The sequence below is a fragment of the Populus nigra genome, chromosome 11 (genome assembly GCF_951802175.1).
Source record: "Populus nigra chromosome 11, ddPopNigr1.1, whole genome shotgun sequence".
NCBI classification, from domain to species: Eukaryota; Viridiplantae; Streptophyta; class Magnoliopsida; order Malpighiales; family Salicaceae; genus Populus; species Populus nigra.
Genome location: NC_084862.1, coordinates 14,564,857 through 14,691,946, shown reverse-complemented (window position 1 = coordinate 14,691,946; position 127,090 = coordinate 14,564,857). Strand labels below are relative to the sequence as shown.

Sequence of the window (127,090 nt, the reverse complement as noted above, 5' to 3'; positions counted from 1 at the left end):
AGATGGAATCTATACTTTGTTATAGAATTCAATAATTATCTACTATATAATCAAGCTATTAAATATAATAATTTTATATTATTTTCTAATTCATTACCAAAATAAAAACTTAGCAAAACTTGGTCAAAGTGATGTTCAGCCCAGATGTTAAAGCCCAATAAAAAACCTTACATGTGTGGGGTAACTCATTCTCAATTTTTTATGTTGTTTTTCTGTCAAGTATTTACCAGAGGCAATATTGTTATGCAACATCATCTCATTATAGCCCTCTTGGACATAATGTAAGAATAGGGATAATAATTTCATACTATCATCAAGTATTCATCATCATAAAATCTAATTGGATTTACTTATATTTTGATCAAAAAAAAAAAAAAATCTAGTTGGATCAAGTTTTTCATTCGATCCACTTTAACCCACTTTAACCTTTGTTAAATTGAGCAAGAATCTTACTCATCAGGTTAAGTATTTTTTTAAGTACATGACGTAAAAAAAAAAAAAGCACATAAATCAATAATATATACATCAGGTTAATGTCTTTTCATAGATATTTTCTTTACATAAGGGCATATATTTAACATTTTATTTATTTATTTTCCTTTACCTCATAGATGGAAAAGCTTTTAATTTTAATCAAATGGAAAGGAAAAATCATAGCAACGAAAGCAGAACCGACTGAAAAAACAGAGAACATTTTATTTTCTGCATAATACGAGCATAGTACAAGGAACAAAACCAGACCACATTTTATGCCGCTATGTCTTATTTCTTTCTCTGTAGTGATTCATACATAAAGCATCTTGCAATTGCATAGATGCAATCTTAATCCCTTTCATATTTTGATTGACGGGATGCACTAAGAACACTAACTTCATCCCTGTTGTTCTTAAGCCTCCTGGCATCTTCCCTTGAGATCTGGAATGAGTTTGCTACCACTTCGTCAGGCAAGGCCCGGATGGTAGAGACTCGTCCTGCCAATTGACTGATTTGTGCATTGTCATTAGTCTTGAATGATACCCACTCGAGCCCTTGGCTTCCAGCCTTCATCACCACTGCAAAGTTTTGTGGTGCTGTTACTACTTGACCCTTCCGAACTTGTCCATCAAATACTGCCTGTCCATTGTCTCCAACAATCTGAATCCTTCCATTTCCTCCTGTGATATAAATTATGCTGTGGGCATTGATGTTCCAATGTGGTGACATCAAAGCATTCTACAGTACAAGTTCCCATAAATTTGATTTGTGAATTTGTTTTTAATAAGAAAAGGTACTGTAATGTGAAAAAACTAAAATAAATGAAGGTTACATAGATTTTCTTACTGCGTAAAGGACACCTCTCTCAGCGCTAAGCTGGACATGTCGAAGGATGGGGAGATTGAACCTGTTGACAGTAGTGAGGCGTCCGGCACGAGGATTAAACACATCAGCATCTTCTGGATCATTGATGTTGAGCTTCAACCTAGCTGTGCAGAAAGTTTCCTCCACACCGTTGTCCGCATGACAACGACGTGTGCTCCTTCGGGATTCTTGTTGTCTTTCTTCCTCCTCTTGACTCTGTCGTGGACTGATCACCTGAAGTTCATGCTGAGCTCGGACAATGATTCCTCTGTTATCATTTTCGTTCTGCATCCTTCTTGCTAGTTTGGTGTCAATGTTGAAAGCTTCTGCGAGGATTCGCTCGTTGAAACCGCTGAAGACATTGCGAGATCTTTCATGCTGTTCTCTCCGACTTTCGTCATCATATTGGCGTCCATGTTGACCTTCATATTGGCCTCTCTGGTATGAGCTTCTTTGGCTTTGTGATTCTTGTCGTGGGTTTCCAGCCAGGAAAAATTCCTGAAAAGGAAAATTAATGTTTGCTTATGAGAAGTAATCCTTGTTTGCTTATTCTATGACATCGCATGCTTGAATTTTTGTGATTCTTACCCTGAAATCCTGATCAAGCTGGTTGGCAGGATTGCTTGTGTCGAGAAGTTGAACAAGAACGAGAGGTGAATCACCATTGTTATAAAACCAATCAGGAACTCCCGAGGGCAAGGCAACTACATCACCCTCTCTTACTTGTCGAACCTTCTGATGCTGGTCTTCTGAGCTTTCTCTTCGATCTTGAGAAGAATTTCCTGATGATTGGAACGTCTCTGGACAGCCAGGAAATACAGCTCCCTGAATGCCCCTACCTACATTGACACCAAAAAGAAATATTAGTTTAGTGTAGATGGGAAATTTTATCATATTAAGTAGAAATAATTGATTGCATGCATGCCTTGTTCTACGTAGATGAGCTTAGGTGTATTGGAGTATGCAGGCAACAAGAGGCCTCGGTTGTTAATGGTATGACGGATAACTACAACTCCAGCGCACTGAAACTGGTCATCATTCTCGTCCCAAATCTCAGTGACACCAGCCTCTGATCTGATCTTTCGAGCAGGCTCGAGGGCATTGATCCTATCAATTTGACATTCGCTACGTTGAGAGCGTCGTTGCCCCTGCTGTTGCTGGCCATGTCGTGAGGATACTTGCTCTATTTGTGCAAAGCAACAATTGAAGAGAACAAGAAAGCAAAGAGTAAGAGATAACAAAGAACAAGAACCCATGCTTATTGTAGTTCTTCTATGGTGTTGTGGAATTGCAGGGTTTAGTGGGCTGGTATTTATGTGCAAGATTATGGGTTTCGCATCTGGGACGTGGCAATTCGGTCTGCTCAGTTTTTGTTAATACTTTCTGCATGTAATTTTGTCCTTTCTTTGCATGTCTGCAATTCCCTTTCTTGCTTACACATCTTTTCTTTATGGGTACGTGTTGCATAATATAATTGCATTGTTCTAAAATCTTTGTCGTTTATGGCGTGCATCAGGTCGGCTTGAGACTAAGAGAGATGTAGCACAAGGAGTGTGTCAAAAAAGGAATTGATAAAAAAAAAAAAAACAAAGAAATAAGGAGAAAGTTGAATCCATGTTGATGAAAAAGAGGAAAAAATAGTTCCATCCCTCTTCATATTTTTCTTCACCAAGTATATCCAATTGTTAATTAGCAAAGGTTAAGCTGAAGAAAATGATATAGCCAAAGGTAACGCAAAGAGCTCCAGAGATAAAGAAAGAAAGAATTTATAACCCTCGTTGTGTTTTGTAGATTCAGATACAGAATGATGTAATTAACTACTTCACATATACAACTCTCCAATCCTATATGGATTGTTAAAGATATTTAATAACATAAAAAAATTTGAAGCAATATTTTAAACAAGATTTTGAAAAATTCTTTTTACATGATGCTTCTTAATGTCTATTGATCTTATTGAAAATTTTTTTTATGAGCTGAGCATGTCTAAGAAACTTTGTGAATTAATTCCTAAAATATTAGAATTTTTACATGATTTTACTTCTTGTGACAGGTTTTTTATCGAGTTATAATTTTAGAATGAAAACGTGAGCTAAATAAAAGTTAAATTACACATATCAAGATTTTTAGGAAGGTATTATGAGTAGAAATCCGAGTTTGTTTTGACCTTTAATTAGACTTGCAAAATCAGGCTGAAATCCTACTTGCAATAAAATTCTCTGCTTTCACACTATATATTCAAACAAAGATATCTAGAGCTTTAAATATAAAAAACATGCGATTTCAAAGCCCAAAATCATCTACATATTCAGGACTACAACTTTTATGAAGGATGTCAGGTCAGATAAAATCGTTTTGAAAGTGACAATTTGGACGCAAGCTGAAGGACGAGATTGGTCTCCTAATCTAATGAGGAAACTAATGGTGCCGAGTATCTCATTATGTCTGAGAGTATGACATAGAAATGGCGGGAATTAGGATCCAAGAAAGGTGCAAATCAAGCTTCTAACATTCCATGAATGAAAATTATTGTTATATGTATGCTTTCTAGTTTTTTTCAATCCGTAATTGTTGTTAGGGACTAGAATAAGAAGCAAATGAGTTAACTTGATTGTTTCAATTATCACTTTAATTTATTAGGGAGAAATAAGTTAAGTTAAATTGCTCAAGCTTTTTAACGATTGCTTAGAATAATTTCTACAAACTTTTCTCCTAAGACTACTACCGAGTGAATTAAAATTGTTTTTCACTATTAAATTCGTTTAATGATAAGAAATTGATTAGAAAGCTCTATCTAATTAATTTAGTCATAATCTTCTCAATTCCCTTTAGCTTTATGGGGCATCAAATTTATTTGCTTGAATTAAAAGGATGTTTATTTTACTTAATTTGATGATTAATGGTGTTGTAACCCATTTTTGGGTCCCCCACAAAATATATATATATAAAAATATATATATATAGCCAAAGGAGGTTAAGAAGAAATAACAGGAGGCAGAAGCGCTCAGAAAATGGTCGGAAAATTGGTCAATAAGGTTAAAAATACAAAGTTGGGATTTTTTGACAATATATTCTTGGAGAAAGAGAGCCCTGTTGAGAAGGAAAATTTGGAATTTGAGGAGGAAAGCCCAAATTTGGATGTTTATGGACTTAATTGGATTTTTAAATGAATTTATAGGGGATTTGATTGCAAGAAAAATTGATTTTTAAGTCAATTTGGGCTTTAATTAGAAGAAATTTAAGTTCTGGAGCCAAAATATATTTTTTAGGAATTTATTAGGTCAAATCAGGGGCTTAATTGCATAAATATTGAAATTTAAGGGCCAATTAGGGACTTAATTGAAGAAATCCGAAACCAAGGACCAAATTGGAAGAGGCGCGTAAATGGAGGGGCTGGAATTAATTGATTCAGAGATCTAATTGAAGAAATTGGAAGTTTATTGATCAATTAAGGGCTCAATTGCATAATTCAAAGGCCAAGGACCAAAGTGAAAAACGCGGCCAAATATAGGGACGGGGTTCGAATTCGGCAGGGATTCAATTGAAGGGACAAGATAATTGAGGGCCGATTTGAAATTTGGTGCATTCTGGTGCCATTTTTTTAAAATGAAACAGCGCGTTTTATCCAAAACGACGCCGTTTCATACTTAAAAAAAAAACAAAAGGCTGAACGGTGCCGTTTTGAACGGCACTGTTCCCCTTTCTTCTTCCCCCCGAACATGCAGCGGGGAAGAAGGAAAAAGAAGCATTTGTTTAAGTTGTTGGTCCCTCTAGCCCACCGACCAACCCGAGGCCCCATGTCGTTGGACCACCGACCGAAGACATTGGCCGACCAGCCGCCGCGCTGCCGAAACCGAGGGAGGCACGCCTGGACAGCGGCGCCCCGACCAGCCGCCGCGCGGCCAGCTGCTCCCCATGCTCCACAGCGAAAAGCCACTCACTTGGCTCTATAAATAACACCAACACAGCTGCATTGAAGGGGGGAGAAAGGAAGATAAAAACGGGGGAGAGGGAAGACCCGAAGAAAAAAAATAGAAGAGAGAGAAGAGGAGAGAGAAACAACCGAACAGGGGAGAAGGGCACCGAAACCCAGCACTGAGAGGAAGGAAAGCTAGAAACCGAGAGGGAACGTAGAAAACAAAAATACAGCAACGAACCGGGAGGAACGTCGCTGAGCCGTAGGAGCCCGGAGCACCGCTTGGAACTGCCGTTGGAACCACAGCGCCGCTTGACACCGCCACCAACCTCCACCGCAGCACCGGCAACGCGACCGCCTCCTCCACGCCAGGTACGGTTTTCTGTTTTTTTTCTTTCACCTCTGCATTTAGGTTGCAGGCGTCGACCTCCTGCATGCAGAATCGTTCTGCATGCAAGAGGCGGGGGGGGGGGGGAGAAAATAATTCTCCCCCCCGCTGGGCTGTCTTCCTGGGCCAGCCCGATGCTGGCCCAGCCTTGCATGTCTGGGCCGGTACCGGCCCAGACGGAAGAAGCATTTTAGTTTGGGCCGATCTCGGCCCAACATCTTTGGGGCTGAGCCCGGCCCAGCCCAGTTGGTTGGGCCGGACCAGCCCATTTAATGTTATATATTATATTATATATTGTTTTGTATTATATATATATATATATATATATATATATATATATATATAATTTAGGAAATTTCTGAAAAAATTATTTCAAAAAAATATGTGATTTTCTGTAATTTTATTATTTTTTTATTGATATTGGTTTGTATTTTTATATTGTAAAGATACAAATCCGGTATTAAAATACCCGGTTTTCGTCAAAGCGTCAAAGATTTTCAAAAAAAAAATGTCTTTTGCTTTCTAAAAATTTTCTAAATATCTTTAAAAATATTGTTGATTTTTATGCATATTTTTATCAAAGTGGATTAATATTTGGTTGTATTTTTATACCGTAAGAATACCAACCCAGTATTAAAAGACCCGATTTGCGTCAAAACATCAAAAAAATACATAATTAAAAAAAATGTTTTGTTTTAAAATACGGCCTAGTATCTCCAATATACAATATATATATATAAATATTATAACATCATATTTTCATACAACAAAGAAAGATTCAAAAAACAATATATGTATTAACATGCATTTTGGCTTTTATAACCAGTTTATTCAAGCCATGAGAACTAGGCCAATATTTCAAAAATTCTTGAAAAATCTTTTTGTCCTCCTTTAGTATGTGGAATTACGAATTTATACGTAAAATGTATTCCTGATTAAATATGTTTTTTTATATTGACATTAGAACGGTTAGGTTTTACCCGATAAGATAAGGATCTCCTTATTGAGGAGGACTTTTCTTGAACCATAGACGGACCAACAACTAGGAAACACAACAAGACCTTGAATTTTATCAGACAAATAAACAATGCAGCTTACCTTAGGTAGGGCGTATTTGGGGTGCCAATACCTTCCCTTTATGCAACCAGTCCCCGTACCCAATCTCTGAGACCAGTTAGGGTTCCTAGTGACCAAAATACTAGGTGGCGACTCCCATTCCATTTTCTACCAACAAAAGACAATATGTTTTGTCTCCCCACATTTGCCAAATAGATACCATACACTTTCCTAGATTTTAAAAGTGGAATATTTCGCCGCGACGCCGCCCACCCGTGACAAATGGATTTATAGAAATGAATATTTAGACCTTTGAACTGAGTTAACGACATATCAATTTATTATTTTTGTTTTTTATTTTCAAAATTTTGTTTTTTTAATTTTTTTTATTCAAATTCCATGTTTTTTTTTATTCTAGTATATTGTAGAAAGATTAAATAAAATTTCACTTGCATTCAACCTGGTTTTTACACTCATATTATAAATTTATTTTATTTGTAAAATCAAAATTATATTTTGAAGTTTCGGTAACTAATCATGTATGTCGCACGTCAGCGCGCGGTGTCGGTTGGCGATTTTCTAGTTCATTTGTTTGGTTCGTTAGGAGTCGCTACCTAGTATTATGGTAACTAGGAACCTATGGTCTGCGAGAGTCTGGGTAAGGGACTGGTTGTGCAAGGGGAAGACGCATCACCCCCAGTGCACCTTATCTAAGGTAGACTGCATTGTTATTTGATTGTTTTCTAAGTCGAGTTTTTATTTGTTGGTCTTTTCTAGGGTTTAAGGTAGATCTCTCTTCATGAGAAAGTCTCTACCTTATTAGATTAAATCCTAACCGTTCTAAAGTCTAAATTTTAGCATCATATTTTATTTATACCTTGTATCTTTAATACCCGAGGGTGTACTTTATCGTATAATTTTACACCTGTCAAATATTAAAGTCTATATCTGGATCCTAGAAAAAAAAGATTGAAAAAGGTTTTTGATATTTTGGTCAAACCCTATGGACGACCATAAACTAGTTATGATATCCATTTTTTTGGATTTTTAAAACATGGGAAAGATGCAAGTTTTTTTTTTCTTAAATGAAAATATGCTTGGAAAAGTTTTTAGGTTTTGGCCGTATGCATGAAATTCTCTTTTTTTTTTTTCTTTTTTTTTCATTAGAAAATCGAGTATTTTAATACCGGACTTGTATTTTACAATGTAAATATACAACCCGATATTATGCAAAATTAGTAGAAAAATATTTGAGAAAATCACAAATTTTTCAAAGGATTATTGAAATTTTTTGGAATTTTTTTCGTTTTTTTTAATATTTTAATATTATAATATATTATTATAAATAAATAAAAATAAAATAAAATAAAAATCTACATGGGCTGGGCCGGCCCAGCTAACTGGGCCAGGCTCAACCATAGAAAAGTTTGGGCTGATTTCCGCCCGAAATGGTTGGGCCGATCTCGGCCCAACACTTTTTATTTATTTCTTTAGAGCCGGGCCAAACCCAGGCCAGAACTTTGGGCTGGTCCAGACTCGACCCGGCCCAACGTCTACTGCATGTGCAGTGGGCGTGAATTATAATTCACGCCTACTGTTCACGCAGTGAACAGTAGGGAGGAGCAACAAGAAGAGGGGGGAGGAAGAGGAAGCGGAGAGTTACCTAGCGTAAGGGTGGTCTGATCGAAGAGGATGACGTGGTGCAAGCGGTGGCAACGGTGGAGAGTTGGGCTGCCGGGGTTGCTGCTGCTGAGTTGCAGGTGTTACTGCTGTCACGGACGGTGCTACGGTCGCTGGCAGTTGGAGCGGATGAGGAGAGAGTCGCTACCTCTAATGCTGCTGGTATGGGTAGAAGCCGCTGGAAAGGGTGGTTGCTACTACTGTTGGAGTCACGGTGGCGGAGAGGGAAAAGTTTTTCACAGAGAAGAGAGAGAGAGAGGGAGAGGGGGTGCAAACACCACGTAAGGTTGTTGGAGTGTCTGGCTATGATGAAGGTTGTGGTGGGAGGGACGGTGGCGAGATTAGTGGCGGCCAAAGGTGTGGCTGAGAAGGAGAAAGCAGAAAATGATGAAAAACAAGGGAGAAAGGCTGATTTTTTGTCAACTTTGCACTCGATTTTCTTCTTGATCCGAACATGAAATTTGCTCCTATTTATAGGCGGTGGAAGAGGGCAATCTTGTCTTCATGAGGGAAATGTTTTTAGCCCTTTATTTGAATGGAAGAATCCAGACCGTCCGTTCAAAGTGTGCACCTCGAACTTCCAAATTTGACAGTCCAAGGCTGCCCGAGGTGGCCACTTTAGGCCGGTCATCAGAGTCGTTTTGATGTTTATAGGCCTGAACGAATAATGCTCGGAGATAGAGGGGTTTCAGGTGGCCATGTTGGTGCATGATTTGTCAATTTTGAGGCACAAACAAGGCATTAAATGCACCTGTGAAACTGCTACCCTGACAGCTTCATCGGGGAAGATGATGAATAGTGACCAGGCGATGCGTGGCCTGGTCTCTTCTTCTTTTTTTTTTTAACGCCAAAACGACGCTGTTTTGGGTTAAAATTAGGAATTTTCATTGATTTTTAATTTAGTTCTCCAGCTTTCAATTTCTTCCAATAGAATCCCTAATTGACCCTCAACTTCTGATTTAATGCAATTTGGTCCTCGTGTAACTTCAAATTCAGCCCCGGATTTACGCAATTTCGTCCCTAATTGACCATTAAACTTTCAATTTCTTCAATTTGACCCCCAGATTTTGTCAATTAAACCCCTATAGTTTGGCGCCTTTTGCAGATTAGTCCTTGGTTTTGAATTTTGTCAATTTAACCCCTAATTGACCCCAAAACTTTAATTTTCTTGCAATTTGGCCCCTAATTTCAATCAATTAACTTGATAAAAATTAAATTTGGTCTCTTAAAATTCCAATCTTTTCAATTAAGCCCAAATTAGGCTCCCAAACTTAATTTTTCACCAATTAAGCCCCAAATAAAATTAATTTGACCCATTTAAAGTATAATTAAGTCCTTGCACTTAATTAAATCCTTCAATTGGACCCAAATTAATTCTTAAACATAATTAAAATTTAATTTGACCTATGATTAAATCAAATTGACCTATTAAAAATTAATTATGTCATTGAACTTAATTTTTATGCAAATTCATCCAATAATCAATTAATTTAACCTTGAATTTGTATTTTTTTTCTCCATTTTTGGGCATAATAGGGCACAATTAGGTCTTGAATTTCCTTTAAAAATTGCAACTTGATTTCCCTGCCTACTTTCTTCATGTTGCCAGCCTTTATTATTATTTTTTGTCTTTATTTTGAAAAAATTTTTTATTTTGGAGAATAACCCAGAATTGGGTTATGAAAATGTATATAATATTTTTTTCATGCCATGTGAAATTTAAATCAATGTTTATTTTTTAAGGGATTGATTTTTTTTTTAATCGAGATGGCAACAAATGAAAGAGACCTTTCTTCCGGTAGGATTTGACAGAATGTGGATAGGATGCTGGTGAAGATAATAAATGGATTGAATTGGGAGTGGGTTATTAAAAATATCCATTCATGAGCTATTGTCATCCTTATGTGAAAACATATGGTCTCTTGATTCGTTAGCTTAGATGTGAGTAAGGTTCGAATTTATATAGCTTGAAAGGCATAAATTAATACTTAGGTAAAAATTGGCATCATTTGTCGTCGTTTTTTTTCATTTTTTTTCTTTTTAATAGTCTAAAGTCTAAACAAAAATATAAATAGTAGAAACAAAAATATATTTGGTTGAAGAGATAGAAATAAAAATAAAAATATAAAAATAAATATGTTTTTGGAATAGTTTTTGAGTGAATATCTGTACTTTTAAAATAAGAGGTATAAATGAGATATGTTTTCAAAATTATTATTATCACAGTTATTAAACCTAACATAAGGGTCGACCTGGGGCAAAACCCGGGTCACTGGTTAAGCCCGGGTCATGAATCGGGTTGACCCAAGTTTGTATAAGAATAAAAATGATTATTATCACAATTTTAAAACTCAATTTTAGAGTCGATCTTAGACAAGGCTTGAGTCACGAGTGAGGTTGATCGTTGACTCGAGTCAACATAAGAACATCAATAATTATTACCATATTTTTAAAACCTAGTTTGAGGGTTGACCTGGAATAAGGCCCAAGTCATGTGTTAGGAGGACCAACTCGAGTTGACTTCGATCAACATAAAATAAAGGTGATTATTATCATAGTTTTAATTTGATGGTCAACCCAGGCCAAGGCTCCCGTCATAGATCAAAAGGGTCAATTCAGGTTGACTCAGGTCAATGTAAAGATAAAAGTTGTTATTATCACAGTTTTAAAACTCATCTTGGGAGTTAATCGGGACAAGGTTCAAGTCACAGGTTGGGAGGGTCAATACGGGTTGACCCGAGTCAATGTATGGATAAAAGTGGTTATTATCATAGTTTTAAAATCCGACTCAGGAGTCAACTCGAGGCAAGGTTCAGGTCATGGATTAGGAGGGTCAACTAGGCTGACCTAAAGTTTTTATTTTTTTTTCAAAAAATCAACAGGTTTTTTACCCTTATTTTATCCCGATTTGACCTTGGTTTTTGACCAGGTTAAGTCAAGTCAATCCTTTCTCTATTTCTTCTTTAACTCGAACCAATTCAGGCCCCAGATCAACTCATTAAGTCAGTCCTAGTTTTATCAATAAGAACTATGATAATATTATTAATTTTATCACATCTGGACATCGCGACGACCAATTAAAAATAATCTGGTTTAGGAAAAAGAATAGATATCTAACATCCTATTCTTTGGGGAAAAAGGTCTAGTTCGAGGAGGCGCCACTTAGTATTATGGTCACTACGAACCCTAACTGGTCAACAGAAATTCTCATGGTACAAGACTGGTTACGCGAAATGAATAATACTATCACCCTTTAAGTATCTTGCTTAAGGCAGGCACCGTTGTTGATTTTGTCTAAAATTGCTAAAGGTTTGCTTTTGTTATGTTCTTATGGTCTTCCTATAATATTCCTGACTCTAGCGTTAGTAAATATTCGTCTATGAATATTTTAAATTCTGGTGTTGGTAAATATTATGTAACTTAAAAAGTATTGTATTCATAACTTTAACGCTAGTGAATAAATCTGTAAAATTTAAATTAAAAAAATGGAAACTTTATATATATTTTGGTGTGCTGGATATAGCCTATTCACTGGCCTAAGCTAGTGACCCGAGTGAGCCTGCTACACAACCTGAATTATAATTCACAGCTACTGTAGCGAGTGAATTATAATGCAAAGGAAAGGAAGGAAATGAAGAACTTACATACCTGGAGACGAAGCCGACTGCGTTGGTGCATTGTCTGATCGGACGCTCTCTCCTCCGTGTCTTGCTTTCCTCTTCGTCTTCTCTTGTTCTTTGTCTCTTTGTCCTCCCTCTCTCTACTGGTTTCTGTTGGGTTTTGCTGATGCAAAGAAAGATGCTACTTTGGATGGTGGATGGTTGTTGAAGGCTCCGATTATGGAGAGAGTTGCTACTCCAGCTGTGTTTGCTTATGGTGCAGTATAGAGAAGGTCGATCGCTTGTTGGAGGTGCGACTTGCTGTTGTTCCACGGCCGGTGCATGATGAGTAGCTGGTGCAAGAGAAGAAGTCCTTACTATTGTCAACATGAACTAGCTTTGTTGCCGTATTTCTCATAAAAGGGAGCCAGCTGTGAGGGACAGGGATGATGTTATTGCTATGGCGCAGAGAAGAAGTCCCTGTTAGACTGGGGGGAAGAGGAGATGAAGGACTCTCTTCCAACACCGAATGAAAGCCTATATGGTGGCTTTTAGAGGTTGAAGGGGGGTGGCAGTAGAAAGCAAAAAGTGGAATACCCTCCCCCCTTTTTCGTGTTCTTGTTCTTTTTTTTTTCTAAGTTTTTCTTGTAATGGCCTCCTCTGGTTTCTTCCTTTGCTTTCTGGGTTTTTCTTTGTTTTTGGGTTTTTGGCTTTTCTCCCCTATTCTCTCCTGTTTGTTCTCCCCTGCCATCGGGTTTTTTTTCCCTCCTCTATTCTATTTTTCCTCATTTGTTTCTGGATTTTCCTCTCTTTATTCCCTCATTGCTTTTGTTCATTCTTTTCTTTGGGTAAAAGCCCCGGTTCCCTCTGTTTTTTTTAGCCTCTCTGTTTTCTTTCTTCCCCTCTCCTTTTGGTGTGGCCTTTCATTTGGCCTTTTATAGGGCCAGAATAAATAGTTGTTCCCCAATACGTCTCTTCTTTCTTAGGAGGAGGATAAGTCTTAGGGTGTTAGTCTTTTGCTGGGACTTGGACGCGAGATTCTATCCTTATCTCCCCATGATTGTGATCTTCATGAAGATATGGATTGATCTTTGTGTTTTGATATGATTAGGATGCTGACATTTCAATTTCTTTCCCTTTTTTGTAGGCGGATTTGCAGCGTCAGCAGAAGAAGAAGAAGAACTGTGCATGGTTGAAACAGTGCCGTTTTGGATTGGGAATGATCATATCTCAATTTGGTCCTTGAAATTTCCAAATTTTGCATTCAAGCCCCTAATCATGTAATTTCAAATTTTAAACCCCTTAAAATTAGATTGAAAAGCAAATAAGTCAAAATTGAATTATAACAAATTTTAACATAAACTAATATAAACTAAAGTAAAAAAAATATATCAATTTTTTTTAAATATATAAATTTGATAACAATATATATAAGAGTAAATTAGATTTTATATATATATTTTATTCTATCTTGCCCACCATAAACAAGTAAAATATAGAAACAATTAATTTATCTTATATATCGCTGTTAAACACAATTTTATCTCAATTTTATTTTTCATTTTATCTTATTTATTTTTATTTTTTTATCTCAATATCATAACCATTCAAGAGCCAAGAACTTAACCTTGAGTGCCTTGTACCTAATGCCATCGGATCCCAACTCAGATCCAATCTTCGTAAGCCTCAAACCCAATTTCAATTCGACCATTATACACCTCATATTTTATCTTGACTTGATCCCCAATCATGTAGTCTTTGCTTCAAATCTAGGCATGTCAGACCTGGTTTCATTTAATTCCTAAACTTCCTAGATTCAGTCTTGGTCCAACCCTTGACTGCCCCGTACTAGTCTCAACCTGATCCTCGAACTTCTTAGATTCAGTCATGGTCCGACCCTTAAGTGACCCGTAAATGGTTTTGACCCAACCCTCAAGAGCTCCATATCTAATCTTGGCTCAATACTCAAACTTTGTTTTTTTTAATTGATTCTTTTTTTAATATTTTGATTATTGAAAATTGAATTTTATAATTTGTTTTGATTTTTTTTATACAATGTGATCATGGTCTCATGACTTGGGATGCAGATTTGACAAGTTAACCAAATCAATTCAATATATTATCGTCTCAATATTTTTTTTTTTAAATATCATCTTGAATTTTATTAGTTAAACTATATTTTTACTGATTATTTACGTTGTTTTTTAACCCTCCAAGTAAAGTAAATTGAGTTATATCAAATCAACTTCTATATTATTTAATTTTTTTCTGTTAGAAAAAAATTCCCAACACCTTGTTTCTTTTTACATTAAAACCAATTGACCCATAACGCATCCTAAGGGTATAGTTTTTTCTAATTTTAGTATGGACAAACAATATAACTTGAAGGCAACTTGATATTTACAATACTACTTCCACCAAATATATGACAGAAATAAGCCGGATATTCGAACCAAGCTTCCACTTATACCATTTCCTTTCAAAGCAAAGTGCATAAATAATTAATCATCAAACTCATTAAAGCTTTGCTGGAGTAGAAGCATGTGTAATTCTTATAAACCTTCGCCTGTCGATAACCCCAGCAAAGAAAAGGGAAAACAAGTAAAGAAGTATTTTCACACATATTTCATTATGCATGCTAAGAAATATTTAAAAACTTGCTCGTCATTCTGTGTTTATTCTATGGTGACTTGTGACCACCTAATTTTATGGTTGCATTTTATTAATGTTTTAAGATAAAAGTATAAACATAAAAAATACATTAATATATTTAGTTAAAGAGATAAAAATATAAATATATAATAAATTTAACTTTAAAATAATTTTGATTTGAGTTTTTATACTCCACTATCTTGGTTTTTTTTTTTTTTTTATCTATATCAAGACAATACGTAAATGCTACAATACCAATTTAATCCTTATATTTTATCAAGATTTTTATTCAAGTCTTTGTACTTTAATTTTTTTTAATCTGAGTTGTTGTTGTGTGTGTGTATTAGTTTAATGTGGATGTCCAGTCTAGCTTGCGCGTACCTCGACTAATCTCATGGGTCCTGAAGTTAACGATCATGTAAGCTTCCAGTGGCCATCATATGAGCAACCACATGGCTCGAATCTAAGACCACAAAGGGAGTAAACCTCATGATCCCAGACCCTTATCACTTGACCACCACCTAGATGGTTGAATTATTGTATATTAATTTAAAGGCTAAATGGTTAAAAAAAAAATTCAAAACTATACATATCATTAAGCTTTATTTCAAAATAAGCAAAATCAATTGCTGCACTTTATCAGAGTCTATCCATAGATATTTCCTTTACATAAGGGCACATATTTAACATTTTATTTATTTATTTATTTTCCTTTACCTGAAGTAATCTCATAGATGGAAAAGCTTTCAATTTTAATCAAATGGAAAGGAAAAATCATAGTAACGAAAGCAGAACCGACTAAAAAAACAGAGAACATTTTATTTTCTGCATAATACGAGCATAGTACAAGGAACAAAACCAGACCACATTTTATGCCGCTAAGTCTTATTTCTTTCTCTGTAGTGATTCATACATAAAGCCTCTTGCAATTGCATAGATGCAACCTTAATCCCTTTCATATTGTGATTGACGGGACGCAGTAAGAACACTAACTTCATCCCTGTTGTTCTTAAGCCTCCTGGCATCTTCCCTTGAGATCTGGAATGAGTTTGCTACCACTTCGTCAGGCAAGGCCCGGATGGTAGAGACTCGTCCTGCCAATTGACTGATTTGTGCATTGTCATTAGTCTTGAATGATACCCACTCGAGCCCTTGGCTTCCAGCCTTCATCACCACTGCAAAGTTTTGTGGTGCTGTTACTACTTGACCCTTACGAACTTGTCCATCAAATACTGCCTGTCCATTGTCTCCAACAATCTGGATCCTTCCATTTCCTCCTGTGATGTACGTTATGCTGTGGGCATTGATGTTCCAATGTGGTGACATCAAAGCATTCTACAGTACAAGTTCCCATAAATTTGATTTGTGAATTTGTTTTTAATAAGAAAATGTATTGTAATGTGAAAAAAATAAAATAAATGAAGGTTATATAGATTTTCTTACTGCGTAAAGGACACCTCTCTCAGCGCTAAGCTGGACATGTCGAAGGATGGGGAGATTGAGGCTGTTGACAGTAGTGAGGCGTCCGGCACGTGGATTAAACACATCAGCATCTTCTGGATCATTGATGTTGAGCTTCAACCTAGCTGTGCAGAAAGTTTCCTCCACACCGTTGTCCTCATGACGACGACGTGTGCTCCTTCGGGATTCTTGTTGTCTTTCTTCCTCCTCTTGACTCTGTCGTGGGCTGATCACCTGAAGTTCATGCTGAGCTCGGACAATGATTCCTCTGTTATCATTTTCGTTCTGCATCCTTCTTGCTAGTTTGGTGTCAATGTTGAAAGCTTCTGCGAGGATTCGCTCGTTGAAACCGCTGAAGACATTGCGAGATCTTTCTTGCTGTTCTCTCCGACTTTCACCTTCGTCTTGGCGTCCACGTTGATCTTCATATTGGCCTCTCTGGTATGAGCTTCTTTGGATTTGTGATTCTGGTCGTGGGTTTCCAGCCAGGAAAAATTCCTGAAAAGGAAAATTAATGTTTGCTTACGAAGTAATCCTTGTTTGCTTATTCTATGACATCGCATGCTTGAATTTTTGTGATTCTTACCCTGAAATCCTGATCAAGCTGGTTGGCAGGATTGCTTGTGTCGAGAAGTTGAACAAGAACGAGAGGTGAATCACCATTGTTATAAAACCAATCAGCAACTCCCGAAGGCAAGGCAACTACATCACCCTCTCTTACTTGTCGAACCTTCTGGTGCTGGTCTTCGGAGCTTTCTCTTCGATCTTGAGAAGAATTTCCTGATGATTGGAACGTCTCTGGACAGCCAGGAAATACAGCTCCCTGAATGCCCCTACCTACATTGACACCAAAAAGAAATATTAGTTTAGTGTAGATGGGAAATTTTATCATATTAAGTAGAAATAATTGATTGCATGCATGCCTTGTTCTACGTAGATGAGCTTAGGTGTATTGGAGTATGCAGGCAACAAGAGGCCTCGGTTGTTAATGGTATGACGGATAACTACAACTCCAGCGCACTGAAACTGGTCATCATTCTCGTCCCAAATCTCAGTGACACCAGCCTCTGATCTGATCTTTCGAGCAGGCTCGAGGGCATTGATCCTATCAATTTGACATTCGCTACGTTGAGAGCGTCGTTGCCCCTGCTGTTGCTGGCCATGTCGTGAGGACACTCGCTCTATTTGTGCAAAGCAACAATTGAAGAGAACAAGAAAGCAAAGAGTAAGAGATAACAAAGAACAAGAACCCATGCTTATTGTAGTTCTTCTATGGTGTTGTGGAATTGCAGGGTTAAGTGGGCTGGTATTTATGTGCAAAATTGTGGGTTTCGCATCTGGGACGTGGCAATGCGGTTTGCTCAGTTTTTGTTAATACTTTCAGCATGTAATTTTGTCCTTTCTTTTGCATGTCTGCAATTCCCCTTCTTGCTTACACATCTTTTCTTTATGGGTACGTGTTGCATAATATAATTGCATTGTTCTAAAATCTTTGTCGTTTATGGCGTGCATCAGGTTAGCTTGAGACAAAGAGAGAAGTAGGTGTTTCCATGAATATTTATAAAACATGGTACTACGCCGGTTTGATTTAGTGGCTTGTCCATTTGGAGTTGGATTAGTTCAAGATCTTTTTTTGAAACATTTTATTAGAGATTGATGTAGTTAAATTTTGATAACTTGGAATATTAACTAAAAACCCAGTTAAAATAAATTCTCTTTTTTTTTCAGCAGCCATGCTTTCGTGGCTCTCTTCTTTTTTTTTCCTGTTGTTATTTTTTTTCTACTTCTTTAACAATCATCTTATTAGCCAGAAGTCAATAAAATCTCGACTATTATCTAAAAAAAACTAACATTCCAATTGATTCTGTAAAACTCGATCGGATGAAATCCAATCAAGTTAATTGTAATAATTTTTATTAAAAGCAGCCTTGCTTTTTTGATAGAACCGAGTTGATCCAATTACCTAGATTCTTAACCAGATCAGCTGTTAAACTAGATTTGATGACTATGCTTTTATGGATTCGTTGGGTCGTTAATTTCTTACATTGATGTTTGAGCTTTTACTATGTATATATGTGTGTGTGAGTGTGTCCATATTTGAATAGTGTCGCATACCGCTTGCCACCACGTTTCTGACATTGTAGGTGATTTGCTTTTGCATGCAAAAATGCGTGGCAGGAGATATATGTACACAATTTGCATGCAGCAGTATATATGTGAACTGTTTTCATTCAATTTCTAGATTGTGTTGATCTTAGAGTGAGGAATAAGAGGTATTTTCTAACAGACACACCATAATATACACTGAAAATCAGTAGTGCACCACTGTATAACAAACACTGCACAAATCTCTTACACTCCCACGAATATAGGTAACCAAAATGTACAGGCAATCTGTTAGCCATTCTGTTAGCATATTCTTCCTTTACTGTATATATACCTGTGTAATGCAATTAATAAAGAATGTTATTTCACAATTTTGTTATCATGGTATCAGAGCACTAATTTTTTTTTCTTCCCTGCCTCCTCTTTTGTTTTTTTGTTTCCAATGACTACCACCATCCTTAACACAAATGATCATCACAGCACATTGATTACACTCAATGTAGCAGCCCAAACTCCAATCAAACTTACCTCCACCAACTATCTGGCCTGGAAACTTCAATTTCAAACTCTCTTTATAGGATATGATCTTCATGGCTTCATTGATGGATCCCATCCATGTCCACCATCCTTTCTTCCAGAAACCACCACACCTAACCCCGCATATACACTATGGATATGTCAAGATCAACTACTTCTCAATGTCATTCTTGGCTCACTTTCCCCTCTTATCATGTCCTTCATTGCTCAAGCACAGACCTCCAAAGAAGCCTGAACAATCTTGTCTAATACGTATGCCAAACCATCTCGTGGCAGAATCAAGCAAGTGAAAAATCAATTAAAACACATCACTAAAGGATCTATGGGTATCTCTGAGTTCCTTCAGACCATTAAAGCTCGAGCTGATGAGCTTGCCACTCTTGGTGCCCCAGTTGATGTTGAAGACCTCTCAGAACGAATACTTGAGGGTCTTGGTGATGACTACAAAGAGCTGACCAAGGCTGTTCAAGCTCGTGATAATCCCATCTCCTTTGATGAACTTTATGAAAAACTCCTTAACTTTGAAGCATCCCTCCAACATGTCAGCCATTTTGATCATCCTTACTTTCCTGCATCTGCTCATCTCGCCAACCGTCACTCTCCTAGCTATCGTCAGTCATCACCCTCCCTACATTCTCCTGGCAGACACACAGGCTGGCGTTCCCCTTCCAACAACAGCAGTATCAGTTGGCGCCCATCATCCTCCCCCAATACTCGTTTTTCTACTCCTTCTCAGTCAGGCTCTTTCATTTCACGTCCTGCTCGTCACCCTTCCAAACCTTATTTTGGTTTTTGCCAAATCTGCCGTATACAAGGCCATACAGCTAAGTATTGTCCCTCCTTTAAATTAATACCGATTAATACTTCACATAACACCAGTTCCCCAGTGTCCAACTCACCATGGCAACCAACAACACACCTTGCTACCACCTCTACCACCACTCCTCCATGGCTGTTAGATAGCGGTGCTTCTCATCATGTTACCTCTGATCTGCACAACCTCTCCCTTCATGCCCCATATCAGGGTTCTGACGATATTATGATCGGAGATGGCACGACTCTTCCTATTACACACACTGGTTCTACCTCTCTTCCCACCTCCAATAATCATTTTTCCTTAACAAATGTTCTCTGTGTACCTAGCATTACTAAAAATTTGATTTCCATTTCCAAATTCTGCATATCCAACAATGCTTCTATTGAATTCTTACCATACACTTTTCTTGTCAAGGGTCTTCACACAGGGGCAATCCTTTTGACGGGTAAAGCTAAGGATGGTGTCTATGAATGGCCAACTTCTCCCCCTCTGATTGTCTTTTCCAGCGTCAAAACCACCTCCTCTACTTGGCATCACAGATTAGGACATCCTGCTTTCCCTATTTTACAATATGTCATTTCTAAACATGGCCTTGATTTATCTCACAAACTTTCATTTTCTACTTCCACCATTACTTCCACTCGACCACTTCAAATCATTTTCTCCGATGTATGGACTTCACCAATTATGTCTTATGATGGTTTTAAGTATTATGTCATCTTTGTTGATCATTTCACTAAGTATATATGGCTTTATCCTCTAAAACAAAAATCCCACGTAAAGGACATCTTCATTCGATTCAAAGCCATTACAGAGAAACACTTCAATCAACGTATTCAAACCCTGTACTCAGACAATGGTGGAGAATATGTGGCTCTTACTAATCTTTTTGCTCTTCATGGCATTTCCCATCGCACCACTCCACCCCACACCCCTGAACACAATGGTTTTTCTGAACGACGACACCTCCATATAGTTGAGACAGGTCTCACTCTTCTATCCCATGCTTCCATTCCTTTATGTCATTGGCCTCATGCTTTTGCTATAGCTGTATACTTGATTAATAGGATGCTCACTCCAACACTAAATCTGTCATCTCCTTACGCCCAAATCTTTGCTTCCCCTCCCAATTACTCCAGACTTAAAGTGTTTGGTTGTCTTTGCTATCCTTGGCTTCGTCCCTACACCCATCATAAACTAGAACCTCGTTCTAAACCATGTGTCTTCTTCGGGTACTCACTCACTCAAAGTGCTTATTGTTGCTACCCAATTTTTGACCCATGTTTTAATAAATTTTTAGAAAAAATCCAAAAATAGTGAAAAGCATTGAAAACCCCAAAAAATACATTTTTAATACATTTGCATCGTTTTTAGCATTTTGCAGCGTCGTCTAAAAAGAATTTAAATTTTCAAAGGTCTTTCGAACGCGTTCAACTTTTAACGCGTTGATTTTAAAATCATTGATTTTCCTTTTTGAGTCGATGTTGGTATTTGCTCGCTTTCAAAAATACAAAAAAAATAAGAAAAATCAAAATTTACAAAAAAAAAAGAGGAAAAGAGAAGGAAAGGAAAAGTTGAGGGACTAATTTGAAGACCTAGCAAAACTTTTCCTATAAATACCATGCTACTCTGAATTTTCAAAGGGGGGGTCAATTTTGGAAACATCAGAAAAATATAAAAAAACAACCTAAACCTAAACCTATCTCTAACCCCAAAAAAGAAGAAGCCGCCAGCCCCCTCCAGGCTTTGGAATTTTTCTTTTCCCTCAACCAGTGACAGCCGGCCATCTAGACAACCCCAGCAGCAGCAACCACAACCCAGTTCAGCCCCTCACCTGATCTCCCTTCCCATCAACATTTGCCTTCATTTTCACCTCTTCAGCCGGCCACACAGCCGGCCACAACTTTCTTCATCTTCCCCGCACAAGCCCTCCTTCTCCGCTCAAGCCTCCACTTCCCCTTTCCCGATCTCTCACAACTTACCCAACAGACCCATCGTCGTCCTTAACAGATTGGAGTGTTAAACCCATAGTCTCCCTCTACATGCGCCGTCACTCTCCTCTCCTCTCCCAGCAGACCCATCAGCGCCGAAGCCCCTTCCTCGGCGGCATCTTCTTCTTCGGTCTTCCCAATAGCAGCGACCAAAACAACAACCTGAATCCAGCGCCGTCGCCGCCCAACCGCCAGACCTGCCACCGGGTGAAGAAGGAAAGAACGGATGCCAGGAAGAAGAAAGAAGGCAGAAAAGAATAGATCTAAAAAGGGAAAATCAGCACTAATCTTGACAGAAATGGAGTAAAATTCAATTGTTGCGTGTGTTCTCTTTTCTGGTTTTACAGGTCATCGCCGATGCAGGAGTGAGGAGAAGATCGTGCGGTTTCAGATCCAACAGACTGCGCTCCGACAGTAGCAGCGGCGCGTGAACCCACGCGCCACCACTGTTCCGGCGGACCCAGAATGCACCCCAAAATCGTTCCTGAATTGTTTAGGGCTATTTTGTAAATTTGAAATTGTGTGATGTAATTTTTGTTTAGTTGTTTTGAATTTGTATTTTGAAGTGTAGATGAAAAAAAAAACAAAAAGAAAAAAAAGAAAAAGAAAAAAAAATATAGTGAAAGTATATGTGTGTGTTTGTATGTTTTTTTTTTTATGGATGTTTTTATTTATGATAAAATTGCAAAGATTAAAGAAGAATTTAATATTTTGATTGGATCACGGTCAAGAATTATTAACTTATATGTAAGTTGTATTTCTAATATCCGATAAAAAAAAACAATTATTAAAACTTATTTAAACACATCAAATTCGCGAAGCAGCTTACCTCAGGTAGGGTGCGTTAGGGGTGCTAATACCTTCCCTAACCACAACCAGTCCCTTACCCGTGAATCTCTGACAAGACCAGTACATCCGGTTTCCTAGTAGCCTTCAATAAATTACTAGGTGGCGACTCCAATGAACCAATCAAATCAAACCACACAACTTAACGAAAAATCGCCAGCCGATGCCGCGCAGATTTTTTGACGTGCGACACTTATCTCTGTTATGATCCATCCACGTCCAAACTTTTTATATCAAGATATGTTCGTTTCATTGAATCCATGTTTCCTTTTACATCCACTCTTCCACAAGCTGCAAGACCTGACTCAACCACCATATCTACATGGCTCCCACCACCTATCCTAATCCGCACTGTCCCTTCCATAATCCCACCACCTTCTACAGGTTGTTCTCCGTATCAGCTTCACTGTGAAGCCCCTACAGTGCCACAAGTTACACCACCTACATCTTAAAATGTTCTCCTTCTCACACCCATTCGTCCCACACACACACATCAAATATGTACCATAGAGAACCTGCCAACACCTTGCCTCCCAACTCATCCCATGCAAACAAGGGCAAAAAATAATATTTATAAACCTATCAACAAACTCAATCTTTCTACCATGTTATCCACGAACTCTGATCTTGAACCCACCACATCTGCCCAAGCACTTAAAAATCCCAAATGGCGCCAAGCCATGTCAGAAGAATTTAATGCGCTCATTCGTAATGGCACTTGGCAGCTCATACCCTCCTCCTCTTGTCAAAATGTTGTGGGCTGCAAATGGATCTTTCGCACTAAATGAAATTCTGATGGTTCTGTTGATAGGTACAAGGCTCGTTTGGTTGCCGAAGGATTCCATCAACGTCCAGGTGTAGATTATTATGACACCTTCAGTCCAGTCATCAAACCTACAACCATCCGACTTGTTCTTAGCATTACAGTAAGTTATGGTTGGACATTGCAGCAGCTTGATGTTAACAACGCATTTCTATAAGGTAAACTTAATGAACATGTATATATGAGTCAGCCACCTGGATTCATTGATACAGACTTCCCATCTCATGTGTGTAAGCTTCAGAAAGCTATCTACGGTTTAAAGCAGGCCCCTCGCACCTGGTATCATGAACTCCGCTCGTTTCTTCTTCAGACCGGGTTCACAAACTCCCATGCTGACACTTCATTATTTGTCCTCACTATTGGTAAACATCTTGTATATTTACTAGTCTATGTTGACGATCTTATTATTACTGGAGATGATGCCCACATGGTCAATCAGTTCATCAATCTACTGGCTCATCGGTTCTTTCTGAAGGATCTTGGAAAGTTGTCATATTTTCTTGGGATAGAAATTCTTCCAAACCAGCATGGATTTCTGCTATCTCAACGTCAATATCTGCTTGATCTTCTCACTCGCACTCACATGATTGATGTTAAACCTGTTTCCACTCCTCTACCATCAGGCACCACTATTTCCCTCTACTCAGGCGATGCATTATCTGATCCCACAGAATTCCGTTCAGTTGTGGGCAGTCTACAATATCTACTCCTAACACGCCTTGATATCGCTTATGCGGTCAATAAACTCTCCCAATTCATGCACAAACCTACCACTGAACATTGGACTCTTGTCAAACACTTGCTACGTTATCTGTATGGTACCCCTGACCATGGTCTTCAGTTATATAATGCTTCTCCCCCTTCCTTACATGCATTTTCTGATGACCTCCATGCCTATTCTGATGCTGATTGGGCAGGTGATCCAGACCACTTCTCCTCCACAAGTACCTATATTATTTATCTTGGTCGCACCCCTATCTACTGGAGCTCCAAAAAGCAGAAAACCATTGCCCGCTCTTCAACTGAGGCAGAATATAGGTCAGTTGCCAACACCGCTGCTGAACTCAATTGGATATCCTCATTGCTACATGATCTTGGCCTCCCACTACCAACATGTCCAGTCATTTACTGTGACAATATTGGGGCTACTCAGTTGTGTTCCAATCCTGTTTTCCACTCTAGAATGAAGCATATTGCTATCGACTTCCACTTCATACGTGATCAGGTACAAAAAGGCACTCTCCGTGTTGCTCACGTCTCCTCCACTGATCAACTAGCTGATCTCCTCACTAAACCACTCTCCAGAGTTCGTTTTCTATTTCTTCTTTACAAGATAGGCCTCTCATGTCGAGCTCCATCTTGCGGGGGGATAACAGACACACCATAATACACACTAAAAACCAGTAGTGCACCACTGTATAACAAATACTGCACAAATCTGTTACACTCCCACGAATATAGGCAACCAAAATGTACATGCAATCTGTTAGCCATTCTGTTAGCATATTCTTCCTTTACTGTATATATACATGTGTAATGCATTTAATAAAGAATGCCATTTCACAATTCTGTTATCATTTTCAACCTTTTAACGTTAATAGTTTTTTAAAATTATCACATGGAGTCAAGAATATTCTGATATTTATATAATTTTAAAAAATTAGGAAGTGCTCGCATTTTTCGGGAGGCTCATGAGGTGTCTCCTGGTGGCCGTTGTTGGTCTTTAGTGATGGCGTTTGAAGTGTCATGCCATCCTCCGCACCGTGGACCGACACATGTCGGCATCCGCGACACAATGGAGCTTTGATGAAGATTTTTCTCCTCCCCTCTCTTTTCTCTCTCTTTCAACTTAAAAGATGTGTTAGCTTTGCAAAGTTGTAAAGTGGTTCTCAGTCTTTTAATTATATCGAATTTGATTTATTTATTTTTCAATTTTATTTCTTAACATCTTATTTTTTATCAAATTTAATCATCATTCTTTTTATTCTTATTTATTTTGCTTTTAATCTTTTTTCTTATTAGAATTTATTTTTTGATTTAATCCCTATTCATTTTATTTTAATTCTTTTTTATTTTAAATTTAATCATCATTCTTATCATTGCAATTTCTTTTATTTTGAATTCTCTTCTTGATTAATTGCTTGTTTATTTTTTTGTCAATTTCACTACTGATTGTTTAATTTCAAGATTTTCATTTCATATTTGATATTTTTTTATCATACTTCTAAAATTTAGCTCGAGAGTCGACCTTATCATATCCCAAGTCACAAATTGGATCAAATGATCAGGTTTATTAGATCAATTAGATTTTTTTATTATGCACGAAGTCAATATGATATTGTTTTAATAAAAAAATAATAACAAAAAATTCAACGGGTGCTTAGATGATTTTCCTAAATATTACAAAAAAAAACAGAGAGAGAGAGAAACAATCCTAAATATTTCTTTCTAAATAATTAATAAGGTAATGATATATTGTATCAACCATGGATTTCAAACCTTGTTCTTGGCTCGTATACGAAGAATAGGCCATAGAATGCCTTGTACCAAGAAACAGGCATCCTGGCACAAGTTAATAGTGGAAAGACTTAAATTCCTTTGATGAGATTAAACATAAGAAGCTCTCAACGACTACGTTTTAGCCCATGATCATTAATTGCTACGTTGTTATAGCCTATACTGAAAGTGCTGACAAAAAATGAAATAAAGTTGGTGAATTACATTGGAATTAAAGCAACTCCATTGTCATCAAGTTAATTTTAAATTTCAAATTAACTTATAAGAGGAAAATTTAAATTAAAACCATTAATTTATTATTGATAAAGACATAAATAGCTTCGAACACACCCACAAATGAGGAAAAAAAGAAAAATTAGTTTTCAAGTAAACTAGTGAAGCAGTGTATAGCGAAAAAAAAGAACTATGGTTTCTCAATCCGTGAGGTTATTGACTTAAACTGTAGAGAAACTTATGTGTTGATAAGCTTTTAAATACAATAATAATTATCTATTATGAAATAACTTGCAAAATCGTTTGAATAGTACTGGCTAAACCAACATAAGTTAAAAAGAAAAAGAATCATAGAATAACAACGAAAATAAGAAAGAAATTAGAAAATAACTAGAAAAAAAAATCAAAACAACATCTTTCATATCTAATTTAAGCATATTTATAACATTGATTGGTGCAAGCCTGATCTAATAATTAGATTAAAAATAAAACTTGTTCAACTTGTTTTAATTAAATGTGAAGGAGATTTTATTGTAGTTGAAGACTCAATTTGACCTAGATTAGCCCGAGTTTTCTTGCTTTTTACAAATATTTTTTAATTTTATTGCTATGATTTTTTATTTTTAAAATTTGATCTTTATTATTTTAATTGCAGTTTATTTTATTTCACATTTTTTTTATATTTTTTTTTATTGCATCCTCCTTGAGTCTTTTATATTAAATTTTATCCTCATTATTTTTATTGCTTTTGCAGGTTTTGATTTTAAATATATTTTTATCGATTTCATCTTTCAAAATTAAATTGGTTAAGAATTAGCCTTCTTAATTGATTCTGGGTCAAAGATTTCACGAATTGTAACTTTTAGAGATTAGACCATATGTTTAAGAGATTCATTGTGATTGCTTGATTTTTTTTCTTTTTCTAAACTGATATTTTCTTATTTTTTATACTCTTTTGATTTTAGTTTTGTTTTGTTATTTTTTGTGTTTTGATTCTATTGGTTAGCCCTCAATAATTTTTTAAGAATTTTTCAAATTACAAATGTTTTTTAATTTCACCCCCTATGATTTCTTAATATTTGAAATTTGGTCATTATTTTTTTGAATTGCAATTTATTTTATTTTGGATTATTTTTAATATTTTTACAAATTTCACCCTCCTCGGATTTTTTCCTGTCAAATTTTATCCCCCATTCTTTTTGTTGTTTTTTTTTTCTTTTGCAAGTTTTTTTATTAATATTTTTTTAGAGATTTTATCTTTCAAAATTAAATTTGTTGAGAGTTACAGGATTTCTTGGGTTTTTTCCTCTTTTTTTCATTTTTTTAATCTTTTTTTTTGTTTTGTTTTGTTTTCTTATCTTTTGGGTTTAATTCTATTGGGTTACCTTCTATAATTTTGTTTTTTAATTTCACCTCATACCTTTTTTAATCTATAAATAATCTATCAAATTATAAATATTTTTTAATTTTATCCATTATGATTTTTTAATCTTTCAAATTTGATTCTTATTCTTTTAATTGCTATTTATTTTGTTTGGGATTATTTTATTCTCTTCTCTAATTTCATCTTCCTTAGATGTTTTTCTCTTAAGTTTTATCTCCTTTCTTTTTGTTTGTTTTTTTTTGTTTTCCAACTTTTTTTATTAATATTTTTTCAACGATTTTATCATTCAAAATTAAATTGATTAACAATTAAGCTCCTTGATTAAACTCGAGTCCAAGATGATTTTCTTGGTTTTCTCTTCTTTTTTAAGAAGATGATGTCTCAGAATATGATTTATATTATTCTCTAATACACCCCCTCAAGTAAAAGCCCTTTGGGTTTGAAACTTGTACAGACCCATATTACCTTGTGCTTAATTTTTATCAAATAAATGAGAATGGTGAGATTCGAACTCGTGATCGCTTGGTCATCAAGACTCTGATACCATGTCAAAGAACCAATTCAATCCAAAAGCTTAAGCTGTTAAGCTTGAAATTTGCATAAACTCACATTACCTTGTGCTTAATTTTTATCAAATAAATGGGGAAGGTGAGATTCGAACTCGTGACCGCTTGGTCATCAAGGCTCTAATACCATTTTAAAGAATCATCTCTACCAAATAACTTAAACTATTATTCTCTAACAGTTTATTTATTAATATATAAAGGCTCAGATATAGTTCTTTTTATCCATTTTTTTTTTGTTTTTGTCAATTTATTTATTATTATTGTTTTTTTTTCATATTATATAAATTATCACTTGAAATATTTACTGAGACTTCGATTTTTTTTTAGCCTAACACTTTTTTAACATCAAAATTTTTTTTGCTCGGCCACAACAAATCGCTTGCAACATATCTGATGTCATCTATAGCTACTTCACTTTGTCGCATTTTTTTTTAGCCTAACACTTTTTTAACATGGATGCCCCTATATCTTTTTTTTTTCTGGTTCATTTCTGGTCCATGGGGGATCTTAATTTGTAGTTTTAAACTGTCAAATCGTGTTAATTGAGTCATTTACATCATTAATTTGCTTAATGTTCTCCCTCCATAAATAATAGCCTTCCAAGACAACAATAATCCTATATAACTAAGCTTAACATGTTCTTTCATTTCCTTCTGAGTATTTTATTTTATTTTATTTTTCTCATTGGTAGATAATCTTAAATTGCATACATTTACACAAAGCCCAAAAAAAAAATACAAAAACATACCAACCGGAAGAAACACATATACAGGACAAACTCAACTACAAACGATTGAAGCTGCTAGCCATGGAACAAATCCATAAAACAGTCCTTGTGCATCCCTCTATGTCTTTAAGCGTTCATCGAACATAACGCCCACCATTTACACCAAAGATGTTCGAATCACCACGTACCCATGAAGAAAATGTACGTGTAAGCAAGAAAGAGCATTTGCAGACATGCGAATCGAAAGGAGAAATTTACATGCAGAAAGCATCAATAGAAACTCCAGTCCTAACTATTTTCGCCACGTCCCAAATCCTCAGCCCACACTATTTTGCCTATAAATACCACGGCCCTTAATCTTGCCATAACACAGTACCATACAAAAGAGTTTCAACAAGCATGTCTTCTTCTACTTTGTTTTCTCTTACACTTTGCTTTCTTGTTCTCTTCAATTGTTGCTTTGCTCAGATAGAGCAAGTGACCTCGCGACATGACCAGCAACAAGCGCGACGACGCAGCTTTCAACAAAGCGAATGCCAACTGCAGAGGATCAATGCCCTCGAGCCTGCTCGGAGGATTAAATCAGAGGCTGGTGTCACTGAAATTTGGGACGAAAATGATGAGCAGTTTCAATGTGCTGGTGTTGCAGTTATCCGCCATACCATTCAGCAGCGAGGCCTCTTGTTGCCTGCATACTCTAATGCCCCTAAGCTTGTCTATGTAGAGCAAGGTATGCGCTTAAATATTCTTTACCATTTCACAGTTACAATTAATTAATATACTTCTGTTGGTGTCAATGTAGGAAGGGGAATTCAGGGAGCTGTTTTCCCAGGCTGTCCAGAGACATTCCAATCATCAGGGCAGTTTTCTCGAGATCAAAGTCAAAGCTCCGAAGACCAGCACCAGAAGGTTCGACAAGTAAGAGAGGGTGATGTAGTTGCCTTGCCTTCGGGAGTTGCTGATTGGTTTTATAACGATGGTGATTCACCTCTCGTTCTTGTTCAACTTCTCGACACAAGCAATCCTGCCAACCAGCTTGATCAGGATTTCAGGGTAAGAATCACAAAAATTCAAGCATGCGATATCATGTAATTAATAAGCAAACAAGGATTACATTATAAGCAAACATTAATGTGCCATTTCAGAATTTTTTCCTTGCTGGCAACCCACAACGAGAATTGCAAAGCCAAAGAAGCTCATACCAGAGAGACCAGTTTGAAGGTCAACGTGGACGCCAAGACGAAGGTGAAAGTCGGAGACACCAGCAAGACAGACACCGCAATGTCTTCGGCGGCTTCGATGAGAAAATCTTGGCAGAAGCTTTCAACATTGACACCAGACTAGCAAGAAGCATGAGGAACGAAAAAGATAACAGAGGCATCATTGTCCGAGCTGAGCATGAGCTTCAGGTGGTAAGTCCACATCAGAGTCGAGAGGAAGAACGTGAAATTGAATACCGAGGGGGACGAGGTGGTGGATTCAATGGCATAGAGGAAACTTTCTGTACTGCTAGGTTGAAGCACAACATCAATGACCAAGAACGTGCTGATTTCTTTAATCCACGTGCTGGACGCCTCACCACTGTCAACAGCCTCAATCTCCCTATCCTTCGATCTGTCCAGCTTAGTGTTGAGAGAGGTGTACTCTACCCGGTAAGAAAGTCTATGCACTCTTCATCGAATTTTTTTCTCTTGACATTACAACAATTTATCTTGTTACAAAAACAATTCACAAACTGGGTTCATGTGGATCAGAATTGTTTCATTGGCGATATATATAGTAATCCCTTGTAGTATCACTTGGTCGTGCTATGAGTCCAGGTTTTGGTCAAATATCAGATGCTGTGCTTAATTTATTGTGAATTTCTTACTAATGTACGTACATTGAATGTGATCATGCACTGTAGAACGCTTTGATGTCACCACACTGGAATATGAATGCCCACAGCATAATCTACATCACCAGGGGAAATGGAAGGATTCAGATTGTTGGAGACAATGGACAAACGATATTTGATGGAGAAGTTCGCGAGGGTCAAGTAGTTACAGCACCACAAAGCTTTGCAGTAGTGAAGAAGGCAGGAAGCCAAGGGTTCGAGTGGGTATCATTTAAAACCAACGACAATGCACAAGTTAGTCAATTGGCTGGACGTGTCTCTACCATCCGAGGTTTGCCAGTGGAAGTGGTAGCAAATTCATTCCAGATCTCAAGGGAAGATGCTAGGAGGCTTAAGAACAACAGGGAGGAAGTTAGCGTTTTCAGTCCTTCACAATCTGGAAGGAGTGATGAGATTGCATGAATGCAATTGTAAGCTGAACAAGCAAGATGCTGTATGTCTAAATCAGTAGAGAATGAAATAAGCCTAAGAGGGCATGTAATGTGGTCTTGTATGGAACCTTGTACTATGCATGTTTTATGCGGGAAATGAAATGTTTGCTTTCTTTTCTTTTTCTTTTTCTTTTTTAATTAATATAAATATTTAAACTAACTTATACATACCTCAATTAATTAATCTCATAAGTCATAAAATTAATTTCTGTTTAAATCTTCAATAATTCTAGGGGCTCAAACTCATAATTATAGAGAGTAAATCTTTGACTTTCTTTTCTTTGATATTTCCTTTCAATGTGAGAGAAGAGGAAGTTCTTCTAGCTACGACTACTTCAAGTTTGTATAATATCATTGCCATCATCACTACCAATTAACCACACACACACACACACACACACACACACACACACTCTGATACCTTGAGTCAAACATGCTAATATTTGCGGCTACAATGATTAATAACTAAAGTTCCTTCTAATTTCTTCATCTTCTTCTTCCTCCTACCACCATTTTAGCATCTTGTTCTTCCAAGTTCCAAGTCCTTTAGTTTTTTACACTTGGGTTTATTTTCTTATTTTCAAATCTGTGATAAAAAGAAATAAATAAATTAAATTAAAATCTCCTCATTTCCTTCTTCTCCCATGGTATACTTAATCATTTCATCTATATACTTCAATTAATATTTAAAAATCAATTTAACTTAATAACTTAAACGAATTCTAAGATATAATTTATATTATTCTCTAATACACTCTTTCAAGTAAAAAATCTTTAAATTTAAAATTTATATAGACACACACTACCTTATAATTAATTTTTATTAAATAAATAAAAATAATAAAATCTAAATTTGTGATCACTTCATTATCAAGATTATAATATTATATTAAAAAAACCAATTTAATCTAACTGTTTAAATTATAAATAAAATTTTAAAATATAATTTATCAATTAACTATGAATGTCATGCAAGAGAACCCCTAATGAATGATTGCCCAGCGCAGATCACTAGTAGATTCGAATGGGTAATATAGTTAAAAAATATCAAAATGCAAAACAGAGAAAAAGAGAAAAATTAATGACGACGTAGAAAAACTGTCATAGACCCAGGGGCGGAGGCAATGCAAAGCCTTGGGTGTGCTCTATCACAGCTCAAGATTTTATTAATTAATTTTATATATTAAAAATTTATAATTTTTTATTAAATTATTAAAAAATTCTGAAAATTTATATAAAACCTTTTAATATAATATTTTAGCTGGATTTAAATTTTCATAATTTTTAGAAAAATTCAGAAATTTAATAAAAAAAATCTTAATTTAGCTAGTTTTACATTATTAAATGTAATTTTCAATCCGACCATCAGATTTCTCGATTGAGTTATCAAAAAATTTTGAAACTTTATCTGAAGCCTTCTAATATGATGCTTTAACTTAGTTTAAAATTTCAAAATTTTTGGAGAAATTCAGAAACTTAATAAAAAAATTATAATTTGGCCAGTTTTACGTTATTGGGTGTAATTTTCAATCCGACCATCAGATTGAGCTGAAATTTTACAAGTGATCTTAAACTATATTAAATAAAATCTGGTTAAAATTTTAGGATGAGCAGAGTTTGATAATGCTAACAAAAAAAAAAGATTGTCAAATAAAAACAAAACGACTCATTAAGGATAAAGTGATTATTTACCATTAAAAAATAAAATAAATCAATTCTTCTTTCCTTTTATATGTTGCCGACTGGGCAGAAGCAGAATAGAAAAATAAAGAAAAGAAAAGGCGAGAGAGATAGAGAGAAAAGTAAGGGAAAAACATAAAAAAAATCCAAGGAAAAGAAATAAGAAAAGTGAGAGAATAATCTTGTAAACTTACAAAGTCCAACTTATAAAACACTAACCTAAGGAAGAATCAAGTGAAGAAATGAGGAATTGAGAGAGAGAACAAAATTTAATTACTTTTTTTTCAGTTGACATGAAATTATTATTTTATCCCGATTGAGATGTTATTACAATATCGATTCAGATTCGATTATAAATGAATTATATTTCACAAAACATCGAAAGATGTAATTTTAATAGTGAATTTATTTTTACTTTCACTTTAATTTTATATATTTTAAAATTTATTTTTTAATATTTTAATAGTATATTTAAATTAAAACTTTACTGTTAGTTTTAAAAATTTATATACATAAATTAATAATTTATTTTAAATAAAATTTCAGAACAGGAAAAATTCCTGCTCTGCCTGCATAGACCATTGATCGCCAACCTTATAGCCCCACCATTGTCAGCCTTCGTAGTGAAAGAATATGAATCAAATCTTGTAGGAAAAAAAATTGAAGGAGAATGAAATACTAAAAAAATCAATTTTAAAAACTATCTCAAATAAAATAAATAGTAATCAAAAGAATGATGATCAAATCTGATGGATAAAAAATTTTTAAAGGAGAATGAAATTGAAAAAAAAATCCAATTCTATAAAAATGGATCAAATTGGAAGGAAAATCAAATTAAATGGTTGCTTTGAAAATTTAAAGGGTTAAACATGAAAACCAAGAAGAAAAAAAAATGAAAAAAAGGCTCCAAAGATCCGTTAGCCATACACTTTGCCCAGGGATGCAAAGGCTATCAAGATGACTCGAATGTCTACTTAGAAGCCATTGTTTGACCGCTAAATATCAATATGTGCAATGCACATGTGAATCACTTTGTTTTATTAATATTAATATTTGTTAAATGACTAAATTATTTTTAAGTTAACTTCATTATGAAAAAAAACAATGATAAAAATACAAAAAAAACCCATAAATATCAGCTAAATAATTTTTGCTTAGAAGGATATATTTTTAATTAAAAAAACATAATTTTTTTTCAAACAAAGGCACAAAATAACAAAAGAAAATATTAATTTTGTGAGATGATGTAAAGTAAAAACATTATCTCTTTGTTGATGTAGTGCATTATACCTTTTTAAAAATAATTTTAATTTGAAAATATATTAAAATAATTTTTTTATATAATGTATTTTTTGTTATTTTTAATATTAATATATTAAAATTATAAAAATTACTAAAAAAATATTAAATTAATATTTTTTAAGATAAATATATTTTTAAAAAGTATATAAAAACATTACACTTCCAAACAGATCTTTTAGTTTTTATTTATTTATTTTTTTTTGTTAATGGTTATCACTGAATTATTGTTGAGAAATTTATAAGCACCAGTCGTCGACAATTAAGAATCATTAGCTTCAACTTTAACTTTACACGTGTTATTTGGATTTATTTTCGACATATGATCATGTTGGAAGACATTAAATTTAGATATATTAATATTTCTCATATCATTTTTAGAAAGTAATATAAAAATGTTTGTTGGGTTTTATGTAGTAGTTTTAATCTTAGATTGAGGTTATTTTTTAACAAAATAATATAATTTTAACAACCGAATATTACCTATTTTTTAATTTTATTATCCTATTTTTTTCTTGATTAAATTAATAAAATTAAAGACAAAATAATAATACAAATTTCTAGTTTAATAGAGTTTTATTTGGGAAAATATATTAAAACTTAATATAAATTCATCAATTAGATTTTGCATAACACCTTAAGTAGTTTTCATGATTGTTTGACAATTTACAATTATCATTGATGATTAATGCATCGAATTGGCACCTATTTCTCATTAAGTTTTTGCTACTAACTTTAACGTTGATTATGGCCAAAAGATTAATTAAGAGTTAATTATAATTTAGTTTTTGTAGTTTAATAAAAACAATTAGTTAATCCTCGTGGTTAATTTTTAGAAATAATTATTTAATCCCAATATTTTATATTCATTTATAATTTCATCCTTTTTGTCCATGTCATATTCGTTTTCATTTTGTTTTGATTTTTTATTTTAAGAAATAAGTACTTAGGATAGAAAGTTTGATAATAAAATGCATTTTCTGAAATAAAATACTATTAAATTAAACATGGTAAACACTAAAACAGTAATGATTTAATTATTTTTTATATGACAGCAATTAATTAATTAATTTTAATAAACAATAAACACTAAATTCTAATTAATCATTAATTAATGAAAAACATTTCTGATACCCTCTTCTATTTTGATGTAGGCATCGCTACTCGAACTGGAAATTAGATTGCATTTTAAGGCCTATGTTAATTTTTTTTTATCAGAGTCAAATATTTGCAGTCTTATATTAATTATTTAATTTTCTTATGATATAATTTATGTATCAAATAATTATTTCAATTAAAAAATTTAAACTTAATAATTTCAAAAATTATTTTAAATTAACTCACTAACACATTCTCTTTTTAAACTTCAATTTATATATATATATATATATATATATATATATATAACCATTGGTTTATATTAATTTCTTAATGCATCTTTTTGTAAAAACAAAATACTTAGTCAATGTCAATAATAATAATAATAACAATATAAAAAATTAATCGAGATGCACGCAAACTGAAAATTTATATTCTGTGGTTGCTAATATGATGACCACTAGAGGTTTATATGGTTATTAACTCTAGGACCTGTGAAATTAGTCGATATGCATCCAAACTGGTCGGACACTAATATTAATAAAAAAAATTTAATTTAGTATTTTGGCCACATAGTATAGAGGACTGGAAAACCAACACATGGAATCTCATAGAGCCACCCAAGAGAGACTGGTAGGAATCCAACTTTGAAATGATATTCTTTATGATATTTCATTTTGAGATATTATTCAGTACAATTGGATTAATAAATATATTTTATAAGGATATTTTAAAAATAAAATATAAAAAATATTATGTCTGAAAATATAGCATCTCTTCTCTGTATCTTTTATTTTAAAAACATAATATTCATTGTAAAATTATATTATATATATATATATTAATTAAATATATATTTGGTTTTATTGTTTCTGTTTCCATTATCACGAGATAATAATCAAATCATGTTGAGAGACCATCTGTTTAGGAAGCTACCTGTGTGAGGCTCTTTTCTCCGTTTCACACACAAATGAATATGTGAACGTGAAATTCTTCTTCCTTAGTTCGGATACTTCCTCTCCAATTTCCCATTGATATTTATTATTACTTTTGACCTCCTATTCTTCCCGTTGACTAGACAAAAAATGGAAAGGCACAAGTCGTCTGGTACAGACAAACTTGTCCTTTTAAGTGTCTGCTTATATATATACATTTTATAATATTGAGATTCATTTGAGGTAAGCTCGTGATGTACGTGGCAGAGAAAGGGATTATCAAGTACTGAGATCGACAATGGTAAAGCAAGTGGTTATCATAACATAATAATCTCATCCGCAAGGGCAATAATTTTCCGTAACGTGTAAGCCAAAGCTATGATAATTGTAATGACAAGACCGATATCAACTAAAAAGTTGTTTTTTAGAATATTTTTTATTAAAATAATATTTATTTTTAAAAGAAATTTAAACTTTATCATCTTGTGATATTTTCTTAATTAAATGGAGGTTAAACCGACATGTTACGAGTTTATGTGAGGTTTTTTTTCTTTTAATTTATTTAATGCACGCCATTGTAGTAAACTTCCATAATCATGATAAATACCACGACTGATAATAAATAATTCAACTACCAAAAAGAGATCCCTATCCATGAAATAATAAATAATTCAACCATCAAACTTTTTTATATTAAAAATTAAATTTACTTTGATTTTGATATTTTTAATAAAAGATACTAAAACAAATAATATTTTAATTTGACATGGCTGGATACCGCTAAACTCATGATAAGTTTAGTAAATTTATTTTAATTCAATTATATAATTATAAGTATAAGGTTTTTTCTTAAAAAATATCTTTTTTTAATTCTTAAATCATAGCTAATTTGAATTTTGTTTTGAAAAACAAATTAGGTTTATCTATTCGATCAAGTTTTTGATACATTGCTAAATATTATTTGATTGCAAAAATAAACACTATCTTCATGGATCGATATTTAATTTCATAAAATAAATTGAATAAAAAATAAAATAAATCATGTGAAATCTAAAGGTGTTTTTTTAAATAAAAAATAAAAAATAAAAAATAGTGCAATCATAATATTTTTTACCCCCTACAAAATAATTATCAAAGCTGTCGTGATATTCCATTAATATAACTTATTGAATTTTAATTATTTTAATGGAAACAACGCAGTCTAAAATTCAATAGGTAGCATTGTTTTTACTAACGCAATCTTAAAATAAAGGGTTGCACTATCCCTTTAAACGAGTAATTATACTCGTTTTAACAAAATAAAAAAATTTTAAAGGTTGAGGTAATTATATAAATTATATTTTAAAATTTTATTTAATAATTTAAATTATTGAATTAAAATAATTTTTTATACATTGCAATTCTTTAAATTGTTTATTTGTATTTGTAGTTTTAGAAGTTGCACTGCTATAAGCAGCATAATTAACTCTTAATTTTTTTATTGAGAAAATTAATTAGGGCAATATTTTATCTTAATTTTTTCATAAATTATATTTTATATTACAGGTAAAAAACATAATTCATATGTCGATGAAACAACTAAAATATTCCTCAACTTTTTTCACCATTTTCTGTTTTTATTTCTTTTCTTTATCCTCTCAAAGAGACTTTTGTGAAAAACTATACTAGGGGTCTTTGGGTTGCGATATAACCTGTTTTTCATTACTTTTGTGGAAAATTTATTTTTTATTAATATCAAAAATATTTTTTAAAAAATATTATTGTAATATATTTTTTAACAAAATTTATTTAAAAAAATAACTTCTATTAAATTTACAAACATCCTTGACAATACAAACATCCTGACAAAAATAAAAAGGGTTAAACAGTGATATTAGGGTTTGATTTAGACGTCACCCCTGACAAAAAAGAAAAAAAGTTAGACAGTGATATTAGGGGTTGATTTAGACGTCGAAGGTGGGTCTAGGACGGCAGGACCTGTACTAAAGTTCCTCCTGTTAGCAAACAAAGCATCATTTCACACGGTTTGCATTCATGGCTATCTCCTTCGGGCCATTCTATCCACAAGAATTGATTTACCATATGAATATGGCTGATCGGTTAACCTGATAACACACTCGTCTGGACTGCAAATCCATTTCAGACAAAATCCTCCTTTAGCTCTTCGTAGTTTTGTATTTTGGGCAAGCAAAATTGCTAGTTACTAATAAAACTAGAACCTTGACGATAGCTAGAGGGGCACTAGCTAGGTTATATGGTACCTGAATGGAATAAGATTAGCACTTGAAGAAGATATTTATAGTTATGGAGTTGTGATCTTAAAGATCGTTTTTTGCAGAAGAAATATGGAAATTAACGTATCAAAACCAGAGGAAGAATGTGACGATTCAACAAAACTAAGAACACTGAAGTTTATTAAAAGTGAATACTGTCACTATTACAGAAACTTTAAGAACCAGAAAGAGTAATTCAAGAATGTATTTGGAAATCAAACTAGTCTCAATGACTGAAAATAGAAATTGAAATGGGACTTGGGTAGGATGAGAGCAAATTCACCTGAATTTCTCTCTTTACACACACAATGCGTATTGTTTTTCTCTGCCCTTTTTCCATTCAGTTACAGTGTATTATATGCATGCAAGGTGCTCGTCCGGAATAGTAGGATTGACAGGTTCCTTACACGTGTCTATTGACACATTACTAATTTAGAAAATGAAACGGTGCATTTGGTGATTTGAAGTTTTCCCGCTAAGGCTCTGTTCAAAATCATTCCTCTGCCTTGTTCAATACTCATCATCAGGGGTGTTAGTGTTTGCAGCATGTAACAAATCTTCCCCCATCAAACCCACCTTGTCCTCAAGGTGAAAATCAGGAAAGCGTGCTGCGATTTCCTCCGCAATTTCCCATGTAGCATCTGCAGGTGAGAGCCCTTTCCAATGAATTAAGACTTGGGTGATTGCTTGATTTCCCCTTCGTGCTATTCTGTTTTCCAGTATAGCTTGTGGTAACAATTCTTGTGTTTGAGGCATTGGTGGCAGGTCACTCTGTACTGGCTGACGACCGATACACTGCTTGAGCTGGGAAATGTGGAACACAGGATGAATGGTAGATGATGGTGGCAGCTCCAGTTTGTATGCTACCTCACCGATTCTAGCAATCACTAGGTAAGGGCCGAAAAACTTGGCTGCTAATTTTTGTGATGTCCCACAAACCACTGAATGTTGCTTGTAATGTTGTAGTTTGAGATACACATAGTCCCCAATTGAAAATGTCCTATCGCTCCTTTTGTTGTTGGTGAATTGAACCATTCGATGTTGTGCTATTCAAAGGTTATCTTTGGCTTGCTTAATGATTTCCTCCCGTCTAATCAATAGATCATCAACTGATGCTACAGTAGAGTCCCTAGGAAAATAAGGAATATGTATAGGAGGAGAGAACCCAATAGGACCCCGTAGGGGGTTAATCGTGTGGACGAATGGAAATTCGTATTGTACCACCATTCGGCCAATGACAGCCATCGTGCTCACTGGTTTGGGTTGTCCCCAGTCATACACCTGAGGTAGTTTTCCACACACTTATTCACTATCTTAGTCTGGCCGTCGGTCTGGGGATGGTATGCCGAAGAGTAGAGTAAATTGACCCCTTGCATGTTGAACATTTCTTTCCAGAACCTTCTCAAAAAAATGGGATCCCTATCGCTGACTATAGATGCTGGTAAGCCGTGTAGCTTGTATACATTGTCCATGAAGACCTTAGCCATGATAGGAGCTGTATAAGGATGGCTGAGACTCATGAAATGAGCATATTTACTAAAACGGTCTACTACTACCATGATGACATTCTTCCCTTTAGATTTAGGTAACCCTTCGACAAAATCCATGCTGATGTCGATGAATGGGGTGTTGGGAATAGGCAGAGGTTGTAGGAGTCCTGGGGTGGCTATAGTTTCGTGTTTGTTTCGCTAGCAAGTAGAGCATTCCCTGATAAATTGGCGGATGTTCTTTTGTTACCCTTTCCAGTAAAACAAGCTTCCCACTCGCTTTGCAGTGGCATTCACTCCTGAGTGCCCCCCCCCCCCCCCAATGCTGAGTTGTGATAGAGGGAAACAATCTTGGACTGTAGTTCCAAGTCACGGCCTACCACAATCTTACCCTTCTTATTCAGGTGGCCATTTACCCAGCTGTAGTGAGGATATGAGCCTGGCGCGGTTTGGAGGTCCTGGATGATAGTTACTAAATGTGGATCGCCTTACCAAGAACTGGTAATTGCCTTCATGATGTGAGAAGAAACTGAGGAAACAACCATTGTGTAGATTGCGTGACTAGCAGGCCTAGAGAGTGCATCTGCAGCCACATTCTCCTTCCCTCGTCTGTATTCTATCTCATAATCATACCCCATCAATTTGACTAGCCACTGATGCGGCATAGGAGTGATTATTTTTGGTCTAAAAGGTATTTAAGACTTACATGATCAGTGCAAATCTTAAAGTGTTTTCCCCATAGGTAGTGCCTCCACTTGTGAAGTGCATGCATGATAGCTAGCATCTTTTTTTCGTAGATTGACATGGCCTGCTGTTTTAATCCGAGAGCTTTACTGATATAGGCAATAGGGTGGCCTTCTTGCATCAAAACCGCACCCACACCAACCATAGAGGCATCTGTTTCTACCACAAACAGTTTATCCAAGTCGGGTAAGGCTAGTATTGGCGGGGTTGTCATCAATTCCTTGAGTAGTGTAAACGCAGTGGTAGCTTCAGAATTCCATCCGAAAGCATCCTTTTTAAGAAGTGGCGTCAATGGTTTACAAATAGACCTGTATCCCTTCACAAACCTTCGATAGTAGCCTGTAAGCCCCAAAAACCCTCGTAGTTGCTTTAGGTTCCTAGGTAAGGGTCAATCAATTATTGCTTTGATTTTGTTGGGGTCGGTAGCAACTCCAGATTTGGAAATAATGTGGCCCAAGTACTCGACCTGCTCGCTGCCGAAACTGCATTTACTTGCTTTTGCCACTAATTGATTTATTCTCAACAACTTGAAAACAGTTTGTAGATGTTCATAGTGAGCCGTAGAAGACTTACTGTATATGAGGATGTCATCGAAAAATACCAGGATGAATTTCCTGAGGTGTGCTTTGAAAACTTCATTCATCAAGCTTTGAAATGTAGCAGGTGTATTGGTCAACCCAAAAGGCATAATCAAAAACTCGTAATGGCCATTATGTGTCATGAAAGCTATCTTGAATTCCTCCCCCGAACCCATTATGTGTCATGAAAGCTATCTTGAATTCCTCCCCCAAAAACTAGTTGTGTCCATACTCCACAACAAAACAGAATAGCAGAGCGAAAAAACCGAGACTTACTAGAGAAAATGAGATCACTAATGTTTCAAATGCATGTTCCCAAAATATTTTGATCTTAAAGGTTACTCACAGTTGCCTACCTTGTAAATTGATTGCCTAGTAAAAATCTAACATTTATTTCTCCAGCTGAGTTATTTATAAGGAAGAAGCAATCTCTATCACATCTTAAAGTTTTTGGTTGTTCTTTTTTTATCTGTAGCGAACTCAATAATGTCATCGTGGGACCCAGTTGTTGCAACCAAATTACCACTCCAAATTCCTTGTTCTTTCTTTGTGTATTATTAGAAAAACTGTCATTGACTGATTTAATTGGAAATTATTTGTGAGAAAGCTAAAAAAAATTAGAGTTTTTTAATTTATAAAATTATAATTTTAAATTCTAAAAATAATTTAATTATTTTAAAAAATAAAACATCAACTATTTATATAATAGCTAAATAAATTTATTAAAATAAATTGAGAATAACTAGTACAATCAAGCAAATAATCCAAAAATAACAAGAAAATAAATATATTTTCTAGGTTTGATTTGAGTATTTTTTTATTGACTGACTTGCTAAGTCTTTGCTAAGCATTAATGAACTTTACTCTAAGAATCTATTTGATATTTCTTCATTTATTAATTTAATCAACAATAATTTTTCATCTTCAATAAAAAAAATTGAGTTTATCTACCGAGTAAAAAATACTATTGCCAAAAGATCCCCTTATATATGGATCAAGACAACAGTATCACTCCCATGTTAGTAATAGAATAAGTTTTACATAATTTTCAAGTTTAGTAGAATAGTAGTGGATTAATTTTTTGTGAAATTTAATCCACTACTATTCTAAAGAATAAGAAAGAGAAATAGAATCTGTTTGTGAAATTTCTAAGAATTTAATTACAATTATATTATAATTTCTTCCCTCAATTATTCAAAATATAATATTAAAATTACATAATAGGAGGCACAAACTAGTTATTACTCAAGTCATTTTTATTTTTTGAGTATGCAAATGTTTGTTTTTTTCGTTTTAAAAGATTTAAAAAAAATTGAATTTTTTTTATTTGTTTTATTTTAAATTAATATTTTTTTAATATTTTAAAATTATTTTGATGTAAAAAATAAAAAAAATAATAATAAAAATATTATTTTAAAATAAAAAAAATTTCAAGAAGACTCGGGTAACATTGACCAAAAATAACCACTACTCCCACGCAACTCTTAAATGTCCTCTTAGCACAGCCTATGAAAGTTAAAGGTCATCAAGGAGATAGTTCAAAGTTCATTACTTACAGAGAAAGAACGTCGTTGCTACAGTTCTGATATTTTGAGGATGACATTCATCTTACATATGCTGATGATACTAATGTTTTGCATTGGAGCAATCAAGCTGGAGGCAGAAACCGGGCTTCTTGCTCCAGATGAAGGTACCATGTGCATGTTTAAGTTGGTAAAGATACCTTTCAATTTTTTACCACCCCAAGATTTGAATCTGTATTTTTTTTTTATTTTTGCAGTGGATGCTTTGCTTGAAATAGCAACGCAAGTGGGGAAAAAAGACTGGAATATTAATAACGTGGATCCTTGCAGCAATGAGACAAGCTGGGTAACACCACCTTCATCTCAAAGGCCAATGTTTGATAATAATGTTGTTTGCAATTGCTCATTTGGGGGTGTGTGCCACATTGTTTCCATGTACGTTTCAAGTTCTCTTAATAGTCCATGCTTGTTTTGTTTATGTTTGAGTGAATGTTTTCCCTTTTTAATTGATTAAATTTTAAGCAATTTTGGTTGAAAATGAGGAACAAGAAGGTATCTTTATATATCAATAGTGTTGTTAATAGCTGAATTTTTAATGTTAGCAATGTCCGTTTTCTTGGAATTTTTCCAAAGTTATGATGGTATTGAGCTACAAGGTCAAAACCCTTGAGAGTTAGAGTGTAAAAGTATCTGAAATTATTGGTTTAGTTCACATTTGAGAAGTTTATGCTTTAGTATTGCTAGATGTCAAAAGATTTTTCAGGTCTGGGGTCCATTAGTTTGTATTTTCTTTCTTTATGAAAGGTGATTTTTTATATTTGAAGTTTGGATTTTTTAATTTTTAATGAGGAATTGATGGGTCCAAGTGTTCTTGTGAAGCAGATTTCTCAAAGGGCAGGATCTTGCTGGCAGTCTCCCGAAATCTATTGTGAAACTACCTTACCTTACGCATCTGTAAGTAGTGTTTTTAAATTTTAGCAATTATGAATTTTGAACATATGATTCAATTCAATTAGAGATTCTATATACGTTGCAGCGATCTGTGGGCGAACTACCTGAGTGGTAACATACCACTGGAATGGGCTAATACAAAGCTGGAAATATTGTAAGAAAACACTTCATTTTCTTAATTTTCTAGCCAATGAATTGCTTACTCTTGCTGTATTAATAGGTTGCATACACTGCAGGTCTATTGCTGTTAACCGCTTAACTGGACCAATTCCTAGCTATCTGGGAAAGATAATCACACTTAGATACTTGTATGCGTTTCGTATTTGTCATTCTATCGTTCTTTTTTATCCTAGAGCTGTTCAAATGTTTAGACAATTCCAATACTGACGGTTCACATTCATGCAGGAACATTCAAAATAATATGTTTTCTGGAATAGTTCCCCCTGAGCTTGGAAACTTGGTTAACCTGGAGAATATGTCAGTTTGTTCAGTCTTTTATCTTGGAGATACATATCTGGTTATTGAATGCTAAATTTCATGTGGCGAATACCATTAAAGAAAGCTGACATTAAATTTTTCTCTCATTTGTTATTGCAGCATTCTTAGTGCCAACAATTTGACTGGAGAGCTACCCCTGGCTCTCTCTAATTTGACGAAATTAAAGGAGCTGTAGGTTCTTATAACTTGTATAGTTATGTTATGTTATTGGATATAGAATTTGATACCAGAGAAGCATCTCTTGAGTCTCTAAATTCTTGACTGTCTTTGTGTTGGGTAAGTGCAGTAGGCTTAGCAGTAATAACTTCATTGGAAGAATACCGGATTTTATTCAAAGCTGGAAACAGCTTGATATATTGTATGTGCTTCTTTTCCACCACAAATATTCAATCTTATCACTGCAGCTCTAGAAGCAGAACCTTAATGGACTTTTTTTATTTTACATTAACAGAGAGATCCAGGCCGGTGGTTTCTCAGGGCCCATTCCTTTAAACATTTCTCTCTTAAACAGTCTAACTCAGTTGTAAGTTGTGTTACTGGGTCATAGTTAATGAAAAATCATCAACTATAAAAACATGAAAGTCTCACATTTATTTGCGGTTGATGTTTTCCAGAAGAATCAGTAACTTACTTAGAGATGGTTCAGAGTTTCCAAACCTAGAATCTATGCAAAACATGACCTATTTGTGAGTTATTCTCTCTGTTGATGCTCTCATATCAGGATATTTACAATGCAGTATTAGCTTACATGAATGAAATGTATGCTGCAGGATGTTAAGCAACTGCAACTTGTCAGGATCTTTTCCCAGATACTTGACTGAAATGAAACAACTGAAAGTTTTGTAATCTTCATTATCTCTTATGCTTAATTTTTCATTCATCTACATCAAGATTGAAATGTGAATTTCACGCATACTTAGAGCTGCCGACCTTAGATTGCTAATTTAGTTATTATTTGTACTTTTTTGTGAACTTCCATAACGTAGATTTAAGAACAATATGCACCTTTTATTTTGGTTACAGGGATCTCAGTTTCAACAGATTGAAAGGAGATCTTCCAACAGATTATGATGACCTAATAAGCTTGGAGAAAATGTAAGTATTCTAGATTCATGAGTATGGCTAGCTACTGTGTCTTATGGTGCATGAGCAGCCTCCACTGTGCTGTAAACAGCATATAAGTAGTCATATGATAAGCTTATTGTCCCAAGCCATCATCTAAGCTTCAAAATTTTGTCTAGTCTCGGGACAGGATTTGGCTATAGTAATCATGGTTAGATGCTCAACCAAATGATAATTTTTTATTATTGCATAGTTATGTTACAAGGAACATGCTTTCAGGACCCATCCCGCCCTGGATCCATAGCAGAGATACTCGCTGGTAAGTTATTTTTCTTAATTTCTATATGAATTACGTTAGAAATTTCATAATGTATTTACCTTTATCAACATAATTTTAATGCATGCATATTATATTGAGAATTATGCTTAGTCCATCTTCTCTCCCTTGTCATACGAATGACTGAAATGATCAACTTTTACTGGAACTTCCAGTTTTCCCTTGTCTGTGAGAGCGTAAAAAAAGGAGAGATTGAGGCCATTATTTATATAATTTTGAAGGATTAATCTGTCTGTGGCCATAAAAGTAATCCTAGCTTTTGAAGAACTATACTGATGGGCAACTGATAAACAGACAATCATTCCCATAATTTATTGAGTTCAGAACAAATATGTATGGATAATCAAACTATTTCCAATTGCAATATCTTTCAAGTTACTATCTATAACTTTGTAATAAAAATTCTAAAAATCTGTGCATAGTTGTCTCAATGTTGAAAGAAGCTATCTTTGCATGCAGGGAATTTGATCTTTCTTACAACAATTTCACTGAAATCCCTACGCCAACTAATTGTAAAGAAACACTGTAAGATTGACTTCCTTTTGCTTGCCTTTCCTTTAATTGAGCTTGCTGTTTATATGCTTTCACTTCATAACTTATAAATAACTTCTGAGTTGGTTCGCCAGAAATTTGTTCAAAAGTTCTTGGGGAGGGAACTACTCGTAAGCTTCTACTTCATTAAACTCTTAAGACAGATATCTTTCATTTTCTTCTCCTTTTCACTTCATTTTTAAGATAAGCTGATGGTTCTCTCTCACCAATCTGTCCAGGAAGCCTGTCGAGTGCCTCAGTGATTATTGTTCAAAAGGTACTCATGCTTCTGCATCAAATTTATGATACATGTGCTCCTCTTGTTTTGTATTTATGTTCATAGGAATTAGAGTTTGCAAGAGTTCTGATATTGTTAAAACTCTCCAATATTAAGCCAATGATTTGTTAGAATTTTAGTGCTGTTAGTATATCGTTAGTTGATTATTTTTCTTCATAATTAGATTAAGATACAAGTCTTAGATTGGATGTGCCAAATTAAGTTAAATTTGTTTCTTGTTTTCTAAATGCTTATATTTATGACAGTAAACATTTTGACAATTCTATATAGATCAATACTCGGTGCACATAAATTGTGGTGGATCAGAAACCACCGTCGGAAATACCATGTATGAAGCAGATGATGAGCCAGGAGGTGCAACAAAATATGTACCCAAAAGAGAGGTTTGGCAAATAAGTACCACAGGACATGTCTGGAATGTTAAACCTTCCGAAGACGACTACATAGCACAAAATATGTCCATACTAAGAATGAACAACTCTCAACTGTACACAAAAGCTCGCCTCACTCCTTTGTCTCTCACATACCACGTGCGTTGTCTTGTTAATGGGAATTACAGTGTGAAGCTTCACTTTGCTGAAATAGTAATGAGGGACAACAGATCCTTCTATAGTCTTGGAAGACGGATATTTGATGTTTATATTCAGGTATTAAAGATCACATATTAATTCCTTATTTAATTGGAAATGAATTGACTGAAGAATTGTTCTTGCAGGACAGAATTGTGTTGAAGGATTTTGATATTGAAAAGGCAGCACAAGGGGTAGATAAGGTATACATTCATAATTCTACAGCGAAAGTTACAGATAGAGCTTTAGAGATCCGCCTTCATTGGGCTGGGAAAGGGACAACAACGTCACCGAAAATTGGAATATACGGTCCACTAATATCGGCCATTGATATAGAACCTGGTAAGTCATACCTCTTATATTGTAAATTTTAATATAATATTCAATACCACATGGAGCATGTTGGCATGTAATGAAGTGGCATAGTAATGAATAACTCTACAATCTAACATTAATTGCTTTTACTGTTCCTATTTCTATATAGAATTCAAGCCTCCTACGAAAGGCAAGAGGAAGAAGCCCATTGTGGCTGGGTCTGTGGCTTCGCTGTTGTTCCTTATTTTCATACTTCTATCCGTGCTTTGGTGGAAAGGTTATCTGGGACGAAGGAAATCAAGGGATCAAGGTACTGTTATGAACAGTAGTTTGATTTGTGAATTCTAGTGTGCCTAATACCACATACTTTCAACAATGAGAATTCCCAACCTCAAGATTGTGTGTACTCAATGATTGTTAAAAAGCACATGTTTTCTTCCCTTCCACCGTGATGATTATGTGAAATTGTTTGTTCATGATATAATGGTTTTTTGTCACATGCTTGTCCTTTTCAACTTGGAATATGGCTCATGTTAAGCTGTTAGGGATGAGAAGTTGGCACATCTAAGATCTGAACTGTATCATTTTAGTCTCTCATCGTCATACAAATGACATGTTTTTTACAAGTTAGTTTTTTTCTTATGAATCGTTTGTGTGGCACAACTTATCCTCCTCGTTCCTTGGGCAGAACTTGTTGGGCTAGATCTGCTAACTGGTATCTTTACCTTCAAACAAATCAAAGCTGCAACAAATGACTTTGATCCAGCAAACAAACTTGGAGAAGGTGGTTTTGGCGTTGTCTACAAAGTAATGACAGCCTTGTCTTTCATCTAGCTACTTATTGATTATTTCTTTTTCCTTCCATTCCATACCGTGGAAGATTGACCTAAATGAATCGATTTCCTCATTTCTCTAAAATGATTCTCATTCCAGGGAGTGCTATCAGATGGTACTATAATTGCGGTTAAGCAGCTATCAGCAAAATCAAAGCAGGGAAATCGTGAATTTGTGAACGAAATAGGCATGATTTCTGCTTTGCAACACCCAAATCTTGTTAGATTGTATGGATGTTGCATCAATGGGAAGGAACTACTACTGGTTTATGAATACATGGAAAACAATAGCCTTGCGCATGTTTTGTACGGTAGGCTATGCTCATTTCCTTGAAGTAGTAGCTTTTATAAATTGATTTAAGAAACAAAAGGACATTGAATGGCATATAGAAAGAATTAAGGTAAAAAATTTGATTGGTTGGGCTGTGCATACTGATTACAGGCAAAAAGGAGGGCCAACTAAATCTAGACTGGCCTACAAGGCAGAGGATTTGTGTTGATATAGCCAAAGGTCTAGCTTTCCTGCATGAGGAGTCCACACTCAAAATTGTTCATAGAGACATAAAAACTACCAATGTTCTCCTTGACGGCAACATGAATGCCAAAATATCTGATTTTGGCATGGCAAAGCTTGACGAGGAGGACGACACCCATATCTCCACCAGAGTTGCTGGAACAATGTGAGTTTCTGTTATCTCATTTTCTATCCAGCTAGCCTTTTCACATAGTTTTAGAAGTGCTGCAGCTATTCTTTTTCAAGGCATTCGGTTAAACAAAACTGATATGTGACTGCTCCTGTAGACCAATTATAATACAATAATTATGATATAGAATCATAGATGGGTATAATTTCTGACAAAGTCAGTACTATTACAAGTGAGTTGCTCCAAATTTAGCATTGTTTACTGTTTTTGCTAAGGTTGTGGTGTTATTCTTTCTGTGCAGGGGATACATGGCACCAGAATATGCTTTATATGGTCGCTTGACCTACAAGGCAGATGTTTACAGTTTCGGTATTGTCGCCCTGGAAATTGTTGCTGGGATGAGCAACATGAGCTTCCAACATAATGAAAGTTTCGTATGCCTCCAAGATTGGGTAAGTTGTGTCATATCCATTTACTCCTTGCAGGCAACTTCAGCTCCAAAGCAGACTAGGTTAGGCTGCTTCAAGCCTGACATCTTGTCTAAATAAAGCCAAAATCGAGTGGTTATATTCTATCTTAGAAGACAGAATACTTCTGCGAACCATCTTAACATTAATTCACTGCTAAAAATTTCGCACAGTAAAGTTATCTCATTTAATCAAGAACGGACTTCTGGAACATTAGACAGTAAAACAGCTACATGTCTGTTTACTTTTGCCTTATGGTTTATTTCAGGCGCTGAGTTTACTGCAAAATGGAGACATAATGGAGCTTGTTGATCCAAGATTAGGGTCTGACTTCAAGAAGAAAGAAGCAGCTAGGATGATTAAAATAGCACTGCTATGCACAAACCAATCTCCCGCACTTAGACCTACAATGTCTGCCGTGGTAAGAATGCTTGAAGGAAAGGGTGATGTTCAGGAATTAGTCGTGGATCCAAGTACATTTGGCGATTCATTGAGGTTTAAGAGTTTCCAAGGCAACTCTGATCAATCTTCAGTCCTGAGTATCGACGAAACTCAGTCCCTCGTGCGTTCATCAGATAGAACATGGGATGGTCCTTCATCTTCATCAGCCCAGGATCTGTATCCTGATCATTAATAATGATCCTAACATGTACGGATGCCCATTAATAGTCTTCTTAGAGTCACAACTGAAATGAGTTTCACTTTGTATAGAATTAAATAAGTATCTTCAGCTGTATATGACTTGACATATTTAGGATAATAATATTTATATTTTAAAAAGTAAAAACAATTATACTTCCAAAACACGCTATTAGTCCTCAAATAAAAAGAATATATTGTCGCCGGCCCATTGTCTTTTCATGAACTTGGGGGATTTACTTTCACAATTAATCCAATGATAGCAGCAGCTCTTGCATTGCATGGTTTACCTGATCTCATAGGAGGTTTAAAGCATGGCGGGCAACGACATGGAAGTGGTCCAAAGACATTGATTGATATTCCATAAATGCAATGGTGAAATTTTGAAAGCAAAAAAATTGACAGAACAACGAATCTCATTACCGAAAAGCAAAATTGTTAGCATACAGATACAGACTGACAGAAATTGATTGAAAGAGAATTAGAGAAGCTTCATCGTGATGAAAAAAAAAACAATGATAAAAATACAAAAAAACCTATAAATATCTGTTAAATAATTTTTGCTTAGAATGATATATTTTTAATTAAGAATAGGAAAACATAGATTTTTTTTAAAACTAAAGCACAAAATAACAAAAGAAAATATTAATTTTGTGAGATGATATAAAGTAAAAACATTATCTCTTTGATGATGTAGTGCATTATATCTTTTTAAAAGTGATTTTTATTTGAAAACATATTAAAATAATATTTTTATATATTATTTTTTTGTTATTTTTAATATTAATATATTAAAATTATAAAAAATACTAAAAAATATCTTTTAAGACAAATATATTTTTAAAAAGTATATAAAAAGATTACACTTCCAAACAGATCTTTTAGTTTTTATTTATTTAATTTTTTTTTTTGTTAGTGGTTATCATGAATTTAGATCGAAGCAGGATATGTTGTCCTGGCATGAGCACTGAATTATTGATGAGAAATTTATAACCACCAGTCATCCACAAAAAGAATCATTAGCTTCCACTTTTTTTATTTTTTAACAAAATAATATAATTTTAACAACCGAATATTACCTATTTTTTAATTTTATTATCCTATTTTTTTCTTGACTAAATTAATAAAATTAAACACAAAATAGTAATATAAATTTCTAGTTTAATAGAGTTTTATTTGGGAAAATATATTAAAAAATAATATAAATTCATCAATTAAGTAGTTTTCATGATTATTTGACAATTTACAATTATCATTGATGATTAATGCATCGAATTGGCACCTATTTCTCATTAAGTTTTTGCTACTAACTTTAACGTTGATTATGGCCAAAAGATTAATTAAGAGTTAATTATAATTTAGTTTTTGTAGTTTAATAAAAACAATTAGTTAATCCTGGTGGTTAATTTTTAGAAATAATTATTTAATCCCAATAATTTATATTCATTATAGTTTCATCCTTTTTGTCCACGTCGTTTTCATTTTGTTTTGATTTTTTATTTTAAGAAATAAGTACTTAGGATAGAAAGTTTGATAATAAAAGGCATTTTCTGAAATAAAATACTATTAAATTAAACATGGTAAACACTAAAACAGTAATGATTTAATTATTTTTTATATGAAAGCAATTAATTAATTTATTTTAATAAACAATAAACACTAAATTCTAATTAATCATTAATTAATGAAAAACATTTCCGATACCCTCTTCTACTTTGATGTAGGCATCGAGTTATTGCCTCATATCTTGCATGCCTAATCGAATTGGAAATTAGATTGCATTTTAAGGCCTATGTTAATTGTTTTTTTATAATTGATTTGCTTATGATATAATTTATGTATCAAATAATTATTTTAATTAAAAAAATTTAAACTTAATAATTTCAAAAATTATTTTAAATTAACTCACTAACACATTCTCTTTTTAAACTTCAATATATATATATATATATATATATATATATATATATATATATATAACCATTGGTTTATATTAATTTCCTAACGCATCCGTTTGTAAAAACAAAATACTTTGTCAATGCCAATAATAATAATAATAACAATATAAAAAATTGATTTAGTATTTTTGTCAAATAGTGTGGAGGACTAGAAAACCAACACATGGAATCTCATAGAGCCACCCAAGAGAGACCAATAGGAATCCAACTTTGAAATGATATTCTTTATGATATTTCATTTTGAGATATTATTCAATACAATTGGATTAATAAATATATTTTATAAAGATATTATAAAAATAAAATATAAAAAATATTATGTCTGAAAATATAGCATCTCTTCTCTGTATCTTTTATTTTAAAAACATATTCATTGTAAAATTAAATTATATATATATATATATATATATATATATATATATATATATATATATGGTTTTATTGTTTCTGTTTTCAATATTACGAGATAATAATTGTCGCGGGTGCGCGACGTCGCAGCGAATATTCCACTTTAAAATCTAGGAAGTGTGTATGTATGGTATCTATCTGGAAAATGTGGGGAGACAAGAAAATATTTTCTTTTTTGGTAGAAAATGGAATGGGAGTCGCCACCTAATATTTTGGTCATTAAGAACCCTAACTGGTCTCAGATATTGGGTACGGGGACTGGTTGCGTAAAGGGAAGGTATTAGCACCCCAAATACACCCTACCTAAGGTAAGCTGCATTGTTTATTTGTCTGATAAAATTCAAGGTCTCGTTGTGTTTCCTAGTTGTTGGTCCGTCTATGGTTCAAGAAAAGTCCTCCTCAATAAGGAGGTCCTTATCTTATCAGGTAAAACCTAACTGTTCTAACCTCTATGTAAAAAAAAAAAAACATATTTAATATCAGGAATACGTTTTACGTATAAATTCGTAATCTCATATACTAAAAAGAAGACAAAAAGATTTTTTTAGAATTTTTGAAATATTGGCCTAGTTCTCATAACTTGAATAAACTGGTTATTAAAGCCGAAATGCATGCTAATACATATATTGTTTTTTTAAAACTTTCTTTGTTGTATGAAAATATGATATTATATTTATATATATATATTGGAGAGACTAGGCCGTATTTTAAAACAAAACATTTTTTAATTATGTATTTTTTTGATGTTTTGACGCAAATCGGGTATTTTAATACTGGGTTGGTATCCTTACGGTATAAAAAAACAACCAAATATTAATCCACTTTAAAAAAATGCAGAAAAATCAACAATATTTTTAAAGATATTTAGAAATTTTTGAAAGCAAAAGACATTTTTTATTTTTTTGAAAATCTTTGACATTTTGATGGAAACCGGGTATTTTAATACCGGATTTGTATCTTTACAGTATAAAAATACAAATCGATATTGATCAAAATACAATAATAAAATTACAGAAAATCACATATTTTTAAATTATTTTTTGCAGAATTTTCTTAAATTTTTTATATATATATCTATATATAAATAATACAAAACAATATAATATATAATATATAATGTTAAATGGGCTGGGCTGGTCCGGCCCAACCAACTGGGCCGGACTCAGCCCCAAAAAAGGTTGGGCCGACCTTGGCCCAAAAAGAATTTGGGCCGAGATCGGCCCAAACTAAAATTCTTCTTCAGTCTGGGCCGGGACCGGCCCAGACATGCAAGGCTGGGCCAGCATCGGGCTGGCCTAGCAAAAAAACCCAGCGGGGGGAGAATTATTTTCTCCCTCCCCCCTCGCCTCCTGCATGCAGAACGATTCTGCATGCAGGAGGCCAACGCCTGCAATTAAAACGCAGAGGTGAAGAAGACCGTACCTGGTGTGGAGGAGGCAGTCGAGTTGCTGGTGCTGCGGTGGAGGCTGGTGGCAATGTCAAGCGGCGCTGTGGTTCCCACGGCAGTTCCAAGCGGTGCTCCGGTCTCCAACGGCTCAGCGACGTTCCTCCCGGTTCGTTGCTGTGCTTTTGGTTTTCTACGTTCCCTATTGGTTTCTAGCTTTCCTTCCTCTTAGTGTTGGGTTTTCGGTGTCCCTCTCCTCTGTTCGGTTGTTTCTCTCTCCTCTTCTCTCTCTTCGGGTCTTCCCTCTCTCTGTTCCTCTTTTTTTTTCCAGCTGCTGTGTTGCTGTTATTTATAGAGCCAAGTGAGTGGCTTTTCGCTGTGGAGCATGGGGAGCAGCCGGTCGCGCGGCGGCTGGTTGGGGCGCCGCTGTCCAGGCGTGCCTCCCTCGGTTTCGGCAGCGCGGCGGGTGGTCGGCCAGTGTCTTCGGTCGGTGGTCCAACGGCGTGGGGCCTCGGGTTGGTCGGTGGGCTAGAGGGACCAACAAAATTAAACAAAACTTCTTTTTCCTTCTTCCCCGCTGCATGTTTGGGGGGGGAAGAAGAAAGGGGAACAGTGTCGTTCAAAACGGCACCGTTCAGCCTTTCTTTTCTTTTCTTTTTTTATTATGAAACGGCGTCGTTTTGGATAAAACGCGCCGTTTCATTTAAAAATGGCGCCAGAACGCGCCGTTTCTTTTGTCCCTTCAATTGCATCCCTTCCAATTCGATCCCTGTCCCTATATTTAGCTACATTTTTCAATTTAGTCCTTGGCCTCTGATTTATTCAATTGAGCCCTTAATTGACCAATAAACTCCCAATTTCTTCAATTAGGCCCCTGAACCGAATAATTGCAGCCCCTCCATTTACGCATCTCTTCCAATTTGGTCCCTGGTTTCGGATTTTCTCAATTAAGTCCCCAATTGGCCCTTAAACTTCAATATTTATGCAATTAGGCCCCTGATTTGACCTAATAAATTCCTAAAAAATATATTTTGGCCCTAGAACTTAAATTTCTTCTAATTAAAGCCCAAATTGACTTAAAAATCAATTTTTCTTGCAATCAAATCCCCTATAAATTCATTTAAAAATCCAATTAAATCCAGAAACATCCAAATTTAGGCTTTTCTCCTCAAATTTTAAATTTTCCTTCTCAACAGGGCTCTCTTTCTCCAAGAATATATTGTCAAAAATCTTATCTTTGTATTTTTAACCTCATTAACTAATTTTCCGATCATTTTCTGAGCGCTTTTGCCTCCTGTTATTTTTTCTTACCTCTCTTGGCTATATATATATTTTTTTATATATCTTTTATGGGGGATCCAAAAAGAGGTTACAACAATAATCAAATCATGTTGACAGACCATCTTTTTAGGAAGCTACCTGTGTGAGGCTCGAATATGAAAGGGAGTCTCTTTTCTCCGTTTCACACATAAACGAATATGTGAACGTAAAATTCTTCTTCCTTAGTTCGGATACTTCCTCTCCAATTTCCCATTGATATTTATTATTACTTTTGACCTCCTAATCTTCCCGTTGACTAGACAAAAAATGGAAAGGCACAAGTCATCTAGTACAGACAAACTTGTTCTTTTAAGTGTCTGCTTATATATATACATTTTATAATATTGACTTACAGCGACTTAATAATAATTTTTATTTTAAATGTAAAAACAATAAAGCATGATTTTAAGTGTATTGAGTTTAGCTATGAATCCGGCTCTGCATAGGTTTGGGTCTGATTACCGTTTTTGTTTCATCATATTACAATAATATAAAAAAAAATCACATTAATTTATTTGCTCTTTACAATATAAAAAAATCAATAAGAGAAAATAAAAAAAATTTAAAGAGAAAAAAAATAAAATAAAAAATATCTTAAAAGAATAAAAATTAAAGGGAAAACAATTAGTTGTCAGTATATTGGATGCTGCTCTGTTATGCGTTATTAATGGTGCTATTGTAGAAAATACTTTAGTTGGAGATGAAGATAGTACAAATACATTATGTGCTTTTAATCTAACTCAAATATTTTAACATTTTAAAAAAAATTATCCGAACTCAGTGGCTCTCCTCACACAATAGGACATGCATTGCTCGCACTAGACTATATTTTGGTCTAATTTGTTCAATTTAATTTCTGATTTTATAATAACTCTTCAATTGAGTTCCATATCTCATCTGATCCCAAACCCTCTTATTTGAATTTATCTCTTGAATCTCTGACAACTTTTCAATTTAGTCTTAACTAGAAAGAGAATAAAGGATGAGAAAAGATATAGATAGTTGTCTAACTATGTTAGCATATTATGGTCATGTCAATATCTTTGGGTATGAATTTTTTAGTTAACTTGGGTTAATTAGTGTGATCCAATATCACTTTTTTATATTAAAAAAATTATAAAATTATCATGATTTTTTTTTAACATGATACTTATATATTTGGATAAGTAATTTAAGTTATTTTTAACCTCGTTAAATTAACTAGGTTACATTATCATAATTTTTATAAGCTTTAATTTGAAACTTAGGTTTGTAAAGCAATTAGGCTAGAAGATTTCAATACTAACCTACCGAGTCTACTTTTGTGAAATTATATAGTTTTTATTTTCATCAAAACAACATCTCTTATAATTTATTTTTTTAAAAGGAATTTAGACTGCATCATCTTGTGATATTTTCTTAGTTAGATGGGGCTTAAACCGGGTCAACTTTACATGTTACGAGTTTAAGTGAGGTTTTTTTTAATTATTATTTAATGCATGCCATTGTTGTAAAGTTCCATAATTATGATAAATTAATACCAGACTAATAATAAATAATTCAACCATAAAACTTTTTTATATTAAATTAACTTTGATTTGATATTTTTAATAAAAAATACTGAAACAAATAACATTTTAATTTGACATGGCTTGATACCGCTAATTAAACTCATGATAAGTTTAGTAAATTTATTTTTATTCAATTATATAATTATAAATATAATATTTTTCCTTAAAAAATATCCTTTTTTAATTCTTAAATCATAGCTGATTTGAAATTTTTTTTAATAAAAATCAAACCGGGTTTGATCTATTCGATCAAGTCATTAATATAATAATAAATTTACTAGTTCATACTAAATCAACTCTCACTTGATTTAAAAGGTATTTGACAATGTAGTAGTGGTTATGTTTTAAAGGGTTTTTTAATTTAAAAATGTATCAAAATAATTTTATTTTTTTAAAAAAATATTTTTAATATCAACACATTAAAACAATCTGAAAATATAAAAAGTAATTTTAAGTAAAAAAAATTAAATTTTCACGAAACGTTTTTTGAAATTCAATTCGAAAAAATACCTTGTTTATTTTTACATTTTAAAAGATTTTTTTAAAAAATTAAAATTAAAAAAATAAAAAATATTTTAAAAAATAACTTTCAGCTTTACTTTCAAAACTGGAGCAAACGGCAAGGTTATTACTCAAGTCATTGCCATTTTTTGAGAATGCAAATGTTTGTTTTTTTTCGTTTTAAAAGATTTTAAAAAAAATTGAAATTTTTTATTTTTTTATTTTAAATTAATATTTTTTTAATATTTTAAAATTATTTTGATGTAAGAAATAATTTTAAAAAATAAAAAAATATTATTTTAAAATAAAAAAATAAAAAATTTTCAAGAAGACTCGGATAACATTGACCAAAAATAACCACTACTCCCACACAACTCTTAAATGTCCTCTTAGCATAGTCTATGAAAGTTAAAGGTCATCAAGGAGAGAGTTCAAAGTTCATTACTAACAGAGAAAGAACATTATTAGTTATAGAGAAAGAACATTGTTGCCTTCTTTTCTTCGATATTTCCTTTCAATGTGAGAGAAGAGGAACTGCTTCAAGTTTGTATAATAACATTGCCATCATCACTACCAATTAATGATATATATATATATATATATATATATATATATATATATATATATATATATATATATAGTGATGCGTTGAGTCAAACATGCTAATATATATAACAATGATTGATTTAATAACTAAAGTTCTTTATAATTTCTTCATCTTCTTCTTCCTTCTACCACCATTTTAGCATCCTCTACTTCCAAGTTCCAAGTCCTTTAGTTTTTTACACTTGGGTTTATTTTTTTATTTTCAAATCCATGATAAAAAGAACTAAATAAATTAAATTAAAATCTCCTCATTTCCTTCTTGTCCATAGTATACTTAATCATTTCATCTATATATTTCAATTAATATCAAAGATCAATTCAACTTAATAACTTAAATTGTTAGGTGAGATTCCATGATATAATTTATATTATTTTCTAACATACCCCCTCAAGTGAAAGTTCTTTGACTTTAAAATTTACACAGGTTCACACTATTTTGTGATTAATTTTTATCAAATAAATAAAGATGATGAGATTAAAAATCGTAACGGCTTGATTATTAAAATTATAATAATGTCTTAATCAATTCAATCCAATAATTTAAACTATTAAATAAAATTTTAAAATATAATTTATAAAAATTAACTATGAAAGTCATGCATCTAAATCCCAAGAAAACCCCTGATTAATAATTGCATGCCCAGCGTAGATCACTAGTAGATTTGAATGGGTAATATAGTTAAAAAATATCAAAATACAAAACAGAAAAAAAAAAAATTAATGACGACGTAGAAAAACTGTCATAGACCACTGGTCGCCAGCCATATAGCCCCACCATTGTCAGCCTGAAAGCACCACACAGAGAATTTCGGTGCAGGCCACCTATCTACTATACAATGAATGCTATTGAATATCTTGAGATAAGCTTGTTCAGAAAATGAATAATTCTCCGTAACGTGTAATCCAGAGCTATAATAATTGTAATATCAAGAACGATATTAACCTGAAAAAAGATTTTTTTATTAAAAAATATAATAAAATAATATTTATTTTTAAAAGAAATTTAAACTTTATCATCTTGTGCTATTTTCTTAGGTAGATGGCGACATGTTACGAGTTTATGTGAGGTTTTTTTTTTCTTTTAATTTATTTAATGCACGCCATTGTAGTAAACTTCCATAATCATGATAAATACCAACTGATAATAAATAATTCAACTACCAAAAAGAGATCCCTATCCATGAAATAATAAATAATTCAACCATCAAACTTTTTTATATTAAAAATTAAATTTACTTTGATTTTGATATTTTTAATAAAAAATACTAAAACAAATAACATTTTAATTTGACATGGCTTGATATCGCTAAACTCATGATAAGTTCAGTAAATTTATTTTAATTCAATTATATAATTATAAGTATAAGGTTTTTTCTTAAAAATTATCCTTTTTTAATTCTTAAAACATAACTGATTTGGATTTTTTTTTTTTGAAAAACAAACTGGATTTATCTATTCGATCAAGATTACTAAATATTATTTGATTGTAAAAATAAACACTACCTTCATGGATCGATGTTTAATTTCATGAAATAAATTGAATAAAAAATAAAATAAATCATGCGAAATCTGAAGGTTTTTTTTAAATAAAAAATAAAAATTAGTGCAATCGTAATATTTTTTACCCCCTACAAAATAATTATCAAAGCTGTCGTGATATTCCATTAATGGAAACAACGCAGTCTAAAATTCAATAGGTAGCATTGTTTTTACCATCGCAATCTTAAAATAAAGGGTTGCACTATCCCTTTAAACGAGTAATTATACTCGTTTTAATAAAATAAAAAATTTAAAGATTGAGGTAATAATATAAATTATATTTTAAAATTTTATTTAATAATTTAAATTATTGAATTAAAATGATTTTTTATACATTGAAATTATTTAAATTGTTTATTTATATTTGTAGTTTTAGAAGTTACACTGCTAGAAGCAGCATAATTAACTCTTAATTTTTTTATTGAGAAAATTACTTAGGGCAATATTTTATCTTAATTTTTTCATAAATTATATTTTATATTACAGGTAAAAACCATAATTCATATGTCGATGAAACAACTAAAATATTCCTCAACTTTTTTCACCATTTTCTGTTTTTATTTCTTTTCTTTATCCTCTCCAAGAGACTTTTGTGAAAAACTATACTAGGGGTCTTTGGGTTGCGATATAACCTGCTTTTCATTACTTTTATGGAAATTTTATTTTTTATTAATATTAAAAATAATTTTTAAAAAAAATATTATTGTAATATATTTTTTAACCAAATTTATTTAAAAAATAATTTCTATTAAATTTACAAACATCCTTGACAATACAAACATCCCTGACAAAAATAAAAAGGGTTAAACAGTGATATTAGGGTTTGATTTAGACGTCACCCCTGACAAAAAAGAAAAAAAGTTAGACAGTAATATTAGGGGTTGATTTAGACGTCGAAGGTGGGTCTAGGACGGCAGGACCTGTACTAAAGTTCCTACTGTTAGCAAAACAAAGCATTCATTTCACACGGTTTGCATTCATGGCTGTCTCCTTCGGGCCATTCTATCCACAAGAATTGATTTACCATATGAATATGGCTGATCGGTTAACCTGATAACACACTCGTCTGGACTGCAAATCCATTTCAGACAAAATCCTCCTTTAGCTCTTCGTAGTTTTGTATTTTGGGCAAGCAAAATTGCTAGTTACTAATAAAACAAGAACCTTGACGATAGCTAGAGGGGCACTAGCTAGGTTATATGGTACCTGAATGGAATAAGATTAGCACTTGAAGAAGATGTTTATAGTTATGGAGTTGTGATCTTAAAGATCGGTCTTTTGCAGAAGAAATATGGAAATTAACGCATCAAAACCAGAGGAAGAAGTTCTACTTTCTAACTGGGCAGACGAACTTTTGATTGAAAGAGAATTAGAGAAGCTTCATCGTGGTGAATATGTAGACTGACAGAAATTGATGTATGTATGATGGTTGATAAAATATCCAAGTGAGAAGTGGTGAATTGTTAGCATACAGATACAGTAGCAAGGCAAAATGCTGGTCCCAACAAAAATAATTCGCTGCCACCAATTCACACCAAGCCAATAATTATGAAGTGAATTATTCTTGTATTTTTAAAATAAAAAATACAAAGCTACATGTTTATTAACAGACTAACACTACTACTAGGGTTACAACAAATTACTAAACCCAAAAGAAGTTTGAATCAAATTCCAAAATTTAAACTTTATATCCAAGTATTTGTCTGCAGGGTGTGGTAGTGAAATATAAAAGAGAAAGGTAAGGCATGAAAGAATCTTGGGCAATAAATCATCATACTTCATTGGAGATGCATCAGCAAAGTTCATAAATGGAGCACCTCAATATCAGAACCAACCTCTCTGCTGGGAAGCTTTTATTGTTTTCCAGGTCACTTTAATTGGAACTTATCCTTTCCCTTTCATGTTTGAGAAGACTATATACGTCAACGCTTTTTTTCCATGGCCAGAGTATATTTTAGCCAATTTCGTTTATTAAAAGAAAATCTCTTTCAATTCGGATTAAATTAAAAGGGACAACAGACATAATCAGATGCATTATTGATGTTAGCTTCAACTACCCTCCATGCGATACCTGAGTAATGCTGTACATTGTTTAGCCACTAAATTTAGAAACATGGCCAATTACCTAAAAATGCTAATAACTCGTTCATTTGTAGAAAATAGTTGTTTTTTTTTATAAAAAATTGAATTACTTTTTTGACAGTATCATAGAAAATAAATTAAAATATATATTTTTTATGAAAAAATATTTATTAATATTTTTTTAAGTTTATCTAATATATATATATATATAACTATTTAATCACTTAAAATAAAAGAATAAGATATAAAAAGTATAATAATAAAGAAAAGAGTTTATTGTATCACATATTTATATATAGTTTATTGTATAAAATGAAACTATGCATATAATATAAATACTTTAAATATAATATTATAGACTTGTTAAATATTTCTAAGTGATATTTATTAATATGTTTAGTTTTAAATATATGCTTGTGAGAGTGTTTTAATAAATTATATGGAACGTGCAGATTTTGCAACTTTTGGATGTCCATATTGCTTGCGCCTTCTCTACTGAGTCGGGTATTATTGCCCTATGACACTCCTAATTTTTACCCATCTATCTGCTACCACTTCATGCTTTCTTGGATAGACTCACTCCTTGCATTTCTGATTTAATTTCTTGGTAGTGAGTCTTTCGTGGTAACAAATTGCCAATGGGAAGTGAAAGAACTCATTTCAAATGATTCTTAGACAAAAAGATAAAAAAAAATGTGTTTGTTTTTGCGTTTCAGAACAAAAATATTTTAAAAAAAAATTGATTTTTTTTAATTTTTTTTGTTTTAAATTAATTTTTTTGATGTTTTCAGATCGTTTTGATATACTAATATCAAAAATTAATTTTAAAAAATAAAAACAATATTATTTTAATATATTTTTAAATAAAAAATACTTTAAAAAATAATCATTATTATTATATTCTCAAATGTCTTAATATTATAATAAAATTAAGGGCAGGTCCCTGGCCTTATCAAAATTGGATGACGTGCTAAGTGGATAGTTTAATCAAAGAAACAAAAGGGATACATGATGTGCATGGATCGAATACACGATCCTAAATGGTCACGAGTTCGAATCTTATCATTCTCATTTAACAGCTTAAGCTTGATAACTAAGTGGTCATGAGTTCGAATCTCATCATTCTTATTTATTTGATAAAAATTAAGTACAAAGTATTGTAGGCCTGTGTAAGTTTCAAGTCCAATGAGCTTTCACTTGAGGCGGTGTATTAGAGAATAATATAAATTATATCTTGCAATCTTATCTAAAAGCTTAAGTTATTGGGTTGAAATGATTTTTTGACAAAAATAACACGTAGATATACCATCTTTTTAAGAAACTAACACAATGAGGCCTGAACGATCCGAGTTTAAAAAATATAGAGGAATGATTAACCTGACCTAAGTCAGTAAAAAACCCATTGACTAATTAATTTTGAATTTATTTTGTTAAAAAAAGGTTGCTTTGATTCTTTTTTGAAATTTTTTTAGGGTCAATCTGAGTTGATCCTCCTAGTATGTGACTTGGGCTTTGCCTCAAGTCGACTCTCGAGTCGGTAGGGATAAATATGGGTATCTGCAAGTTAGATTTCTTAATATCCATACCATACCCAATATTTATCAGGTAAAAAATTTAGGTATTCATACCCTACCCAATATTTATCAAGTAAAAAATTTAGATATTCATAAATAATCCATCGAGTCTCAAGCATCCATATGGTTATTCATTATCTATTATTACTTATTATTCTATAAAAATATAGTTTATATATATGTATATGAAGTATTTACATATTAAATGATAATATTATACATATTTATGAGTTTTATGCCAATATTGAGATATGAATATATTTTATTGTATTAAAAAAAATCTAAATGTTCGACAATTATAAATTTATATTTCAGGTTAATTTTGGGTGAATTTCGGGTTAGGTTTGATAATATCTTTATATTAACCCAGGTCAACATGAATTGATCCTCCTGAACCGTGACTCAAGCCTTGCCCCGAGTCGACTCTCATGTTGGATTTTAAAATTATGATAATAACTAATTTTATTTTTACATTGACTCAAGTTATCTAGGGTTGATTCTCTTAACCTGTGACTTGGACCTTACCTTCGGTTGACACCTGAGTCAGGTTTTAAAACTATGATGATAATTATTTTTATCTTTACATGTCTTAGTTTGACAATTTTAAAATTAAAATTTTTTTATAAAGATATTTTAGAAATAAATAATATTAAAGATTGTTTCTAAAAACATCTCGATAGACGTCTATGTACCTTATATTTTAAAAATACAAAATTTTATTTTAAAATTATTTTTATATCTTTATCTCTTTTACTTCAACTAAATATATTTTTAGCTTCATTGTTTTTGTTTCAATTATCTTAGCAAAATAACAAAACAATACCTAATAAAACGTTGATATACCATCTTTTTAAGAAACTACCAGTCAGTCTCTTCGATGGTTTTGTGGATTCAAAGAATTATAGCCTATCTTTTCTCCATTTCACACACAAATGAATATGTGAACGTAAAATTCGTATTTCTTAGTTCGGATTCTTCCTCTCCCAATTTCCCAATGATATTTATTATTATTTTTTGACCTACCAATCTTCCCGTTGACTTTTAGATAAAATGGAAGGGCACAAGTCGTCTAGTACAGACAAGGGTGTATTTTCGTGTGTGCTTGTCTATTTACTAAATATTTGACCTGTACTCGGTACTCTGCAGCAAGTTATATATATATATATATATATATATATATATATATATATTTTAATCTGGATATACAGCTATTTTAACATATTTTTATATAAAAAAAATTCAAAGTGTAAATAAATTTTTTTATCTAGATATCTAATTAAATAAATTGAAAATTATCAATGTAAATAAATAAAATAAATCATTAACAATAACTAAAGGAGAAATTAAAAAAATCAAGTGATGAATATAGATCAATATATTTAATTTTGCAAAATAAAATATTTGTCCGTTTATATCTACTAAATTTATTTATTAAAATCAATAAAATACAATGCAAGGAAAGGGAAAAAAATACAATGCAAGGCCGAACATATCAAAAATATTTTTGTAAAATAAATATTTTTTTATAAAATAAAACTTATCTATATAAAAAAAGGAAAACAATTCTTAAAAAAATAAATATAAAACAAAACATTTAAAAAAAAAAACACCTCTATTCGAAAAAGACTTGCAAACCCCATGACTTAAGCCATGAGATCAAGATAAACCAAAAGAAAATAAATTAAAAATAACCACAAAATCAATCTTTTTTAAAAAAATACAGAATGATAAAATCATAAGAGAAAATGAGAAAAAAAGAATCCTTAGTTGTGTCAACTCTTAAAACTCGTGATCCATATTATTATATCAGAAGCACGACAAATAGAAAAACCACGAAACTCAATCCCCAACAAATCAAACACTGAAGGATGAAACTGGAGAAAAAAATAAATCAAACAAAAAATTGTAATTAAAATAATGAGCGTGAAAATAAAAAAAAATTAATTGGAGGGTTAAATTGAAAAGAAAAAACACTTTAACAAAAGGAAAAAGAAATCAAAAGAGTAAGGGCTAAATTAAAAAAAACATAAACTTTGATTGAAGGATGAAAACAACAAAACTTTAACAAAAAAAGTAAGAAAAAAAATTAGAAATCAAAAGAATAAGGACCGAATTAGAAAATATAACATAAAAAATTGTAATTTAAGGGCCAAGGATGAGAATAAAAAACAAAAAACATAAGGATTAAAATTAAAAAAAATAGAAAAAACATGTAGTTTATCTGGAAGAGAGAGAAAAGAATGAAGAAAGAAAAAGAAATGATCACCAACAACAAATCGTTATTAGGTGCCACACCAAGAGAAAATTAAAGCTGGGCAAGGTGGCGATTCCAATAACATGGCAGAACAACAAATTTGGCCACTAGGAGAAGCAACACGATCCGTCCAAAAAGCACGAGTGTCTCTCACGCGCTCATGCGTGAAAACCTGACAACTACAGCCTTTTGATATAAAAATTAATTATTTCTAACAAAAAGTCCAAAACATCCTTCATGATTCTTGTATTAATAAAAATATTTATATGAAAAGATAAAAAAACCCTTGAATACTCGCGTTTTTTTTTCCAATTCTAAAGGCATAAAAGTCATTTTATAATTTTGTAAAACACATTAAAGCATAAATATCCTTGCCCAGCGGTTCAATTTTTTTTCGTGGAGGGGTAATTTTATTATTCAAAAAAGTTGAAAAGACAGAAATAACTCATTTCATTCCTTTAATGACCAATTTATCATTGAAAAAGAATCGAAACCACTCTCCAAATCATTAATTAACTGTAACAATGAATAGTTCTTCGTGTCGGAGTGCACAGTGATCTCCACAGCGTTTTGCCTACACGTTTTATTGTTTCTGTTTAATATATGACACCGTAAGAAAGACCTACACCATTCTGATAAGTCAACTATAATAATACATAAAGCTTTCTTCAGGCAGCCTATATATTAACTCTTAAAGTGGATTGCAGACTAAGGAAGATGGCTCCTCCACTCTCTGATATCTTGAGAATCACGTCTAGCCTACTTCTGCTTATGTTACTAATGTTTTGCATGGGAGCAATTAACTTGGAGGCCCAAGTTGGGAGCCTTGCTCCTGATGAAGGTACATATATATTTTTAATTTGGTTCAGATGGGCAGATTCTTTACTGTTTAGAGGAAGACATGCAGTTGTAATGCCTTCTAGCAGGAGTTTTTTTTATCTGCAAAGTCCTTACTGCGTCATACCATTCAATAATACAGTCGTCAAATTTGATAGTATTGCCGAATTAATTCTGTAACCATGTTACTAATTGCATCTTGCAGTGAGGTTTTAGCAGAATTCTGTGTTTTTTGCAAACTTTTTTTGATTTAATTTTGATTTATGCAGTGGAAGCTCTACTTGAAGTAGCAACACAACTGGGCAAAAAAGGCTGGAATAGCAATATGAAACTGTGCAGTGATACAATTTTACCTCGAAAGCTAGAAGCTGAAAATAAAGTTGTTTGCAATTGCTCACTTCCTGGGGAACCGTGCCACGTTATTGCCATGTATATCTCTTCACTTACCACTCCATGCTTTTATTTTCAATTTTAATTTGAGGTCTGAAGGATTCTGATGGGGCCAGTCCAGGGAATTAACAAATTACTAACTGTGTGGCTAAGCAGTCACACTCATAATGCTTCATAATTTTGCCCGATTCTTTTTATTAAGTTATATACCAATATCATGCATTTAATTTTTTTTTCTTGATTTCAACATTAAATATGTTGGTAATGGTATTTTATATATTTTTTAATGAATTTATCTCAATTTTATAATTCAAGTTGCATGTTTAATAGATTAACTCGGATTTACTTTTTTATTTATTTTTTATCTTTTTTAAATTTAATATTTTTTAATTGGGCTTATTTTTTTATTTAATTTTTATAAGGTTATCTTGATCTTATTATCTAAATCATGAGTCCGATAGGTAAATTTAAGTTGATTCGATTAATTTTTTAGTTATTTTTTAATTATTTTTTTATTTTACCCTTCAACAACTGATTTTTTTTTCAATTTTATCCTCCATTATTAAGATTTTTAAGAATCTAAGTTTTTTAGTTTTTTTCAATTTGATTTCTGTTGAGTTATTTAGGCCTAAATGATTTGTTTTTTTTTTCTTGATTTCAACTTTCAACATTAGATGTATTAGAAATAGAGCTTTGTAATTTTTTTATTTCCTATTTATGAAGTTATTTTGTCTCTTGTCCCAGGTTATAGGTTTAATAGATTAGCCCGAGTTAACTTAGGTTTTTTTTTAATTGATTTTTTATACAATTTCAATCTTCAACATCGGATTGGTTAGAAATTGAGCTTTATTTTTTTAAATTTTTTTTTTGAGTTATCCCAATATCATAACTCGAGTTGTGGGTTTGGAGGTTGACCGTGTTTGACTTGGGTAGCTTATTTATTATTATTATTATTTAAAATTAAATTGATTAATAATTGACCTTCATAATTTATTTTGATTTTTTTCTATAAGGTTAACATAATCCTCGGTTACAAACTTGACATATTAACTAAGATCGATTTAATATGTTATTGTCTTACAAACTTGACATGTTAACTAAGATCGATTTAATATGCTATTGTCTTAATATTTGAAAAAAAAATATATCATCCAATATATCACTGAATAAATATTTAAAAAATATGTGATCTAATATGCATCATATTTCAAGTTAAAAAATAATTTTATTTTGAGAAATTCCGATGCAATTCATTAGCAGTAAAATTATATAAAAACAATAAAGCAATTCATTAGCTTAATAAAATTGATCTCGAAGGGTAAATGAGTAGTTTCACTTTTTAAAATGCACACCGAAAGACTTATCTCAAGCTGTAGTTATGTCTTGTATTTTCTTGACATATGATTTGTTGATTTGTAATGGTTGAAAGTTTTGAATTCTTACCTTGTATTGAGGAGTTGATGGGTCCATGTGTTCTTGCAATGCAGATATCTCAAAAGGCAAGATCTTGACGGTACTCTCCCAAAGGCTATCGAGAAACTTCCACACCTTAAACATCTGTAAGCAGTGCTTCAAATTATTACGTTTCTACAGATTGAGCACCGTGAATTTGCATCGTATGATTCGATTTTATTAGAACTTTATCGGCTCTGCAGAGTTCTTTGGGCCAACTACCTGAGTGGCAATATACCATCTGAATGGGCTAATACCAAGCTGGAAACATTGTAAGAAAATTCTGCATTCATGTTTTCTAGCCAAGGAATTGCTTACTCATAATTAATAGATTGTATAAACAACAGGTCTATCGGCGTGAATCGGTTGACAGGAAAGATTCCTGGCTATCTGGGAAGGATTACCACACTTAGTTACCTGTATGCATTTTTCTACTAGTCTATTCGTGTCTTTTTTTTTATTTAAATCTGTTCAATTGTTTAGTAAGGAGTAATCCTGAGAGCTGGCATTTATGCAGGAACGTTCAGAACAATATGTTTTCCGGAACTGTTCCCCCTGAGCTTGGAGGCTTGGTTAACCTGGAGAATCTGTCAGTTCATTCGACCTTTTGCATTAGAAATTAAGTCCTAACTGATTATTGAATGCTAAGTGTTTTTCTCCTTTTGTGATTGCAGAACTCTCAGTGCCAACAATCTCACTGGAGAGTTACCCCCTGCTCTCATTAATCTTACCGGATTGAAGGAACTGTAGGTTCTCATTTCTCATGGTTATTGTGTATCATACTCATTAGTTGCAGTATTTGATATTACAGATGCATCTCTTTACTCTCCAAGTTTCATGATTCTGTGTTTTCCGTTCGGCGAATGCAGAAGGCTTAGCAGCAATAACTTCACTGGAAGAATACCTGATTTTATTCAGAGCTGGAAACAACTTGATACATTGTATGTGCTAGTTTCTACCACAAGCTCTGAATCTCATCACTGAAGCAGAACCCTAATCCCCCTTTAATTTTGTATTAACAGAGAGATCCAAGCTGGTGGTTTCACTGGACCCATTCCTTCAAGCATTTCTCTCTTGACTAAGCTAACTGATCTGTAAGATATTTGTTTTAAATTTATGGTCTCAGCTACAACTTTAATCCTGAACATCTCACATTTTTATGTTGCCTACTATTGAGCAGAAAAATAAGTAACTTACTTGGAGATGGTTCAGATTTTCCCAACCTAGAATCTATAGCAGGCATTAAATATCTGTGAGTTATTCTTGCAGCTGATACTCTCATATCAGGATCATATTTAATTTACAACACAGCATATATATTTAGCTTACATGAAATTAATGTATATTGCAGGCTGTTGAGCAACTGCAACTTGTCAGGAAAGTTTCCCATATATTTGACCAGAATGGCACACTTGAAAAATTTGTAATTTACTCTATCCCTTATACATCGTCCATTCTCTCATTCATCTACATGAAGATTGAAGTGTGAATCTCATGGATACTTAGAGCTACTGTCTTTAGATTGCAGCTAAATTATTATTTGTAAATAACTTTCAAAATGCATTATGAACCAGGGATCTCAGTTTTGGTCTTTAATTTATTTTTTTTCCTTCTTTTCGAAAACAGGGATCTCAGTTTCAACAGATTAAATGGTTCACTTCCAACAAATTATGATGGCCTACAAAGCTTGGAGAAAATGTCAGTATACCATACAAGAAATTAATGTTTGTCATATGAAAGTATAGTTGTTAAATTTAGACCGCAAGTTGACCTAGAAAATCCAGGACTCAGAGCCTGACTAGGGCCGAGATTCCGGTTGTACCATACAAGACATCGAACTCAAAGTATAGTTGTTAATTTCCAAATAAGTTCGCAAATTAATGTTTGCAAACATGATGGGGTCAATATCTTGTAAAAAAAATGGAACAAAATGCATTTGTTTATATAAAAAAGTTGACCTGAACTGACCTAATCGTTTTTTCAAGTTAGTCTCTGCAATGATAGCCTTGGACAAATGTTCAACCAAATGACCTTTCTTACTTTCTGCATAGGTATCTTACATGGAACATGTTTACAGGACCCATCCCAGAATGGATCAACGAAAGAGTTGCTCGCTAGTATGTTAGCTTTTTTCTTAATTTCTGTATACAAATATGATTTTTGAGATTCTTGTTCGTAATATATTTTCTTTTTACTCAATTAGAATTATTGAATATTTTATCTATTAACTCTCCCATGAAAGACAGAAATGATCATCAACTTCAGTTCGCCTTTATGTAACATTCTCAGCCCAAAAGCATAATCATGAACTTCAGGTTTCCCTTATCCTATAACAGATGCGTGTCTATAGGTTGAATAACATGTCCTAGTCTTTGAAGAGCTATACTGATGAGAAGCTGATAAACAGATGATCCTTCCCAGTTTCCAGATAGTTTTCAGTACAGCTGTGCATGAATGATCAAACTATCTCCAAGGTTTCATTTTGTTAGTGTCCTAGGATAGAAGGGACAAATACAATAGGGACAAAAATGTATTTGGCTGCAGTGTCGAAGATGAAGATATAAAAATAAACTTGTCGAAGTGAGGACATGTCCTTTCTGTCCCAACTGTCTTCATCTTTTCTGTCTATTCATCTCCTGTCTTGAGATAGCAACCAAAAGCTAACCAATTGAAATATCTTCCAAGTGTCTGTCTATAACATGTGCATGCGATTTTCTAAAAAATTCGGAAATACTGGCTGAATGTTTAAGGAAGCTATCTTTGTGTGCAGCGAAATCGATCTTTCTTACAACAATTTTACTTCGGAAGCAAAATGTAGGGAAACACTGTAAGATTGATTTCATTTTCCTTGCCTTACCTTTGATTTTGAATTCTGCTTCTTCTTACATCACCATTCACTTCATAACCTTAAAAACTTAACTCTTCTTGTCTTGCCAGAAATCTGTTCAAAAGTACTTGGGGAGGGAACTATTCGTAAGCTTCTACTTTGATAAATATCTAAAACATAGATCATTTTTTTTTCTTCTTCTCTGTCATTTCTTTTAAATAAGCTGATGATTCTATCTGGCCAATCTTTCCAGGAAACCTGTTGAGTGCCTGAGTGTTTGTTCTGAAGGTACTCTTAAATTTGTAAAGCTATCCGCTTTCTCATTTCTATATTCATTAGATCATAGCATCTCAGTCATAAACGCAATGGTCTGCATCATCATCCTCTGAAAAGAAATCGAATCTAAGACCTTCAACTGGTGTAGGAATAAACAACCAGTTGATCCCAAAAGCCTAGACAAATGTTAACGGACAAACTTATTCCTATTTTCACTAGATAATATTGTCTCTGTCATAAATGTTGTGCATACTGGACCAAAAGCAAACACAAATAAAACACAAACAAGCAAATTTATATGGTTCTTCAAAACCGGGTACGTCCGCGGAGACAGTAAATTGTATATTATTGAAGGAATGATACAAACACTCAACTCAACCTGGTATAATTCTAGAAAACCCAGTGTTTCACTCTTACGCTGACTCACTCTCTCCTATCTGCTCTCTTTCACTCTCACACACTTCCTCTGCACACTCAACTCTCTGCACTCTCTATGTCTCCATTGATAGGAGAAAGAAGAGCCTTGGCAGCAATCCATATGCAGCCTAATAAATGCCAACCAACTACTATAATAAAAAACTTGGTTGGAAAAAGATTGACAAATTTGCTACAATAAATACATTGTGGGCCTATAGCACCTTTGTGTGGGCCTTTACATTGTGTGTCCCACCACGATTTCCACTCCAGGAGGAAAAGGATGCTCCTGCATCACAAAATCTTAATTTGCTTTTGTGTTTGATTGTTTCTGTTCTGTTTGCTTCGATTTAGCAGACGGTCTGATCCTAACATTTCTTGTGTTATAATCTTCTTGTGTTATAATCTGCTTAATCATATCGGTGGCCATGAACATTTTTATTTCTATGTATAGAGCGATATTCAGTGCACATAAATTGTGGGGGACCAGAAGCCACCATTGGAAACACCATCTACGAAGCAGATAATGAGCCAGGAGGTGCAGCAAAATATGTGTTTAAAAAAGAGGTGGATTGGCAAACAAGTACCACAGGACATATCTGGGATGTTCCTGCTTCCTTGGATAACTACATAGCACAAAACAAGTCCATGCTCAGAATGGACAACTCTGTATTGTACACAAATGCACGCCTCACTCCTTTGTCTCTCACATACCACGTTCCCTGTCTGGCAAATGGGAATTACAAAGTCAAGCTGCACTTTGCAGAGATAGTAATCAGGGATAACAGATCCTACTACAGTCTAGGAAGACGGATATTTGATGTTTATATTCAGGTATGTATTAATTGAAAGATCATAGATTCATTCCTTATGCAATAGGTGACAGCTTAATTGAACAATTGTTCACGCAGGACATTGTTGTGTTAAAGGATTTTGATGTTGTGAAGGAAGCGAGAGGGGTGGATAAGGTATACATTCATAATTATACAGCACTTGTAACCAATGGAGCTTTAGAGATCCGCCTTCATTGGGCTGGGAAAGGAACCACAACGTCTCCCAAAAAAGGAATATATGGTCCTCTAATATCAGCCATTGATGTGGAATCTGGTAGGTTGACATATAATGGAATGACATGGTAATGAAGGAATAAACTGTGATCTGACAATACTTGCTCTTGCTGCAATTCTATTTCTGCCTAGACTTCAAGCCTCCTAACAAAGGCAGGAGGAAGAGATTCATTGTCGCTGGGGCTGTGGTTTTGTCACTATTCCTCGTTTTCATACTTCTATCCTCTCTCTGGTGGAAAGGTTATTTGGGAGGAAGGAAATCGAGGGATCGAGGTACAGTTGATACATTTATTTTATTTTGCAAATTCTAGTAAGAATCCAGTCACAATAATAACACGGCAATAAACAATTTTCTGCATCTTATTTGCTGTTTACTTGTAGGACTGCAAAAACTATGTTCTTCCTTTGATGAATCATTCATGCAGAACATCTAATATATACATATCTCTTTGTTCCTTGGGCAGAACTTGTTGGGTTAGATCTGCTAACTGGTATCTTCACCTTCAGTCAAATCAAAGCCGCAACGAATGACTTTGATCCAGCAAACAAAATTGGAGAAGGCGGTTTTGGCTGTGTCTACAAAGTATAGTACAGATTTTTGTTTTCATCTAGCTACTTATCTACTATATTATTTCTTTTTTCTTATCAAATCAGCAAGGAATTACCTAGTGAACTTATTTTCTTTGTCTAAAATTATTCTCATTGCAGGGACAACTATCAGATGGCACTCAGATTGCGGTTAAGCAGCTTTCGGCGAAATCAAAACAGGGGAATCGTGAGTTTGTGAACGAAATAGGCATGATTTCTGCTCTGCAACACCCAAATCTTGTTAGATTGTATGGATGTTGCATTGAGGGGAAGCAATTGCTGCTGGTATATGAATACATGGAAAACAATAGCCTTGCGCATGTTTTGTTCGGTAGGCCTCTGATCACTTCCCCATAGTATCTTATGTAAAGTAATGGGAAAGAAAACAAGTTCTTTTAATGGCATATAAATAGAATTAGTGAAGAAGAAATTGATGGGTTGGGTTATGCATGATGATTACAGGGACAAAGGAAATCCAGGCAAAGAAGCTAGACTGGCGTACAAGGCAGAGGATATGTTTAAGGATAGCGAAAGGTCTGGTTTTCCTGCATGAGGAGTCGACACTCAAAATTGTTCATAGAGACATAAAAGGTACCAATATCCTTCTTGACAAGGACATGAACGCCAAGATATCTGATTTTGGAATGGCCAAGCTTGATGACGAGGACAACACCCACATCGACACCAGAGTTGCTGGAACAATGTGAGTTTCTGATATTAACACAAGTGGTTTATTGATCAAACTGTAAGGAAAACACACAAGTATTTGTTAGGATACTGGCATGCAAACCCGACAAGATAAAAGGCAAAGAATAGGATAAAATGAAAAATCAGACACACAAGAATTTACGTGGTTCACCCAATTTGGCTACATCCACGGGCAAGTATAGAAGGATTTTACTAAGTAATGTGGGAATTACAACCTCTCTCTACTAATAGGAGAACAACTAAAATCTCTCTATTATTAGGAGAAAACACCTCACTTACTATCTCACAAAATACCTCACAATTATGTGGGATTACTTTCCCTCTCTTACTCTCCTCTTTTCTCTCTTATTTCTCTCTTGGTGCATTTTTATATGGCAAGGATGCACTGCCTATTTATAGGCAAGCATCCTTGCCTTTGTCTTGCAAAAGACAAAGTAAGGAAAGTGGCACCAATTGGTGCTGCAAGTGGCACCGAATTGGTACCTACTTTGTTGACTTAGCTTGCACCAATTGGTGCCAGCTAACTTCACATTCTCCCACTTGAAGACTTTGATGATTTAATCAAGTCTTCACATTTGATCATTTATGATTCTTCTATCCTTTCTATACTTGCCATCTTCATGCTGCTTACGTTTCTGCTAGGCCATAAGAGGATCTGCACCATATATACTTGTCAGTGTTGACTGGTTTGGTCAAAGCATCTGCTGGGTTTTCCTTTGTGTGAACCTTCTGAAAATCCACACTTCCATCTTCCACCACTTCGCGAACAAAGTGATATTGAACATCTATGTGTTTTGTTCTTGAATGAAATGCTGGATTCCTTGCAATATGCAAGGCACTTTGACTATCACAATACAAAAGAATATTCTCTTGTTTGTGCCCGAGCTCCTCCATAAGTTTCTTCATCCATATTGCTTCTTTACAAGCTTGTGTAGCTGCCATGTACTCAGCTTCTGTGGTGGACAATGCTACAACAGTCTGAAGTTTAGAGACCCAGCTCACAGCTCCTCCTACAATTATGAACACATAGCCTGTAGTGGATTTTCTTTTCTCAAGGTCACCAGCAAAATCTGAGTCAACATAACCTCTGACAGTAAATTCTGATCCTCCATAACATAATACAGCATCTGAGGTACCCTTGATGTATCTCAAGATCCTCTTAATAGTATTCCAATGCTCTCTACCAGGATTTGCCATGTATCGACTAGCTACTCCCACTGCTTGTGCAATGTCTGGTCTTGTACATATCATGGCAAACATTAAACTTCCCACTGCTGATGCATATGGTACTTGAGACATCTCCATCCTCTCTGCTTCATTGCTAGGAGACATACTTGAGGATAATTTGAAGTTAACAGGAAGTGGGGTGGAAATTGGCTTACAATCTTGCATGTTGAAGCGTCGCAAGATCTTCTTCAAATAATTCTTTTGAGAAAGCCAAATCTTCCTCTTACTTCTGTCTCGGTGAATTTGCATCCCTAGAATCTTGTTTGCTGGTCCCAAGTCCTTCATATCAAACTCCCTAGCCAACTGTGCCTTCAATTCTTGGACTCGATCTTTGTTGGGGCCTATCACCAACATGTCATCCACGTACAACAACAAAATGATGAAATCTTCTTCAAACCTCTTGTAATACGTACAATGGTCTGAACTGAGTCTGTTGTACCCAAGGCTAATTATGAAGGAATCAAATCTCTTGTACCAACACCTCGGCGCCTGTTTGAGACCGTATAGAGATTTGTTCAACCTGCAAACCAAGTTCTCCTTGCTTGTTTCAGCAAAACCCTCTGGTTGGAGCATTTAAATTTCTTCTTCAAGTTCTCCATGAAGAAATGCAGTTTTCACATCTAACTGCTCTAAGTGAAGATCAAATATAGCACACATTGCCAAGACTACTCTGATTGTAGTAAGTCGTACCACCGGAGAAAATATCTCATTGAAGTCTATTCCTTCTTTCTGAGCATATCCTTTCACCACCAATCTTGCACGATACCGCTCCACTTGATCATTGCCATCACGCTTTATCTTGTAAACCCATTTGTTGCCAATGGCCTTTCTCCCTTGTGGTAATGGAACAAGATCCCAAGTGTTATTCTTGTGCAGAGCTTCAATCTCCTCTTGCATTGCTGTCATCCACATAGATACATCTGTGCTTTTGATAGCCTCATGGAAAGTTGATGGCTCTCCATCCTCTGTTAGAAGACAGTATGCAATATTGCTCTCAGTAACATATTCTAAGTGCCAAGCCGGTGGTCTTCTTTCACGAGTCGACCGTCGAACTTCAGGAGTTTCAGACTCTATTTGTTCTTGCTCTTCATGCTCTGGTGCAGCTTCAGAAGAAGTATGATTCTGAGTATTTTCAATCTGGACTGCTGTAGTCTCCTTTAGAATGCTATTATGTTCTTCCATTTGCATTTTACCTTCTGCAAATATGACATCCCTGCTGATGACTACTTTGTGGGTAGTGGGATCCCACAAGCGATACCCCTTCACTCCATCAGCATATCCCAAGAATATACATTTTCTGGATTTTGAATCCAGCTTGCTGACTTCTTGAGTATTGTACATCACGTACACAGGACTTCCAAATATATGCAATCGAGAATAATCCGCTGGTTTTCCAGTCCACATCTCCATCGGTGTCTTCAGCTCAATTGCAGTTGATGGAGATCGATTTATCACATAACAGGCGGTATTGACTGCTTCTGCCCAAAATGAATTTTCTAGACCTGCAGCCTTCAACATTGCTCTTGTTCTTTCTAATAGAGTTCTGTTCATCCGCTCTGCCACTCCATTTTGTTGTGGAGTGTATGCCGTTGTGAACTGCCTTTTGATACCTTCATGTTGACAGAAGTTATCAAAATCATCACTGGTATATTCTCCTCCATTGTCAGTCCTCAAACACTTGATCTTCTTTTCAGATTCAAGTTCCACCCGCGCTTTGAAAGTTTTAAAGACTGTGAACACATCTGCCTTCCTTCTAATTGGATACACCCAACATCTCCTGGAGAAGTCATCTATGAATGATACAAAGTATCTTGCTCCTCCTAAGGATACAACCGGTGCTTGCCAAACATCAGAGTGAATCAGGTCTAAGATGCATTTGCTCTTAGTTGTTGATGTGCCAAACTTCAACCTGTGCTGTTTACTTGTAACACAGTGCTCACAAAAAGGTAAAGTAACCTTTGTAAGCCCAGGGAGTAACTTCTGATCAGAGAGAACCTTTAAACCTTTCTCTGACATGTGGCCTAGTTTTTGATGCCACATCATCGTCTTCTCTTCTGTAGGACTGGCTGATGCGATTGACGCTTCTGCCCCATGATGTGTTTCTCCCATTAATACAAACATGTTAGCAACTGTTTTTCTCGCCTTTAAAACCACCAGCGCTCCTTTGACAATTTTCATTATTCCATTGTCTGTTCGGATCTTACAGCCAAGACTATCAAATTGTCCTACAGACAAAAGATTCTTCTTCAAGTCTTTCACATGCCGCACTCCTGAAATAGTACGAATTAAGCCATCATACATCTTCAATTTGATGGTGCCAATGCCAGCAATCTCCAAAGCATGATTATCACCCATGAACACTTTGCCTCCAGAGATGGGTTCATATGTATGGAACCAATCTCGATTAGGAGTCATATGCCATGTTGCTCCTGAATCCATTAGCCAGACCTCAGTGAGCTCTTCTCTATCTGTAGAGACTGTCGCTGCTTCACTATATAAAACCTCTCCATCTTCTGAGGTGCTTGCAACACATCCTTGAGGTTTTGATGACTCTGCAGTATTCTCTATACCCTTTTTAAACCAACAATCCTTTTTGAAGTGCCCTTTTCTGCCACAGTTGTAGCATTTCACAGTCTTCTTACTTCTTGATTTGGACCTCCCTTGCCTTTGACTCTCACTGGAGCCACGCTCCGTTGATCTCCCTCTTGACACCAACAATGCCTCTGCTTGGTTTGAACTATTTCTGTCTCCTTTATTTTTGCGCCTATTTTCTTCTTCCAAGATGGCGGCTGCAACATCATCAAAGACTAAATAGTCTGTGAGGATATTATTGGTTAAGTTGATAATGAGCTGATCATACGAATCTGGAAGACTTTGAAGTAGAAGCTCTGCACGTTCACTTTCCTCTATTTGTTGACCCAATGTAGTGAGTTGTGAAAATAGAGTTCTTATTGTGTTGATGTGGTCAGTCACCACTGTGGTTTCTGCCATTCGAAGGGTATAAAGTCTCCGCTTTAAGAAAATCTTATTGTGCAAAGACTTGGACTCATATAGCTTTGTTAGAGTTTCCCATATCTCCTTAGCTGTTTTCTTCTCCGCCACACTTGATAATACTTCATCGGCTAATGCTAAATGTATGTTAGCAATAGCATTGCCATCCATCTCATTCCATTTTGCATTATCAGTGATCTCCGCGGGTCGATCCCCAATTGCTGCTAAGCAATTGTCTTTCCTTAAGATTGCCTTGATTCTCATTTTCCAGAGTGAGAAATTGCTCCCATTGAACCTTTCAATCTCGTACTTTGCTGCCATTTTATTCACCGTGATCTATTCAGCTATCACCGTTTCACAGAACTGTAACGTATACAGAAATAGTATCGTGTGAATAATACTTCACTAAGTAAGTTCCCAGGAAAGATTGGAGGGGTCACAAACGGTCCCGCTTAAAACCCAATCTCCTTAGACAGAACTTCCTAGACTGTATTTAATCACCGCACTGACTTTCTATATACGCCAACAGTAACTTATGTGAACAGTACCGTATGGGTGAATAGTGCCGTATAGGTGAATAGTGCCGTAGACGTGAATAGTAACCGTATACACGAATAACTTTTGTTTATTAACAACACCAACCAAGAAGGCTCTGATACCACTGTTAGGATACTGGCATGCAAACCCGACAAGATAAAAGGCAAAGAATAGGATAAAATGAAAAATCAGACACACAAGAATTTACGTGGTTCACCCAATTTGGCTACATCCACGGGCAAGTATAGAAGGATTTTACTAAGTAATGTGGGAATTACAACCTCTCTCTACTAATAGGAGAACAACTAAAATCTCTCTATTATTAGGAGAAAACACCTCACTTACTATCTCACAAAATACCTCACAATTATGTGGGATTACTTTCCCTCTCTTACTCTCCTCTTTTCTCTCTTATTTCTCTCTTGGTGCATTTTTATATGGCAAGGATGCACTGTCTATTTATAGGCAAGCATCCTTGCCTTTGTCTTGCAAAAGACAAAGTAAGGAAAGTGGCACCAATTGGTGCTGCAAGTGGCACCGAATTGGTGCCTACTTTGTTGACTTAGCTTGCACCAATTGGTGCCAGCTAACTTCACAGTATTGTCATTTATCTAAGATAGCTTTTAGTCTTAAACAGTATGATGCTGTAACTGGGCTCAAGTGCCGATGGAAGGGGTTAGCTTAAAAATATGTGGTAGGCAGGCAGGCATTTAGGGTTCAAATCACACACTGAAAGGTTCTCATGGATCAGGGCCTCCCCATCTATGGCTGTGTTCCTCTAAGAGTAATCCTTGGAGAGGTTTAGCCTGGTTGCTAAATGAATATACTATTCACATTATCATCCAGGGTTCGAAATCCTATTTAGGCTGCAAGATATATAATTTTGCCTTTGGAAAACAAAAACAAACAATAGACATTTAGCATTTTTTACATGTTTTAGAGAAGCAAACTAGTAAAATGTCTCTGAGTTATTCTTTCTGTGCAGGGGATACATGGCACCGGAATATGCATTATATGGTTACTTAACTTACAAGGCAGATGTATACAGCTTTGGTGTTGTAGCATTGGAAATTGTTTCTGGGATGAACAACGTCAAATTTAGGAGGGATGAGAATTTTGTATGCCTTCTAGATTGGGTAAGTTATGCCCATTTAGTCTCTTAATTGTCTGTTCATGTTTACTCTTAGTCAGCTATATATCTATTTTTTTTTTTTGGTTATTTCAGGTTCTATATTTACAAAAAAATGGGGACATAATGGCGATGGTTGATCCAAGATTGGGGTCTGAATTCAACAAGAAAGAAGTGGTTAGAATGATCAATGTAGCCCTGCTATGCACAAATCAGTCTCCAGCACTTAGACCTACAATGTCTACAGTAGTGAGCATGCTTGAAGGAAAAACTGATGTCGAGGATCTCGTCATGGTTCCAAGCACATTGGTTGATCCATCAGGGTATGCTACGGCCTTACATAACAAGTTTGCTCAATCTTCTGTCAATGGAAGTTTAAGTGAATCTCAGTCCCCCGTGAAGTCATCAGAGGGACCATGGACTGCTTCTTCCTCTTCATCGGCCCAGGATCTTTATCCAATTAGTAAAAGCTGATGCCACGAACCACAAATTTTTTATCATGAAAAATCATGAATAAGAAACGGATTGAAATTAAAGTTGATTAATAAATCTTGAATAAATATAAAGTTTTAGAACAAAAATATTTTATAAAGAAAATTATAAGATTATTGCTATTATATTAAAATATTATTTCTAAATATTTTAATCAATACAGATTGTATATTAATTAAAGTTATTGTTACCAATATATATTATGAATTTTTTTCTTTTATAAAAGAAACAACTATTTTATATATATATTAAGTTACATGTAATAGGCTTGAGATAGCCTTGGCAACGTGTGTTACTATTGAAGTAATCTTGCCAGCTTCCTCTTGCTTCCATGTGTTTTTGTCTGTCCTCTCCTCCTTGTTCTTTTTTTCCTGGTCTGCCATTTTATAGGTGAATAAAAGGAAACAATCACCGATTTTGAAGAAAGGCTTACTGAGAGAGCATGTTTGGCTCAGAATCTGTAGTGGATTCTAAGAGTTAAAGCATGATCTCTTGTGTCGTGATTGTAGCCAATATATCATAGAATATGATCTTTTCTTGATTCATGGAGATAGGACCAATTTTTTTAAGCTAAATCTTTCAATTTCGGCGTCGTTTGCTCCTTGGTTCCTAGTCTTTCAATTTCTTATTTTTGGTTAATTTCCATCTTTTTTCTTAATTTGTTTCAATTCAATCCCTAACCAAAATAACATTCGCCCTCTAAATTGTCTGCTTTATTCATTTTGGTCCTTGTTCCTCCAATTCTTTATTTTTAAGCCAAATTAACTTTAAATTTCAAGTTTCTCTTTCAATCAAGCTCTTAATTAATTTTCTAACTTTGCTACTTGTTTCAAACTCATCTTTAAACCTTAATTTCTTTTAATTTTAGTCAAATTAAACCAATTTAAGCCCATTTCTCTTCAATTTAGACGTGAATTATGACTTAAAAATTTTCAAACTTCAATTTTGCTTGTGATATTCAAATATTGGTTCGATTGCAACCCAAACTACATTGATTTTTATATTTTTTATGTTCCAACTACATTGATTTTTATATTTTTTATGTTTTCAATATTTCTTGCAAACAAAAATTAAATAAAAATAAAAAAATAGATAAATTTGTTGAAAAGATATATTTTTTGGATTTTTTATTTTAAATATATATACAAAAATGGAGGTCAAAAATTGGTTCTTAGCAATTACGTTCATGGCTTTTCAAAACCCCAACAATCCTCACATCTATGAATAGGTTTATAAGATTCTCTTTAAATTGTGCAGATTAAGTTGCATGCATAATAGAAAAAAAAGGCCAAGTATTGGCTGATGAAGCTTTTGGTTCCCATATCTATATATGCTCTCACTATTTTCACCTATTGAAGATATCTTATTAGTGATAGAAGGAAGAAAAATCCACATCCTGCTGAATTAACTTATATTTACCAATTTATGTGATATAGCTTGTAATTAACGCAATAATATATATATATATATATATATATATATATATATATATATATATATATATTGAAATAAATTTAATAGATCATCCGGCAATTAAATGGGAACTTCAAATAATAATTAATTCTCTTTTCGATAACATCTACATGAAGAAAGAAAAATACAATATTAGAGCATAATTTATACTAGGATTTGTCTGCACGGTGTGGGAAAAGCTTTGAAACAATGATCCGTGCTCTGATGGATTGCGATTGGGCTAAACAAACTTGAGTGGTTACTGATTTTTTCGAAGGCATAGCTAGGTCATAGGTGGCTGCAGCAACATCTTTTCTCATGTAACAGTGATCAAATTCGGAGGTTTATTACAATTTTCTCATGTAACAGCAACTCTTTTCTCAGAAACTGGTTTATTGGGATTTCTGGATGTCGCACGTGTGCGGCATTGCGATGAAAACATCTACCCTCAAAATCTTATAGGAGACAAGGGATTCTTGTCTTTTATTAGTGAAAAAATGGAACGGGAGTCGCCACCTAGTATTTTGATCACTAGGAACCCTAACTGGTCTCAGAGATCGGGTATGGAGACTGGTTGCGTAAAGGAAAGGTATTAGCACCCCAAATACGTCCTACCTAAGGTAAGCTGCATTGTTTTATTGTCTGATAAAATCTAAGGTCTTGTCGTGTTTTCTAGTTGTTGGTCCGTCTATGGTTTAAGAAAAGTCTTCCTCGGTAAATAGATCCTTTATTTTATCAGGTAATTTTGACGTCAACAAAAGAATTTAATATCCGGAATACGTCTTACGTATAAGGTCATGACCCCAGATATTAAAAGAAAACAAAATAATTTTTTTGGAATTTTTAAAATATTGGCCTAGTTCTCGTGACTTTAATAAACTAGTTATTAAAGCCAAAATATATGCTAATATATATTTTTGAAATTTTCTTTGTTATATGAAAATACAATATGATTTTTTATTATTATTATTTTTGAGAGACTTGGCCGCATGCATGAAAACAAAAACATTTTTTTATGTCTTGACGAAAACTGGGTATTTTAAATACCGGATTTGTATTTTTACAGTATAAAAATACAAATCAATATTGATCAAAATACAGTAAAAAATATACGAGAAAATCATGAATTTTTGAAAAGGTATTTTTTGGAATTTTTTGGGCTGGGCCCAGCCCGGCCCATGTGGCTGGGCTAGACCCAACTGGTTTCTACCCGCCTGCTACAGTCACGGTATAATTAATCTTCAAGTGCACAGTATTTGTGCATTATCTGCAAAGTTGGAGAAGTTTACCTGGAAGCAACGACATGCTTTGGACCTCCATCTTCTCCTTTTCGTTTGTTTTTTTTTTTCTTCCGGTTCTTCTGGTTCTTCCTTTTTTCTGTTTCTGTTTCTGTTTCTGTTTGCCGTCTCTCTCGTTTTCTTCTTCCCTGTTCCCTGGTGCAGCTGGAGGTGAAGCTGGTGCTTGGTGACGAAGACGATGACTGGCAATGCTTCTTTCTGTGTTTTTTTTTCTCTGTCGTTCTCGCCCCCCTCTCTGCACTGGCTTCGTTGTGGTGGTGCTGCTCTCGTTGGTTTACAATGGCGGCTTCGCCGTTGCAGACGCAGATGACAGTGTGGAAGGGCTGTTCCACCAACACTGCTTCCTCTCCTCCTGTTGCTTCCTCTGTTTTTTACCTTTCTTGTCCCGTTCCTCCTCCTCCTTTTCTTTCTCCTCACTGTCACCTCTCCTCCCTCTTTTTATCCTCCCCTGTCTCGTTCTTTTTCTCTCCTTTTATAGCCAAAACTGCATGCGTTTTTTCTTTTATATTAAAGACGTTCGGTAACGGTCCCATAACTGAAGCAATCAAGCAATCTGCGGCATTTTCTTCTTGCGGTTCTTGTCTGCTGAAACGGCTGCTTTGAAGATGGTGATGAATAGTGTCTAAGGAAACGGCGCTGTTTCACAATTCAAATGAATATTTTTTATTCGGTCCTTGGCTGTTTTGACAATTTTATAATCAAGCCCCCCGGATGAATTGTAATTGGATCCCTTGATTTTAGGGTCTTTTCTGGTTTATTCCTTGGTTTCGGATTGTTTCAATTAAGTCCCTAATTGGCCATCAAACTTCAATAATTATGCAATTAAACCTCTGATTTGACCAAATCAACTCTTTCAAAATTATAATTGGACCCCAGAACTTTAATTTCTTCCAATAAAAGCCTAAATTGACTTAAAAATCAATTTTCTTACAATCCAACCCTCTATAAATTCAATTAAACCTTAGATAAAATTTAATTGAATCCATAAACATCTGATTTTAGACTTTCCTTCCTCAACTTGAATTTTCTTTGTCAACAAGGCTCTCATCTTTCAAAAATATACTGTCAAATTTTAACATTTTGTATTTTTGAACCTCTTCAACCAATTTTGGTCTTTCTCGGTATTCGAGCATCCTTTTCTAGCTCCAATTATTTTTTGGATTTCTTCCGAATATTTTTTTGATATGTATTTTTTGTATTTTCTCATTTTGTTTTGTGGGAATCAAAAAATAAGTAACAACACTGGATATATTGGCAAAGCTACCAATATGAATTATGCTGATCTTAATGCCATAAGGTTTTGGCTTTTCATTGCATAGAACAAGGCATATTGGAGAGAGATTCTTGAATCGGATTCCTCAGGAACATTGGAAATAATAGATGGCCATATCAATCCCGCATAGAACTGGGAATAGTGCGGATTTTCTTGTTCAAGTTGGCTCTGCTTAGAGAGGAACACTATAGAAAATTTCGTGAAAACATTAAATTAGTTTCCGATGGGAATTTTTTACTGGAAAAAATCCATAAATACAAATGCTTTTTGAAAAATAAATTCTTGAAAATACAAGTTTTGAAGGGAAATCCATTAAAAAAAATGCTTTCCAGAAAATAAATTCTTTAAAAAACAATCAATTCTCGATGGTAATATGATTGTATTTTTACGAGAATTTGTGTTTTGGTGGGAAATCAGATTTTGAAGGTTTTAATGAATTTTTTACGGGAATTATCTACATAAATTATTTGCTTTTTTTTTATAGAATATTTCTAACAGGATTTCTGACTAAAATTAATTCCTCTTAATCTCCATCGCTAATTGAGAATGAAATTGTTTTCATAAAAAATTATGGACGAAAATTCCATCCAAAATTCTTATTTTTCTTGTAGTGCAAGAACATTATTTGGGACTGCTCACCTGCAGTCTATCTTCTATTTTGGCTGGCGATGCTCCTGGTGCTATCCTTCTAGCAGTTTGATTTTTATTTGATTTTGCGTCCATAAAAGCTATTTATATTTTTTATTTCATTATATGTTAATAATTTTTTTATAATTACGTTCTATCAAAATAAAATAATTTTCTAGTATAATCTTTTTTTTTATTAATCTATTTTTCTCAACAAAAAAATATAGGTTTTTTTTTGTAATGCACATCATTTAATAAAAGCCAAAGGTGATTAGAATAAAAATTCAATAAACTGTAAAGGATATGAAACAACGATAAAAAAGACATGATTTTAAATAATTTTTTTTATCCTATTAATATAATTTTTTAGGCCATTTATTTATCAGAATCTTAATTTTTTTAGCAAAAAATAATTAGAATCATAAAAAGCAAAATTTATATATAAAAAAATGATTAATGGTTTTGTTATTGTGTCGTGGAGGTATTGAGTATTTTTTTTAATGTGATAATTTGGTAATAAAAAACATTTCCTTGAAAAGCCAAAAAGAAAAATTTTAAAAAAAATATAAAGGGTTGTAAAAAAAAGCCCAATAATTTTGAAAAAAAAAACTATAATATAATTATTTAAAATGATATTTTAAAGTTATTTATGATAAAGATATTTTCATGATATTTATGTATAGAGTATTTGATAATTTTATCAAAAAAATGCTATGATTTCATAAAAAAAACTAAATATAAGCTGACTAATATTTAATAAAATGATATTTTTAATATATTTTATCAAATAAAATTTAATTAAAAGAAGAAAAAAAAAAGTATAATGGATTGAATAAACAGAGGCCACGCGATTGATACTATGTCGCCTAGCGTGCTTGATTCAAAGAAGAAAAAGGCCACGCAGGGGCTGCAAGGGATAGGTCATATGCCTATCCTTTTCATTTTTGTTTATTGGTTTTCCATTTTTTTAAAAATAAAAATAAAATCAAATGTGATGTCATTTATCACGGGAAATGATGCCTCATCTACTATAACAAGTGAAATATTATTTATCTGTTTTTTTATCAAAATTTTATTTTTTAAATATTTTTAAATAAAAATATTTAATAAACATTCATATTATGTTAATAAATCAATCTCTCAACTCAAAACATCTCAAAAGAAGTTTAAAACACAAAATTAAATTAGAGTAAAAATCACTTATCAACCTTGATTTATTTTTTCATAAAAAATAAAAAGAAAGAAAACATGTTAATAAAACTTCTCTTATCAAATGAAATATATTAATATCAAGAAAGACTCTTTTCATGGCCATAATTTAGCCAACCTGAACTTTTATTTTCTTTTATTATTTTCTGGTTTTTCTCCCTTATATCTTAAATCAATAAACTTAAAATTAAGTAAAATGAACTTAAAATTTTATTTTTAAAATATTTTTAAATAAAAATATTTAATAAACATTCATATTATGTTAATAAATCAATTTCTCGACTCAAAACATCCCAAAATAAGTTTAAAACACAAAATCAAATTGGAGTAAAAATCACCTATCAACCTTGATTTATTTTTTCATAAAAAATAAAAGGGAAGAAAACATCTTAATAAAACTCTTCTTATCAAATGAAATATATTCATATCAAGAAAGACTCTTTTCATGGCCATAATTTGGCCAACCTGAACTTTTATTTTCTTTTATTATTTTTTGGTTTTTTTCCCTTATATCTTAAATTAATAAACTTAAAATTAAGTAAAATGAACTTTTAGATGAAAATAAAAATTATAAGAATTATGATCGTTCATGTATATTTTTTTATTTTATATTATGATTTTTTTAATTTTGTCTTTGTATATAATTTAAAACTATATCTCAATAAAATTAGATTAAAAAAATTTAAAAAAATACGTGGATAAAATTAAAAATAAAAACAAAACAAAAATTATAAAGAAAGTGAAGCACCACTCCGGCACCAGAATTTAGGTCATTCTTCTGATTTTTAAGGGTTAGTTGTCTGGTCTTTCCAATTTAAGACAAAAGAGCGACATCAGCCTTTTGAATTATGACCGATATGAAATTAAAGACTCTGAAATATGTGTAGAGGTCACCAAATCAGCCACCAATATTGATCACTAACCGAAAACAATCACCTATTGAGATGTAGCCTCCATTTCATATATATATATATATATATATATATATATATATATATAGTTACAATTATTATTATTATTATTATTATTATTATTATTATTATGATCTCGTTCAAAGATTGCTTGCAAATCCCATTATTTTGATGATGTTATCGGGGGATTAATTTCAGCATTCAGTTACACCGGGAAATTGAATTTATTTCTTTCGGTCAATGTCTATAGAGATATTAAGCATGGTCCGTGCACAAGGTGTGGGTCGCCGGGAAATTGAATTCTAAATTAATGCCAAGTACATATGAAAAAATATATTAAATGAGTTGTGATCCCACGCTACACCTGCCTTGGTGTAGCCTCAAGAGTAATAGTTGCAAATTTCATGTGTGTTTGTTGTTTTTATAATTATGGTTTGAAAATATAAGTTTTTTTAAAATATAACTATATTATAGTTTTTTTGTTAATTAAAATTCTAAGAGAATTTTAGTGGGATTCATATAAAATTATAGTATTTAATTATTAATTAATTAAACGCTTTAAAAATTATAATTGAAATAAAATACAGCCTCAACTGTAATTCATATATTATTTCTAAGAAATTTATTCATTATGATTGAAATAAAATATAGTTTCAACTTTAAAAATTAGATTTCAACACATTATTTCTGAGAAATTTGTATTTATGCATAGTTGTCAGCTAAAAAGATAAACAATGAAAAATAAACTTAAATATTATATTGTAAATTAGTATATTTTTTACACTTGTGAATAGCTTGTGAATTTTATTCTTTTATATATTTATTAATCATCATAATCATTTCAATTATTATTATTATTATTATTATTATTATTATTATCTCGTTAAAAGATTGCTTGAAAATCTCATTAATTTGATGATGTTATCGAGGGATTAATATATTTCAGCATTCAGTTACATAATTTATTTCTTTCGGTCAATGTCTATAGAGATATTAAGCATGGTCCGTGCACAAGGTGTGGGTCGCCGGGAAATTAAATTCTAAATTAATGCCAAGTATTTATGAAAAAATATATTAAATGAGTTGTGATCCCACACTACACCTGCCTTGGTGTAGCCTCAAGAGTAATAGTTGCAAATTTCATGTGTGTTTGTTGTTTTTATAATTATGGTTTGAAAATATAAGTTTTTTAAAAATATAACTATATTATAGTTTTTTTGTTAATTAAAATTCTAAGAGAATTTTAGTGGGATTCATATAAAATTATAGTATTTAATTATTAATTAATTAAACGCTTTAAAAATTATAATTGAAATAAAATACAGCCTCAACTGTAATTCATTTATTATTTCTAAGAAATTTATTCATTATGATTGAAATAAAATATAGTTTCAACTTTAAAAATTAGATTTCAACACATTATTTCTGAGAAATTTGTATTTATGCATAGCTGTCAGCTAAAAAGATAAACAATGAAAAATAAACTTAAATATTATATTGTAAATTAGTATAATATCCTCAAAATCAAATGCTCGTGCATGGAATTTACCATTTACTAGCAAAATATATAACTGATCAAAGACTCCAATACGCACCGTTAATGCCCAACCACCTCATGAAATGCTGACGAAGAGGCCAAGAAAGTGAGCTAGCTAGGAACGGCAACGTTTCAAGTAATATTGTGCTTGGGATAAAGTGATCATTCTTTATCTTAATTAATGTGAGCATTAATCTCCCTTGCTTGGGATATACGTTTTTTTTTTTCTTTTTCAGAAAAGTAATTCTTAAAGAGAAAAGTAGCATTCTGTGCATTAATGAAAGCCACCTATAGTCAACCACTCCATATTTGGAAAGAATCAAAGATATTTATGGTTTCAAAAATTGTGTACACGTAATCAAGATGACATTGTGGACATGTAAGAGTTGACTGCGAATATTCGAAATATTAAATTAAAAAAATAAAGTGAAAAAGTTTTTTTATCGTTTTTTTTCCATTTTTTCTGGAAATAACATAAATTTACTGCTCATGACTATACCTTGGGGAGTAAACATGTCTATTTTGAATAAATGCTAAACTAGAGTTTGATAATTTCTAGAAATAATAAGAATAGTAAAGATCGATGTAGAGAGACTCAATGTCTGAAATTTTATTTAAAAGTAATAATTGATTTCAAAATCTCATAAAAGTAGTTTTAATCATTTTTCATAGCCAAATAAAGAAAAGATAATTAAGAAAGCTATTTTTTTCCTTTTTAATATGAGCAAAAGTAAATATTCAAATATTCAAAACATATAAATAATAATAATAATAATATAAATAACCTAAAAGTAAATATTCAAAGTGAACTATAATAATAATAATAATATAAATAATTTACTGCTACCATGTCTGTAGCATTGCACTCCTCTTCCTACCCTATATAATCCCAACGTTTTCATCAGGCTGTGTTACCATTGATTCCTTTGTCTCCTCGCAGTTTTCATACTCCATTGCTTCAATAACTTCTCAACAGCTCCCACCTTGATTTCCTGCAAATTGATTAGAAATGGCAGACAAGATCAAAGTATGGTGCTTCCTACTTTTCCTATTGATGCTGGTGTCGAATTTGCAAAATTGTGCTCATGCCGCTCCACAGGTGCCTTGTTTTTTCATATTTGGAGACTCGTTGGCGGATAGTGGCAACAACAACAACCTTGTCACAGCTGCTAAGGCCAATTACCGCCCATATGGAATTGACTTCCCTAATGGAACCACCGGAAGGTTTACGAATGGCCGAACCGTAGTGGATATCATTGGTGCTCCCTTCTCATCTCCTTGCACGTTATCACTTTCACATTAGTTTCGAAATGCAAAATAATTTGTCTCATATATACCAAATTATATCAGTTTACGTCTTGTTTATCACGTAGTATAGCGTAATTAATATCAAAATAACATGGATATGAAATTATTTCCACATAAAGTTTCATCATATATTATATATTGTATAGTTCAGGTATTTAGTCAAAAGTTGTGAATTGATAGAACAACCTGCATACAAAAACTCTACAGTAATAATTACAGTACATGAGAGAGGAGAAAAAATCATATAGATGTTCAAAATGATAATAATGTCTTTCTTCTTCTTAAAAAATTATTTCTTAGTTTTTTTTTCTCTCTCTTTTCTTGTGTCTATCTCTTTCACCATAGAATTTACATGTCAAAATCCCCTTAACCGTGATCATAGCAGAACAATTTATTTGCACATACGGATACGGTTCAGATGGTGAATAGACATTACATTTGGGCATTTGCAGGTGAACTTCTGGGCTTTAACCAATTTATTCCACCATTTGTAACTGCTAGAGGCAGAGACATATTGGTTGGTGTTAACTATGCATCTGGGGCTGCAGGGATTCGTGATGAGAGTGGAAGGCAACTGGTACCAAATAATTTACGTTGTAGTAATTTTTTGCCTGTGAGTATTTTTACAACGTCCTATGATTTAACTTCTATCTGTTTTTTTTGTTTTCCTATTTCTGTTGACATGTTCCAGGGTGATAGAATCAGCCTAAATGAGCAATTGCTGAATCATGCTGCTACATTGAGTCGCTTGATTCAATTACTAGGGACTAAGCAGGCAGCAGAAAATTACCTTAATAAGTGCTTATATTATGTCAGCTTGGGCAGTAATGACTACTTAAACAACTACTTCATGCCTAGCAATTATACAACAAGCCGATTATACACCCCTGATCAATATGCCAAGGTTTTAATTGACCAGTATAGTCAGCAAATAAAGGTAGGTATTGCTATCCGTTTCGCACGCTTTCTAGTTCGGTTCTGAAGAAATTTTATTATGTTCAAGATATAATATCGATTCTTATTTATAGATACAAGAAATAAAGAGAAATATAAGAGATACTTATAATTTTTTATGAGATCATATGTGGTTTTTTCTTTTATTCTTGTATCTATCTCTTGAATTGAATGAAGATTCATAGTTAGACCTTGAGCACTATAATTTATTTTTAATAATTGTTTTTGTACCTTTATTTATGCATTATAGCCCATATATATTTCAATTTATCTTTGTTGTGAATTTATGCCTTTTGTTTCTATTTTTCTTCAGCTTCTGTACCACCTAGGAGCCAGGAAAATTGCCTTGCCTGGACTTGGAGCAATAGGCAGCATTCCTTACTCATTTTCTACTCTATGCCACAACAATGTCTCTTGTGTGACCAATATAAACAACGCAGTCCTCCCTTTTAACGCAGGACTTGTATCACTTGTTGATCAACTGAATAGAGAGTTGAATGACGCACGCTTTATATACCTGAATTCTACTGGGATGTCATCTGGCGATCCTTCTGTGCTCGGTAAGTCATCCATCCTGTTGGTGGAGGATGTTACAATTTATTAATACGAGGAATTTCTCTGTATATAAGGAGTACGATTCACAGTATACCTAATAATTTCTTGTTTTAATGATTACTATTTGGCTCTAAGCAATGGAAATTGTCTGTTATGTGCATAACAGGGTTTAGGGTTGTAAACGTTGGATGTTGTCCAGCACGTACTGATGGCCAATGCATTCAAGACTCAACCCCATGTCAAAATAGGACTGAATATGTGTTTTGGGATGCAATTCATCCTACCGAAGCTTTGAACCAATTCACTGCAAGAAGATCGTACAATGCCTTTCTTCCATCTGATGCTTATCCAACCGATATCAGTCATTTAATCAGTTAACATGCAGATCTAAGTCAAGGAAGATAATATTCCATAAATAATTTATAGAAAATAAGGTAGTCTTGGTTACTTTGTTACGATGATAAAATTATGCAAAACAGCAGTCTAATAATATGACTTCTTGTAAACGAAAAAAAAAAAAAACAGTCTGACAATATGCTGTAACATGCATGTACTTGTACCTCAAGAATGATATATAAGATCGTTTTCTTACGAAATATTTGGATAAACTATCTTTTTCGTGCATATAGATTATCAACTTTCCAGTTCTACTCTTCTAGTTTAAAATTTGCTCTTCATTATTAAAAACTAACAGAAGGTTAATTTTATCACATTTTTGTTTTATTTTTATGATTTTTCTCTCATCTTTCCCTCTCAAATCAACATCTATGTTATCACATGCATTTCGAAACCTAGAAAACTCAAAAAGCAAATTTAAAAAATAGTTTAGTTGATGGTTGGGAGTGGCATTGAAACGTTTAGAAAACCACAACGGTAGCATTGAGAGATTTTAAGGTATAGAAGCAAATATTGATGAATTTAGAGGGACCAAATTAAATTTTAATTTTGAACTTTTTAATTTTATTTTTTTTAGTAGGATCAATTGATTTTACTTACTTAACTTTATACTTGCAAGAGTATAATATTATAGTTGATAATATTGGACTTAATTAGTAATTGATTTTCATAATTTATTTTAATTTTTTTTATAAGGTACAGTTGATCCTTGGTTACAAACTTGATAAGTTAACTAAATCATCGATTCAATATGTTATTGTTTTAATATTTGAAAAAAAATATCATCAAATATATTACCGAATAGATATTTAAAAAATATGTCATTTAATATGCATTATATTTCAAGTTAAAAAATAAATTTTTTATTAGAAAACATATTAATAATGCTTAAATAATTTTTTAAGCTAAAAAAATAATCCGTAGCACCGGAAAATAATACAGTGGAGGACTATTTGTGGTGGATTAAATCTCCTCATGAACCCCATTCGATAGTTGAATTTTATTTTGAGAAATTCAGATGCAATTCATTAGCAGTAAAATTATATAAAAACAAGATAAGCATGTAGTGAATAGCAAAGAAAGGATCTTCAGCGAAGAAAATGGTCCATTTGTCAGAAGTTTAGGCTTAAGAGTTTAAAATCATTCGAAGAAAAGCATTGAGGAGTTCTGTCTTGTATTTTCTTGACATATGATTGTTGATTTGCGATGGTTGAAAGTATTGAGGAGTTGATGGGTCCATGTGTTATTGCAATGCAGATATCTAAAAAGGCAAGATCTTGACGGTACTCTCCCAAAGGCTATCGAGAAACTACCACACCTTAAACATCTGTAAGCAGTGCTTCAAATTACTACATTTCTACAGATTGAGCACCGTGAATTTGTACTGTATAATTCGATTTTATTAGAACTCTATCGGCTCTGCAGAGATCTCTGGGCCAACTACCTGATTGGCAATATACCACCTGAATGGGCTAATACCAAGCTGGAATTATTGTAAGAAAATACCGCATTCATGTTTTCTAGCAAAGGAATTGCTTACTCATAATTAACAACAGGTCTATCGGCGTGAATCGGTTGACAGGAAAAATTTCTAGCTATCTGGGAACGATTACCACACTTAGATACTTGTATGCATTTTTCTGCTAGTCAATTTCTTGTCTTTTTTTTAATTTAAATATGTTTAATTGTTTAGTCAGGAGTAATCCTGATAGTTGGCATTTATGCAGGAGCATTCAGAACAATATGTTTTCTGGAACTGTTCCCCCTGAGATTGGAGGCTTGGTTAACCTGGAGAATCTGTCAGTTCATTCAACCTTTTACAGTTGAAATTAAGTCCTAACTGATTATTGAATGCTAAGTGTTTTTCTCCTTTTGTGATTGCAGAACTCTCAGTGCCAATTATCTCACTGGAGAGTTACCCCCGGCTCTGACTAATCTGACCGGATTGAAGGAACTGTAGGTTCTCATTTCACATGGTTATTGTGTATCATACTCGTTAGTTGCAGTATTTGATATTACAGATGCATCTCTTTACTCTCCAAGTTTCATGATTCTGTGTTTTCCGTTCGGCGAATGCAGAAGGCTTAGCAGCAATAACTTCACTGGAAGAATACCTAATTTTATTCAGAGATGGAAACATCTTGATACATTGTGGATGTGCTTCTTTTCCACCTCAAATATTCAATCTCATCTCTACAGATCTAGAAGCAGAGCCTTAATCGACCTTTTTATTTTATATTAACAAAGGTTTCTCAGGGCCCATTCCTTTAAACATTTTTCTCTTGAACAGTCTAACTCAGTTGTAAGTTGTGTTCCTGGGTCATAGTTCATGAAAAATCATCAACTATAAAAACATGAAAGTCTCACATTTATTTGCGGTTGATGTTTTCCAGAAGAATCAGTAACTTACTTGGAGATGGTTCAGAGTTTCCAAACCTAGAATCTATGCAAAACATGACCTATTTATGAGTCATTCTCTCTGTTGACGCTCTCATATCAGGATATTTACAATGCAGTATTTAGCTTACATGAATTAAATGCATGCTGCAGGATGCTGAGCAACTGCAACTTGTCAGGATCTTTTCCCAGAAACTTGACTGAAATGAAACGACCGAAAGTTTTGTAATCTTCATTATCTCTTATGCTTAATTTTTCATTCATCTACATCAAGATTGAAATGTGAATTTCACGCATAGTTAGAGCTGCCGACCTTAGATTGCTAATTTAGTTATTATTTGTACTTTTTTGTGAACTTCCATAACGTAGAATTAAGAACAATATGCACCTTTAGTTTTGGTTACAGGGATCTCAGTTTCAACAGATTAAAAGGAGATCTTCCAACAGATTATGATGACCTAATAAGCTTGGAGAAAATGTAATTATTCTAGATTCATGAGGATGGCTAGCTACTGTGTCTTATGGTGCATGAGCAGCCTCCACTGTGCTGTAAACAGCATATAAGTAGTCATATGATAAGCTTATTGTCCCAAGCCATCATCTAAGCTTCAAAATTTTGTCTAGTCTCGGGACAGGATTTGGCTATAGTAATCATGGTTAGATGCTCAACCGAATGATAATTTTTTATTATTGCATAGTTATGTTACAAGGAACATGCTTTCCGGACCCATCCCGCCCTGGATCCAGAGCAGAAATACTCGCTAGTAAGTTATTTTTCTTAATTTCTATATGAAATACGTTAGAAATTTCATAATGTATTTACCTTTATCAACATAATTTTAATGCATACATATTATATTGAGAATTATGCTTAGTCCATCTTCTCTCCCTTGTCATACGAATGACTGAAATGATCAACTTTTACTGGCACTTCCAGGTTTCCCTTGTCTGTGAGAGCATAAAAAAAAAAGAGATTTAGGCCATTATTTATATAATTTTGTAGGATTAATCTGTCTGTGGCCATAAGAGTAACCCTAGCTTTTGAAGAACTATACTGATGGGCAACTGATAAACAGACAATCATTCCCATAATTTATTGATTTCAGTACAGATATGTATGGATAATCAAACTGTTTCCAATTGCAGTATCTTTCAAGTTACTATCTATAACTTTGTAATAAAAATTCTAAAAATTTGTGCAAAGTTGTCTCAATGTTGAAAGAAGCTATCTTTGCATGCAGTGAATTTGATCTTTCTTACAACAATTTCACTGAAATCCCAACTAATTGTAAAGAAACTGTAATGTTTTGAATTAAAAGAGATAGGAAAAGGCAACCAAGCCCTTGGTAGCTTAGAAGAAAGTATAATTAAATGAGGGGTATTATAGTAATTATATAAAGAGATGATAAATATAAATAGAAAGTAAAAAAAAAAGAGGGAGTTGTGTTCTTGAGAGCAAACCGTGAGAGAGAAGGGAGAAAGAAGAAGAAGAAGAGAAAAGAGGGAAATTAGAAGGGAAATAGAAAGGAGTTGGAGGAAATAAGAAAAAATGGTAAGATTATGCTTTAATGTGTATAATATGTTTTCTTTAGCTTTAATTTCATTTTTGATGAATGTTAGGGTTTTGAAAATTTGTATTTTGGGTTTAATTGATTAATTAAATTGAATGTTATAAGGTTGATTGTCGTAGGTAATGGATTGCTAAGTTGAATTTGAGAGATTGTAGATAAAAATGATGATTTTGAGTCATGATTTTGTTTGAATGCTGAATTTGTGTTAGAAATCAGGGGATAATAGTAGGTAATCTGTGAAAATTCTGGGCTGAAGTTGAAGATGATGAAAATTCAATTTGATCCCTCAATTTTGAAAAATTCCAAAAATCTGTGCAAGGTTGTCTCAATGTTGAAAGAAGCTATCTTTGCATGCAGTGAATTTGATCTTTCTTACAACAATTTCACTGAAATCCCAACTAATTGTAAAGAAACACTGTAAGATTGACTTCCTTCTGATTGTCTTTCCTTTAATTAATTGAGCTTGTTGTTTATATGCTTTCACTTCATAACTTGTAAATAACTTCTGAGTTGGTTCGCCAGAAATTTGTTCAAAAGTTCTTGGGGAGGGAACTACTCGTAAGCTTCTACTTCATTAAACTCTCAAGACAAATATCTTTTCATTTTCTTCTCCTTTTCACTTCATTTTTAAGATAAGCTGATGGTTCTTGTCGCACGTGTGCGGCGTTGCGGCGATCGTCCTCCACACTTATGTGAATATGTCTCTGGTAAATGTGGGGAGACAGGGAATTCGTTGTCTCTTATCAGTGGAAAAATGGAATGGGAGTCGCCACCTAGTATTCTAGTCACTAGGAACCCTAACTGGTCTCAGAGATCGGGTACGGAGACTGGTTGCGTAAAGGGAAGGTATTAGCACCCCAAATATGCCCTACCTAAGGTAAGCTGTATTGTTTTATTGTCTGATAGAAACTAAGGTTTTGTCGTGTTTTCTAATTTCTGGTCTGTCAACGGTTTAAGAAAAGTCCTCTTTGATAAGGAGATCTTTATCTTATCGGGTAAAACCTAACCATCCTAACGTCAATAAAAGAACTACCTTTTCAATATCGGGAATACGTTTTACGTATAAATTCGTAATCCCTGATATTAAAAGAAAACAAAATAATTTTTTTGGAATTATTGAAATATTGGCCATGTTCTCGTGACTTTAATAAACTGGTTATTAAAGCCAAAAATGCATGCTAAAACATTTTTTTTTAAGTTTTCTTTGTTGTATGAAAATATGATGTAATTTTTTTTTTTTGAGAGACTTGGCCGTATGCATGAAAACAAAAACCTTTTTTTTTTCAAAGTTTTGACAAAAACTCGGTATTTTAATACCGGATTTATATTTTTACGATATAAAAATACAAACCAAAATTAAGCAAAACTTAGTAAAAAATATACGGGAAAATCACAAATTTTTCTTAAAATATATATTTTTTTTTGAAAATTTTTTTTGGACCGGGCCAGTGAATAGTGGAGCACTCTCCACTGTTCACATGCTACGTGAACAGTGGAGGTGGTGCAGCATAGAAGAAGAAGAAGAAGAAGGAAGAGGGGGTGGACCTGCGGTGGCTTCGAGGTTGTGCTGCTGGCGGTTGCTGACTGGAGAACGGCTTGGACGGTGGTCGACCTTTCTTCTTATTCTTTGTGTTTTTTTTCCTTCTGCTCTGTTCTCCTCTGTTTCTGTTTTTTCAGTGTTTCTTCTTCTGTTTCTCATGGTGCAGGTCTGTTATCAATAACGGGGAGGATGGTGGCAGCTGGCGGTGGCTCTGGGGTGGCGCTGTAGCGGCTCTGTGGACAGCAGCCGACGGTTCTTCCTCCTTTCTTCATTTCTGCGTGGCTTCCTTTGTCTGTTTCTATTCTCCTGTTTCTCTCGCTTCTGTTTCTCCTTCTTTGGTTTCTGACGATGGTGGAGCTGCTGTCATTAGCGATGCTGCTGGGGACAAGGCAGAATGACGGTGGCGCAGCTTCCAATAATGGAGGGAGAGAAATACGAGAGAGAGATGAGTTACTGTTCTTCTCCCCTGTTCTTTTGTTTTTCTGTTCTTTTCTTCTATTCTCTTGTCAGTTCAAGTCTTCCCCTCTCTCTCCCTGATTCTGCTGGTGGTTGCTCCCGGTGCTGTTGGTGGCGGTGGAGAGGAAGAAACAGCGGTGGTGCCCAGGGGGTGAGGACGGTTCTTCTTCTTCTCTGTGCAGAGACCGCAGTCTCTGTTTTCTATTCCTTTCTCCCTTCTCTCGTCTCACTTCACTCTCTGTCACTGCTCTTCCTCTATTTTTGGATGATGATGGTGCTGTCGGTGGTGGCTGGGAGGAGCGATGGAGGCGCTGGTAGAGGTGCAACGGTGGCTCTTCTCCTCCCTCTTCTGTCTTGCTCTTTCACTCTCCTTCCCCCCTTCTCTTCCTTTTTCTTCTGTTTTGCCCGAGCTCCTCTCCTCTCAAATAAACTCTCCCCCTTTTTTCTGTTCTCCCTCTTTTCTCCTTTCAAAACCATCCCCCCACCTTTTCTTCTTCATTTCCCCTGTATTTATAGGCAGCCGGGGGAGAGGCACCATACCCTGTCCAAGTGCAGGGTATGGTGGCGTGGGATGGCTCCTATGCAGCTGCTGCAGGGCATGGCCTTCTTTTCATCATGGTGGGGGGGCATGGGTCTCCTGTTTCTTCATTAATGAGGGTATGGGTTGTGTAAGTAGGTAGGCAAGTGGGGAGGTAGAGAAGGAGAAGTTAGCGGGAAAAGATTTAAAATCTTCTTCTCCCCTGTCTCTGCATTTGCAGGGGAGAAGAAGTTGCACCGTGCCGTTCAAAACGGCACCGTGCAGTTTTTTTTTAAGAAAAAGGAAAAAAAAATTTGGGAGTGACCCAAAAATTGGTTATGACAGTTCTCTCTCACCAATCTGTCCAGGAAGCCTGTCGAGTGCCTCAGTGATTATTGTTCAAAAGGTACTCATGCTTCTGCATCAAATTTATGATACATGTGCTCCTCTTTTTTGTATTTATGTTCATAGGAATTAGAGTTTGCAAGAGTTCTGATATTGTTAAAACTCTCCAATATTAAGACCAATAATTTGTTAGAATTTAGGTGCTGTTAGGATATTCTTCATAATTAGATTAAGATACAAGTCTTAGATTGGATGTGCCTAATTGTTGGATTTTAACACATGAAAATGCAAAAGAGAACGAATATCGACTTCTTGCTCTCTGTTTTATTGATTATGCAGCTTAATGGAAAACATTGAAAAGTAAAGCTTTAAAGGCAAGTAACAGCAACATTATCTCCTGCTGTTACGTAACAGAATTCAAAGGATAATAATTAAACAAAAGGATTATATAAATCCTAACAGAAATTGACTAATTCAAATAGCTAGTGTTTTATTAAAACTAAAACTCATAACAGCTTCCACATCAGCAGATTCCACATCAGCTGTTTCTTCATCAGCAACTTCTTTGTCAACAGCTTCTTCATCAACAGCTTCTAAGACATGAATTCAACACTCCTTTTTGGCTCTGAAGCTGCAGACTCCAAGTCTCTGCCTAAAGAATTCATACTTTGCTTGAGGAAGCGGCTTGGTTAGAATATTAGCATTTTGATTTTCTGTTTTGCAATAGATTAGTTGTATTTCACCTTCTCTTTGAACTTCTCTTAGGAAATAGAGTTTCAGTTTGAAATGTTTTGTTTTGCCATGAAACACAGGATTTTTTGCAATTGCAATTGCAGCTTGATTGTCTACAAGTATTTGTGTGCTTTCCTTTTGCTCCATCTGCAGATCAGCCATTAACTTTCTAATCCAAATAGCCTGATTCACAGCAGCAGTAGCAGCAACATACTCTGCCTCAGCTGTGGATTGAGCAATAACTTCTTGCTTCTTTGAACTCCATGAAAAAATGGCAGAACCAAAACTAAAGCAATAACTTGAAGTGCTTCTCATATCATCAACACAGTTGGCCCAATCACTGTCAGAATAACCATGAAGTATGGAGTTTTTGACTTGACAGAACTTCAATCCATAGTCAATTGTTCCCTTAATATATATGACAATTCTTTTTGCTGCCTGAAAATGAATTTCACTTGCACAATGCATATACCTTGAAAGTATACTTGTAGCATTCATAATGTCTGGTCTTGTTGCAGTAAGATACATCAAGCATCCTATTAAGGTTCTGTAGAGTGTTTCATCAATCTTTGCAACTCCATCTTCTTTGCAAAATTTCTCCTTTTGATTCATTGGTGTTGCTGTTGATCTGCACTCTTCCATGTTGAACTTCTTTAAAATCTCATTGGCATATTTTTGCTGACATATGAAGATTTCATTATGCTTTTGTTGAACTTCCATGCCGAGAAAGAATGTCATCTTTCCCAAGTCAGTCATTTCAAAGACTTTCTTCATTTCTCTTTTGAACACATCTATCTGCTCCATGTTACTTCCTGTCACAAGTAAGTCATCCACATAAAGAGAAACCACAAGCAATTCATCATTGATTTTTCTGAGATAGAGTGTAAATTCACTTAGACTTTTTGTAAAGCCTAATTCTAACAAATGAGCATCAATCCTGCTGTACCAAGCCCTTGGTGCTTGCTTTAAACCATAGAGAGCCTTTTTCAGCAAATATACTTTCTCCTCTTCTCCTTGAACAACAAAACCCTCAGGCTGCTCCACGAATATTTCCTCCTCCAAATATCCATTTAAAAAAGCAAATTTGACATCCATTTGATGTATAGTCCAGCCATTTTGAGCAGCAAGAGCAAGCAGCATTCTTATAGTATCAAGCCTAGCAACTGGAGCAAAAGTTTCAGAAAAATCCACCCCAAACATCTGAGCATACCCCTTGACAACAAGTCTTGCTTTGTGTTTATTTATAGAACCATCAGCATTGAACTTGGTTCTATAAACCCATTTGACTCCTATGGCCTTTTTATGTGCAGGTCTGTTCACAAGCAACCAAGTCTGATTCTTCTCAATCATCATAAGCTCCTCCTTCATTGCAGCCATCCAATGTTGATCTGCAGCAGCTTCTTCATATCCTGCAGGTTCAATTAATGCCACATTGCAACTCTGATAGATATCAGAAAGCAATCTGATTTTTGTAACAAATTCATCATCAACATCAGCATTCTCCTCTTGAAATTCAAGCTTATTTTTCTCCCAATTCCAGCTTTCTGACTCAAAGAATTGAATGTTTCTGCTAACAATCACTTTGTTGTCTTGTGGAAGATAAATCCTGTAGGCTTTGGATACTAAGTTGTAGCCTACAAAGATTCCAGGTTCTGCCTTTTTTATCAAGTTTGTCTCTTTTGACTTGTGGAATGTAAGAGAAACAAAGACAACTGAAAGTTTTTAAATTTTGCAGCTTTGGTTTATAGCCATACCATGCCTCAAATGGAGTTTTCTGTTGCAGAGCTTTTGTTGGCAATCTGTTCAAAAGAAACATTGCTGTATTTGCAGCCTCAGCCTATAAATTCTTTGGCAATCCTTTGTCATGTAATAAATATCTTGTCATCTCCATGAGTGTTCTGCTTTTTCTCTCAACAACCCCATTTTGCTGAGGGGTATAAGGTGCCGTCAGCTGATGTTCAATGCCTTCCTTTTCACAGAACTTGTTGAATTTTTCTGAGGTATATTCTGTTCCATTATCTGATCTGACCACCTGCATTTTGTGTGTGCTTTGTTTTTCCACCCAAGCTTTGAACTTCCAGAAGATATCAGCAACTTCAGATTTATACTTCATGAAATAAATCCAGCACATTCTTGTATGATCATCAATGAAAGTAATGTAATATTTACTGTCGTTTAATGATGATATTTTCAGAGGTCCTCCCACATCAGTGTGCACTAGTTGTAGTTTCTGTGTAGCTCTCCAGCTTTTATTGTGTGGAAATGGGAGTCTTGTCTGCTTCCCATACTGACAGGTTGCACACAATGGAAGATCTTCTTCTAAATCAGGTAGGCCTTTCACAAGATTGTTGTTTTTCATAAAGAGTATAGTTGTATGATGAAAATGCCCCAATCTTTTATGCCAAAGCATTGTACTGCTATTTTCTTCATGTACTGCTGCTTGTTCTTCTTCTGTAAAATTCAAGGCAAAGCTTTTACTTTGCATCTGAATTTTAAATACTTCCTTGTTTTGTGCATCAGTAATCAGGCAAAACTTGTCTTCAAACAGCACTTTATATCCTTTCTCAAGCAGCTGATCAACACTCAAAAGATTTTGATTAATTTCAGGAACATATAAGACATCAGAAATTAATTTTAAAGTTGTGTTGCCTTTGATTGCCACCGTTCCTTTACCCTTTACTGCAAGACATGCCCCATTTCCAATTCTCACTTTGGAAATAACTGTTCTGTCGAGCCTTTTGAAAAGCTCTTTATCATAGGTCATGTGGCTAGTACAACCACTGTCTATAAGCCAGCTCTCTGTTGAGTTATTTGCAACAAAACATGATGCTACAAACAGTTGTTCTTCTTCAGGTTGTTCAACAACAGTTTTGACTTCTCCTTGCTGCTGCTGTTGTTGTTGAGATTTGCATACCCTTCCAATGTGTCCTAGCTGTCCACATTTGTGACATTTTATATCCGGCCTCCACCAACATCTGCTCTGTGGATGGTTGGATTTTTTGCAGTAAGAACACAATGGAAATGTTGTGTTGCTGCTGCTGTAATTTCTGTTTCTTTGTTGCATATTGTTCTGTGATTTTGCAAAAAAAGCACCTTCCACAGAACCTGCTTGCCTCATGAGTCTTCTTTGTTCTTGAGCCTGTAGTGCATTCAGTAGCTCTGCCAAAGTGATGCTTGATACATCCTTTGAGTTTTCTATTGATGATATTGTAGCTTCAAATTTTTCAGGGACTGTAACAAGAATTTTTTGAACAATTCTGGAATCAGTAAATTCAGTACCAAGAAGTCTTACTTTGTTTACAATGTCAAGAAGTCTGTCAGAGTAATCCTTGATGGTTTCTGATTCATTCATTCTTTGCTTACTCTCCTTATGATTTTTCATTTGAGCTATAGTTGGATTGTCAAGCAAAGGAGGAACCTCATATGTGTTTTCAACGGCTTCCCACTGATCATTTGCATCAAGATAAGCTTCCATTCGAACAGCCCAAACTTGATAGTTTGTTCCATCAAATACTGGTGGTGCCATTAAATTTACGGAGGTTTCTGAATTCATTTTGTTTTGATTGGTTTTTTTGAAGAATGGTAAGTGTTTGGAGTAAGTGTACATTTGGGATAAGTGTTTAGGCTCTCTCTGTCTCACAGATCTCTCAAGAAAAAAATCGACTCTGATATCAATTTGTTGGATTTTAACACATGAAAATGCAAAAGAGAACGAATATCGACTTCTTGCTCTCTGTTTTATTGATTATGCAGCTTAATGGAAAACATTGAAAAGTAAAGCTTTAAAGGCAAGTAACAGCAACATTATCTCCTGCTGTTACGTAACAGAATTCAAAGGATAATAATTAAACAAAAGGATTATATAAATCCTAACAGAAATTGACTAATTCAAATAGCTAGTGTTTTATTAAAACTAAAACTCATAACAGCTTCCACATCAGCAGATTCCACATCAGCTGTTTCTTCATCAGCAGCTTCTTTGTCAGCAGCTTCTTCATCAACAGCTTCTGAGACATGAATTCAACACAAATTAAGTTAAATTTGTTTCTTGTTTTCTAAATGCTCATATTGATGACAGTATAAACATTTTGACAATTCTATATAGATCAATACTGGGTGCACATAAATTGTGGCGGATCAGAAACCACCGTCGGAAATACCAAGTATGAAGCAGATGATGAGCCAGGAGGTGCAACAAAATATGTACCCAAAAGAGAGGTTTGGCAAATAAGTACCACAGGACATGTCTGGGATGTTAAACCTTCCGAAGACGACTACATAGCACAAAATATGTCCATACTAAGAGTGAACAACTCTCAACTGTACACAAAAGCTCGCCTCACTCCTTCGTCTCTCACATACCACGTGCGTTGTCTTGTTAATGGGAATTACAATGTGAAGCTTCACTTTGCTGAAATAGTAATGAGGGACAACAGATCCTTCTATAGTCTTGGAAGACGTATATTTGATGTTTATATTCAGGTATTAAAGATCACATATTAATTCCTTATTTAATTGGAAATGAATTGACTGAAGAATTGTTCTTGCAGGACAGAATTGTGTTGAAGGATTTAATATTGAAAAGGCAGCACAAGGGGTAGATAAGGTATACATTCATAATTCTACAGCGAAAGTTACAGATAGAGATTTAGAGATCCGCCTTCATTGGGCTGGGAAAGGGACAACAACGTCACCGAAAATTGGAATATACGGTCCACTAATAACGGCCATTGATATAGAACCTGGTAAGTCATACCTCTTATATTGTAAATTTTAATATAATATTCAATACCACATGGAGCATGTTAGCATGGAATGAAGTGGCATGGTAATGAATAACTCTACAATCTAACAAATTGCTTTTACTGTTCCTATTTCTACATACAATTCAAGCCTCCTACGCAAGGCAAGAGGAAGAAGCTCATTGTGGCTGGGTCTGTGGTTTTGTCATTATTCCTCATTTTCATACTTCTATCCTCTCTCTGGTGGAAAGGTTATTTGGGAGGAAGGAAATCGAGGGATCGAGGTACAGTTGATACATTTACTTGATTTTACAAATTCTAGTGAGGAATCCAGTCACTATAATAACACGACAATAAACAATTTTCTGCATCTTATTTGCTGTATGTCTATCCATGAATGCATACATTTGTCAAAGAATTATCTCAATCCAAAGGTTGAAACCATTTGGCGAAGCTGAAGGAATGCTTTTATATTACTCTATAACAATGGTTTTTTCAATGGTAATTGGCAATCTCAATGCTGTTCTCTTGTAGGACTGCAAAAACTATCTGTGTTCTTCCTTTGATGAATCATTCATGCAGAACAACTAACATATACATATCCTCTTTGTTCCTTGGGCAGAACTTGTTGGGTTAGATCTGCTAACTGGTATCTTCACCTTCAGTCAAATCAAAGCCGCAACGAATGACTTTGATCCAGCAAACAAACTTGGAGAAAGTGGTTTTGGCTGCGTCTACAAAGTATAGTACATATTTTTGTTTTCATCTAGCTACTTATCTACTATATTATATCTTTTTTCTTATCAAATCAGCATGGAATGGCCCAGTGAACTTATTTTCTTTGTCTAAAATTATTCTCATATTGCAGGGAGTACTATCAGATGGCATTCAGATTGGGGTGATCGAAGCAGCTTTCGGCGAAATCGAAACAGGGGAATCTTGAGTTTGTGAACGAAATTGGCATGATTTCTGCTTTGCAATAGCCAAATATTGTTAGATTGTATGGATGTTGCATTGGGGGAAGCAATTTTTGCTGGTATATGAATACATGGAAAACGATAGCCTTGCGCATGTTTTGTTCGGTAGGCCTCTGATCACTTCCCGATAGTATCTCATGTAAAGTAATGGGAAAGAAAACAAGTTCTTTGAATGGAATATAGATAGAATTAGTGAAGAAGAAATTGATGCGTTGATTTATGTGTAAGTATTACAGGGACAAAGGAAATCAAGGCAACGAAGCTAGACTGGCATTCAAGGCAGAGGATATGTGTAAGCATAGCGAAAGGTCTGGTTTTCCTGCATGAGGAGTCTACACTCAAAATTGTTCATAGAGACATAAAAGGTACCAATATCCTTCTTGACAAGGACATGAACGCCAAGATATCTGATTTTGGAATGGCCAAGCTTGATGACGAGGACAACACCCACATGGACACCAGAGTTGCTGGAACAATGTGAGTTTCTGATATTAACACAAGGGGTTTATTGAACTCGTGAAAAATCCTGAAAAGAAGACAGTAACAAACTGTAAGGAAAACACACAAGTATTGTCATTTATCTAAGATAGTTTTTAGTCTTAAACAGTATGATGCTGTAACTGGGCTCAAGTGCCGATGGAAGGGGTTAGCTTTAGAATATGTGGTAGGCAGGCATCTAGGGTTCAAATCACACACTGCAGGGTTCTCATGGATCAGGGTTTCCCCATCTATGGTTGTGTTCCTCTAAGACTAACCCATGGAGAGGTTTAGCTTGGTTGCTAAATGAATATACTATTCACATTATTTTTTGAAAAAAAAAACATTAAATATCTCAAGATTTGTTCGTGATTCTCGGTTGCTCTTGCTTTCCCCCCTCTCTCTCTCTCCTCGAATCGATTTCCCAGCTAACAAGTGGTTGGGGTCGTCGTTACGTTGTGGATGGCTGACAAGTGTATGGGAGGGCCGAGAATGGGAAAACAACCATTGTTGTAGCTCTCACTACTGAGTTTAAACGTTCATAATCAAAAGGCAATTTCATCATTATAAGATTATAATAAATAATATTTTGTATCTAGATATACAGTAATTAAATTGTAATTTTATTTGATTTCCCGTGTCTTTTTCCTTCAAGATGGAGGATGTTTTTGCTATTTGTTTTATAAAGACATTGTTTAAAACAATACTCAATTATGTATAATTTTTTTTAATTAATATAAGTATTTGGATTAGTTTTTGTATATCTCGACTAATTAATATCTTTCAACTTACATATGTGAATATATCTTTACTGTTTTTTTTTTAAAAAAACAATATTCTTTTTTTTCTTGTTACTTTGTCAAACTATTTTTTTATAAATAAATAATTATAAATAAAATTAAGCTGATTGCTTTTCCAGTATCATTTAGTTCACTGTTGATAAAAACCCGTGAATCATCATAAATAACACAAGGATATACGTAAAAAATAAAACAATTTTGAATATTTTTACTTTGACAATATTATAAAACAAGGATATACACAAGGAAAGAATAATTATAAATATTATCTCAAGTCATGACAATATTTATTCCGAGACATTTACAAAATATGTTGCTGTCTCGTTCGAAAAGATCTTATATGAAAACATACATACATACATACATACATACATACATACATACATACATACATACATATACATACATACATACATACATATACATACATACATACATATATATATAATTGTTTGGTACAATAATGAAAATATCTCCCTATTCCAAAAAATTAAAGAAATTAATTTAGGCTGAACAAAATAATCTAAAAACATTAAAAATATATATTAATTTAAATAAAAAAATTAATTCTTTTCAAAAACAATACTAATTTTTTTAAAAAAAACAACAACAAAATAATAGAAGGTTATTCAACATGATCAGCCAGCTGAACAGAAACGGAAGGCCGATGGCAATTCCAAGTCTCTGTGTTGTTCGAAATCCCGTTTAGGCTGCTAAAAATATAACTTTCCTATCGAAAACAAAAACAAACAATAGACATTTAGCATTTCTTACATGTTTTAGTGAAGCAAACTAGTAAAATGTCTCTGTGTTATTCTTTCTGTGCAGGGGATACATGGCACCGGAATATTATATGGTTACTTAACTTACAAGGCAGATGCATACAGTTTTGGTGTTGTAGCATTGGAAATTGTTTCTGGGATGAACAACGTCAAATTTAGGAGGGATGGAAATTTTGTATGCCTTTTAGATTGGGTATGTTATGCCCATTTAGTCTCTTAATTGTTCATGTTTACTCTTAGTCAGCTATATATCTAGTTTTTTTTTTTTTTGTTATTTCAGGTTCTATATTTACAAAAAAAATGGAGATCTCATGGAGATGGTTGATCAAAGATTTGTTAGAGAATAATATAAATTATATTCTAGAACCTCATCTAAAAACTTAAGCTTTTGGGTTGAGATTATTCTATTACATGATATCAGAACTTTGATGACCAAGCGGTCACGAGTTTGAATCTCATCATCCCTATTTTTTTTTGGATAATCATCGAGAGTATATTGAGAAGGCTATAAAGCAAATAGCCAAAGAGAAATACAAGGGATATGAGAAAATAAAAAAAACTGATCTACTACAGCAAACAACAAAAAGACTATCTAAGATTTCTTATTACACCACAATTTGATACTATTAGAAGATCTTAAGAGGTCATTTCCTGTATAAATGAAGTTTGAATCCTGAGTATGCAACCAAATAGCAACCTGATGAAGGATGGTGGAGAAACAATCAAATAAGTTTATAGTTCCCTCCTCAAAAACAATTTTGTTCCTTGGCAACCAAATACCCCAAATAGTACTACTTGAAATTAGTCTTCAAGCATCTCATTATCTCTATTTATTTGATAAAAATTAAGCATAAAGTAATGTGGACCTGTGCAAGTTTCAAGCCCAAAGAGCTTTCACTTGAGGTGGTGTATTAGAGAATAATATAAATCATATTCTGGGACCTCATGTAAAAGCTTAAGTTTTTGAGTTGAGATAATTATTTGACAAGATTGGGGTTTGAATTCAACAAGAAACAAGTGGTTAGAATGATCAATGTAGCCCTTCTAATGTCGAGGAACTAGACATGGTTCCAATCGCATTGGGTGATCCATCAGCGTATGCACTTAGACCTACAATGTCTACAGTAGAAAAACTGATGTCGAGGATCTCGTCATGGTTCCAAGTGTTGTGTGTGGTCCCGCACCATGTGATGGTGGGACCACCACATTAATTAGTAAGAGACAGCAAGGCAAGGCTGTCTTTTTGAATTAATAGAGGAGCTGCCACTGTAGAGGCAGTAGCAAAAACGGGAGAAAAACAAGAGAAAAGAGAAGAAGAGGCAGCAGAGCAGCCTATGTTCTTTCTTCGATTTCCAGCTCGTTCACCGTTGGATCGGGCTGAGATTTTGACAGCAGCTTCTAGACACATTCCTCTTCATTCTGGACGGTTGGATCGAAGATTGGTGGTGTGGAAGCTGGCCGTTTTGACAGAAAACGGGGCTGTCAGTTTTGTGAGTTTTTCTCAAATAATTCTCCTTTAATCTTGTTGTAATCCGAGAATAAGTAGTTCTTGATGATATATATGTTGTATCCCTTAGTTGAATCTGAGGAAGAACAGTTGTGAACCCATTATTTGTGATAGTGGAAGTTTTTAGGTGGACTCCGGTCCCGTGGTTTTTCCCGCATCGGGTTTTCCACGTAAAAATCTTGGTGTTAATTTGTGTGATTATTTGCATTATATTTGATCATTGTTTGAATCTGTTTTTTTTACTGCACAAAGAGGGAAAAAGGATTGGGACTTGTGAATTGTGAATTGTATTCCGCTGAATTGATCCGGTTAGTTGTCCCGAGTTTTCCCAACAAAGTGGTATCAGAGCATCTGGTTGTGTAGATTGAGTTCTTGTGCAGTTAAAATGGAAAAGGAAGATTCGGGCATGATAAAGCTCACTTCCTCAAATTATTTTCTGTGGAAAACAATGATGGAGGATCACTTATATTGTAATGATTTGGCTTTGCCGATTGAATGTAAAGGAATAAAGCCTGATGACATGGATGATGCAAAATGGAATGGACTAAATAGAAAGGCTACCGCTAATGTTAGAAAATGGGTATCTTCTAAGTCCATTAATCATATTTCTCAAGAACATGACTGTTATACAGTGTGGAAGATGTTGGAAGAAACATTTGCCAAGGAGAGTGCACAAAACAAGGTTTTTGTAATTAGAGACCTTGTGAATTTGAAGTATAGAGATGGTGAAGATGCTTCGGTGCATATAAATGTATTCCAAGGGTTCTTGAATCAACTGTCATTGATGAACCTTGAGTTAGCCGATGAAATGCAAGCATTAATCCTATTGAGTTCATTGCCGGATAGTTGGGAGACTTTGGTAGTGTCACTTAGCAATTCTACTCCGAATGGAAAGCTCACTTTGAAAACAGTGAAGGATTGTATCCTCAATGAAGAGAAAAGGAGGAAAGGGACAAGCACTTCCGAGTCTCATGCACTTGTTACAGAAAGTCGAGGGAGAAGTCAAAGCAGGTTCTCTCACGGTAAGCAAGATGGAGAATCCAGCAATAGAAAAGGCAAATGGAAGCCAAGAGGAAGATCTCAGTCAAGGAAGGGTTTTAAGTGTTATTACTGTGACAAGCCTGGGCATATGCAAAAAGATTGCAGAAAGTATAAGAGAGATAAAAAGGGTAGAGATGAAGACAAGAATGAAGAGAATGGTACAGCTGCAGTTGTGTCTGATGGTGATGTTGCCATTGTGTGTGATGATGGCTGTGTTAATCTTGCATGTCAAGATACCACCTGGGTTGCAGATTCAGCAGCTTCTTATCATGTTACACCCCGACGTGATTTTTACACATCCTACACTACTGGTGACTTTGGTCAAGTTAGGATGGGAAATCAAGGGATGGCTAGTGTTGTGGGCATTGGAGATATTTGGTTGGAAACCAATACTGGGTGCAAGTTGCTACTCAAAGATGTTAGGCATGTGCCTGATATGCGCCTACATTTGATCTCTACTGGTACTCTTGATGAAGAAGGCTATCACAGTTACTTTGGAGATGGTAAATGGAAGCTCTCCAGAAATTCCCTAATTGTTGCTAAAGGGAAGAAGATGGGTCTCTACATGTCACAAGCCAAGGTGATCAAAGGGGAGGTAAATGCAATTGAAGATTGCTCTACTGATTTATGGCATAAGCAGCTTGGACATTTGAGTGAGAAAGGCCTTGGAATTCTTGCCAAGAAGAATTACCTTCCTTTAAAAGGTATGAACTTGAACACATGTACTCATTGTTTAGTTGGTAAACAACATAGAGTTGCATTTCAAAGATCACCTTCACATAGAAGGTCACATGTTCTTGATTTAGTTCATACTGATGTTTGCTCAATGATTGATAAGTCTCTTGGAGGTGCATTGTACTTTGTTAGTTTTATTGATGATCACTCCAGGAAGATTTGGGCCATTTGTTTGAAATCCAAAGATCAGGTGCTTGATGTCTTTAAGGATTTCCATGCCAGAGTTGAAAGAGAAACTGGTAGAAAGCTGAAATGTGTTCGAGCAGATAATGGTGGTGAATACAGGGGTCCTTTTGAGAAGTACTGCAGGGAACATGGTATCAAGTTGGAGAAGACAGTTCCTAAGACTCCACAGCAGAATGGAGTGGCTGAGAGAATGAACAGAACCATTGTTGAAAGAATTAGATGTATGCTCTCCCATGCAAAGCTGCCTAAGTCCTTTTGGGGTGAGGCAATGAAGACTGCAGTTGCCATGATCAACCTTTCTCCATCAGTTCCTCTTGAGTTTGATGTTCCAGATAGAGTTTGGAAAGGAAAGGATGTTTCCTATGCACACTTGAGAGTGTTTGGATGCAGAGCATTTGTACATGTTCCAAGGGATGAAAGGTCTAAGCTTGATAGCAAGACAAAGCAGTGTATTTTCTTGGGCTCTGAAGATGATGAGTTTGGTTATAGGTTATGGGATCCAAAGGAGAAGAAAATTGTGAGAAGCAGAGATGTTATCTTCTTTGAAGATCAAACCATTGAAGACTTTGAACTGAAGGAGAAAACAGAGTCTACTACTTTTATTCCATCTAATTCAAATCCAGCACCTACTCCACAGTTACCTTTGATGCATGCTAATCATGGGGGAGACTTGCAAAATGATGAAAATGATGGTTTTCTTAATGAGCCATTAGTTGGTGATCCTGAATCAGCTAATGATGATATTGATGTTATTCCTGAACAGGTTATGCAGGAAGCTCCAGATGAGCCACAATTGAGAAGGTCAACTAGACCTCGCCAACCTTCCACCAGATACTCTCCTCATGAGTATGTATTGGTTACTGACGGGGGAGAGCCAGAATGCTTTGATGAAGCCATGTCACATGAGAAGAAAAGTGAGTGGTTGAAAGCAATGCAAGAAGAGATGAAATCCTTGCATGAAAACCATACCTTTGAGTTAGTGAAGCTTCCTAAAGGTAAGAGAGCACTCAAGAACAAATGGGTGTTCAGGTTGAAAATTGATGAACATTGCTCACAACCAAGGTACAAGGCAAGATTGGTTGTGAAAGGTTTCGGTCAGAAGAAGGGTATTGATTTTGAAGAAATCTTTTCTCCAGTGGTCAAGATGTCTTCAATTCGAGTTGTGCTTGGCTTAGCTGCTGGTTTGAACCTTGAAGTTGAGCAACTTGATGTGAAAACTGCCTTTCTCCATAGTGATTTAGATGAAGAGATCTACATGGAACAACCTGAAGGGTTTGAAGCAAAAGGTAAAGAGCAGCTAGTTTGCAAGTTGAAAAAGAGCTTATATGGGTTAAAACAAGCTCCAAGACAATGGTACAAGAAGTTTGATTCTTTCATGGTGGATCATGGTTATGACAGGACCACTTCTGATCATTGTGTATTTATGAAAAGGTTTCCAGATGGAAACTTTATTATTCTCCTGTTGTATGTGGATGATATGTTGATTGTTGGCCATAATGCTAAGAAGATTCAGATGTTAAAGGAAGAGTTAAGCAAGTCTTTTGCAATGAAAGACTTAGGACCGGCAAAACAAATTCTTGGCATGAAGATCACACGTGACAGGAAGAAGGAGAAACTTTGGCTATCTCAGGAGAGATATGTCCAAAAGGTACTTGAGAGATTCAACATGAGCAACTCCAAACCAGTTTGTTCTCCACTTGCAAGCCACTTTAAACTAAGTTCTAAGCAGTGTCCTTCAAGTGATGAAGAAAGAGATGAGATGAAAAAGGTTCCTTATGCATCCGCAGTTGGTAGCTTGATGTATGCCATGGTTTGCACAAGGCCGGATATAGCTCATGCAGTTGGTATGGTTAGTCGATTCCTCTCCAATCCTGGTAAAGAACACTGGTCAGCAGTGAAATGGATACTCAGGTATCTCAAAGGTACTTCTAGTTTCAGCTTATGTTTTGGTAATGATAAACCTGTGTTGGATGGATACACAGATGCAGATATGGCTGGTGATGTTGATTCTAGAAAGTCCACATCAGGATACTTGATGAAGTTTGCAGGGGGAGCAGTCTCATGGCAATCAAGGTTGCAAAAATGTGTGGCATTATCCACTACAGAGGCTGAATATATTGCTCTTACTGAAGGGGGCAAAGAGTTGTTATGGATGAAGAAGTTCTTACATGAACTTGGCCTAGTTCAAGAGAACTTTGTGTTGCATTGTGATAGTCAAAGTGCAATCCATCTCAGTAAGCATCCTACTTTTCACTCTCGGTCAAAGCACATTGAAGTTAGATATCAATGGATTCGAGATGCTATGGAGATGAAGTCATTTGTTGTTGAGAAGATCCATACTGATGACAACGTGTCAGATATGATGACCAAACCTCTACCGAGAGAGAAGTTTGAGTTTTGTAGAAGGGAAGCAGGCTTATCAGAGCCTCCTAAATTGAAGCTTACATGTTGATCGCCAGTATGGCGAATTCCTCACATGGTGCGTGAGGGGGAGATTTGTTGTGTGTGGTCCCGCACCATGTGATGGTGGGACCACCACATTAATTAGTAAGAGACAGCAAGGCAAGGCTGTCTCTTTGAATCAATAGAGGAGCTGCCACTGTAGAGGCAGTAGCAAAAACGGGAGAAAAACAAGAGAAAAGAGAAGAAGAGGCAGCAGAGCAGCCTGTGTTCTTTCTTCGATTTCCAGCTCGTTCACCGTTGGATCGGGCTGAGATTTTGACAGCAGCTTCTAGACACATTCCTCTTCATTCTGGACGGTTGGATCGAAGATTGGTGGTGTGGAAGCTGGCCGTTTTGACAGAAAACGGGGCTGTCAGTTTTGTGAGTTTTTCTCAAATAATTCTCCTTTAATCTTGTTGTAATCCGAGAATAAGTAGTTCTTGATGATATATATGTTGTATCCCTTAGTTGAATCTGAGGAAGAACAGTTGTGAACCCATTATTTGTGATAGTGGAAGTTTTTAGGTGGACTCCGGTCCCGTGGTTTTTCCCGCATCGGGTTTTCCACGTAAAAATCTTGGTGTTAATTTGTGTGATTATTTGCATTATATTTGATCATTGTTTGAATCTGTTTTTTTTACTGCACAAAGAGGGAAAAAGGATTGGGACTTGTGAATTGTGAATTGTATTCCGCTGAATTGATCCGGTTAGTTGTCCCGAGTTTTCCCAACACCAAGCACATTGGTTGATCCATCAGGGTATGCTACGGCCTTACATAACAAGTTTGCTCAATCTTTTGTCAATGGAAGTTTAAGTGAAACGCAGTCCGTCGTGAAGTCATCAGAGGGACCTTGGATTGCTTCTTCCTCTTCATCAGCCCAGGATCTTTATCCAATTTGTAAAAGCTGATGCCACGAACCACAAATTTTTTATCTTGAAAAATCATGAATAAGAAACTTTATTAACCAAAGTGCATGCTGTCTTATTTCGCAAATTTAAGTCTCTTTATTTCTTGACATATCTCAAAGATCATTTATTTTAGTATCACATAAAGCAACCATCACAGAAAATTCTAGCTGATAAAGTTAAGTCCAAGATTTTCAGTTTGCTACACATACACTCAAGCATTAAGAAGCAAAATATAATTGGAAATTCAAAAACTTTACATAGAAATTATAAAAAGATATCAGTGTACAAAGATGTTTGAACCAGCTGGTTCTGCAGAGCAATTACTCCTAGACTGAACTGGAACATGTAAAGAAAAAGACTACACAATTGCCTTGGCAACGTGTGTTACTATTGAAGTAATCTTGCCTTCCTCTTGCTTTCCTTGAATGTGTTTCTACCCCTTACTCTCTGCCCGTCTCTCTTTCTTATATCCTTTTGTTTTTTTTTTCTCTCACTAGTGTCACCCTTTTCATGAGTTTTTTCTTTTGTCCTGGTCTGCCATTTTATAGGTGAATGAAAGGAAACAATCACCGATTTTAATCCCAAATCAAATCCTTGAACATCTTCCTATAATTATTATCACACCCAACACCACGACGACCTTAAAAAATTTATTATTAAAAAATTCATTTCTAACATCTTGTTCTTTGATATGAAAAGATTTGGCTTAAAGAGTCGTTACCTGATATTATAGTCAGTAGAAACCCTAATTGGTCAAGAAAAATTATATGGTACGAGACTGGTTACGTAAAAGAAAAGATATTATCATCTCTTAAACGTCCTGTCTGAGACAGGCTAAATTGCTAATTTTTTGTTGATTTTTGTTATGATGGTTTGCTTGTAATATTCCCGACTTTGACGTTAGTGTATATTCAACAATGAATACTTTCAATGCTAGCGTTGGTAAATATTACGTAGTTAAAAAAACATATAGTATTCTCAACTCTGGCGTTAGTGAATAAACCAATAAAATGATTTTAAAATCAATGCATACATATTTTTTTTTTAAAAAAAGTATCATACACTAATTTGTATTTCACAGTAAAAATTCACAGATCAGTTATATAGTGAAATATCTAAAATAAAATAAAAATATGAGGGACCTGCAAATAAATTCAAAAAAGTGCATGAATTTTTTAAGCAATTTTCTGATATCTCAAAGAGGCTTGTTTGGTCAGATATTAAAACAAACGGGAATAAAATAAAAGGAATTGGCATAAAAGTGTGTTTTGTCAAATACATCCTTGGCCCAAAACAAATTGGTCTGGCCCGGTCATAGCTGTTTCTGTTTTTTTCTTTGGGCGGGGCTGAGTCTGACCGAGCCCGTGCGGCTTGGCTCAACCCAGGCAGTCCATCCTGGTCAGTGGCTCAAGCCAGTGACCCTACCAAGTAGCAGGCGTGTGCGAGGAACAAATGAATAATAATTCACTGCTATAGTATCAAGTGAATTATAATTTACTGCTACTGTAGCAAATGAATTATAATGCAGAGGAAAGCGGGGAATGAGAAAGAACTTACCTGATGCAGGGAGATGAAGTCGAAGACGATGGTAATGGCGTGCTCTAGACATCGCTTCTGTTTTTCTCCTCTGTCTGTCTACATGTTCCTGGGTTTTTATGTTCTCTATAGTTTTCTTGTTTTTTGGTTCGTTCGTTCGTTCGTTCGTTCTTGGTTCTCTGGTTTATCACTCTGTCTCTCTACGTCTGGCTCTCTCTCCCTCTTTTATTTTGAGTTCATTCTTTGCTCCTGTGTTGTTCCTGTGTTTTTTTTCATTTCTGTCTTTCTCTCTGTGTGTTTTTTAGCCTGTCCTTTTCCCTGTGAGGCCTTTCTCTAGCTTTTATAAAGCCAGGAAGGTCGTGTGTTCATGCCTTCCGTGAGGTATCATATGTTGGGTATACGACCAAAGTCCCACATTGGCTAGAAGTGGGGAGGATCATGGGTATATAAGGATGGATAAATATCTCCATTGGTGTGAGGCCTTTTGGGTATAACCCAAGAGCAAATCCATGAGGGCTTAGGCCCAAAGTGGACAATATCACACCAATGTGGAGATAAGTGGTGTCCATAGTCCTTACAAGTGGTATCAGAGCCAGGCCCTAGAGTTAGCCATGATGGATGAATCCTTGGAATGCCGAACAAAAGGTGATGGGCCCCCCAATCACGATGTAATCCATGGATCAGCTCTATTGGATAGGCGGTGTGCTCCCTTCATGGACGTGTCCTGATCCCAACACGGTGAAGAGGAGTTGACCTAGAAAGAGCAAACTCTCAAGTCAGGTAGTGCTCTCCGGATGCTTCATGGACGTGTCCTGACCCCAACACGGTGAAGTAGAGAATGAAGAATCCTGGTTGGTAGAGAGTGGACGGATGAATGATCGGTTTGAGAGGAGGCTTGGTGGTCCTTTGTTCGAGGGGAGGATTGTTGGGTATACGACCAAAGTCCCACATTGGCTAGAAGTGGGGAGGATCATGGGTATATAAGGATGGATAAATATCTCCATTGGTGTGAGGCCTTTTGGGTATAATCCAAGAGCAAATCCATGAGGGCTTAGGCCCAAAGTGGACAATATCACACCAATGTGGAGATAAGTGGTGTCCATAGTCCTTATATCATAGGCATCGTGGTCCATGATCTGCTGGTTGTGTCCCCTGTTGATCCGATCTTCAGGATGAGGAGATGATAAACAGTGTGCGTTGAAAGCGATACCGATTTCACACGAAATGACTATTTTTAATTTGGCCCCTGAACTTCTGACATTTAACAATTGGGTCCTTGATTTCATTAATTAAACAATTCCAAGTTCAATTAAATCACCAAATTTCCAATTCTTTCAATTTTTAACCAAATTGACTCCTAAGTTATAATTCAATCCTCAAACTTTAAATTTGTATTCTCTTAACTCAGTTCTCAAATATTTTTTACTCATTCATTTTTTATCGTATTATTTTTGTTTTTGAAAATTCAAAAATTAAATTATGACTATTCTGAATTGAAAATCTGCTTAGGAGCCGGCCGCCAACCCCTCTTCGTTTGATTTATGGGGAGAGAATCAAAGTTTAAAGGTTGGGTCTTGAACAAGAATGGAAGGGCTGGACTGCTGGTGTTTGAAGAAAGGTGACTGAGAGGGCACGTTTGGCTAAGAATCTGTAGTGGATTCGGAGAGTTAAAACATGATCTCTTGTATCGTGATTGTATCCAATATATCATAAAACATGATTTTTGCTTGATTCATGGAGATATGACCAAATTTTGAAAGCTAAATCTTTCATCAAAATCAAAGGGATGGCTGCTGGTATTGGGAGGAGGTTAATTGAGTGAGCATGTTTCACACGAAATCTATAGCGAATTCTAAGAGTTAAAGCCTGATTTCTTGTATCATTGTAGCTAGCCAACATATTAAAAAACATGCTCTTTACTTGATTCATCGAGATAGGGTTAGATTTTGCAATCTAAATCTCACATCCAAATGGAAAGAACGATAGTTAGTCTTGGAGGGAGGCTGATTTAGCTGATTCTGGAAATTAAACTCTGATTTCGTGCACCAAGATTGTAGCTGATATGTTAGTAGACACATTTCCATCGTTTCTGCACCATAAAGAGACTTAATCAGGACCGAAACTAAGCCCTAAAGTTGCATGAGACCTCACTGATTTTGCCTCTTTCCTGCTCAAATATCTGCAAATGCCATGAACAAAACGACGCCGTTTATTTTGAAACTCCAACTGTTGCTCTTCCCTTTTCACCCAAAATGCACTGTTTCATTTAATTTGAAATGACATCGTTTTGAGTCTTGGTTAGGGTTTCTTCTTTTCTTTGATTTAATTGTGCCAAACTTCATTATAGTCTCTCCATTTCGGCGCATTTTGCTCCTTGGTTCCTAGTTTTTCAATTTCTTATGCTTGGTTAATTTCCATCTTTTTTCTTAATTTCTTTCAATTCAGTCCCTAACAAAAATAAAATTCACCCTCTAAATTCTCTGCTTTACTCAATCTGATCCTTATTCCTCCAATTCTTTATTTTTAAGCCAAATTGACTTCAAATTTCAAATTCATCTCTTTCAATCAAGCCTTCAATTGATTTTATAACTTGGCTACTTGTTCCAAACTCATCCTTGAACCTTAATTGCTTTTAATTTTAGCCAAATTAAACCAATTTAAACCAATTTCTCTTTTATTCAGATCTCAATTATAACTTAAAAATTTTCAAACGTCATTTTTGCTTGTGAAATTTAAATATTGGTCCAATTGCAACCCTAGCTACATCGATTTATATATTTTTTATGTTTTTAATATTTCTTGCACACAATAATTAAATAAAAATAACAAAACAGATAAATTTATTGACTAATATATTTTTTAGACTTTTTTATTTTAAATATATATACAAAAATTATGGTAAAAAATTGAGTTACAACAAAACCCCATCAATTCTCACATCTATGAATAGGTTTAGAATATTCTCCTTAAATTGTGCAGACTAAGTTGCATGCATAATTTTTTTTTTTTTTAAAAAAAGGCCAAATATTGGCTGGTGAAGCTTTTGGTTCCCATATCTATATATGCTCTCACTATTTTCACCTATTGAAGATATCTTATTAGTGATAGAAGGAAGTAAAATCGAAAACATCCTGCTGAATTAACTTATATTTACCAATTTATGTGATATAGCTTGTAATTAATGCAATAATATATATATATATATATATATATATATATATATATATATTGAATAAAATTTAATAGATCATCCGACAATAAAATGGGAACTTCAAATAATAATTAATGATAGTAATTCTCCTATCGATAACATCTACATGAAGAAAGAAAAATACAATTTAAAATATTTAATAAACATTCATACTATGTTAACAACTCAATCTCCCAACTAAAAACATTTCAAAATTAGTTTAAAAAACAAAATTAAATTGGAGTAAAAATTACCTATTAACCCTGATCTACTTTTTCATAAAAAATTAAGGAAAAAAAACATCTCAATAAAACTTCTCTCATCAAATGAAACCTATTAATATTAAGAAAGACTTGTTTAATAGTCATAATTTGGCCTACCATCAACTTTTATTTTTTTTCATTGTTTTCTTGTTGTTTTCTTTTTTATATCTCAAATTAATAAACTTAAAAATAAATAAAATGAACTTTTAGATAAAAATAAAAATTATAAAAACTATGATCCATCATGTGTTTTTTTTTTGTATTTTACATTATAATCCTCTTTTTAATATTGTTTTTCTATATAATTTAAAACTATATTTTAATAGAATTAGACTATAACAAAAATTAAATAAAAAACAAAACAAATAATTATAAAGAAAGTACTGAAGCACCTTTCCAGCGCCAGAAATTAGGTAATTCTTTCAATTTTTAAGGGTTAGTTGTCTAGTCTTCTCAATTTAAGATAAAATGGTGACTTCAGCCTTTTAAATTACAACCGATATGAAATTAAGAACTCCAAAGTACGTGTAGAGAGGCCACCAAATCACCTATTGAGATGTAACCTCCATTTAATATAAATACTTTTTTTTTTTTAGTTCCATCCTCTACTGCTTTCTTTCCAAGCTTTTTTTTTTCATTAAAGGTTTACTTTCAATTTTATTCTTTTATATTTTATTAATTTAGAATTAATCATCTTAATCATCTCCTTCATTCGAATTGTATATTATTATTATTATTATTATTATTGTTATTATGATCTCGTTCGAAGATTGCTTGCAAATCTCATTAATTTGATGATGTTATCGAGGGATTAATATATTTCAGCATTCAGTTACATAATTTATTTCTTTCGGTCAATGTCTATAGAGATATTAAGCATGGTCCGTGCACAAGGTGTGGGCCGCCGGGAAATTAAATTCTAAATTAATGCCTAGTACATATGAAAAAATATATTAAATGAGTTGTGATCCCACGCTACATTTGCCCACGACAAAGAAATTGAAAATTTCACGTGTATATATTGTTTTTTATGGTTTGAAAATATAAGTTTTTTAAAAATATAACTATATTATGGTTTCTTTATTAATTAAAGTTATAAGAGAATTTTCAGTATGATTTATGTAAAATTATAGTATTTATTGATTAATTAAATACTTTAAAAATTATAATTGAAACAAAATACAGTTTTTAAATCTAGCAAAATAACTGATCAAAGACTCCCATACGCAGCGTTAATGCCCAACCACCTCATGAAATGCTGACAAAGAGGCCAAGAAATTGAGCTAGCTAGGAACGGCAACGTTACAAGTAATATTGTGCTTGGGATAAAGTGATCATTCTTTATCTTAATTAAAGTGAGGAATCTCCCTTTCCCAAATGAAGAGTAAATTTTAATTTATCATGAATATTATGCTCTTAGTTTAAATAATAAGAATAAATAACGTTTTCTTACGAAATATTTGGATAAACTATCTTTTTAGTGCATATAGATTATCAACTCTTCTAGTTTAAATTTTGCTCTTCATTATTAAAAACTAACAGAAGTTTAATTTTATCACATTTTTGTTTTATTTTTATGATTTTTCTCTCATCTTTCCCTCTCAAATCAACATCTATGTTATCACATGCATTTAGAAACCTAGAAAACTCAAAAAGCAAATTTAAAAAATTGTTTAGTTGATGGTTGGGAGTGGCATTGAAACGTTTAGAAAACCACAACGGTAGCATTGAGAGATTTTAAGGTATAGAAGCAAATATTGATGAATTTAGAGGGACCAAATTAAATTTTAACCAATTTTTTTTTTCTTTTGGACTTTTTAATTTTACTTTTCTTTTAGTAGGATCAATTGATTTTACTTACTTAAATTTATACTTGCTAGAGTATAATATTATAGTTGATAATATTGGACTTAATTAGGAAAAAGAATTAATTTGTTTTGGGTTTCTGATATAAGTATAATTATGAATGTATTTGAGCACTAAATGCTTCAAAATTATGAAAAAATCTCTTTCTTACCCTATTTTTTACCTTTTATTTCAACATATTTAAAAAAAAACAAAAAAAAACTAAGAAATCAAAATTAATAATAATAATAATAAGAGGGAGTGAAACGGCATGCATGCGAAGAAATAAAGGCCATAATAAATATATAGCTATGTGAGATAAGGAGATGAGAATATAAGATTCGAAAGTCAAGGTTTTTTTTCCTCTATTATGATTTTATCACGGAATAATGTTTGTGGATTGTGTTCTATGTGTAAATGTAGAACAATTAGTAAAACTATTAGACTATGGCACTGATACTGCTTAATTAATCATTTAATCTAAAATATCTTGATGCTTTGATTCTTTAGTTAATTAGAGGATTGTGGAATGAAGATTGTCACCCAAAACCTCAAACATCATTGTAACCAGCTGTAATACTTCATCAAAGCACTAAATCCAATAGGAATTCAAATCAAATTATAAATTTTAAACCAAAGATATGTCAGCAAGATGTGGTGGTTGTGATCAAAAGCTTTGAAACAATGATCTCATGGATTGCTGTTGGCTAAAACAATTTGAGTGGTTAGTGGTTAATGGACGCAGTGTATAACGATAAATAGAAAGCTAAAGCTACTTTGAGTAGTCTGGACATCCTGCGTCATTAAAAATTGAACAACTACCACTGTTTTTTCTTCGAAGTTAACTGGGATAGGTGGCTGCAGCAACATCTTTTCTCAAATGAATGTTATAGTGATCAGATTCGGAGGTTCATTCCAATTTTCTGGGTTGGAATTTCTGGATGTATTGGTAGAGCATTTGAATATGCCGAGCTTTCTACATGACCGATCTTATTATTCTTGAGGTACAAGTACACGTTACAGCATTTATTATTGCACTGCTGCTTTACATAATTTTATCATCAGTTTATTATATAATCTCTGGAATATTATCTTTCTTGACTTAGATCTGCATGGTAGCTAAATGGCTGATGTCGTATGGATAAGCATCAGATGGAAGAAAAGCAGAATACGATCTTCTAGCAGTGAATTGGTTCGAAGATTCGGTGGGATGAATTGCATCCCAGAAAACATATTCAGTCCTGTTTACGCATGGGGTTGAATCTAGAATACATGCACTACCAAGTACAGGACAACATCCAACGTTTGCAACCCTAGACCCTGTTACGTACAAAACAAACTTTCATTACCAAGAACGAAATAGTAGTTAATATATAGCAATAAGAGCATTCCGAGAAAATTGCAGATCTAAGTCAAGAAAGATAAGTTACTGTAAGAAACAAATTTCTGATAAATACACCAATAATAATATGATTAATTTGCTTAAAATCTGATCAGAACTAAATTCAATCTTGATATATAAAAATTTGTAAGAAAATTGACATCATTAAAATGAAATTTAAATGAATATATTACTTCGATTGACATGTTGTTATGTAAAATAATAATCCAAACCAAAAAAAAAATAAAATTGTAACGTCCACCAACACCATTGGTTTTTAAGTCAATTATTCAAATTGACCAAATACGATAAATCAAATATCTCAAAGAACATTATAATCTAAAGAATAAAAGAAGATGTATCAATCGGAAATGATTTCTATAAAATCCGTGTATATGATAATTTCACCACATTGTTGACGACTTACCGGGCACAGAAGGATCGCTAGATGACATTCCAGAAATATTCAAATATATAAAGCGTGCGTCATTCAACTCTTGATTCAGTTGTTGAACAAGTGAAAAGAGTCCTGCGTTAAAAGGTAGGACTGCGTTGTTTATATTGGCCACACAAGAGAGATTCTTGAGGCATAGAGTAGAAGATGCGTAAGGAATGCTGCCTAATGGTATAAGTCCAGGCAAGGCAATTTTCCTGGCTCCGAAGAGGTACAAACGCTGATGAAAAATAGAAACAAAAAGATATAAAAATCACAAACAGAATGAAATATATGTGGGCTATCATGCATAAACAAATGTACATAACACAATTATTAAAAAAAAATTATAATGTTCCAGGAGAGAAAAACGAAAAAAAGAAATAAAAAAAGAATTTTGAATAGCTGAAAATATTCTTACACTTCTTTTTTATAAGATGAGATGTGATTTTTTCTCATGTTTATTTTTTCTTATCACCAATGACATATTCACGGACGCGACTCACAGGTCCTAAAAGCCAAGCAATGGAACAGAGTTCGTCAACTCCATATCCTTAATTGATCGCTCACTTACATGTAGATCAAAAAATACTAGTAGGATTCAAACCAATGATGTCTCTTTTCCTAATTCATTTCTTACCACTTTACTATTACTAGTTGAACTACTAGATTACTTGTTTTTCCAATATATCTATGAGAAAGTATTAATAGTTGTATAATTGGAGCATCATAAAATTTCTCTAATAATTATTCGAATCAAACTAGAAAGTGAAATGGACTGTAATACCAACCTTTATTTGCTGACTATACTGGTCAATTAAAACCTTGGCATATTGATCTTGGGTATATAAACGACTTGTTTCATAATTACCAGGCACGAAGTAGTTGTTTATGTAATCATTAGTGCCCAAGCTGACATAATATAAGCACTTATTAAGGTAATTTGTTGCTGCCTGTTCAGTCCCTAGTAATTGAATCGAGCGATTGAATGTAGCAGCATGATTTTGCAATTGCTCATTCAGGCTGATTCTATCACCCTGGAACATGTCAACAGAAATAGGAAAAGAAGAAGAAGAAGAGAGAAGTTAAATCATAGGACGCTGTAAAAATATTCAGAGGCAAAAAATAACTACAATGTAAATTATTGGGTACCAATTCCCTTCCACTCTCATCACGAATCCCTGCTGCCCCAGATGCATAGTTAACACCAACCAATATGTCTCTGCCTCTAGCAGTTACAAATGGCGAAATAAATTGGTCAAACCCCAAAAGTTCACCTGCAAATGCCAGAGTGTTATATGTGAAAAAAATTCAATTTCTAAACTAATATGTGAGGAATAATGCGCAAGCAGAGATGAGAAGAGAGCACCAATTATATCCACTGTGGTTCGGCCATTGGTAAACCTTCCGGTGGTTCCATTAGGGAAGTCAATTCCATATGGGCGGTAATTGGCTTTAGAAGTTGTTACAAGGTGGTTGTTGTTGCCACTATCCGCCAACGAGTCTCCAAATATGAAAAAACAAGGCACCTGTGGAGCGGCATGAGCACAATTTTGCAAATTCGACACCAGCTTCAATAGGAAAAGTAGGAAGCACCATACTTTGATCTTGTATGCCATTTCTAATCAATTTGCAGGAAATTAAGGTGGGAGCTGTTGAGAAGTATTTGAAGCAATGGAGTTTTGAAAACTGTGAGGAGAACAAAGGAATCAATGGTAACACAACCTAATGAAAACGTGGGGATTATATAGGGTAAGTTGAGAATAATTAGGAGGTTTAACCTATTGGTTAGCCAACCATTTCTATATATATATATGTGTAGGGTAATATACAATAATAATGGTGGAGGTTACCACACAAGAGTATAACTACAAAATTTTCTATATAAGTACATTCTATAATATGCCCCCTCAAGCTGAGGGTGGAGGATCAACCAAAAGCTTGAAACGAAAAGCAGTAAACGAAGCAGTAGGAAGTGGTTTAGTAAAAACATCTGCAAGTTGATCCTAAGAAGAAATAAAACGAATTTGAATCTCCTTCTTCGCAACTCTATCTCGGACAAAATGATAATCATATCTTGGAGCCTCACCTAACAGCTTAAACTTTTGGGTTGAGATCACAAGATATGATTTATATTATTCTCTAACACACCCCCTCAAGTGAAAGCCGAGAAAATCAAATATATGATCTCGTAAAGGTTTGATATTTAAGAGCACCCACAATTTGACGAAAGCGTGTAGAATCAGAAAATAGAGGATCTGGTAGTATGGTAGTTTTTGGATGTAGATATAAAGTATCAACAAGTTTGCAAGATAACATACCAGCCCGAGTGAGGATGTCAAGTGTATATTTATGATGTCGAAGCATAAGACCCATACCAGTAGGCTAAACTTCAATACCCAAAAAATAATGAATAGTATCCAAGTCGCGAAGCTTAAATTCTGAGCTTAGTAGCTATGAGCTGTTGAAGCAGAAAAGAGTTGCTACCTATAAGCAGAATATCATCAACATAGACCATAAGATATCAAATATAAACACTAATAGAGAAGATAAACAATAAGGAATCCACCTTAGAGGCACAGAAACCAATAGATAGCAGGAAATCATTCAGATGAGTGTACTAAGCCCGCGAAGCCTGTTTTAAACCATATAGAGACTTATGCAATCGACACACATGAGAGGGGAGAGCTGAATCAACAAAACCTGGAGGTTGTTTCATGTAGACCTCCTCATAAAGAACGACATTGAGGAAGGCATTATGGATATCAAGTTGATGAATTTTCCAATCACACGAAACGACAATGAAGAAGACTAATCTGACAGTCGCCTGTTTAAGAACATGATTAAAGGTTTTAGAGTAATCAATACCTTCTTGCTGAGTGAAACCTCTAGCAACTAAACACGCCTTATATCTCTCAATGCTGCCATCAGATCTGCGTTTAATCTTGTACACCTACTGACTACCAACAACATTCATCGAAGGGTGAAACGGCACTAAGGTCCAAGTTATGTTAGCGTGTAAGGCCTGAATTTCCTTTATGCCATGCCTCATACCTATTAGCATCATTAAAAACAAGTGGCTAATGAGTAGGAAGAGAAACTACCTGGCTGAAGGAGGCAACAGAGGCGATGGTAGTTGTTGTGGATAGTGTTGTCCTGGGTTATTGAGGACAGAGAACCATGGGATGTTGGTGAGCAGCTGGGCATGGAGAAGGAGAGACAATACCTAGAAGTTGCTGGAGAGGATATGAGAAAAGGTCAACACAAAGCTGCAGGTCGGCTGGAGAGGCAGTGGAGGGACTAGACTAGGCAGACACCAGTGAGCTGCTATAGAACTGGGCTATTCTACAGCGTCAGAGCTGAAGGCAAGGGCATCTGGCGATGGGGAACCTGTTCCTGCATAATGATCATTTAAAAAACAAGCAGCTGGTGACAATATGGTAGGGCTGGGTGGGGGTGAAGCGGAGGCAGAGGCTGTGGACAAGTGAGGGGTCCGTTGGGGTGCGACAGAGGGGAGAACAGAGGTGTTGTTTGGGCTGGTTGGTAAAGTGGTAGGCTGAAAGAATTGGAGGATGCAAGGATGGAAGGTGTTGTAACCCTTTTTTGGGTCCCCCACAAAATATATATATAGCCAAGGGAGGTTAGAAAAAAATAACAGGAGGCAAAAGCGCTCAGAAAATGGTTGGAAAATTGATCAATGAGGTTAAAAATACAAAGATTGGATTTTTGACAGTATATTCTTAAAGGAGGAGAGCCCTGTTGAGAAGGAAAATTTGAAATTTGAGGAGAAAAGCCCAAATTTGGATGTTTATGAACGTAATTGGATTTTTAAATGAATTTATAGGGGATTTGATTGCAAGAAAAATTGATTTTTAAGTCAATTTGAGCTTTAATTAGAAGAAATTTAAGTTCTGGGGCCAAAATATATTTTTTAGGAATTTATTAGGTCAAATCAGGGGCTTAATTGCATAAATATTGAAGTTTAAGGGCCAATTAGGGACTTAATTGAAGAAATCCAAAACCAGGGACCAAATTTGAAGAGGCGCGTAAATGGAGGGGCTGCAATTAATAGATTCAGGGGCCTAATTGAAGAAATTGGAAGTTTATTGATCAATTAAGGGCTCAATTGCATAAATCAGAGGCCAAGGACTAAAGTGAAAAACGCGGCCAACAAGAGGGGCAGAGACCGAAATTGGCAGGGATGCAATTGAAGAAAAAAAAAATGATTAAGGGCTGTTTCGAAACTTGGCGCGTTCTGGCGCCACTTTTAAATGAAACGGCGCGTTTTATCCAAAACGACGCCGTTTCATATTTAAAAAAAAAAAAAAAGAAGGGGAGGAACCAGGCGACGCGTCGCCCGGTACTGTTCATTTTCTTCCCCACCAAGCTGCCCGAGTGGCCGACGTCTAGGCGTGTTTTCTGCCTCGTTTGGCCCCCAAATCCGACAAAGCATGCACCAACATGTCCACCTGGAACCCCCTTTATCCCGGGGAGTGGTCCGGTCGGGTCAAAGGAGATCGCCAGAAGGGATCTCGTGTTTCGCTATTTGGAGGTCGTCATATGGGACCTCGTTTTTTCATGTTGGTTATAAAAGGAATCGCCAGATGGGATTCCAAGATTGAAGGAGATCGCCAGAAGGGATCTCGTGTTTTGCTATTTGGAGGTCGCCAGATGGGACCTCGTATTTCGTTTGAATAAAAGGAATCGCCAGATGGGATTCCAACTTAAAGGAGATCGCCAGAAGGGATCTCGTGTTTCGCTGTTTGGAAGTCGCTAGATGGGACCTCGTGTTTTCATGTTGGTTATAAAAGGAATCGCCAGATGGGATTCCAAGTTGATTAAAAGAGATCGCTAGAAGGGATCTCGTGTTTTGCTATTCGGAGGTCGCCAGATGGGACCCCGTATTACATGTTGAATAAAAAGAATCGCCAGATGGGATTCCAAGTTGA

At 34.2% G+C, this 127,090-nt stretch overlaps 7 protein-coding genes, 1 long non-coding RNA gene and 1 pseudogene across 9 annotated transcripts; 6 read left to right on the top strand and 3 right to left on the bottom strand.

Annotated features, from left to right (window-relative positions):
- Positions 1-822: 822 nt before the first annotated feature.
- On the bottom strand, positions 823-2,594 carry LOC133668305 (legumin B-like). The gene is made up of 4 exons (XM_062088079.1): positions 2,264-2,594; positions 1,927-2,177; positions 1,321-1,836; positions 823-1,212 (listed from the first exon to the last, which is right to left on the bottom strand). Exons 1-4 carry the CDS (start codon positions 2,592-2,594, stop codon positions 823-825), a joined length of 1,488 nt encoding a protein of 495 aa, XP_061944063.1.
- A 12,980-nt stretch (positions 2,595-15,574) lies between these two features.
- Positions 15,575-17,344, bottom strand: LOC133668272 (legumin B-like). Its single transcript, XM_062088048.1, has 4 exons — positions 17,014-17,344; positions 16,677-16,927; positions 16,073-16,588; positions 15,575-15,964 (listed from the first exon to the last, which is right to left on the bottom strand). Exons 1-4 carry the CDS (start codon positions 17,342-17,344, stop codon positions 15,575-15,577), a joined length of 1,488 nt encoding a protein of 495 aa, XP_061944032.1.
- An 11,672-nt stretch (positions 17,345-29,016) lies between these two features.
- LOC133668306 (legumin B-like) lies at positions 29,017-30,916 on the top strand. The gene is made up of 4 exons (XM_062088080.1): positions 29,017-29,347; positions 29,420-29,670; positions 29,763-30,269; positions 30,524-30,916. The coding sequence occupies exons 1-4, from the start codon at positions 29,017-29,019 to the stop codon at positions 30,914-30,916; spliced, it is 1,482 nt and encodes a 493-aa protein (XP_061944064.1).
- A 13,709-nt stretch (positions 30,917-44,625) lies between these two features.
- Positions 44,626-45,396, top strand: LOC133706192 (uncharacterized). The gene is made up of 3 exons (XR_009844467.1): positions 44,626-44,697; positions 44,782-45,106; positions 45,327-45,396. It is a non-coding gene; the product is annotated as an uncharacterized LOC133706192 (long non-coding RNA).
- Positions 45,397-45,840: 444 nt separating this feature from the next.
- LOC133668127 (probable LRR receptor-like serine/threonine-protein kinase At1g07650) lies at positions 45,841-49,813 on the top strand. The gene is made up of 11 exons (XM_062087865.1): positions 45,841-45,935; positions 46,037-46,072; positions 46,181-46,218; positions 46,510-46,886; positions 46,955-47,150; positions 47,293-47,433; positions 47,812-47,930; positions 48,057-48,267; positions 48,399-48,636; positions 48,902-49,052; positions 49,336-49,813. The coding sequence occupies exons 1-11, from the start codon at positions 45,841-45,843 to the stop codon at positions 49,699-49,701; spliced, it is 1,968 nt and encodes a 655-aa protein (XP_061943849.1). The 3' UTR covers positions 49,702-49,813.
- Positions 49,814-65,590: 15,777 nt separating this feature from the next.
- LOC133706191 (probable LRR receptor-like serine/threonine-protein kinase At1g07650) lies at positions 65,591-79,906 on the top strand. Of its 2 annotated transcripts, none has more exons than XM_062131668.1 (24): positions 65,591-65,723; positions 65,989-66,148; positions 67,597-67,668; positions 67,765-67,833; positions 67,909-67,980; positions 68,079-68,150; positions 68,236-68,307; positions 68,431-68,502; positions 68,584-68,655; positions 68,742-68,813; positions 68,913-68,984; positions 69,188-69,259; positions 69,613-69,678; positions 70,332-70,388; positions 70,499-70,534; positions 70,642-70,676; positions 71,533-71,912; positions 71,990-72,185; positions 72,278-72,424; positions 72,610-72,728; positions 72,854-73,064; positions 73,196-73,436; positions 79,182-79,332; positions 79,422-79,906. In XM_062131668.1, exons 1-24 carry the CDS (start codon positions 65,600-65,602, stop codon positions 79,797-79,799), a joined length of 3,018 nt encoding a protein of 1,005 aa, XP_061987652.1. In that variant the 5' UTR covers positions 65,591-65,599; the 3' UTR covers positions 79,800-79,906. The 2 variants fall into 2 exon arrangements, with proteins under 2 accessions (XP_061987652.1, XP_061987653.1); XM_062131669.1 differs by having other exon boundaries at positions 65,592-65,723; positions 72,278-72,418.
- A 9,138-nt stretch (positions 79,907-89,044) lies between these two features.
- LOC133706188 (GDSL esterase/lipase At1g29670-like) lies at positions 89,045-91,521 on the top strand. The gene is made up of 5 exons (XM_062131666.1): positions 89,045-89,383; positions 89,885-90,009; positions 90,124-90,369; positions 90,700-90,946; positions 91,108-91,521. The coding sequence occupies exons 1-5, from the start codon at positions 89,134-89,136 to the stop codon at positions 91,317-91,319; spliced, it is 1,080 nt and encodes a 359-aa protein (XP_061987650.1). The 5' UTR covers positions 89,045-89,133; the 3' UTR covers positions 91,320-91,521.
- Positions 91,522-92,437: 916 nt separating this feature from the next.
- LOC133668125 (probable leucine-rich repeat receptor-like serine/threonine-protein kinase At3g14840) lies at positions 92,438-107,735 on the top strand (annotated as a pseudogene).
- Positions 107,736-121,263: 13,528 nt separating this feature from the next.
- Positions 121,264-123,877, bottom strand: LOC133668223 (GDSL esterase/lipase At1g29670-like). Its single transcript, XM_062087994.1, has 5 exons — positions 123,511-123,877; positions 123,294-123,418; positions 122,933-123,178; positions 122,136-122,382; positions 121,264-121,647 (listed from the first exon to the last, which is right to left on the bottom strand). The coding sequence occupies exons 1-5, from the start codon at positions 123,758-123,760 to the stop codon at positions 121,430-121,432; spliced, it is 1,086 nt and encodes a 361-aa protein (XP_061943978.1). The 5' UTR covers positions 123,761-123,877; the 3' UTR covers positions 121,264-121,429.
- Positions 123,878-127,090: the final 3,213 nt, after the last annotated feature.

What these genes read in the sequence shown, in the direction of transcription:
- LOC133668305 (XM_062088079.1), bottom strand. Translation starts at nt 2,594, where the DNA reads ATGGGTTCTTGTTCTTTGTTATCTCTTACTCTTTGCTTTCTTGTTCTC. An exon ending in GCTCATCTACGTAGAACAAG is followed by an intron (nt 2,178 to 2,263) that starts GCATGCATGCAA and finishes GTGTCAATGTAG; the next exon opens with GTAGGGGCATTCAGGGAGCT. An exon ending in AGCTTGATCAGGATTTCAGG is followed by an intron (nt 1,837 to 1,926) that starts GTAAGAATCACA and finishes TTTCCTTTTCAG; the next exon opens with GAATTTTTCCTGGCTGGAAA.
- LOC133668272 (XM_062088048.1), bottom strand. Translation starts at nt 17,344, where the DNA reads ATGGGTTCTTGTTCTTTGTTATCTCTTACTCTTTGCTTTCTTGTTCTC. An exon ending in GCTCATCTACGTAGAACAAG is followed by an intron (nt 16,928 to 17,013) that starts GCATGCATGCAA and finishes GTGTCAATGTAG; the next exon opens with GTAGGGGCATTCAGGGAGCT. An exon ending in AGCTTGATCAGGATTTCAGG is followed by an intron (nt 16,589 to 16,676) that starts GTAAGAATCACA and finishes TTTCCTTTTCAG; the next exon opens with GAATTTTTCCTGGCTGGAAA.
- LOC133668306 (XM_062088080.1), top strand. Translation starts at nt 29,017, where the DNA reads ATGTCTTCTTCTACTTTGTTTTCTCTTACACTTTGCTTTCTTGTTCTC. An exon ending in AGCTTGATCAGGATTTCAGG is followed by an intron (nt 29,671 to 29,762) that starts GTAAGAATCACA and finishes GTGCCATTTCAG; the next exon opens with AATTTTTTCCTTGCTGGCAA. An exon ending in AGAGAGGTGTACTCTACCCG is followed by an intron (nt 30,270 to 30,523) that starts GTAAGAAAGTCT and finishes CATGCACTGTAG; the next exon opens with AACGCTTTGATGTCACCACA.
- LOC133668127 (XM_062087865.1), top strand. Translation starts at nt 45,841, where the DNA reads ATGTTGAAAGAAGCTATCTTTGCATGCAGGGAATTTGATCTTTCTTAC. An exon ending in TATTTGATGTTTATATTCAG is followed by an intron (nt 46,887 to 46,954) that starts GTATTAAAGATC and finishes TTGTTCTTGCAG; the next exon opens with GACAGAATTGTGTTGAAGGA. An exon ending in GTTTTGGCGTTGTCTACAAA is followed by an intron (nt 47,931 to 48,056) that starts GTAATGACAGCC and finishes TTCTCATTCCAG; the next exon opens with GGAGTGCTATCAGATGGTAC.
- LOC133706191 (XM_062131668.1), top strand. Translation starts at nt 65,600, where the DNA reads ATGGCTCCTCCACTCTCTGATATCTTGAGAATCACGTCTAGCCTACTT. An exon ending in TTGACTAAGCTAACTGATCT is followed by an intron (nt 68,656 to 68,741) that starts GTAAGATATTTG and finishes ACTATTGAGCAG; the next exon opens with AAAAATAAGTAACTTACTTG. An exon ending in GTTTTGGCTGTGTCTACAAA is followed by an intron (nt 72,729 to 72,853) that starts GTATAGTACAGA and finishes TTCTCATTGCAG; the next exon opens with GGACAACTATCAGATGGCAC.
- LOC133706188 (XM_062131666.1), top strand. Translation starts at nt 89,134, where the DNA reads ATGGCAGACAAGATCAAAGTATGGTGCTTCCTACTTTTCCTATTGATG. An exon ending in AACCGTAGTGGATATCATTG is followed by an intron (nt 89,384 to 89,884) that starts GTGCTCCCTTCT and finishes GGGCATTTGCAG; the next exon opens with GTGAACTTCTGGGCTTTAAC. An exon ending in AGTATAGTCAGCAAATAAAG is followed by an intron (nt 90,370 to 90,699) that starts GTAGGTATTGCT and finishes ATTTTTCTTCAG; the next exon opens with CTTCTGTACCACCTAGGAGC.
- LOC133668223 (XM_062087994.1), bottom strand. Translation starts at nt 123,760, where the DNA reads ATGGCATACAAGATCAAAGTATGGTGCTTCCTACTTTTCCTATTGAAG. An exon ending in ATGAGAGTGGAAGGGAATTG is followed by an intron (nt 123,179 to 123,293) that starts GTACCCAATAAT and finishes GACATGTTCCAG; the next exon opens with GGTGATAGAATCAGCCTGAA. An exon ending in AGTATAGTCAGCAAATAAAG is followed by an intron (nt 122,383 to 122,932) that starts GTTGGTATTACA and finishes ATTTTTCATCAG; the next exon opens with CGTTTGTACCTCTTCGGAGC.